This window comes from Osmerus mordax, chromosome 7, assembly GCF_038355195.1.
Source record: "Osmerus mordax isolate fOsmMor3 chromosome 7, fOsmMor3.pri, whole genome shotgun sequence".
NCBI classification, from domain to species: Eukaryota; Metazoa; Chordata; class Actinopteri; order Osmeriformes; family Osmeridae; genus Osmerus; species Osmerus mordax.
The window spans coordinates 16,742,992-16,882,801 of record NC_090056.1 but is presented as its reverse complement, the minus strand read 5'-3'; the positions used below and the strand labels follow the sequence as shown (position 1 = coordinate 16,882,801).

General features: G+C 43.0%; 15 protein-coding genes across 22 annotated transcripts in view; 6 read left to right on the top strand and 9 right to left on the bottom strand.

Moving 5' to 3' along the window:
* slc6a17 (solute carrier family 6 member 17) overlaps window positions 1–5,425 on the top strand; it is a 9,478-nt gene extending 4,053 nt beyond the window's left edge. The window contains exons 4-11 of the mRNA XM_067239675.1: window positions 579–760; window positions 1,535–1,645; window positions 3,041–3,282; window positions 3,524–3,716; window positions 3,923–4,115; window positions 4,339–4,498; window positions 4,693–4,855; window positions 5,031–5,425. Of these exons, the coding sequence (XP_067095776.1) occupies window positions 579–760; window positions 1,535–1,645; window positions 3,041–3,282; window positions 3,524–3,716; window positions 3,923–4,115; window positions 4,339–4,498; window positions 4,693–4,855; window positions 5,031–5,399 (1,613 nt within the window). The 3' untranslated portion in view covers window positions 5,400–5,425. The remainder of the gene's footprint in view (window positions 1–578; window positions 761–1,534; window positions 1,646–3,040; window positions 3,283–3,523; window positions 3,717–3,922; window positions 4,116–4,338; window positions 4,499–4,692; window positions 4,856–5,030) is intronic.
* Window positions 5,426–18,458: 13,033 nt separating this feature from the next.
* kcnc4 (potassium voltage-gated channel, Shaw-related subfamily, member 4) lies at window positions 18,459–33,246 on the bottom strand. 2 transcript variants are annotated; one of them, XM_067240063.1, is made up of 5 exons: window positions 31,996–33,246; window positions 23,549–24,485; window positions 22,693–22,890; window positions 22,378–22,433; window positions 18,459–20,195 (listed from the first exon to the last, which is right to left on the bottom strand). In XM_067240063.1, exons 1-4 carry the CDS (start codon window positions 32,593–32,595, stop codon window positions 22,396–22,398), a joined length of 1,773 nt encoding a protein of 590 aa, XP_067096164.1. In that variant the 5' UTR covers window positions 32,596–33,246; the 3' UTR covers window positions 18,459–20,195; window positions 22,378–22,395. The 2 variants fall into 2 exon arrangements, with proteins under 2 accessions (XP_067096164.1, XP_067096163.1); XM_067240062.1 differs by lacking the exon at window positions 22,378–22,433.
* A 778-nt stretch (window positions 33,247–34,024) lies between these two features.
* On the bottom strand, window positions 34,025–36,580 carry LOC136945651 (heat shock 70 kDa protein-like). Its single transcript, XM_067239604.1, has 2 exons — window positions 36,473–36,580; window positions 34,025–36,331 (listed from the first exon to the last, which is right to left on the bottom strand). Exon 2 carries the CDS (start codon window positions 36,317–36,319, stop codon window positions 34,382–34,384), a length of 1,938 nt encoding a protein of 645 aa, XP_067095705.1. The 5' UTR covers window positions 36,320–36,331; window positions 36,473–36,580; the 3' UTR covers window positions 34,025–34,381.
* A 2,254-nt stretch (window positions 36,581–38,834) lies between these two features.
* Window positions 38,835–41,345, bottom strand: LOC136945650 (heat shock 70 kDa protein). The gene is made up of 2 exons (XM_067239602.1): window positions 41,245–41,345; window positions 38,835–41,103 (listed from the first exon to the last, which is right to left on the bottom strand). Exon 2 carries the CDS (start codon window positions 41,089–41,091, stop codon window positions 39,154–39,156), a length of 1,938 nt encoding a protein of 645 aa, XP_067095703.1. The 5' UTR covers window positions 41,092–41,103; window positions 41,245–41,345; the 3' UTR covers window positions 38,835–39,153.
* A 2,253-nt stretch (window positions 41,346–43,598) lies between these two features.
* On the bottom strand, window positions 43,599–46,197 carry LOC136945649 (heat shock 70 kDa protein-like). The gene is made up of 2 exons (XM_067239601.1): window positions 46,071–46,197; window positions 43,599–45,875 (listed from the first exon to the last, which is right to left on the bottom strand). The coding sequence occupies exon 2, from the start codon at window positions 45,861–45,863 to the stop codon at window positions 43,926–43,928; it is 1,938 nt and encodes a 645-aa protein (XP_067095702.1). The 5' UTR covers window positions 45,864–45,875; window positions 46,071–46,197; the 3' UTR covers window positions 43,599–43,925.
* A 239-nt stretch (window positions 46,198–46,436) lies between these two features.
* Window positions 46,437–59,313, bottom strand: ahcyl1 (adenosylhomocysteinase-like 1). 3 transcript variants are annotated; one of them, XM_067239605.1, is made up of 17 exons: window positions 58,900–59,313; window positions 52,787–52,901; window positions 52,185–52,328; window positions 50,986–51,086; window positions 50,722–50,824; window positions 50,515–50,609; window positions 50,307–50,413; window positions 49,976–50,092; window positions 49,793–49,856; window positions 49,633–49,721; window positions 49,421–49,491; window positions 49,189–49,283; window positions 48,989–49,087; window positions 48,643–48,711; window positions 48,337–48,415; window positions 47,630–47,750; window positions 46,437–47,448 (listed from the first exon to the last, which is right to left on the bottom strand). In XM_067239605.1, the coding sequence occupies exons 1-17, from the start codon at window positions 59,086–59,088 to the stop codon at window positions 47,442–47,444; spliced, it is 1,665 nt and encodes a 554-aa protein (XP_067095706.1). In that variant the 5' UTR covers window positions 59,089–59,313; the 3' UTR covers window positions 46,437–47,441. The 3 variants fall into 3 exon arrangements, with proteins under 3 accessions (XP_067095706.1, XP_067095708.1, XP_067095707.1); XM_067239607.1 differs by lacking the exon at window positions 58,900–59,313 and adding an exon at window positions 55,845–56,036 and having other exon boundaries at window positions 46,438–47,448; XM_067239606.1 differs by lacking the exon at window positions 46,437–47,448 and having other exon boundaries at window positions 47,626–47,750.
* Window positions 59,314–59,671: 358 nt separating this feature from the next.
* nfyal (nuclear transcription factor Y, alpha, like) lies at window positions 59,672–64,954 on the bottom strand. 5 transcript variants are annotated; one of them, XM_067239230.1, is made up of 10 exons: window positions 64,898–64,954; window positions 64,078–64,190; window positions 63,736–63,822; window positions 63,084–63,230; window positions 62,858–62,989; window positions 62,476–62,578; window positions 62,228–62,397; window positions 61,598–61,771; window positions 61,229–61,336; window positions 59,672–60,983 (listed from the first exon to the last, which is right to left on the bottom strand). In XM_067239230.1, exons 2-10 carry the CDS (start codon window positions 64,156–64,158, stop codon window positions 60,927–60,929), a joined length of 1,059 nt encoding a protein of 352 aa, XP_067095331.1. In that variant the 5' UTR covers window positions 64,159–64,190; window positions 64,898–64,954; the 3' UTR covers window positions 59,672–60,926. The 5 variants fall into 5 exon arrangements, with proteins under 5 accessions (XP_067095331.1, XP_067095334.1, XP_067095333.1 ...); XM_067239233.1 differs by having other exon boundaries at window positions 62,246–62,397; XM_067239232.1 differs by having other exon boundaries at window positions 63,739–63,822.
* Window positions 64,891–66,922, top strand: ngrn (neugrin, neurite outgrowth associated). Its single transcript, XM_067239236.1, has 3 exons — window positions 64,891–65,763; window positions 65,860–65,970; window positions 66,189–66,922. The coding sequence occupies exons 1-3, from the start codon at window positions 65,543–65,545 to the stop codon at window positions 66,787–66,789; spliced, it is 933 nt and encodes a 310-aa protein (XP_067095337.1). The 5' UTR covers window positions 64,891–65,542; the 3' UTR covers window positions 66,790–66,922.
* A 2,116-nt stretch (window positions 66,923–69,038) lies between these two features.
* On the bottom strand, window positions 69,039–81,031 carry sort1b (sortilin 1b). Its single transcript, XM_067239229.1, has 20 exons — window positions 80,453–81,031; window positions 78,319–78,378; window positions 77,929–78,002; window positions 77,735–77,837; window positions 77,273–77,434; window positions 76,909–76,982; window positions 75,255–75,304; window positions 74,998–75,125; window positions 74,559–74,703; window positions 74,224–74,379; window positions 73,114–73,220; window positions 72,550–72,652; window positions 72,144–72,315; window positions 71,735–71,925; window positions 71,082–71,271; window positions 70,761–70,877; window positions 70,318–70,426; window positions 69,981–70,093; window positions 69,420–69,549; window positions 69,039–69,288 (listed from the first exon to the last, which is right to left on the bottom strand). Exons 1-20 carry the CDS (start codon window positions 80,714–80,716, stop codon window positions 69,274–69,276), a joined length of 2,463 nt encoding a protein of 820 aa, XP_067095330.1. The 5' UTR covers window positions 80,717–81,031; the 3' UTR covers window positions 69,039–69,273.
* A 2,836-nt stretch (window positions 81,032–83,867) lies between these two features.
* On the top strand, window positions 83,868–86,397 carry sypl2b (synaptophysin-like 2b). The gene is made up of 6 exons (XM_067240000.1): window positions 83,868–83,943; window positions 84,089–84,163; window positions 85,088–85,209; window positions 85,322–85,523; window positions 85,755–85,946; window positions 86,083–86,397. The coding sequence occupies exons 1-6, from the start codon at window positions 83,926–83,928 to the stop codon at window positions 86,203–86,205; spliced, it is 732 nt and encodes a 243-aa protein (XP_067096101.1). The 5' UTR covers window positions 83,868–83,925; the 3' UTR covers window positions 86,206–86,397.
* An 822-nt stretch (window positions 86,398–87,219) lies between these two features.
* Window positions 87,220–92,337, top strand: atxn7l2b (ataxin 7-like 2b). Its single transcript, XM_067240358.1, has 10 exons — window positions 87,220–87,331; window positions 87,872–87,940; window positions 88,147–88,453; window positions 88,694–88,926; window positions 89,119–89,201; window positions 89,688–89,896; window positions 90,431–90,608; window positions 90,751–90,872; window positions 91,015–91,864; window positions 92,068–92,337. Exons 1-10 carry the CDS (start codon window positions 87,235–87,237, stop codon window positions 92,107–92,109), a joined length of 2,190 nt encoding a protein of 729 aa, XP_067096459.1. The 5' UTR covers window positions 87,220–87,234; the 3' UTR covers window positions 92,110–92,337.
* Window positions 92,338–97,770: 5,433 nt separating this feature from the next.
* amigo1 (adhesion molecule with Ig-like domain 1) lies at window positions 97,771–99,300 on the bottom strand. Its single transcript, XM_067240669.1, has one exon. It carries the CDS (start codon window positions 99,298–99,300, stop codon window positions 97,771–97,773), a length of 1,530 nt encoding a protein of 509 aa, XP_067096770.1.
* An 18,651-nt stretch (window positions 99,301–117,951) lies between these two features.
* gpr61 (G protein-coupled receptor 61) lies at window positions 117,952–122,370 on the top strand. The gene has a single exon (XM_067240226.1). It carries the CDS (start codon window positions 118,127–118,129, stop codon window positions 119,525–119,527), a length of 1,401 nt encoding a protein of 466 aa, XP_067096327.1. The 5' UTR covers window positions 117,952–118,126; the 3' UTR covers window positions 119,528–122,370.
* Window positions 122,371–125,225: 2,855 nt separating this feature from the next.
* Window positions 125,226–132,178, top strand: gnai3 (guanine nucleotide binding protein (G protein), alpha inhibiting activity polypeptide 3). The gene is made up of 9 exons (XM_067240690.1): window positions 125,226–125,343; window positions 128,116–128,158; window positions 128,682–128,823; window positions 129,012–129,169; window positions 130,013–130,141; window positions 130,392–130,521; window positions 130,657–130,810; window positions 131,571–131,778; window positions 131,867–132,178. The coding sequence occupies exons 1-8, from the start codon at window positions 125,226–125,228 to the stop codon at window positions 131,759–131,761; spliced, it is 1,065 nt and encodes a 354-aa protein (XP_067096791.1). The 3' UTR covers window positions 131,762–131,778; window positions 131,867–132,178.
* Window positions 132,179–135,234: 3,056 nt separating this feature from the next.
* Window positions 135,235–139,428, bottom strand: gnat2 (guanine nucleotide binding protein (G protein), alpha transducing activity polypeptide 2). The gene is made up of 8 exons (XM_067240847.1): window positions 139,278–139,428; window positions 137,414–137,456; window positions 136,779–136,920; window positions 136,366–136,523; window positions 136,098–136,226; window positions 135,851–135,980; window positions 135,612–135,765; window positions 135,235–135,422 (listed from the first exon to the last, which is right to left on the bottom strand). The coding sequence occupies exons 1-8, from the start codon at window positions 139,426–139,428 to the stop codon at window positions 135,235–135,237; spliced, it is 1,095 nt and encodes a 364-aa protein (XP_067096948.1).
* Between the last annotated feature and the right edge of the window lie 382 nt (window positions 139,429–139,810).

Below are 139,810 nucleotides of genomic sequence, written 5' to 3'. Positions count from 1 at the left end.
GCGCCTTCTCAGTCAAGTCAAACAGTCCTTCACGGTTTTGTTGCAAGCAGCTGGGCTTTCTGCTGACTGCAGAGCTGGCATGGCGTGATGCCCGATGAGAGTGAGCAGGCTGTCAAGAGGCCAGACCCCGCCGACGCAGTCAGTTCCCAGAAAGCCCAGCAGCTGGTAGCATCCGGAGACTGACAGAGGCTCACACAGCTTTAGACAGAGGGAGGTAACTAAGCTCACCTGCTGTTAGCATTGTAGCTTCCCGAAGCCAGTTTCACTGTACATCATGTGAACGTTAGCTTCCCTATGCTGGGGTCACTGCATGTTAGCATTAGCTTTTCCATGCTGGGTTCAATGCACATTGACATTAGCTTCCCCTGTGCTGGGTTCACATTGAAACCAATGTAGCAGGCTCTAATGGGTTTTATTTTGAAAACAAGCCCTTACTTTGCACATTCACTAAAGCATCAGCCAAGAATCCCAACCATTAACCCTGTATGTGGGCTTTTAAATGCAAAAAAAAGAAAGAATTTTAGGAATCTATTCATGTGTTCCTATCTGTGTCTGGTTCTTCTTCTCCCCTTCTGTAGTTGTGGAGCCAGAGTGTGAGAAGAGTTCTGCCACCACATACTTCTGGTACCGGCAGACCCTCAACATCACCAGCTCCATCGATGACACCGGCGGCCTCAACTGGAGGATGGTCCTGTCTCTGCTGGGCGCCTGGATCATCGTCTGTCTGGCCGTCATCAAGGGCATCCAGTCATCTGGCAAGGTGAGGGGTCTCCCAGGGTGAGCCACAGGGACTGAGAGTAGTTTTAATTTATTTTAATGACCGACTTTGAAAACACATCCAGAGCAAGCCAGCACATCATGATCGGACACAAGGCAGAGAGAAACAAATATGCTGTTATTGTTTCAAATCATTATATTTAGACTTAAATTGACTGTTGTGGAACTTCATTCCAGGGGGTCCTGGGTCTAAGGCTGTGGTGCTAAAACCTGTGACTGTTTTTCTGTTCGGTTTTGGTAATTATTTGTGCTATAAAGGGAAAAGCTTGAAAAAGGGATATGGTATGGTTTAACAGCACGCACAATGAAGATGAGAAGAGGCGTTGACTGTGTTCATAACTGTGTCCTCTGATCTTCTTCCAGAGAATGAGTCATGTAGCACAACAAAACATCCAACCCACATTTTTGAATAGGAAATTCGAAAAACCAAAGAGGATGCCAAGAACTGACACATTTTAAAACACACAACAGGATGAATTCTTAATCTGAACTCTCAGAACCTCAGTTGGGAACAATTTTCAGATGCTTGAAATGAAGTAGAAATGCATCACAATTCATTCTATTCCAGTGTGAGTGTGGGTCGAGCATGTTAGACGCACCCATGCCTCATTTTGTGTGTGTTGTGTTCAGGCCTGTCAGTCTCAGTCTCTGTGATGGATTATGGTTGGTGTGGACCCTCTACCACGCAAGCCTACAGGTAGGGCGGTGTGTGACGTGTATCTCTCTCTCTCTCTCCCTCCCCCCCTCCCCCTCCCAGGTCATGTACTTCAGTTCCCTCTTTCCGTACGTGGTGCTGGCCTGTTTCCTGGTCCGCGGCCTGCTCCTCAAAGGAGCCGTGGACGGCATCGCTCACATGTTCACCCCCAAGGTGAGAGGGGCGAGCCGCCAAGAACACCGCAGCTATCTCTGAATCTCAAACACAGGGGGCTCGGACTTCCTGCCAAGCAGTCAGCCCGGCATCTGTCTCTGTACACACGTATGTCCTCATACGGCAGTGTGCCTGTGCGACTCTGGGATGCGTCTCAAATTGGAAGGAGAGTCCGAGCAGTATGTTGAGAATTCTGCTGTCGTTTGATCCCTATCCATGGATGTTTGGATACCTAATGCATAGTGAACATTTTGTATGACGCACAACCGTGTTTGTCCATATATGGGGATTCTGAGTTACTGTGCTTGGGCCTAGTTTGAGACCTTTCTGCAGATCTAAAATGGTTAACGCTTCTCCCATATTACACTGAAAACTTGGCTGTTGTCTCCATCTCATGGTAGACTGAGGGTACTGATAGCTTTTCCCATGTAGCAGAAATGACATGGCAAAACACATTTTACTGATATAAAAAATATATTTCACATTTGTATTTATTATATGGCACTGTATACTAGCAAGTAATAGCATATAGCAAGGAAAAATATGGCATATACTCCACCTACATAGCATAAGTAAAAAGTATTGTCAATATTGTAGCACAACTGTTGCCCGCCTTATCATCAGAATGATTTAATACAGAACTTTAGTTGAGATTATGTTATTGTTAGACTATGCCTGAAATAATACAGACTGTTCCTGGGCTATAACCACTGAAACTCCCCTAACCTCCCCTAACCTCCCCTGACCTCCTCTAACCTACCCTGACCTCCCCTAACCTCCCCTGACCTCCTCTAACCTCCCCTAACCTCCCCTGACCTCCCCTAACCTCCCCTAACCTCCCCTGACCTCCTCTAACCTTCCCTGACCTCCTCTAACCTCCCCTGACCTCCCCTAACCTCCCCTGACCTCTTCTAACCTCCCCTGACCTCCTCTAACCTCCCCTAACCTCCCCTGACCTCCCCTAACCTCCCCTGACCTCCCCTAACCTCCCCTAACCTCCCCTGACCTCCTCTAACCTCCCCTGACCTCCTCTAACCTCCCCTGACCTCCCCTAACCTCCCCTGACCTCTTCTAACCTCCCCTGACCTCCTCTAACCTCCCATAACCTCCCCTGACCTCCCCTAACCTCCCCTGACCTCCTCTAACCTCCCCTAACCTCCCCTAACCTCCCTTAACCTCCCCTAACCTCCTCTAACCTCCCCTGACCTCCCCTGACCTCCCCTAACCTCCCCTGACCTCCCCTAACCTCCCCTGACCTCCTCTAACCTCCCCTGACCTCCCCTAACCTCCCCTGACCTCCCCTGACCTCCTCTAACCTCCCCTGACCTCCCCTAACCTCCCCTGACCTCCTCTAACCTCCCCTGACCTCCCCTGACCTCCCCCTCGTGTCCCCAGCTGGAGAAGATGTTGGAGCCGCAGGTGTGGAGGGAGGCGGCCACACAGGTGTTCTTCGCCCTGGGCCTGGGCTTCGGAGGGGTCATCGCCTTCTCCAGCTACAACAAGCGAGATAACAACTGCCATTTCGACGCAGCGCTGGTCTCCGTCATCAACTTCGTCACCTCCATCCTGGCCACGCTGGTGGTGTTCGCCGTGCTGGGCTTCAAGGCTAACATCATGAACGAGAAGTGTGTCGTGGAGTGAGTACATCTTCTGTACTGCTCCAGTGTTGCTTGTAGGGCTTTTTGTGTAGTGTGAATACTTGCACTTGTGTCGTAACACTAGATGACATTTGACCATTAGACTTTGGTCACAAATGTTCATCTGAATTAATTCTGGAGAGATGAAGTATGCGTAAGTACATGAGTGCTTCCTCCAGGCTACTGCTCCAACACTAACCCTAATACTATACCCCACCCCTCACTCCCTGACTGTGTCCAGCAACGCAGAGAAGATTCTGGGCTACCTGAACACGGGCGTGTTGAGTCGAGAGCTCATCCCTCCCCACGTCAACTTCTCTCAGCTGTCGTCGTCCGACTACACGGAGATGTACGGCATCATCAAGACCGTGAAGGAGGATACCTTCAGCCAGCTGGGGCTGGACCCCTGTCTGCTGGAGGACGAGCTCAACAAGGTGAGCCGGCGGAACGACCGTCCATCTGATCTTCTGACCCGTGCTGTCGCATCTAAAAGGTGTTTCTGACCCGGTGGACGATGCTAAGGTTGTGGTTTACTATGCTGTGCTTTCAGGAAGGAAATCAGCAGTGTGGTGATTAGTTGTAGCGTAAGTCACTTTCAGTTGGTATGTCTCCATCTTTCCCCCTCCCTCTGTGTCTGCAGTCGGTGCAGGGTACAGGCCTGGCCTTCATTGCCTTCACGGAGGCCATGACCCACTTTCCAGCCTCTCCCTTCTGGTCCGTCATGTTCTTCTTCATGCTCATCAACCTGGGCCTGGGCAGCATGATAGGCACCATGACCGGTATCACCACACCCATCCTCGACGCATTCAAGATCCGCAAGGAGATCCTCACTGGTGAGGAAAACCGGGGTAGACACCGTCTAGTATAGTGTGAAACTATTTCTAAGGGGTATTTATGGAGAAAAGGATTAGGGTTGGAAGGCTGCTGACCTGTATGACCATGAGTGCAGGTGTACTGCGTAGAAGGTGGTTTGGATGTCAAGCGAAACTCCCACGCAGGGTCGCTAGGTTCCTCATGCAGCGTGAAAGAACCGTGCTGTTCTCCTGTTCTCCTCAGTGGGCTGCTGCATCGTGGCCTTCTTCCTGGGTCTGCTCTTCGTCCAGCGCTCAGGGAACTACTTTGTCACCATGTTTGACGACTACTCGGCCGGCCTGCCGCTCACTGTGGTGGTCATCCTAGAGAACATCTCTGTGGCCTGGATCTACGGCACCAAGAGGTCAGTGCCCACACAAACCTTTACCCTTGCTTGCTTGACTCTGGGTAGAGTCGTGGTCAACCTATCTTTTTGGATTCAGTCTTTGTCATGTTCGCCCAGAAAAAGTTTCTCCCCACTCCTCCATTTTCTTTCTTTCTTTCCCGCTCATAATTCTCCCCATGCCTCTCTCTCTCTGTCTCTCCGTCCTCTCCCAGGTTCATGCAGGACCTGGAGGACATGCTGGGCTTCAGGCCTTACAGTTTCTACTTCTACATGTGGAAGTATGTGTCCCCCGCCTGCCTCTCTGTGCTCATCGTTGCCACTGTCATCGAGATGGCTATCAGTCCCGCGGGCTACAACGCCTGGGTGGAGGAACTGGTCAGTGACTCAGCAACCAAATCCCATGTCATGATACATTAACTGTAGAGTAAGGGATGTGTGTGAGGTTCTGTGTGTGAGAGTGTCTGTGTGTGTGTTAGGATTCATAGAGTTAAACTCACGTCACTCCCTGGAAGTCTTCACGGTAATCACACTAGTCTGCTTCTCCTCCTAGGGCTCGGAGCGTTTCATGAGCTACCCTCCCTGGGCCCTGGGCATGGCCTACGCTCTCATCATCTCAGCCATGCTGCCTCTGCCAATCGTCTTCATCGCCAGGCGCTTCAACCTCATGTCGGACGGCTCCAACAAGCTGTCCGTCTCCTACCGTAAAGGCATGATGAAGGACATCTCCAACCTGGAGGAGCAGGATGAGTCTCGCTTCATCCTCAACAAGAACCCCAGCGAGGCGCCCTCCCCCATGCCCGCCCACCGTGCCTACCTGGGGCCTGGCGGCACCCACGAGATGACCAACACCAACTATGGCACAGGCATCGGGCCCAAGAGCGGGTACCAGAATATCACCTCCCCGGAGTCTGAACTATGATTTGTCCCCAATCGAACTTTCAGATAAACCCCTCCCCCCCCCCCCCCCCCCCCGAATCCTACGCAGAAAGAGAGAGAATTAAAGAGAGAGAGAAAGGCAGAGAGTTCCACTGTCACTGCAGCGTCCACACCCACGTCCCTCTACCATCTTCCTAGTTCTCCATTCCCTCACTCTTCCCTTGCTCACCAGGGCTGCCGACAAAGAGGATGATGGGAAATGGAGTCCTTATAGTTGTGAATACAGACTTCCTTTGTCATATACTGCAGACAAAGGGATGTGCGAGGTCCTCTCTGCAAGCAGGTGAGCCTGAGGGTGTTCAGACTGTAGACGGTTCTGAGAGTAAGGTTATTTGGTTATCTGTTATGGGTACAGTACAGCAGGACCCTTGTTTGTTCATAGTGTTTGTGTCTGTGGGCCTACTCTGACTTCAGTGTAATCTCTTGCTCTGTTGAAAGTGTCCCCAACACTGCAATAGCTTATGCTGAACTTGGGAGTTTCAAGAGTTGGTTATTTGGACAAATGTTAGTGTTCTTACCTCAAGGAGCTCTTGGGCCTTTTCTTCATTCTGTAAATTTGAACGATGTGAAGACCAGCAGGTAAACACATACTGTAGGGTGAACAGGATTGAGAGAATTTTTTTTTTTTTCATCTGCAGGATCAGTTTTTCCTTTCAGTCAATCTTACTTCACTAGCCCACTGAGTGGAAAGACTTGATCCTCACTAGGAATCTTCTACTGTAACTAAATGACTAAATGTAACTATCGAAGGGAAGTTAGCACCTCCAGTATATAAAACCATTACAGAATCAATAACAGTGTGCACACACACACAATAATACAGTGTTTACTATCAAAATATTTAAAATCACAAATTTCAGCTGTAGTCGAAGTGTAGTAGCGCCTAGCAACGTTCATAAATCTCCTATCTCCATGGCATTGGCAGTGTAGTATATTGTATAGTATATGTTCATGTGGCACTAGAACTGAGGTGTTAAGGTTCAAAGGTCAACATTGTCGTTGTCGTTTTGATGTTTGACCATGATAAGCACAGCCCTCCTGTGTCTGTAGAACATCTCTGAGAGATGAGCCACAGGATCTTTACCCAACCCCCCCCCGTCCCCCCAAATACACACACACACACACACATTTTAATCAAGGTCAGAGTAAGAGCTAGTGTGCATCTAAAGGGTTTAAAGAAACGTCAGCGCTGGCTAGCGTTTGATCAGGAGTCCACTCCTGGAGGCTGCGAGTTCCTCCTCTCCTGAACGAGCCACCGTGAACCCTGCTGTGGTAAAAACAGAGATGTGTGACCCTGGTGAAGCAGTGTGTCACTGGCTGCAGCACCGCACCATGGAGACCAGTGTTCTCCCTAATGCCGCCGAGGAGACGGGGAGGAGGAGACGGGGAGTAGGAGACGGGGAGGAGGAGACGGGGAGGAGGCGCTTTGTCGCTTGTTGTCAACCCAACCTGCATGCGCACACACACACACTCACACACACACAGTTTCTTCAGTCGCAGCTGTGAGCCCCTGGCAATGTTTTGGCAACGCAACAGCGACCCTTGGTGACTCATGGCTTCTGAACAGGTGTACTGCCAAGAGACGCATGTTTAGATTGTAGTGAATACTGTACTTCCAAAATACTAAGATGGATAGGAAGTTTACAATAAATTATGGGACGTTCTCTTAAAATTTTAATAGATACTAACATCATATTTCATGGGCACTCGAGTATGTCAATTTATGTGAATTTTCAGGTGATAAAAATGCCTTTTAATTTTTTTGGTGAAGATTTGTAAAATGTTTAATCTGTCTTTTGGAATTTTAAAATGGGGAGAAAAAAACACAATACCTACACTGGTTTTGTGACTGCAATAGCAGACTTTGACCACAGGGTGTCGCTGCTGGCTACAGGTGGAGCATCTGACAGTGTAAAACGGTGTCCTGCCCCTCCCTGAGTCTGTCAGCAGTGACACAGAGCACATCAACGTGTGAAACACACTCATATGGCTGGTGCCTAAACAGCACCTCTATGTCTGTTAGCCTTACGTTTTTTGTCTTCATTACTGAGATGTTTTGTAGTGTTCTATAGAGTTTGTAATGTCGTCGCGTCCGATTCACTTGAGCACTTTATGACGAGCAAAAACCCTGGAGTTGTCTATGAAGCACAGAGCAGATAACACTATTCACAGCACTGACATGGGTCATATTGATGCTTGTAGCAATAGAGAAGACAGAGAGATAGGTACATAAGAAGAGAAGACTAAACAAACACAGCACAAAAATGTAACTCTAATAAAGGCACAAACAGTGATAAAAAAAAGCAGCTCTTGTTTATCAGTCAAGCACGTGGTGCTTGACAAAGACAGGTGAATCATTAGAAGCACAATGGGATGAATTCCCAGTGGAAACACCTCCCCACACAGGAAGCTGAGCACTACCATACCAACTCTATTGTTATAGATTACCATGCACTTAAACAGATGGACCACAGTCTTCTGCCAGCCCTATGGCTTATTAATGCAGAATGGCTATGAAAGAGTTTATAAATTGCCACTCAGTAGGTTACATCGTTTGACCTGGTGTCATTGTTAAGAGACATCCTGCACAAAAACAGCACAAGCTATATCAGTCTTAGGGACACCATCACAAACGCACACACACACTAAGGTTACCCTTCACTGCCAATTGCCCTCTCTATCCCTGGCATACAGGAAGACAGCTGTTTGTTTTTTTGTTAGCTCTGTTCATAAATGTTAGACTGAGAAACACGGGAATGTACAGGTGGATTATGGTCTAAGCGTCCAAACAATGGACCAAACTCTCACTTTGAAAAATGCCATGTCTGATGAGTCTTACAATGAGAAATCATAAAGGAGTTACTAAGGTAACTGCAACTCCAGGGCCTTTGCATTTGCAATGTGTCTTTACATTGTTACGAGTCTATTGGATGAATCCCGTTTAGACACTTAGAAATTACTTCAAATGACAGTGGTTGTAGATTTGTTTCATTGTGACAAAAGAGGCTTTCTGTGATCAATCAATAACTATGTTTATAGTACTTCAACCTGTGTATTTAATCTGTACATATCGATGTATATTCTTTCAAATTCACAATATCTATATAGTATAAAAGTGACCGGGTGAATACTTGAGCTGTAAATACTGACTGTATATTTTGAAATATTGCAGATTTTTGTAAGTAATGTACGTAGAGTGTCTGTAGATCTGTGATGTAAAGCCATCAATGTGGAGTCGGTGTTATCAATCTAAATAAGGAGTGACTGTACGTTGTGTGTTTGTGCGAGTGTGCGTACCGTATGTGTTTGTGCGTACATGTAGGTGAAAGTGTCTAAATGTGTGTGTTTGTGTTTCTCCTCCACGCTTAGTGTTTGTGTGCTGCTTACTTAATCTTAAGTAGACAATATCCTATTGTAATACTGAATTGGGACCACTTCTGTAAGCAATCTCCTCTCTGTGTATTCTTAGCTGCTCTAAGGACCAGTGTTCCTTCACAGAAATGACAACTTGAACATAATCTTAACACATTGTGTAACCATACTTGAGCAGAAACAATCTCTTTTTGTCTCAGTACAGACAATAAACGTGGCAAAATAAAATAAAAGTATCCACTTTTATGAAACACATGAGAGACTTATTAAACTCAGTTGGGGAAGTCTGTTGAAATCTTTTACCGGTATGTATGTGTATATTTGAGGATAGCGCAATCACATTTAATCCACACAGAATTAGCATTATCATGTGATGGGAGTACATGTAATGGACAGAACATCGATGCAAATCTGTAGTATTAGCTTGTCATGCTCCAGTTTGAATGTCCACCAATGAAATCACATTGGACTGTAGAACAGGCAAAGAAGACTAACAGTGTCCCAATACCACAGCCTTGGTTGTTTACCAGATCCCAGATGCTCTCTCATCCATCCTCAGGCAGAGACCCTCTGGTCTGGAGCCGGCCTGCATGCCTCCTCTCTGCAGAAAACCAGGAAGAGGACTGCACACTGTTGGCCAGCTATGAGAGACATCTAGTCTACTAGCCAACAGAGATTAGCCTTTCCTGGCGCTAGGCCAGAACCATTCATTACAGCAGACTGGAAGCAACTGCATTGATCCATCCAGTTCAAATTCTGGTCCCTCTGGTCTCTCTGGTCTTTCTGGTCTCAGAGGAGCAGATTGTGTGTGTGTGTGTTTGCACTGTAAATGTGTGAAAGGGAGTATATTCAGTATAAAGATCATCTTTCTTTTAGTATTTAGGCTCTCTGCTCATTGTATGACTGTTAAAGGGCAGGAGTGCACAATATATTAGCTTGACACAGACACATTTAGTCATTTTAGCAGACGCTCTTATCCAGAGCGACTTACAGTAAGTACAGGGATGTTCCCCCGAGGCAAGTAGGGTGAAGTGCCTTGCCCAAGGACACAACGTCAGTTGGCATGACCGGGAATCGAACTGGCAACCTTCGGATTACTAGCCTGATTTCCTCACCGCTCAGCCACCTGACTCCTGCGGGAGACACAGGATTGGAAAGACACTATCTCAATTGAACATTGTTTTGGTCACACACTGAACATGGCAACTATAGTTTTGCTATAGCAAAAACAAGTTAGTGACATAATTTGAAAAATAAATTACACTATGAAATGTAAAATGTTTGTTTTGTGTATTATGTTTCTAATGTGCTACGATCAGATTTAGAACGATTAGCATCTGATGAAAGCAAGTCTCTCTGTTATGTCTATGCTAGTGTCAAAGTTGCAGGGTCCTCACTCTAGCCTTTCTCTCTCTTTCTCTGTGGCTTTCAAAGGCTTTTAAACCCCCACTCTGAGATTTAATGAAAATTGCTTTAAACATGTCCCATTGTGGCAACCTCTCTGGAAATGGATGCTACAATTTAGTTACGTAGTTTTTGGTGGCCATTATTATTACATGGAGCAATTTAGCTTTGAGAGCGTGGCATGGAACCAGGCATTAGCCTGGTCCATATCTCACCACTGGCCCAAATTACCCTGTAGAAGTCAGTGCTGCTCATGGTCAGACATCCATCACAAGGCAGGATTGTTGTGGACTGTTGACAGGTTAGCAGCAGTCTCTCAGGCTGTCATTCCTTAAGTGGAGGATCGTTTACACTAGAGTCACAGTAAAATGACTTGGAACATGGTCCTGATATAAAGATACAATACCAGAACACAAATTGTGAAGTGCCAAAATCGATACTTAATGTAAAACTAGTGCCTTTAAGAAAACCACGAGTTGTCTATTTTGGGGTATTTGTTCAACAACACTGTCCTTGCGCAACTACTGCCCAAGAAAAAAGAACTGAAACCTTTTTTGTGTTCCCCCACAGCAGGAACTGAAATTAAAACTGTGGACTTGTGTGTTTGTGCGAGTGTGCGTACCGTATGTGTTTGTGCGTACATGTAGGTGAAAGTGTCTAAATGTGTAAGTTTGTGTTTCTCCTCCACGCTTAGTGTTTGTGTGCTTCTTACTTAATCTTAAGTAGACAATATCCTATTGTAATACTGAATTGGGACCACTTCTGTAAGCAATCTCCTCTCTGTGTATTCTTAGCTGCTCTAAGGACCAGTGTTCCTTCACAGAAATGACAACTTGAACATAATCTTAACACAATGTGTAACCATACTTGAAGTGCCAAAATCGATACTTAATGTAAAACTAGCCTTTAAGCAAACCACGAGTTGTCTATTTTGGGGTATTTGTTCAACAACACTGTCCTTGCGCAACTCCTGACTCCCAAGAAAAAATAACTGATTTTTTTTTTGTGTTCCCCCACAGCAGGAACTGAAATTAAAACTGTGGACTTGGCACGCAAGTTCTGTACGTGAATGTAGACACTCCTCCCCTGACAAGCTGCGTCACACATCCATTCCTAACCACTCTTTCCTTTGTGCAAAGAGCATCTCTCTCTCTCTCTTGGTATCCTGTAAACAGTGATGACTTCCTCCACACAACTGCACCTCTGTCCCCATTTCCTGGGACTCACAAATGGATGGGAATTCACAAATAAAAGCACACACACAGACGTTTAGTTCACACATCCAGACACGCACTCAGCCACAGTACAAACACACAACCACTCACGCTAATGGGATTCACATCTTTACAGTTCATTAGAGGACTGTGTGTAGATGTGCACGCCCTAACCAAATTGTTTTCAGGTTAGACACACATACACGCACACACAAATACACACACGTAAAGGCAAATAGAGGGAAGTCACAGCCCATTTTCCCACTGGCCTTTTACCTGATTTAGGAAGAAGCCCTCAGCAACAAACACTGTGAACATTGCTTTCCTGGCAGGAAGGACTGGGATGAATGTGGGGGTGGGATTCCATCAGTCATATTCTCACATGGCTCTACCGCCTGTGACCAGCTGGTGCTCTACCATGCCGGCTCACACTTCAGGATACTCATAAATTCAGAGGTATCTAGAGGGACCACAAAATATCAATATTTAAAATAAATAAATAAATGTACAGGGTTTTTTTAAGCAACATTTGCAGATTGAGGTATTTCATCATGTTTTCAGGCCAGACTTGTCTCTTTAATTCATACTTCAAATTATTTTCAAGCATAGGAACATTTCATGTTTCCAAGAATTCCAAGGTTACAAGGGCATTACATTGTACTCATTACTTTTCTTTGTCATAGATACACTCATCCTCACACATACATAAACACTCTAACAGATACACAGACACCCACCTACATACCCACACCTCTCAAGGGTCAGACACAAATCCCACTCATCTCATCTGAAGAAAAGCCAATTTGTCAGACTGTAAGGGCCAAACAGGAAGGAGCCACAGGAACAAGGAAGGGGCTTGAAAATCACCATGAAGACAGAGAAGATTGCAGAGGTCGATAGATACCTTCCGCTCTGAAATAAACAAACAAGCTCAAAGACAAAACAGTGCCCTCTTCCCTTATTTTCTTCTTGGAATTCAAAAATGCTGTTACACGGAAGCCAGTAAAGACAGACTGAAAACAATAGTTTCATCAATGCGATGAAAAGAAGGTTCCGAGCTTGAAGAAGAAGGAAATGTCCAAAGTCTAAGAATGAGTATGAGATGAGAAGTAGGCAAAAACATCAGGATGGAGGGACCAATAATGTGTTTTACTCACCTTTTGTGATGAACAAATGGACGAATGACTGCGGTCCACAGGATGTGCTTCAAGATCAATATCAAGATATCGATCAAGCTCAACCACAAAAGCCTTAATGGAAATATACTGTAATATTTTGCCGGTTGTCATTGGGAACAAGGCCAAGGCATCCAAATGCCGTGTGTCCTCTGTAAGGGACCAGCTGATGGAACACTCGTACTTAGAGGAAGCCACAAGTTCAGGAAAATGTGTTTTCAGAACAGACACTGGGATGCAATTCACGCAAAGGTTCAAAGGTGCCACTTTGCTATATCGTCTGTGTGTTTATGAATACTTTGGCTGGTTGAGGAGAGTTAGCGATAGGCCTTAGAGAACAGCCAAAGGAAATGCAGTTATTATTTAATGAACCACATAAAACCCTTACCTACTTCCCTGGCTGTAAGGAGGCGGTTTCATCATTAATGCATCAGCCTCTTACATTTTACATTTAGCAGACGCTCTTATCCAGAGCGATTTACAGTAAGTACAGGGACATTCCCCTCCAGGGAAGTAGGGTGAAGTGTCTTGCCCAAGGACACAACGTCATTTGGCACGGCCGGGAATCGAACTGGCAACCTTCAGATTACTAGCCCGATTCCCTAACCGCTCAGCCACCTGACTCCCCTTACAAGTGGTTGTCCAAGTGGTTGTCAGAGGGCTGATCTATTGTCAGCTTTTTGGGAGAGGAAGTGGACACTGATTAGACATTTCACAAACCCAGGACAGGCTCTCTACCTTGTTGATTGGAGATCAGGAAGGTTTTTTGTAATGGGCTACAGTAAGAATATATAAGCCATCTCAGGAAGGCGGTATTACTGTAAAAGCGTAGCACTTCATAATAGTGGTCCATCTGAATAAAAGAAGCAATAAGCCGTATGAGAAAAACATTCCTTTTCAAGTTTAATGTTGATTAATATTCCAATTGAATCTACTTGTTTTATTGAAGAGTTCCTTTAGAAGTTATGGGTCTGAATGGCTGTGTGTGCTAGCATGCATGTGTGTGTGTGTGTGTCTGATAGATTGAGTTACTGTAAAAGGCAAATGTGTATATACTAATGGAGATGGGCTTTCTTGACTTTTCATGCATGTACAGTAATGGATATCTATCTAGCATTTAAAAATCCATTCCTTTTAAGAGGTACTGGATATGCTGCTTTAAAAAGCTAAATGATACTGTCCTCCATAGGCTGTATACAGTGTACAACATAATGGGCATCAATCTGTAACTTTCACACACAACAACACTATTTTGGTTCACACTTGGTTAGGACACACATCAGTAGTCATTTCTGCTATGCCCACACATTTTACTGCACTTCATGACAATAAAGTCACGATGGATACAATTTCACTTCATCTTTCTCATCATTCCCTTTGAATTGCAATTCCTCAAACAGTTATAACATTGTTCATCACACCGCAGACCCACACTACACACAAACCCGCATGTACCCGTCCACACATTCCCTCACAGGTCTGTCATACTTTCTAAGTCTTGTCCAAACGGTTTGACTGTGTATTGTTTACATGTGTTGTGTCTCCAGCTGTCACTGTTTGCATGGCTCGTCGGCCGCTCGTTCGACCGCTCGTCCGCTGTGTCCGCTGGGCTCATTACGAAGGCTGTATTCTACACCTGATTGAGTCTCCTCTGGGGCCATTTTCGCTTGCTCTAGGACTTGGATGAAATCAACATGTAAAATATCATAAACATTTAAATGTTGTATTAAAGAAGGCTTATTTTAATGTATGCGTGAAATATCTCTGTTTATGTTGAATGGATCCACGTCGCTGTATGGTGGTGTTTATACATTTACATTTATGCATTCAGAAGACGCTTTTATCCAAAGCGATTTCCAAGAGAGAGTTTTACAAAAGTGCATAGGTCACTGATCATAACAACAAGATAGCCCCAAACATTACAGGTAGCCAAACATGAAGCATACATTGTGAAATGTACGTGGTTGTTTATGCCAGGCCTATTGTACTATGGTTATGATTGGTCGGAAACAGGATGTACATCACCTACAGTTTATATTGTATATGTATTTCCAATTCAAATGTCAAAGTGAATTTATTCAAGTTTCCATAATGCTTTTATTCATCTGTCCGTTTGCTTAAAAATAAAATATAGCTTTATAACATTGTATGGGTAGTTATCACCCTACAGTGTGATTGGTTAAGAACATTTCATGATATTCTAGGGTTAAATATTTTAAGCGAAAGCAACAAAAAAAAAAAAAGCTTCTGAAAGTATAAGATGGTGGAATCATTTGAACTGCTTTTAGGCGTAACATAAATGCAATACCACTTACTTTTGGCTAAAGGACAGGATAATGATTGGTTACTTCAACAACCGGCCTACTGCTTAGCTGACTCATATTTAAATGAGCGATCCCGGCTTCTTGTTTGGTTAATGGTGTTGCATAAAGACCAAGCCACTGCCACCCAGGCATCAAAGCCCGTTCTGTCACATTAGCATACACCTGGCTCTCCCTCTGTTAGCACATTTGTTATTATCATGAGTGTACCATTGACCAATTTTGTACATGTGTAGAGAACATATTGATGTTGAGGTTCTGAAAGGTGTCTGGACAAATGGTTTTGATTTTATTGATATGAATTGCTTTTTATCCCCCTCCTCTTGGTGTTGTGAGTGTGTGGTGTTATAGATTGTGTGTGGGGAGATGGATGGGGAAGGATTGCTGGACCAGGGATGGGAGTGGTGGTGGCAGTGGTGAGAAAGGTAGAGGATGAGGTGAGGAGATGTGGGGAGGGGTTGTGGTATATTGTTGACATCCTGGGCTCTAACTGATGGATACCTGCAGTTAGAAGACACTAAGTGTTCTTTTCCTGACCCTTATTCCCTTCTTCCTTCTATCTGATTGTCCCTCTCGCTCCTTCCCTCTCTCCCTCCCTCCCCCCTCTCTCTCTCTCTCTCTCTCTCTCTCTCTCTCCCTCCCTCGCTCACTCCTTCTCTCTCTCTCTCTCTCCTTCGCTATCACTCTTATTTCCTTGTATACAGTGAAACTGAAAAAATAAGTGGTGTCCATTAGTGACTCCTCAGAGACTCTGCTCTCCTGTTGGACACAATCATGTTTCGATGGCAGGAGAACCCCTTAGGTGTGTTGATAGAGGCATCATTCTTCTTCACTGCTCTTTACAGACAACGGTGTTGTTATATGACTGACAGGATAAGGCTTCTTTTTCTTCTCTGCTTTTATTCAAAAGACAGCAAATTTGACTGACTGTGCAGACTAGGATTTGTGTGGATATTTCCAAAAATAATTCTATGACTAAATACAATGTTCCAACAATCACTTATTTTCTATTTGAAAAAGGCCAAATGTTGTCTTTAACTCTCAGTGAGTACTACCACCAGCATAGCTTGAGTCTTTGCAACAATACAATATACCATTAGGTCCAGCGGTGAGCTGGGATATGTCAGGAGAATGACATACAGCTCTGTATGTCACAAACTGGTGCCTGTGTATGACAGCAGGGCTGTTGTCACATCTTCACTCAAGCTTCAGGGAGACTACCGGGGATTGGCTCTCTCCACTGACAGAGGGATGATGCTCGGAATGGGGAGAGAAAAGAAAGGGAAGAGGGGAAAAAAACAACGCCCTGGAACCGGGTCACCATGGCAACGATGTTGCGCCTCTGTCTTCGCTCTGTTCGTTTTGTGCTTAAGAGGCGCGGAATCGGTTGGAATAGGGTTGGTGTTATGGGGACAGCATCGGAATACTGATTGGCCGGGCCGAACCAAATGAACCTGACGAGTCTGATGTGGTGAAGACATGCTGTTCACTGGCTTAGGATGCCATGATTATTCATGTAGTCATTCATGTGCTGTGGGTTTACTTTTGAAATCCCGGATTTGAAACGAATAATTGTCAGTCTTTTGATGATGACAACAGACCCAGGAATTTGCATTAAAAGGAAAGAGGGTGTTTTTTGGCAGCTTTGAACATTGGTTTGCATCAGATGAAGAATCTGACATGTGTAGAGTATTCCATTTACCTTCACACACCCAAAAGCTCCATGCACAGATTAGTATCGTCTCACCTCATTTTCCAGATGTACATGAGACACATGGAGCTAAAACAATGTGTGATGTGTGAATTTGAATACCCACTGGTGTTCTTCATTCAAATCAACATGGCTTGACAAGCTCAACAGTAAAATGAATTATCATCCACAGTGCATCTGACAAGCTATTTGGACAGAAAGCAATGTGTGCCACTGGGGTTTCAAAACCACTTCCTGTCGCTCTCTCTCTCCAGGCTCTCAAGTGTTTTTAGACCTGTTGTTGTTATAATCCATCAGTGACGCATAGTCTTATCTTCTTACCATCATCACAACCATTAAAAATCCCTATCAAACAACAGTCACAGCATGCATGTACCTCTCAGATGCCCTCAATAGTAGTGTTGAGGTCAAGCATGTAACAGTCCCATATTACCCCCAAGAGTAGTCAAGATGGCTGCCTTCACAGGTTACTGACGATTGGCTCCCCCGTGACCTGGCTGGGGGCTAGGGAGGATGAGCCGCTTTCTCCATGGAAACTGCGTTCCGCATCGCCATAGCAACGCTTGTAGGAGGGTAAAAATAACAAATGAAGAGAAACAAGGAAAGGGGAGTTTTCAGGTAGGACAGGCCAAATCTGTAGACACCATTCCCGTCACTTCCACCTCCGGGTCAGACAGATGTCCGTCTGCTCAAACTGCCCAGTTGACTTTCACAAGTCACAGTTCGGTCAGTCGGTCAGTCAGTCAGACAGTCATCAACTCATTACATAGTGTGATGATTGTAATTGTGGAATCAGTCAAATGTAATTTAAATAACTTCTCCTTGGACAAAGATTTTAATAACTTCAGGGTGGTGGTTAACGTGTTCAAACAATTGAGACTTTTGTGAGCTGCAAATCCCAGCTCCATTCAAATGTGAATGGCCCTGTGATGTAATACAACATTCTCATGCAATAGGACATTCATATGCAATCACACATTACAGACTCATTGCTACTTACAAGGAGTCAATTATCATCACAATAAGGGCTAAATTCGTGAATTCAGTTAAACGCAACATTACTCAGAATGAAAGACGTTGACATCCAGCCAGCCACCAAAGTAGGTTATTACCGATAGCTAAACTGTTTCAGCTATCATATTTGCAGAGATTGCGCGCAAGTACATTTTTTGTGAGTAACACAAAGGACACACAGTCTTCACACAGTCGTGTTGATTTTTTGGTCGCACTGCTGCCTTTGAATGCATCCATATCTGAATCCACCGGTGACTTACTGAAAGGCTCCAGACTGTCTGCAGCCGTCTGGAGCCTGATTTAATATTCATACCGGCTTGATGTCTGTGACTCACTGATGTCATCTGCTGCTCTCTGTCAGGCCCAACTCACAGAACACTGCACACTCCATTTCTCCACATCAAACACTGCTCTGTAAAGGCATCAGCTATAATGATGTTCACACCCTCAACTACAAGGTGTGTGTGTGTTTTGTGTGGGTGCGTGTCTGGGACCTGTGTGTTTTTGCACCTGACTGTATGTGCCAGAGATGAAGAGACAGAAGAGAATCGGAGAAGCTGAACAATAATTAGCCTAGCTGATTGTCCCAAATCTCCATGGAGATGCTGGTCTGCTCCATCAACACCTTAACTATGTAATCATCCAAGCGCTAGGGAACCGGAGGAATGGGAAGGAACTTCTTATGGTGGCTTTAGAGAGACCCTTACCATGTGGTATACTGTTTGGTGGTAAATGAATACAAAATGTAATATTATATGACGGCTATCTTCAATGAAACATTCAACAGTGAGATAAAATAGGTAGAAGGTACCCTGGCAATTATTCCACAAGTTGAAACATGAGGTTGATTTTATTTGTATTCTGGCAGATGAACACATACCGACATGGTTCAAGATATCAACTGTGTGCAGACACATGGCATCTGACAGCTTTAACTGAGTTTGATTTTACAACCACCACTGCTTCATATTCAATCTATGATGACAACATGGGATTCATCTATTGTTTTCTCCCCACTATATATAAAATCAACAGTAAAGTAGGAAAGAAGGCTGTATAATACAGACAGATGGAACAAGAATCTAAACATTTTATTTTCTTCATTCATTTTAATTCATTGATGTTAGCTGAGCAGTTTGTATAGAATTACAGGTTTAGGAATGCTTCAGTATACTGTGCTACATACAAATGTGCTTTTACGTTTACATAAAAGATATAGACATTTGTGTCAGCATAAAATGGGGATTGAAAATTATAATTAAAAAAAACTGAACCATCTGCTTATTTAAACATAAGGCAACTATGGTAGACCATGAGGAATATAGTAAGTCACCTGTGATAGAAACCATAATCTTTTATTTTATGTATTTTCTCCCCCAAGCAACTTATGCTGGGGTTAAACAAAGATCTCAAACCACTGAGAGTTCTGGCACAAATCTACGTCTACATTAATGCACACAAGCTCTATGACTCGACATTAGGCACAACTGGAACTGCTGTCACGTTATAGAATGTGTCTTTACGATGCATTACAACGTATGAACTAACAATGGTGATGACAAACCTACTGTACAATCTCATAGAGCCTACGTTTGGTCCCTTGTCAACGAGCAATGATGAGTGGATGGTTTATAGCTAATGCAATGATGACACAGTAAGATCTCTAGTCTTTTTTTCCTTTTTTTTTGTATAAGACTTGGTGGACATTTTGTTTACCAGGGAAAGTTGGAGCCCTGCTAGTCACATGTTCACTCTTGACTCCTGTCTGCATGCTTTCTCTCTAGGCTGCCTTTGGAAATGCAGGCACAACACGAGCCAGAGACCAAAATGCTTTGTACTGTTATGTTTTAGTTCAAACAAAGCTGTACTTGACCTGACTTCATGGAGTCAACTTGGGACAATGATTTCAAGTTTTCAGAGCTTGATTTACAGTAACTTTGACTGAACAACGCGATATTCACACTTTTCCGCTGTATCTTCATTCTTATTAACCACAATTTATGGATGAAAAGAGGACATCTTAATTAACAATGATCTGGTTTTACAGACTCCAAAGAACTGTGCACAATGTAAAACCTCATTCATCCCAAATGTTGGATAGCAATATCTTGAAAAATGCTGTTGGAACTATTGGTTCATAATTGCAACTCATAATAAAGTAACTAAAAAATCAATGACAAATCCATCACTTCAGATATTTAGTTACTCTGAAGGTCTATAAGTCCTATTCTGTTCTGGTTCAGAGTACATCATAGAGTGAGAGATCATGCCATACATGCAGAAATGCTTTGATAGACATATGAGTTTATAGAACTACACCTCTTAAAGTATCAGATACGTTTGTTGGTATGTAAGTATAACAGTGAGTAACAGAAGTGAACATGAATCCCATCTTCATTTTGGTGAGAGAGGACGTCCTCAGCATTGCTCTGTCCCACCTCTGCGCACACCCATTCAACCTATGTGCACACAGGTCAACCTTTCAACAGACAATCAGCTTTCAGGTCAGTGTGGTCACTTCAGGTTGGGCATAGTTTCCTGTCGCGGCGAGGACATCTTTGCAGCTCTCTGTATAAAAAAAAAGACCATTTGGAAATTCGACAAATATAAGAATATCATTGAAGACATCCAGATCTACAACATTTAGTATACTGGGTACATTTAGTAAACTGATCCACACCCTGCCAGGACTGTACATTTTAAAACTCCCTTACGCCAAGCCCCCTGAATATCATAGCATGTCAGCTTAGAAAGCTAGGCGGAAGCTGTGCGCTATGACCATGCTACTAATGGAAGCCTATTAGTGGCAATCAAGTTGAAGAGTCATTTGGGAGTAGAGGCTTCCCCTTTGCACAAAACCCTGCAACTGTGTCTAATGCTGCTGTTAGTTGCTGTTGGCTTTCAAAGGCGGTTGACTGGCTTACTACATGGTTACGCTCCCAATTTGGAGAAGTGAGCAGGCACATGTCACACTGTGAAGCCACTGTGGGTTAGATAAGGGGCCGTCTGTGCTGGAGGAACTTGGGTGTGACTGGGTTGTGACAGATGCACTGTTTACTTCGGCGTTTCAACTCATTTGTGTGGTGCAGCACGCTGCCTGTCCTGATATGAATCAAAAGTGGTTTTCAGATATCTGCCCCTTCTCTGCCCTGTTGCCCTTGTAATACATTACTCAACACCACATCCTGTGTAATCCAGGGATATAGTGGGTCACCTCCACTATGAGATTGACCTCAGAGCCACAACCAGTAGGCTTTAATCCAGTTCCAGGTTTCAATCAAAAATGTCTGTAATTACCACTTTCCTATTGTACACATGACTATTTTTGTTGCAGTGAATTTTGATCTAATTAATTGATTTGATATTGTCACGCATCGGTGCGTATCTTTAGCCCCTCCCTGAGGCTAACGTGCAGTAATATGTGAGAGTTTGTGCAATATTCTTCGATAATAAGCTGGGATATCATTATCCACACACTTACCAGACACAGGGTTCGGTATCGAATTACCTCCTTCTCTCTTTCTGTCTCTCTTTCTATGTCCGAGTTAAGGGAAGGTAGAGCAACGATTGTTTATGTGGGCTTCTGGCTTTTCTCAGATTCCCTTTGTTGTTGTCTACTGACCCTAAATGAGGGCTGGCAGTTCCATCAGCACACCCTACCATTTGTCCGTGTCATAGACAAAACAAACTATCAGTTCATTACTTTTGCCACATTTGAGGGCATTTCTGTCGCATGTTGTTTTGTGAAACAGCACTATATGTACTTAGTGCCACCCAGAATGGCTTGGGGGTCCATTTGTTTATCCAAGATAGATTCTCGTGGCAGAAGCATTCCATAGTGCAATCACAGTTCATTTTCCCAGGGCTGGAATCACTGGTACGATTAGATCTGTCAAGACTTCTATTGATCTATGTAGGATGGATCTGTCTTTGGGCAGGCAAGGGGTATTACACTGCTTCCCCCTCTAGCCATTATCACCCATCAGAACATGTCCCATTCCCTTATCAACGTTCTGACAGAGTCTGATCGAGGAACTGGGATTTTGACTCGACTTGATTTTGACTCCAACAATGGCATGTTCCATAGGTTCCATCATTACCAAAACTGTTTCCGTCAAAGTCTGGAAAGGTTTTAGTTGACATGATGAAAGCTAGTTTCCTTTCATGGTGTTAAAGGACAAAAAACACAACAAACCTGATTGATAAACATTACTCTCATTAGGGTTGAGCTAAGAGACTGACTAATCTGTTGTCTTTCCTTGATATTAGTGTTCTAATGAGTTTTGGCAGGAGTCTCGTCTTCAGATGAAATCATGGGTAAAATGCTCAGGCCATCTGCTGATAAGAATCAGTCAGGATGTCAAAGGGTGGAATGTTTGCTCGAGATGTGAGAAATGAATCCATTACACCCAAATATAGAGCTTCTTCTTACTGTGTGGGCCCTTGGGGAATTTGGGCGCTAAGATCTGAGATTCAGCAGGCCATTCAAGCAGAGAGTGATTGCAGACTGATAGCAGCTGGTAATGAGCTGAATTAGGAGGTGTGCAAACAAGAGTCTCTGCCTTGGCCACATGCTCCCCTGTTTCCTGTAGTAAAAAAATACTTAACATGATCTAATAATACAATCCCCCCCCCCCCCCCCCCATGGCACCTGTGACTGCATTGTTACAACTTAGTTGCCAATGCATGTATCTATGATCTAAATATTAGCTATTAGAATACTTTAACACTATCTGTTGCTATTGCGTACCTGTCACCATTCTTGTTGTCACGCCATGACAGTCTTATTCACACCTTTATCCACGGCTATATTCCAGGGAGCAGACAGATAGATGATGCAATTAGTACTGTAAAGCTCTTTAGTTGATTTTCCTTTTAACCGGCTGGCGAGTCATGACTAAATAATACACCTCCACGGTCAAGTTGGGGGTTGAACTGGAGTTGATAAAAAGGTTTCATGCTGGTTCATGATGAGTTCCTCTTTAACCTATTGACAAACAGTTTGTGTGTGTGGTCTATGGAAGGATATGGTGTCCACAGTTTGGATTAGATGTGGATGACCTACCTGTGCGGATTTTGGGTTCTCCAGGGCAGGAGAAGTCACCAGACGTGAGCAGGAAGCAGGTGGCTTCTTTCTTTGCCTTGTTGTCACGCGCGCGGGAATGCCGAAGGGTCCACTTGTCGCTAGGAGACAGGGGCTGGGTCAGGCTGCAGCGCTCCTCCTCCGACAGGGCTACGTTGGCGTCCCCATTCTGCTTGGAGTCTGACAGGAGAGCACAACACAAGCCAGTAAATGCCAAAGCTTTTACTCAACATCCCTTCAGGGGAAAGGTTGCTGCATCCCACAAAAACACAGTTTTACTGTGCTGAGATTCAATTTGACCTGAGATCCCTGAAAATAATTGGATCAGTCTGTGTTTACGTGATGGTGCCTAATTAGGCCCTGTCTGTCAAAGAAACATTAAGAAGACTTTGGGACACATAATAACAGCAAGTTGAGTTTACAATTTTGACGAGAGAAAAACAATATGAAAAAAATACAGAGTTCCATTCTATATTCACTTCACTTTACGCTGTTTCAGAGACAAACAACTGTAATGGACACCATGCAAAACTGATGTGGAGAATGAATGGTAGGGGTGGGGGAAAAAATAGATTCACATTTGAATCGCAGTTCAGTCTTCTAGCGATTCAGATTGATTAAAGTTTTATAAGTTTAAGTAATACTTTTTTTAAATACGTTTTATAAGTTTAAGTAACACTAAACAGCAAACTGGAATCAAATGTAAGCATATATAGATTTATTTATTTTTAATAAAAAATCTTGAATCAATTTTTTAGCTAATCGTGACCCCAGGAATCGATTTGAATCGTGAGGTATCAAAAGATTCCCACCCCTAATGAATGGGTATGGTGCTGACCTGAGCGGTTTCTGCCACTGCTCTCCTCAGCTGCCAGAGGACACGTGTCACTTTGGGTGCTGTCCCTGGGAGAGTTGGTACCGGATATCCCAAAGGAGACAGAGTCTGTTGGAACGTCGGGGTTCGGGTTGTGCTTCTTCTTCTTCTTGGGGAGCTTCTGCTTGGCCATGGCCAGCGAATAGTACATCCCAAAGTTGTTGACAATGACGGGCACGGGCATGGCGATGGTCAGCACCCCCGCCAAGGCGCACAACGCCCCCACCATCATGCCCAGCCACGTCTGGGGGTACATGTCCCCGTAGCCCAGTGTCGTCATGGTGACTACCGCCCACCAGAAGCTGATGGGAATGTTCTTGAAGTGGGTGTGTTTGGAACCGCGCGGGTCGTCGGGTTTGGCGCCGATGCGCTCGGCGTAGTAGATCATGGTGGCGAAGATGAGCACGCCCAGGGCCAGGAAGATGATGAGGAGGCAGAACTCGTTGATGCTGGCTCTCAGGGTGTGGCCGAGAACACGGAGACCCACAAAGTGACGCGTCAGCTTGAAGATCCTCAGGATCCGGACAAAGCGCACCACCCGGAGGAAGCCCAGGACGTCGGAAGCGGCTTTGGATGACAGGCCGCTCAGGCCCAACTCCAGATAGAAGGGCAGGATGGCCACAAAGTCGATGACATTAAGCATGTTCTTGATGAAGAGAATCTTGTTTGGGCAACAGATGATGCGCACCAGGAACTCAAAGGTGAACCAAACCACGCACACACCCTCTACCAGGTTGAGGACGGGCTTAGTCACAACCTCCCAGGTGACCACTGTGGTGGTGACGTTGGCCACTGTCACCAGATCTGTGTGGTTGATCAGGTCGTTAAAGGCTTCGTGGGTCTCCAGACAAAAGGTGGTAATGGAGACCAGGATGAAGAAGAGAGAGGCAAAGGCGACACCCTGAAGGAGAAAAAAAACACCAGTCACGACCAGTAAAGCAGAAAAACTGAAACTACTTCCTCTGTCAACCCTGTGGCGTGCTTTGGTCAACAATGCACTGAGGCTTCAAGTGTAGTGAAAACATGTTTAGGACTGGTTGATCTGGTTTAACTTTCAGCAACTGCGTGGCTGTTGTTTTTACTTCACAATACAGTTTTACTGTATAAAAGTCTAGACAAAAGCTTTCTGACAACAAACTCCCCTATCCAAACAGAACTGATTTTGTTAACATCCACAATCATGGCCTCTGAGATCCAGAGACACCAGGGACTTGTTCATATCACAGCTCCAACAACGCTCATGGACTCATACACATAGAAATGGGCAAGAGAAAAATTAATTCCTTTTCTTGAATGCCAATCCGCTTGTATAGTGGTAAATGTTCATCCTAATAAGCAATGCCAATGATTAATGTAGGTGGATGGATTTCACCAGTACACCAAGGGAACATATCACACTCTATAAACAACCACTTTGCAAGCCAAATAAACAGTTTTGGCTCTGGAACAGTATTGTGTTTGGCTAACTAACGAACCTGCGCTAAATGAGCTTGTGCTATTAGGAGGCTTCAGCCACCAGCCATAAGGCGTATGAGTCTGGAGGTGGGGGAGGGGGAGTGTGGGGCTGTGAGGGAAGAAGGAGCCATGACAACCACAGCATGCCCGTGTAGCTCACCAGGAAATGTAGCTTGAAGCAAAAAGAGAGAAGCCCCACAGGCTTACCAAAGATCTGGGAGACATACAGCATGTTTACGTTCATCTGCCATTTTGTTGGAAGTTAGCAAGGATGTGGCTTCCTCCCACAATATCTCACCTGATAATACACTCATATCCCTTGTTGTTTTGAAGTCCTAACATCAAAAGAATGTGCATGTTTACAATAGTAGTATAAATTGATTTGAGGCAGGTGTACAACTCTAAACATTTTGAAAACATTGTCCCTTTCTTTGACTGATTTCCCTGCCCTGCAATAGCCATGTCTGTGTGTGTTAGCATTGTAGGGGATGATCTATCATTAGTGTTTGCTATGTTCCGGACGTACAGTATTACATTACATATCTACCCCTGCTCATCTCCCAGCTGGTTAAATATGTGCGCAAGCATGCACTTAGCAGCGGTTCATCCCCTTTTCAGGGCTAAAACAAATGCACCAGCAGTATCCAGAAGTGTTCAACCAAATACATAGTAGAAATCCTGGTGTAATGCATCTTCTCATTTTGGAACCAACAAGATCCCCCTTTTTTGTTAGGTTTGTTAGTATACTGTACACCACATTAATACAGCGCATGGTACTTTGCTGGTGTAACACAGTAATCCTTCTAGAAGAAATTGCATTTGTATGTGTGTGTGTGTTGGGGGGTGGGGGGGGGGCTTCCATGTGTCCTAGGGGTTTCTTCTGTTAAATGTTCTTTTTATCTAAAGAGAAAGACATTTGTTAAATATGTACTGTATGCTAAACTACACTGTATAGTTTTGGGTTTGAGTTACTTGGTATAGCATATGAAACCACTGGGTAATGGATGTTTCTAGGAAAACTGTAACCCATGCGTTAGAAGCAAGTGTATTGTTAGTTCAACATGAGTTTAGTGAAGGACAGCAACCTTGTAAAAGGTATTGTACATTAATTGCAACAAGAGGAGAGATACAATCATGAGTTGAGCAAAAAAAATGGAAAAGCAACTATCATTATCTCCTTACCTTTCCTTCTCAGACACACACCTTCACGTCTACTAACAAACACACACACACACACATCTTGTGTATGCAGTTGTACCTATCATGTCCTCTCATTTATACTCTCCCAGACCTCTCCACACTTCCCTGGAGAACAGAAGCATCCAGGGCTTTTATAATGTGAGTAGCGGCATGTGCCTGGCAAGGACAATCTGCCAGACAGCTCACACCAAAGTTACATACCAGTCTGACATGTGTTGCATACCCTGTCAAAATACCCCGCCGTGTACCTACTGCCTTTGATACCTCCAGATTCACCCGCGGCTTGTTGACCTGTTGCATATGTTCCTCACGAAGACCTGTGGACCCTCACCACACAATGCACTGCAATTCAGCATGAATAAGAAGGCAGTGACTCAACAGCCGCTATCCAACGTTCTCGATTCGATTCAAACGAAAAAAAGTACAAGTTAGTAGCATTTTAGCAGGGGGTCGATAAACCTTGGATGGTGCTTGCCCTGTATGTGTTTGCAGTCGGTTGATTGTAACCTAAACATGGAACAGGAACTGCATCCTTTGGGTGCTGGCATAATCTCTATGCTAAAGGTCAATGAGCCATGAAGCAAACAATGTTTCTGAAGGCCTGTGTCTGGTTGGGATGGCCTGTGTTTAGGGTATACCCCTGAGATCACCATCAGAGGTGGGACTATTGCAGAGCAGATTCATCATCATCTCATCACTGTAATTGCGCTAGTCACTGTTGCGTGAAATTGTTTAAGGTGTAAAAGCATGGAGCTGAAAATGTTTGAATTTAACATTTGGTTATGGTAATGACGACTAGCACATTGATTTCAATAAGTGTTGGGTGGCACTGTCATGGATGAACACATTCAGTGGTAAGGATGAATAACTCAGAGGATCAAAAGTGCCTTTCAATAACTCCTGTGACTTGAATTATAATTTCTAAATCATCAAATTTAGATTCACTACATTTGTCAATGCGAAACATCATTCATCCATCATAATCCGTTCTAAATGGAATAGAACTTGTTGTTGTGCAACAGCTCTCATTTGAATATTTAACGAATTGCCTTTTATTTCCAAATATAGTTTATTCTTGTTACACACTGTAATAACATACGGTAGCTTAGCAACTACTGAATACATCTCTATAACACAGCTGACAAGTGGCCCCTAATAAAAAGGTGATCCCTCAAGCTCAGCTTCTCTGTCGAAGAAGCCAACGAGCCCCATGGTTTATTAAAATGCCAACGGTTTATCCCAGAGCTAAACAGATCCGGACATCTGCACAGAATCTGTTCCAACTGGACTCTGTGGGGGGAGCTAGTGGAGGCCTGGAGAAGAGAAGGGAACATATCCTTCTGCTCATAAAAGGACCAGCCCTGCACTCCACCTGTGCATGCGTGTGTGTGATTTCTCCCATCGTCTTAGCATGTGGAACCGTGGAGAGCCACCGTGTCTGGGCTCATGGGCGATTGTTTGCGTTTGCCAGCCAACCTGACAACATTTGAATGTGTGTCTGTGTGTTTATAGCTTGACACCAAGGGCTACCATGATACTGCTTTTAATATTAGTATCAGCCAATTCAAACACTGTCACAATGTTTGAACGATTGCTAGTCTTATTCCAGTGTGGATTGCCATAATGCTCTGCCGAACACAACAGTTACAAACAGTAATACCACATATTGACCAAACATACACTGGGCCTTGTTTTGTGCTTTTTAGTTCAGTATACCAGATGCATGCTCTACACTCTGCTCATAACCATATTTTGTCAACAAATTATGCCAGGATTATAAAAAAGCAGTTACAATATTTACATAATCCATCTGTGTGGACTACCCCTAGGACAGTCTATGGCACTGTGCCCCCTAGTCAGAAGCCTGAAGGGGAGCCAGGTGCCAAGGTCCCAGCTGCTACTGTTAGCATGTTACTTCAGCTCCCTAAACAATGCCTTTACACAGACAACACCAGGATTATATTACAGGGCCAGATACAGAACAACATTGCATAGTCGTATCTGAATAGACCTTGATCAATTAGCTACATTTCAGGGCTGATGAAACATTTTCAGGGACGTTCAGTTCATTCACAAAGGAAAATCACAGGAGACTGTGCCTCTGTCAGGGTTAAGATGCTTCTTTGGAAATCTTGTTCTTTGAAAACCTTGTTAGTGGGTTGGCTCATCGTTTTGTTCCATATACATTCACCAGTTGATCTAGAGGACGAGGTCCCCCTTTCAGACTTAGATGTTTGACACTTTGGAACAGATAATCTTCCAGAAAGATATATCATGGAAAATATGGTTGGTCAATAACGTCCAGCCTAGAAGACAGCAGCATGGATGATAGATAGGGAGGCACGTGGTCAGTTTGGTCTGGATTTATATTGTGACTGTGAGAAGTTGGCTGGTTGCCTTGGACACAGTATGCTCTGTGTCCTAAAAAGTAAAAAAAAAAATGCTTTTTTAAATCCGAGGCAGAAAAAGACATGATTGACATGCCTGCCATGTCTTTCTGAAAGCCTTTCATGCCTGTGAGGTGTTTCCATATAGGGTAATTTCATCCTTGTCGGTCAAGGGCGTAATTGTATAGACTTCCATCATCCCCATTCTGATGAGCGACAAAGTGGATTCACAGCTAGGGGGGCAATTTTCTCTCTGCAAACAGCTCAGACTACAGCAGAATAAAACAACAAACATAATCTAACAGTTTAAGCAAGAAGTCAGGGATCTAGAAGAGTGTTTTAACCTAATGTAAAGGGGACATTTGTCTTTTGATGAAGGGATGAAAATCACAGTAACTTGTCTTTACAACAAAGATGGAACAGTGTGTGTGTGTGGGCCAGAGGAGGTACATGTACCACAGGGGGGACTCCAGGCAGACCGCAGCAATTATTTAAAGCACATAAGAATATTGATCTACCACATCAAGGGGTGAGCTGACACCAGGCCAGAATTAGTCTAATAATAAACCATGGAAAACATGAAATCACATTACAAGATCAACTAACAAATCATAGAGAAACTCATATCTAAATCACAACTTGTCACTGAATCTTTAGCCAACAATTCAGCTATTTGGAATATTTTTAAACTGCCTTCTGTCTTTTGTCACTGTTAGCATTCTAAAATGCCAGCCCTGAAATTGTCTATCTTTTACCAGCAGTACATTAATTCCATGTCACCTCAGAGCAAACACCTCCCTGTGTCTCAGCAGGGGACAATCACCCGGCAGCCAGAATGTTTCCACAGCCAATTACATTTACATTTAGTCATTTAGCAGACGCTCTTATCCAGAGCGACTTACAGTAAGTACAGGGACATTCCCCCGAGGCAAGTAGGGTGAAGTGCCTTGCCCAAGGACACAACGTCAGTTGGCATGACCGGGAATCGAACTGTATTACCTGAGGGTTGGTTAATTACAGCTAGTTTTTAATGAAACAATGACGTATCGGTGATTTATGAAGGTGCACAGTTGTAATGCTTCACTCAATATCAAAAATGCACACTGCTTAGTGACTATTTATTGTGTGTACCTGTCTGACATACTAAAGATCAATGGAATGATACCTTCATGACACAGCTTCTACCTCATGACTCAAGTCTTTTGAATCTTTGGTCCGTTGTCCCTCGTGTTGATCTAAGCAAATGCTAAATCTAGAACAGTCATACAACCTTCACGATGGAGCCTGAGGTCTTATCAGGGTCCAGATACTGTATAAGGTTTAGATCCCTCATGCTTAAATCAGAATAAGGGTCTTTGAATTAATCGAATCATGAATCAGTTCACCATCCATATCCTACTCTCAGGCTTTCAGCTGGCCGTCACAGTCAGATAGTAAAGATTCTATGGATGCATCTTGCAGACCACCCGGGCCCAGCAATTAAGGACGGAGATGGAATTTATGGCTGCTGTGATGGCGGAGAACCTCCCCATGGCCTTTTAGAACCATTTTACCTGGAATGGGCTGAGAAGCGCTCTGAAAATAAAAAAAAGCCATGAAGCTAACGTGAATCCCTCTAAAATGTTACGTTTATCGTTTTAGTATGAACACAGGGAGCATACATACATAGAATGTGACTGGATGTGAGGATAATGAACATCTGGCTTGGGGAAAAAGCAGTATGTTTTATAAAAATACGGAATAATTTGTTACATAGCTACTAAGGTCAGTGTGAGGCCTCTCTCTAATTATACGCCCACTTCCCTCTCTGTCACACCGCTTCCAAAAGCATCCATTTAAATTAATCTGACTAAATGATCAGCTGGCAACGTGAAAAAAAACCTGATTAACTGACAGGCACTGGGTTTGTCACCTTCTGGTGGCATTGCGACTATGGCAACTATGCCTTTGAATGCTGTCATGTTTGTTTCTGTTCAGTGTGCACAAGTGATGTAGGGAGTCAGGTGGCTCAGTGGTTACGGAATCTGGCTAGTAATCTGAAAGTTGCCAGTTCGATTCCTGGCTGTGCAAAATGACATTGTGTCCTTGGGCAAGGCACTTCACCCTACTTGCCTCGGGGGAATGTCCCTGTACTTACTGAAAGTTGCTCTGGATAAGAGTGTTTGCTAAATGACTAAATGTAGGGACAGCACTCACAAAACTGTGAAATTCTGAATCACAAGAGCTAAAATGATCAACGTTTCAATGTAGATGTAGACAATTAAAGGCTTTCTCTGACATTTCATGTGGTATAGATAAATCCTTGTTACAGTAAAAACAATGAGAGTTGCACAGTTAGTTTAAACATATTCTTAACTCAATCATGTTCATATTCAGACTTAATCTAAAGTCTGACAGGTATGCACATTAACACAATGCTACATCCAGCTTTACATTGATGAGACAAGCTGCTCAAACGTGATATCAGCATTCACCTCAGTCAGCTCGGACCTGATCTATTTGTTGCCCCAAGATGAGCTCTGATTGTAAAGGTCTTAAGCGGCTGTCTACTCACCCCCTGAGACAATCAACAGTAGTATCACCAGACAACACAAACCACATGGGAATTATATACATCTTATACCCTGCTGACTGCAATAGAGATGAAAAGACATTAGCATGGGTAACACTTTATAACTACTCACTGACATAATTTGTTAGCAGACATGTCCACCCAATTGAAGACAGTTTGATAACCAGTTGTAAACAATAATAACCAGAACCATAGTCTAAGGTAGACATACATTCAAACCCCTATCTATAGTGACGCACTGGTGTATGGACTGGGAATGTAGTAGGCCCAGATGTCAGATTTCTATTAAGTGTTTACACCTTTCCCATGGAAAACCACTTGGATTTACAGTATTTCATGTTGTTGATAAACGTTTTGAGTGTCAGATATATCACCCACACTCCATTTACATTTTAAGACTTTGTAGCCTATACAAACGATTTAATAATGTGGACACAACCATATAACAGCTGGCTCCATTACTGGCTGCATGTGTTTCAAATTGGATGTAATATTGGACATCGAGGTCATATGCAGACTTTATTCAATACAGATTTAGATTAAAGTGTATCTTGGATTACATACTGTTCGTGATTTTTCGATCTAGATTTCAAATGAAATCATCGAATGCATGGTAACAGTGGAGTCTATGAATCGAGTAGACACCTGTTGGAGAGGGAATGGCGCGAATGTCAAGGCTAACATGAAAAACTGATTAAGTTATTGCATTAAGAGGGAAAAGCTATTGTCGAAATGCATGAAACGTCATGCAAAAGACATGCAATGAAAACAAAGTATGATTTCTAGAAGCAACTTACTCTTGCAGCCTTAGAGGAGTACGGGTCCTCAAATAGGGCCCATATCTTTGGTTGCCAAACTTCACAGCATCCTCTTGACCTGTCTTGGCAGTCTTCGATGCCGAACCGTCTGGGTATTTCTCTGTCATCGTCAGTGTCGTCTGGATCAGGGGGTTCGAATATGTCTAATGCTTCCTCGGCGTCCCTGTGCTGCCGGTATGTCATCCAGCAACATGGCTCCACATCAGTCTCATCTATTCCCCAAAAAGCCAACTCTTCCTCGAACAGGGGTCCGCATACATCGGCAGGACAGTGAAGTTTACCAGTCCTGTAATAGTTTAGAACATACGCGAAAATACCAGGGTGCCTATCAAAAAACAACTCCTCAGTGTCCGTTTCTGGGGTGACCTGCGTGTCTGGATCGGCCAACCATGCGAGACGGGTGCCCGGCAAGGTCCTAAGGGTGCTCTTGTAGGTTTCGTGCCGTATACCACCAACATTGATGATTATTTTGTCTGAGTCTTCCCCTCTCGCCATCTCTTCCTTCAGACATGTTTTGGATGGAGGTTTGTTGCCTGACTTGCGCCCACGATAAGACGAAACACACACCGAGCTAATCATAGATTTAGATAGAGAGACCGCCCAGTATAGCCCTTTGGTTTTATTCTGGTGATTTATTTTTTTCTGGACAAATTAAATGTGCGGAGAGGTCATGATATATCTAGGTCTCTAGGTAGGATGTCGCTCATTTACTCACTGGTCCGTAGATGTGCCCAACAAGTCCAAAGTGCGCACGCTAGATAAAACCACCTGTTAAATTAGAACTCCTCTAATGACAGTTCCAGTGTCCTGTGGTGCACATTTGGCACAGATCATAAGCTTCATAGATGAGTTGACTCGTGTGTACTACAAATGTTTCCTCCCCCCCCCCACAAAAAAAGCCTTCTGGATTCTTCCTGTTGTACTTTCTCTCGGGTGTCTGACACCCTACAGTCAACAAATGTGTCTTTTAAAATGAAGGCTTGTGGGTAAATTCCATTATATTGTTGATTCACTTTTTAGTAAATCGCATATTTCTCACCCTTTCTATCTTAAAGTTTTCCAAAATTGACACTGACAAAAATCCAGCTCAACCAAATGCAACAAGTTCTTTTTTTTCCTTCTTATTTTTTCAAGATCAACAAGTTATGTGATCCAAACAATTATATACGCGTACGCATGCATTGAATAATTCCATACATTTGATCAACAGCGGGGCTGAAAGAATAAGGTTGTTTTTCAGCAGAGGATCTGTTGCTTCTCCGTAAGGATCCTTCCTCCCTCACCAATTTAGACGACACAACACCGTAGGATGGCGCGTGCAACCTCCTCGACAAATTAACTCTTCATGTACTGATTTGGATGCAATTAGATCACTGAGCACCATATTGCCCCACTGTTTATTTCCACTGTTACATTGTTTATATAAGTATGTAGTCTACTAAAATCATAAATTATTCATCAGTAACATAGGCAGATCGTATCTATCCGTATTATTTGGGCAACATTCCCACTGTGATATTATTGACATAAATCAGAACTATGTTGCTTGTTTTCATCACACTAGTTTAGATGACATTTGATCATGGTCTTTTGCTTTGCGTGGTTCAAGAAACCTCATAGTAGGATGTAAGCTTAGGAGGCTATAGGACCATCACGTTACAACCAAGAGGAAGATACTGCATAAATGTCAAAACTATTTCAAATTAGTTTAGTGCAAGGTGAATCAAGAGTAGGCTACATAAATTAAACAGGACACACATTTAATCAGATCCCATCTAACTGATTTGTTCGTTTATTTTTAACCACAGCTTTGATGTAGGCATTTGGCTGTTTTAATGTTGTCGTATTAGTTATATATCGTCCGAAAGATACTCAGGGCAATTTCTGACATGTTAACCACTATCATGCCTCGAACATTTCTCTGTGTATGATGCCATCTAGTGTAATTTTCGTGCATGACATACTAAATCCTTGATATTCGGTAGCCAACATACTGTACAAGATAGTCAGTCCCAGAAGCAGATTACTTTTAAATCTTGGAAAAGTTTTATTATGATAAATCAAGAGATGAACAAGATAATAACATACAGTATATATACAGTAATAGATGGACAAGCCAAACTAATATATCTGTAAACTATCAAACAGGGTTTCAAATGTAAGGTCAAAAATCCCTATTTTCTAAGCAAGAGAACACCTCCTGAACAGAACTAAAGGTGTTGTCTTCCTATACAAAATTAGTGTGTTTGAAATATCACATTGTTTTTGGAAGCTTTGAATAACATTAAGGTACACTTGCAGTGAAAACATGGCCGGTTACAGCAAAGATGCCAAAGTGCATGCTCTGAAGGAGGCCATCCAGTGTTTAGTCCACCTCCTCAATAGTAGGCCCCTGAGAGGAACTGGACCGTGCCTCGCTACCACAGCCTCCCATTGGGGCCCCTCCCATTGGGGCCCCTCCCTGGTACAGCTTGGACACAATTGGGTTACACACTTTCTCTAGCTCCTTTTGCTGGTGTTCATACTCTTCCTTCTCTGCCAGTTGGTTGTTCTCCAACCAGGAAATTGCCTGGTTGCACTTCTCAACAACCTTCTTTATATCATCTTCACTTATCTTCCCTTTCATATTATCATCCTCCACACTGCTTTTCACGTTAAATGCGTAAGACTCAAACGAGTTCTTGGCAGCTATCTTCTCCCTCTGACTATCATCCTCATCTTTGTACTTTTCAGCGTCCTGCACCATCCTCTCAATCTCCTCCTTGCTCAGACGGCCCTTGTCGTTGGTGATGGTGATCTTGTTTTCTTTGCCAGTGCTTTTGTCAACAGCGGACACATTCAGAATGCCATTGGCATCAATGTCAAAGGTTACCTCCACCTGAGGTACCCCTCTTGGGGCAGGAGGAATTCCTGTAAGCTCAAACTTGCCAAGCAGGTTGTTATCCTTGGTCATTGCCCTCTCCCCCTCATACACCTGAATAAGCACTCCAGGCTGGTTGTCAGAGTAAGTGGAGAAGGTCTGGGTCTGCTTGGTGGGGATGGTGGTGTTACGTTTGATGAGGGTTGACATAACTCCTCCTGCTGTCTCAATCCCCAGGGACAGAGGTGCCACGTCCAGCAGAAGCAAGTCCTGGACGTTCTCTGAGGTGTCTCCCATGAGGATGGCAGCCTGGACAGCAGCCCCGTACGCCACTGCCTCATCTGGGTTGATGCTCTTGTTGAGCTCCCTGTCGTTAAAGAAGTCCTGCAGGAGCTTCTGGATCTTGGGGATTCGAGTGGAGCCACCGACCAGGACGATGTCGTGAATCTGAGTCTTGTCCATCTTGGCGTCCCTCAGGGATTTCTCAACTGGTTCTAGGGTTCCCCTGAAAAGCTCTGCATTCATCTCCTCAAAGCGCGCCCTGGTGATGGAAGTGTAGAAGTCGATACCTTCAAAAAGAGAATCGATTTCGATGCTGGCCTGGGTGCTGGAGGACAGGGTTCTCTTTGCCCTCTCACAGGCCGTGCGCAGCCTTCGCACCGCCCTCTTATTCTGGCTGATGTCCTTCTTGTGTTTCCTCTTGAACTCCTCCATAAAGTGGTTGACCATGCGGTTGTCAAAGTCCTCCCCACCCAGGTGAGTGTCCCCAGCTGTGGCCTTCACCTCAAAGATGCCGTCCTCAATGGTCAGAATGGACACATCAAAGGTACCCCCACCTAGATCAAAGATCAATACATTGCGCTCCCCTCTTTTGCCCTTGTCCAGGCCGTATGCGATAGCAGCTGCTGTGGGCTCATTGATAATCCTCAGGACGTTCAGGCCAGAGATGACCCCAGCATCTTTGGTGGCCTGCCTCTGTGAGTCATTAAAGTAAGCTGGAACTGTGATGACTGCATTGGACACCTTCTGACCAAGGTAGGCCTCTGCTATCTCCTTCATCTTCACTAGAACCATGGATGAGATTTCCTCAGGGTAGAAGGCCTTTGTCTCCCCTTTGTACTCCACCTGGACCTTGGGCTTCCCACCGTCACTGATGACATTGAAGGGCCAAAGCTTCATGTCAGACTGTACAATGGGATCGTCAAACTTTCGGCCAATCAGCCGTTTGGCATCGAAGACGGTGTTGGTGGGATTCATGGCCACCTGGTTTTTCGCGGCATCTCCAATTAGCCTTTCATTGTCAGTGAAGGCCACATAGCTAGGGGTGGTTCTGTTGCCCTGGTCATTGGCAATAATCTCAACCTTCCCATGCTGAAACACTCCCACACAGGAGTAGGTTGTACCGAGATCAATGCCAATAGATACTCCTTTTGCTGAAGACATCTTGGATTGTTTCTGTAGTTATTGGTAAAAGAAAAGAAAGCATAGCAATAGTTTACATGGCTATACTAAATGAGTAAATAGCAATAAAATAAACAATTCTAAGCAAATAAAAGCTCATTTAAAAATCGTTACATGAAGATTATTTGTACTCACAATTTTGTTCTCGTCGGAGGGAGCTCAATAGAGCCTTGCTGAGAAGTTTCCCGTGTGTTTAGGTGTTGCTCCTGAGGCGTCTTGAGTCTTTCAAAAAGTAATGCCTCGACCGTCTGAACTGATTGCTTATATAGTGAAAGCTAGTTTCTAGAACGCGCCCTTTACGTCACGCTCTTGTTGACGTAACTGTTCATTTTAGTAACTGAGGCTGCCTTGGAACTTCGCGAAAGCGACTGAATATTCTAGAACTGGAAGCGTCTCGAAGCTGACTCCACCGTCATGTAAACACTGGGCGGACTGAGGGCACATTCTGGATTGACAATAATAGTGCGACATGTTCAGGAACGTACGCGAACGTCTACAAAGAAAAAGCCTGTGACCAATAAACAACGCTGTTTACTCTTACAAACAAGACGATATGCGAAAACGGGACATTTGATATAGGTTTATTAATGTTATTAATGTTGTCATATTAGTTATATATTGTCCTATCAGTTATATTGTCCAATAGATAAAGGCAATTTCTGACATGATTACTGCTATCATGTCTCAAACATAACGTAGGACTATGATGTTATCTAGTGTAATTTTGGTGCATTACATACTAAACTAGACCGAGGTGACATTCGTCTCACATTCGGAAGACGCTACTTTGCAGCCTCGCGTTAGGGTCGGGGTGAAAACTAAACGTACAATTTAGAAAATGTATGTTTCATTATATTTCTATGGATGTAAACCCCCAAAGTGTCACCAGATTATTCTAATAATGTCTGGCCTGCTTCCACAACCTTTACTTTTTCAATTACGTTTAAAAGAAATATATGTATAAAATCGCTAATCTCTGAAATAGCATGAAATCCTGCAAAATTTAAAAACCTTTTCAAAATTGTACTGAAAAATCTCAAATATACACCAGATTATTCCAATAATGTCTGAACTACTTCCAAACCCTTTACCGTTTCAATTAAGTTTTAAACAAAATGATAGAAAATTGCTAATCTCTGAAATAGCATCAAATCCTCGCAAAATGTAATAACTTTTTCAAGTGTGTGTTAAAAAATCTCAAATTGACACCAGATTATTCTAATAATGTCTGGCATACTTCCACACCCTTTACTTTTTATTTAGGATTTCATGCTATTTCAGAGATTAGCAATTTTCTATCATTTTGTTTAAAGCTTAACTGAAAAGGTAAATGGTGTGGAAGTAGGCCAGACATTATTAGAATAATCTGGCTGGCCGTTCCAACTATGGAAGAAATTGGGATTTCCTGTGTGCTTACATTATTACAAGGACAGCTCCAACTATGATCTCTCTAGTCTGAGAGTTGTCATGGGTTATGATCTGTGAATCTTTTTCTCTGAGACTGTTGTAACGTCATAACTGCCTGACTGTCACTATCTATGTTTACATTCTTGTCCCCTATAAAAGGTGGTCCTCCGGCCTTCAGAGTGGTGAGAGACATGATTGAGACCTAAACCTGGTGTTGTGTTGTCATTTATTGTCAGAGGTCTGGTTTTCTCTCCCAATCTGCAGATTGATAATACTTATTAAAATCCAGAACTCAACTGAATTTAGTCACTCTGTTAATGAAGAGACGGACAAAACACTTTCTTCATCAATTACTCCCCTCCAGCAGAAGGCTGCGGTCCATCAGGACCAAAACCTCACGCCACAAGAACAGTTTTTTCCATCTGCCACTGGTATCTTCAACAAGGCCAAAGGCTCACACAGACTTTAAACAGACTTTAAACCATTGCCATATTTGGACCTTTGCCTTTTTCTGCACCCTTGTCATATTTGCACTAAGTTACCCTATTTGTACTTTTGTATTTTTATATTGTGTATCATAGCCACTTAATCTTTTATATTTGTATTTTAACCTAAATTCTTACAGCCCCTTAGTATCAGATAGACCTTGTACCACTAGTATAGTTAGACTTCTACACCACTATTCAAGATTTATTTCCCTATATGTTGAATGTATGCACCTTCCTGCTAAAGTAAATTCCTTGTCTGTGCAAACTTTCATGGCGATTAAACCCCTTTCTGATTCTGATAATTACAAAATCGATAATCGACCTTCGGCCTAGGGTGTTCTGGTACCACGCACACTTATGAGCATCCTTATGTTAGAACATGGTGTTTGTTATAGATTTTGACAGTGACGTCTATGTAGTGCAAACATTTACAGAGTTTTAGGGTGGGAAAATAAATTATAATAATAATAAATATATATGTGAGATAACAGTGTGCGCCTTGCTGACGCAAGCACACCCAATTATTGATATTCGGTAGCCAACCTACTGTACAAGATAGTCAGTCCCAGAAGCAGATTACTTTGAAATCTTGGAAAAGTTTTATTATGATAAATCAAGAGATGAACAAGATAATAACAACATACAGTATATATACAGTAATAGATGGACAAGCCAAACTAATATATCTGTAAACTATCAAACAGGGTTTCAAATGTAAGGTCAAAAATCCCTATTTTCTAAGCAAGAGAACACCTCCTGAACATAACTAAAGGTGTTGTCTTCCTATACAAAATTAGTGTGTTTGAAATATCACATTGTTTTTGGAAGCTTTGAATAACATTAAGGTACACTTGCAGTGAAAACATGGCCGGTTACAGCAAAGATGCCAAAGTGCATGCTCTGAAGGAGGCCATCCAGTGTTTAGTCCACCTCCTCAATAGTAGGCCCCTGAGAGGAACTGGACCGTGCCTCGCTACCACAGCCTCCCATTGGGGCCCCTCCCATTGGGGCCCCTCCCTGGTACAGCTTGGACACAATTGGGTTACACACTTTCTCTAGCTCCTTTTGCTGGTGTTCATACTCTTCCTTCTCTGCCAGTTGGTTGTTCTCCAACCAGGAAATTGCCTGGTTGCACTTCTCAACAACTTTCTTTATATCATCTTCACTTATCTTCCCTTTCATATTATCATCCTCCACACTGCTTTTCACATTAAACGCATAAGACTCCAACGAGTTCTTGGCAGCTATCTTCTCCCTCTGACTATCATCCTCATCTTTGTACTTTTCAGCATCCTGCACCATCCTCTCAATCTCCTCCTTGCTCAGACGGCCCTTGTCGTTGGTGATGGTGATCTTGTTTTCTTTGCCAGTGCTTTTGTCAACAGCGGACACATTCAGAATGCCATTGGCATCAATGTCAAAGGTTACCTCCACCTGAGGTACCCCTCTTGGGGCAGGAGGAATTCCTGTAAGCTCAAACTTGCCGAGCAGGTTGTTATCCTTGGTCATTGCCCTCTCCCCCTCATACACCTGAATAAGCACTCCAGGCTGGTTGTCGGAGTAAGTGGAGAAGGTCTGGGTCTGCTTGGTGGGGATGGTGGTGCTACGTTTGATGAGGGTTGACATAACTCCTCCTGCTGTCTCAATCCCCAGGGACAGAGGTGCCACGTCCAGCAGAAGCAAGTCCTGGACGTTCTCTGAGGTGTCTCCCATGAGGATGGCAGCCTGGACAGCAGCCCCGTACGCCACTGCCTCATCTGGGTTGATGCTCTTGTTGAGCTCCCTGTCGTTAAAGAAGTCCTGCAGGAGCTTCTGGATCTTGGGGATTCGAGTGGAGCCACCGACCAGGACGATGTCGTGAATCTGAGTCTTGTCCATCTTGGCGTCCCTCAGGGATTTCTCAACTGGTTCTAGGGTTCCCCTGAAAAGCTCTGCATTCATCTCCTCAAAGCGCGCCCTGGTGATGGAAGTGTAGAAGTCGATACCTTCAAAAAGAGAATCGATTTCGATGCTGGCCTGGGTGCTGGAGGACAGGGTTCTCTTTGCCCTCTCACAGGCCGTGCGCAGCCTTCGCACCGCCCTCTTATTCTGGCTGATGTCCTTCTTGTGTTTCCTCTTGAACTCCTCCATAAAGTGGTTGACCATGCGGTTGTCAAAGTCCTCCCCACCCAGGTGAGTGTCCCCAGCTGTGGCCTTCACCTCAAAGATGCCGTCCTCAATGGTCAGAATGGACACATCAAAGGTACCCCCACCTAGATCAAAGATCAATACATTGCGCTCCCCTCTTTTGCCCTTGTCCAGGCCGTATGCGATAGCAGCTGCTGTGGGCTCATTGATAATCCTCAGGACGTTCAGGCCAGAGATGACCCCAGCATCTTTGGTGGCCTGCCTCTGTGAGTCATTAAAGTAAGCTGGAACTGTGATGACTGCATTGGACACCTTCTGACCAAGGTAGGCCTCTGCTATCTCCTTCATCTTCACTAGAACCATGGATGAGATTTCCTCAGGGTAGAAGGCCTTTGTCTCCCCTTTGTACTCCACCTGGACCTTGGGCTTCCCACCGTCACTGATGACATTGAAGGGCCAAAGCTTCATGTCAGACTGTACAATGGGATCGTCAAACTTTCGGCCAATCAGCCGTTTGGCATCGAAGACGGTGTTGGTGGGATTCATGGCCACCTGGTTTTTCGCGGCATCTCCAATTAGCCTTTCATTGTCAGTGAAGGCCACATAGCTAGGGGTGGTTCTGTTTCCTTGGTCATTGGCAATAATCTCAACCTTTCCATGCTGAAACACTCCCACACAGGAGTAGGTTGTACCGAGATCAATGCCAATAGATACTCCTTTTGCTGAAGACATCTTGGATTGTTTCTGTAGTTATTGGTAAAAGAAAAGAAAGCATAGCAATAGTTTACATGGCTATAATAAATGAGTAAATAGCAATAAAATAAACAATTCTAAGCAAATAAAAGCTCATTTAAAAATCGTTACATGAAGATTATTTGTACTCACAATTTTGTTCTCGTCGGAGGGAGCTCAATAGAGCCTTGCTGAGAAGTTTCCCGTGTGTTTAGGTGTTGCTCCTGAGGCGTCTTGAGTCTTTCAAAAAGTAATGCCTCGACCGTCTGAACTGATTGCTTATATAGTGAAAGCTAGTTTCTAGAACGCGCCCTTTACGTCACGCTCTTGTTGACGTAACTGTTCATTTTAGTAACTGAGGCTGCCTTGGAACTTCGCGAAAGCGACTGAATATTCTAGAACTGGAAGCGTCTCGAAGCTGACTCCACCGTCATGTAAACACTGGGCGGACTGAGGGCACATTCTGGATTGACAATAATAGTGCGACATGTTCAGGAACGTACGCGAACGTCTACAAAGAAAAAGCCTGTGACCAATAAACAACGCTGTTTACTCTTACAAACAAGACGATATGCGAAAACGGGACATTTGATATAGGTTTATTAATGTTATTAATGTTGTCATATTAGTTATATATTGTCCTATCAGTTATATTGTCCAATAGATAAAGGCAATTTCTGACATGATTACTGCTATCATGTCTCAAACATAACGTAGGACTATGATGTTATCTAGTGTAATTTTGGTGCATTACATACTAAACTAGACCGAGGTGACATTCGTCTCACATTCGGAAGACGCTACTTTGCAGCCTCGCGTTAGGGTCGGGGTGAAAACTAAACGTACAATTTAGAAAATGTATGTTTCATTATATTTCTATGGATGTAAACCCCCAAAGTGTCACCAGATTATTCTAATAATGTCTGGCCTGCTTCCACAACCTTTACTTTTTCAATTACGTTTAAAAGAAATATATGTATAAAATCGCTAATCTCTGAAATAGCATGAAATCCTGCAAAATTTAAAAACCTTTTCAAAATTGTACTGAAAAATCTCAAATATACACCAGATTATTCCAATAATGTCTGAACTACTTCCAAACCCTTTACCGTTTCAATTAAGTTTTAAACAAAATGATAGAAAATTGCTAATCTCTGAAATAGCATCAAATCCTCGCAAAATGTAATAACTTTTTCAAGTGTGTGTTAAAAAATCTCAAATTGACACCAGATTATTCTAATAATGTCTGGCATACTTCCACACCCTTTACTTTTTATTTAGGATTTCATGCTATTTCAGAGATTAGCAATTTTCTATCATTTTGTTTAAAGCTTAACTGAAAAGGTAAATGGTGTGGAAGTAGGCCAGACATTATTAGAATAATCTGGCTGGCCGTTCCAACTATGGAAGAAATTGGGATTTCCTGTGTGCTTACATTATTACAAGGACAGCTCCAACTATGATCTCTCTAGTCTGAGAGTTGTCATGGGTTATGATCTGTGAATCTTTTTCTCTGAGACTGTTGTAACGTCATAACTGCCTGACTGTCACTATCTATGTTTACATTCTTGTCCCCTATAAAAGGTGGTCCTCCGGCCTTCAGAGTGGTGAGAGACATGATTGAGACCTAAACCTGGTGTTGTGTTGTCATTTATTGTCAGAGGTCTGGTTTTCTCTCCCAATCTGCAGATTGATAATACTTATTAAAATCCAGAACTCAACTGAATTTAGTCACTCTGTTAATGAAGAGACGGACAAAACACTTTCTTCATCAATTACTCCCCTCCAGCAGAAGGCTGCGGTCCATCAGGACCAAAACCTCACGCCACAAGAACAGTTTTTTCCATCTGCCACTGGTATCTTCAACAAGGCCAAAGGCTCACACAGACTTTAAACAGACTTTAAACCATTGCCATATTTGGACCTTTGCCTTTTTCTGCACCCTTGTCATATTTGCACTAAGTTACCCTATTTGTACTTTTGTATTTTTATATTGTGTATCATAGCCACTTAATCTTTTATATTTGTATTTTAACCTAAATTCTTACAGCCCCTTAGTATCAGATAGACCTTGTACCACTAGTATAGTTAGACTTCTACACCACTATTCAAGATTTATTTCCCTATATGTTGAATGTATGCACCTTCCTGCTAAAGTAAATTCCTTGTCTGTGCAAACTTTCATGGCGATTAAACCCCTTTCTGATTCTGATAATTACAAAATCGATAATCGACCTTCGGCCTAGGGTGTTCTGGTACCACGCACACTTATGAGCATCCTTATGTTAGAACATGGTGTTTGTTATAGATTTTGACAGTGACGTCTATGTAGTGCAAACATTTACAGAGTTTTAGGGTGGGAAAATAAATTATAATAATAATAAATATATATGTGAGATAACAGTGTGTGCCTTGCTGACGCAAGCACACCCAATTATTGATATTCGGTAGCCAACCTACTGTACAAGATAGTCAGTCCCAGAAGCAGATTACTTTGAAATCTTGGAAAAGTTTTATTATGATAAATCAAGAGATGAACAAGATAATAACAACATACAGTATATATACAGTAATAGATGGACAAGCCAAACTAATATATCTGTAAACTATCAAACAGGGTTTCAAATGTAAGGTCAAAAATCCCTATTTTCTAAGCAAGAGAACACCTCCTGAACATAACTAAAGGTGTTGTCTTCCTATACAAAATTAGTGTGTTTGAAATATCACATTGTTTTTGGAAGCTTTGAATAACATTAAGGTACACTTGCAGTGAAAACATGGCCGGTTACAGCAAAGATGCCAAAGTGCATGCTCTGAAGGAGGCCATCCAGTGTTTAGTCCACCTCCTCAATAGTAGGCCCCTGAGAGGAACTGGACCGTGCCTCGCTACCACAGCCTCCCATTGGGGCCCCTCCCATTGGGGCCCCTCCCTGGTACAGCTTGGACACAATTGGGTTACACACTTTCTCTAGCTCCTTTTGCTGGTGTTCATACTCTTCCTTCTCTGCCAGTTGGTTGTTCTCCAACCAGGAAATTGCCTGGTTGCACTTCTCAACAACCTTCTTTATATCATCTTCACTTATCTTCCCTTTCATATTATCATCCTCCACACTGCTTTTCACGTTAAATGCGTAAGACTCAAACGAGTTCTTGGCAGCTATCTTCTCCCTCTGACTATCATCCTCATCTTTGTACTTTTCAGCGTCCTGCACCATCCTCTCAATCTCCTCCTTGCTCAGACGGCCCTTGTCATTGGTGATGGTGATCTTGTTTTCTTTGCCAGTGCTTTTGTCAACAGCGGACACATTCAGAATGCCATTGGCATCAATGTCAAAGGTTACCTCCACCTGAGGTACCCCTCTTGGGGCAGGAGGAATTCCTGTCAGCTCAAACTTGCCAAGCAGGTTGTTATCCTTGGTCATTGCCCTCTCCCCCTCATACACCTGAATAAGCACTCCAGGCTGGTTGTCAGAGTAAGTGGAGAAGGTCTGGGTCTGCTTGGTGGGGATGGTGGTGTTACGTTTGATGAGGGTTGACATAACTCCTCCTGCTGTCTCAATCCCCAGGGACAGAGGTGCCACGTCCAGCAGAAGCAAGTCCTGGACGTTCTCTGAGGTGTCTCCCATGAGGATGGCAGCCTGGACAGCAGCCCCGTACGCCACTGCCTCATCTGGGTTGATGCTCTTGTTGAGCTCCCTGTCGTTAAAGAAGTCCTGCAGGAGCTTCTGGATCTTGGGGATTCGAGTGGAGCCACCGACCAGGACGATGTCGTGAATCTGAGTCTTGTCCATCTTGGCGTCCCTCAGGGATTTCTCAACTGGTTCTAGGGTTCCCCTGAAAAGCTCTGCATTCATCTCCTCAAAGCGCGCCCTGGTGATGGAAGTGTAGAAGTCGATACCTTCAAAAAGAGAATCGATTTCGATGCTGGCCTGGGTGCTGGAGGACAGGGTTCTCTTTGCCCTCTCACAGGCCGTGCGCAGCCTTCGCACCGCCCTCTTATTCTGGCTGATGTCCTTCTTGTGTTTCCTCTTGAACTCCTCCATAAAGTGGTTGACCATGCGGTTGTCAAAGTCCTCCCCACCCAGGTGAGTGTCCCCAGCTGTGGCCTTCACCTCAAAGATGCCGTCCTCAATGGTCAGAATGGACACATCAAAGGTACCCCCACCTAGATCAAAGATCAATACATTGCGCTCCCCTCTTTTGCCCTTGTCCAGGCCGTATGCGATAGCAGCTGCTGTGGGCTCATTGATAATCCTCAGGACGTTCAGGCCAGAGATGACCCCAGCATCTTTGGTGGCCTGCCTCTGTGAGTCATTAAAGTAAGCTGGAACTGTGATGACTGCATTGGACACCTTCTGACCAAGGTAGGCCTCTGCTATCTCCTTCATCTTCACTAGAACCATGGATGAGATTTCCTCAGGGTAGAAGGCCTTTGTCTCCCCTTTGTACTCCACCTGGACCTTGGGCTTCCCACCGTCACTGATGACATTGAAGGGCCAAAGCTTCATGTCAGACTGTACAATGGGATCGTCAAACTTTCGGCCAATCAGCCGTTTGGCATCGAAGACGGTGTTGGTGGGATTCATGGCCACCTGGTTTTTCGCGGCATCTCCAATTAGCCTTTCATTGTCAGTGAAGGCCACATAGCTAGGGGTGGTTCTGTTTCCTTGGTCATTGGCAATAATCTCAACCTTCCCATGCTGAAACACTCCCACACAGGAGTAGGTTGTACCGAGATCAATGCCAATAGATACTCCTTTTGCTGAAGACATCTTGGATTGTTTCTGTAGAGTTATTGGTAAAAGAAAAGAAAGCGTACCAATAGTTTACATGGCTATAATAAATGAGTGAATAGCAATAAAATAAACAATTCTAAGAAAATAAAAGCTTATTGTGGAATTATTCGTTAAGTAAAAACGTCACATATCATCAGTTCTGTTCTCTCTAAAAACCGTTACATTAAGATTATTTGTACTCACAATTTTATTCTCGTCGGAGGGAGCTCAAAGAGCTTTGCTGAGAAGTTTTCCGTGTGTTTAGGTTTCGCTCCTGCGGCGTCTTGAGTCTTTCAAAAAGTAATGCCTCGACCGTCTGAACTGGTTGCTTATATAGTGAAAGCTAGTTTCTAGAACGCTCCCTTTACGTCACGCTCTTGTTGACGTAACTGTTCATTTTAGTAAATGAGGCTGCCTTAGAACTTCGCGAAAGCGACTGAATATTCTAGAACGGGAAGCGACTCGAAGCTGATTCCACCGTCATGTAAACACTGGGCGGACTGAGGGAACATTCTGGATTGACAATAATAGTGCAACATGTTCAGGAACGTACGAGAACGTCTGCAAAGAAAAAGCCTGTGACCAATCAACGCTGTTTACTCTTACACACAAGAAGATGCGAAAACGGGACATTTGGACATAGATCGAGGTTTATTTACTTTTGTTATATGGCGTTTATTGCTGATATTCATTTACAGACATATATTATTTGTAATCACACGATGTCAAAATCATCTTGGGACAAAATAGAATGTGAAAGTAATGAAGTGTAACTTACATATTTAATTTACGTTTGAACTATGAAAGAATCGTTTCGAAGATGTAGGTTACTGCACATACCCAGTGTAACAATCTAATTATTCCTAACAAATACCAACCTAACCAATATAATGGGTTTCACTGATAGGCTAAAGTAAGCAGCTCAGAAGGCACATTCATACCATAACATTAAGGCAAGTATGCAGATACCAGCCCATGGGAATCATCAATGCAGTAGGTGATTTGTAGAACACTTCGACTACAATATCAGACACAAAAAAGCGCGTGATGCCTGGTCACTCCTGGCTCTAGCTCATGGAATGTAGGCTACTTCAGTTTAAAAGGTCAGTCGTCTGACACTTAACACAGAACACAAACAGGCTTGTTTTTTAAATGGTACCATCGTTATTTTGTAATTTTTTTGGCATCAAGTATGAATTTCAAAAGAACTGACTATAGCAACATACTACAAACTTTGTGATTGAGCATAAATAACGGAATAATTACATTTAGAGATGTGAACTTGCAAGCAAGCATTTTCACACAGACACTGTAAAGGATTATTTGGTCAACACTTATAATAGTTTCTTAATGTAAAAATAATTGTTTCTAACACAGACAGTACATGTATTTTTTTGGTGAAGGTATGTCAATGCCTGAAAAATAATTATAAGTTATTACATTCAGGAGTAAAATAATTCAGTAAAATAATTATTCCCTTTTATAGCAATTTACAAAATTAAATAATATTTTTTATCAATCTTTTAGCGTTTGTGTTGAGGGTCATAGCACCAGGCACAACATCGGGCACTCCCATTAATACCTGTTAACACAGAGAGGGTTCAGTCTGATTAATACAGTGTATTAACAAACATAAGCTGTCCAAACCAATTCATATGTGTAATTTTACTTTCATGGTTATGGTTAACATGTGGTGAATTATGGAGAATAAATATGACATGACTAATATATGGTGTACAGAGAGTTATTATGGAACATTCTACCTGTAGTAGTTTGGTTTGAAAGGGCCGTTCTTGTTCAGGCCCATATACTTAGCCTGCTCGTCAGACAGCTCTGTCAGGTGGGCATCAAAGTTGGGCAGATGCAAGCTGGCCACATACTCATCTGGAAGAAATGAAGTTTGTGAGCTACAATGGAATTACAATTTAGAAAAAAAATCTCAATTTAAACTTGTATTGAAAATCCAAGCTTGGAAAATGCAGCTGTATATTTAAAGCACTAGGTGGCGATATTAAGCCACAGTGAGGCAGAGATAGACGAAATGTTCACGTTGTGCTGCTTGTGCAAACGTAGGCCTACTATGTTCCAAGTTTTCTGTCAAATCTACATGTGAAATAGTCGGCTTTTATTTATGTCTCTGTACTTAAGTATAGTTTTCTGGTATTTCAATTTTTTACTTTCACGACTTTTTTTACACAAATATCTGTACTTTCTACTTCTTAAATGTTCAAGCCAGGCTTGTTACTTTAGTTTTAATCTGTATTTCTACATGATCTCTCTCCTCTTCTTTCACTGTGTGAAAAGATTGAAAACAAAATTTCAGGAAAAAGTTTCAACAAAAAAAAGTTTCACAAAAGTTTTTTCTCAAAAGATTGAAAGGTCTACTTGAGTGAAGGAAGTGTGTACTTTGCCATCTCTGTCTCCAATTAAATAACACGTGGGGTGTTTTCAGCTGAATGCAGACTCTTACCCATCTTCTTAGGCAAGAGATAGACATCTTGTTTGTAGCGGCCCTCTGGAGCATTGAAGAGCTCGATTAGGGCCAGAGCCTGGACACACACATACCTGTGATCAGTCATCCAGAGAATTCTCCCAGAGATAAACCACAACTATCACAAACCTACCTAAAGCCTATTTTTTAGCAAACGTCTAGAGTCAGAAGCATGAATAATAAGAACAGACTTTGACCTAGAAGTATCCCATAATATTAATATTACATTTCCTCTTTTCTTGCTTTCTCATTTCCACGAATATCACCTCAACAAGCATAGTTTACCTGAGTGGTGGCGGTGATGGACAAGACAAACGTGGGCACCGTGGAGCAGCTCAGGTTCAACAGCCGACCCTGAGAACCCACACAGAGGACAAATGAGTCAAAGCATACGCACTGTGTGAAGTACCGTGCTGAGAAAGCCGACACTACGAACTCTGAAATCAAAACACAAAGAAACAAGAAACAACAGTCCAGGATAGGGATCACTGTGGAACACCACACATGTCCTGCTGGTGGGAGAGACTGAAGAGCTACAGTGGGGGAGAAAAGGCATCTTGCGTTACTAGAAAGACTCCAAAGTGTGTGAAATGTGTGGTTCGAGCCAGGTGAGGCAGGGGTGGTTTGTTACCTCAGCCAGGAGGACTACTCGCTTGCCGTCGGGCCAGATGACATGGTCCACCTGAGAACGCACCCTCTCCCAGGTGAGCTCGGGGCTTCGCAGACTGGCCTGGAGACACAGGCAACAGTGCATGAGTTGGTGCAACAGCACAATACACACTCGTACACACGCACACAGCCTTCATTTGGGACAGTAACTGTAAAACTCACCACATCAATCTCAGTATTGGAATGTCCCATGTTGCACACAATGCATCCGTTCTTCATGCGGTCCAGCTGCTCTCTGGTCACCACATTCTTATTACCTGTGGACAGAGAAACATCCCACTTTTCTACTCCTGTACACTCATATACAACTGGAATATTAAAAAAAATCTAAAGCAAATATATGTTTAGTTATTAGCAAGTAAAGTTAACATAGATGAACAGATTTTCTATTGACCTGTGCAAGTTATCACTACGTCCATCTGACGAATGACCTCATTCAGCTTGACCACTCTGAATCCATCCATGCTGTGAGGACACAAACGGCAGGGCTTATTCAGTAACTAACTTTCAAACGAATATTCACATGTATTGGGACACAGTATACTAGATATTGGTGGCCTATTGGTGTTTTTAATAGATTAGCAGCATGTTGTTTTAGACCCTCACCAGCCTTGCAGGGCACAGATGGGGTCGATCTCTGTGATGCACACAATGGCTCCCAAGGCTTTCAGCGCAGTGCAGCAACCCTTCCCCACCTAGAGAGAGACATCCTGGTGTCAGACCAAACAGAGACCACTCCACAGGACAGCATGTCTGCCAGACTCACCTCTCCATAACCACACACCACCACTTGTTTTCCTCCAAACATCACGTCGGTGGTCCTCTTCAAACTACAGGAACATTATGGATGGGATTGTTGTCACATCAGAGCAGTAGAACGGTTATTAAAATATTTAAAAACAATTTATATACATATAAATATGTGAAGTTAGGATTTTCGTATATTTACCCATCCAGGATGGACTCTCGGCAGCAGTAGAGGTTGTCAAACTTCTGCTTGGTGACAGAGTCGTTCACATTCATGGCAGGGACACACAGTTTGCCAGCCTTGGACAACTGGTACAACCTGGGTACACACCGTGTGTAAGGATCAGAATAACCAATAAAAAGAATCATATAATCATCTGCCATTTTATCAAATAATACAAAAACAGTTTGGCCTACATATGACAAAATACACAGTATGTTACATCAATAAACATTAACGTAATGAATATCAAGTGCATATCAAATTATGATATTATTTATAATTTCAATTTGTTTTAGTGTTTGCATTTAACCTGTGGACTCCAGTGACGCTCTCCTCCACAATGCCCCGGGCCTTCTTGAACACGCTGGGGTGCTTCTTATAAACCCAGTGGGTCAGGTCCCCCCCGTCATCCAGAATCTACACACCCACGATATCATAAACAGAACATCGCAACAGGAGTCAGAATCTGATGGCCTGCCATCGTCACACAAACGTAGATATCCGTTTGATGCTGATACCATGTTGGCCTGCCAGCCATCGTTGCTGACGCAGCGGTCGATGCACCACCAGAAGTCATCCTCCGACTCGCCCTTCCACGCAAACACAGGTACCCCTAAGGAGGTAGAGAAGGAATGAGATGGGGGAGGGACAGAAAGATTGAGTGACAGAGACAGAAAGTCTGAAAGAAAGAGGAAGAGACAAGTTTGGGGGGGGGGGGGTCTCACCAGTCTCTGCTAGGGCAGCTGCCACCTCGTTCTGAGTGGAGTAGATGTTGCAGGCAGTCCAGCGGCACTGTGCACCCAGGGCTACCAGAGTCTCAATCAGAACCTGATTGCAACGAGAACACACACGCACACAAATAGAAGACACACACGCACACACACACGTCACATGCACAAGATGTGGACATTTTAATAAATGAGTATAAAACTGTCACAATGCAAAAGGGTGAATTGAGTGCCAACATACATGGAAGAAAAAGGACCTACCGCTGTCTGAGCAGTGATGTGGGTGCAGCCCACAACCTTGGCCCCAGCCAGAGGCTTCTCTCCCTGGGCTCGCTTCCTCAGGGAGATCAGGGCAGACATGTCTGTGGACAGGCAGGAGGGAGGGATGAGAGAGGTAGAGTGTAATTAAGAGAAAGAATCGAAACACTAGGGGAGTCAGGTGGCTGAGCGGTTAGGGAATTGGGCTAGTAATCCGAAGGTTGCTGGTTCGATTCCCGGCTGTGCAAAATGACGTTGTGTCCTTGGGCAAGGCACTTCACCCTACTTGCCTCAGGAGAATGTCCCTGTACTTACTGTAAGTCGCTCTGGATAAGAGTGTCTGCTAAAATGACTGAATGTAAATGTAAATGAAACAGAAGTCAACTGAAAAAGACAGCATACAATCAAGGCTAGTGTGTGGTAGAGGTAACATGTGAGGGAAAAGCCCAGGAATACTAAGGGTTTAGGATATATTATGTAACGATAGAGTGTGATTCAGGGTAACTACATGAATGGTGCAGTAAATGACCGGAGGCTGGTGGAACAGAGCTGTCAGCAGCGGCTGTTGATCCCCATGAAGCAACTATACATAGCATATATGTAGACCACTTACTGAACACTTACTCACCACACCCCCAGCAATCCTCTGTAGAGCAGGGGGAAAGAGGAGAGAGTGTGTATGTGTGCGTGTGTGTGTGTGCTTGTGAGTGAGCCAGAGAGAGTGAGCGAGCGAGCAAACGAGCGTGTGAGAGAGAGAGAGAGAGAGAGAGAGAGAGAGAGAGAGAGAGAGAGAGAAAGAGAGAGAGAGAGAGAAAGACAAAGTGTGCCCTTGTCTTGTTTCCCTGGACAACAGTGATGACACAACCCCAGGTGATGAGCTAATGTAAGTCATCAGGGCCTCAGTATCAATCGTTCATTCAGACAATGCAGAGGCAGCAAAATGGACGCCATATGATAGGATTCCCTGGACTCTGGAGAGAACAGGAGTCGTGTTGCAGGAACTCAGAGAACTTTCAGTGCTCAGTCCTGTGAGAATAGAACCCTCTGTATTATTCACTTTGAAAGACCCTTCACCGTTCAGGGTTTTGAGAAGACAAACTGCAGTCCAGTCAAATCACTTGCCAGGTACTGCGGATACCACAAGTGTAGTCTTTCTGTGCATGTGTGAGAAAAAACACTTCACAAACACAGTGATTTCACACCTTGTTCTGCGATCTCAATCTCCCGTCGTCCAAACTCAGCCTGTTTGATGTTCTTGACGCAGAAGTCGCTGCGGCCCTGGGTGTTGGCCTGGTCCTTGTCCCTGGGGGAGGTATCGTCATCTGAGCTGTCGGAGTACGAGGCAGCTTGGCATGGAGGGAGAGAGAGAGAAAAGGGTCATGCTCATGATGTGGCAAAAAAAGAGAATATGTGTGTGTGTGGTACTTGTAAGAATCAAACACCCTCAAGAATAGTACATTTACATTTAGCAGACGCTCTTATCCAGAGCGACTTACAGTAAGTATAGTGACATTCCCCCGAGGCAAGTAGGGTGAAGTACCTTGCCCAAGGACACAACGTCATTTTGCAACGCCAGGAATCGAACCGGCAACCTTCTGATTACTAGCCCGATTGCCTCAGCCACTTGACTCCCAAGTAGTAAGACATAAAGAGACTAAAGTATGTGTGTGTGTGTGAGGGGACTGGGGGATGAGGGGGTTACACATAGGGTTCAGGTTGTTAGGGGTAATGTTTACACGCTAGTAGGGGTAATGTTTACACGCTAGTTAGAATAGTAAATATACTGTATATGTGTGCGTAGTACCTGAGCTGTAGCTATCTGTTGAAGACTGAGAGATGGACCGAGAGAGGGAGCGCCGGCCTGCCTTGGTGGGGTATCTGCTGAACTCCTGCTTGTCTTCTGCATTAGCAAACTGGATCTGCAGGGGACAAATGGTGAAGACAAGAAACAACATTTCATGAATGGATCTGTTCGGCAAAACAACGCATTAGTTATATCATACAACCTCTAATCAGTCTTAGGCATGGCTTAGACTTGGTTTATTTGATAATACTGTGGAGGATACCAGGACAATTCACAAAAAGTAGGGTAAGTTTTGTGACAAATGACAACATACTGTAACTGTACTGTGGATAACACTGACAGACATAAGAGCAGTGACTTTGTAGACTTATCCACTGCTTGCCAAGGTTCTGCTGGTAAAATCATGTTTACTTAAACTATTCAAGCAGTGTGCCCATTATGACTAGCTGTGATCACCAAACCACCAAGCTGTGGTCTTTATCAAACGCCGGAGCTGATATCCTTGGGCTGGTTTCACCAGAGCTCGCCTCGTCACACAGGGCAAATGAATCATTGAGATTGTTTGAAAGTGAGTGCGTGTTGAGGTAGGACCAAAATACATTTGAACCACTCTATCCTGCTCTATGACTTATGCTTTGTTCAAATACACAGGGTTCCGCTCTTGCATGGCTCGTTACCATGTCAAAGTCTGGTTTAAAAGGATAAGTGCACAGTAGGCCTAATATGTCAACGTATTTTTTCTGGTGTAAAATATATATCCTGCCTCAAGACTCAATCCAAACAAGACATCCTGTAATTACTTAACTATAAACAACATTTATTCATATAACAAAACCTTATCTCAAAAATAGCCCCATGCGAAACAATGGTGTGTGTAAAAGTAGCAGTTCTGAGCCACAGTCTAGATTTAGCACCTGACAAATCCACTGACAGGCTCATGGACACGCAGTGATAAGATCTGTCTGAACATGTGGGGCCCCCCCAATCATGTCTTCAACATTAGACAGATTAGGGAGAGCAAACTGGACATCGTCGAGGCAAGCCAAACTGGGTACTGGAGGGTGTGGGGAGGCCGAATGCGGTGCTATACCCCTATAGGCATGGGCTGGCATGGGGAAGTCATCTGCTGACAGGCACAGAAAGCCATCAGGCTGGTGAAGCATGGAGGGAGAGACCCTGGACTGTCGCTGAGATTGCTAAACAGAAGAGATCCGGTCTGCTTCTAAGGCCCAGCAGGCTCACCCTCAAGGTACTGCTGTTCCTCCACTAATGTGATGTGATTGCTGACTTCTACACAGAGCTGGGGACTAATTTAGCAACAAGCCTTCAGATCCAGCAATGAATGACGTGGATGAAATCAATTATACATCATCATCATCGGAACTGGTGGATTTCTGCAAAATTATGCATTCTGTGTCACTATTAGACATTTACAAAGAATTACAATTTACAAATGACAATGTGAGCAGTTAATATTATCTTACAGTAACTTACAGTAACAGTCCTTTCTGGCAATTATTGCTGTACCATCCAAAATCTTCAAGATTGTATGGATTGGTGGATGTTTCTTCACACTTTTGTTTCCTGGATTGTTTTACTTCAAAAGATTATGCCTTCAATGCCACTCCCAAAGTTCAACAAAGCACCTCTAGATCAGGTTATGGCTTCCAGAGTTGCCTCTCTGTTATGCATGATTTGAGAACTCTCTGTGTCAATGATTCTATTCATGTTCATTGTCCCTGCAGGGTCAGCTACATGGATTGTTTCATATGCATAAATGAGTGTTTAGACCGAAAGCTGATGTCGAAAGCTGATGTGTATGTTGACACAACACGCAATACTGGTAATTCCATGAAAAATGTGGTTGCATAGGGAGTCAGGTGACTGAGCGGTGAGGGAGTCGGACTAGTAATCCGAAGGTTGCCAGTTCGATTCCCGGTCATGCCAACTGACGTTGTGTCCTTGGGCAAGGCACTTCACCCTACTTGCCTCAGGGGAATGTCCCTGTACTTACTGTAAGTCGCTCTGGATAAGAGCGTTTGCTAAATGACTAAATGTAAAATGCATACACTGGTTGAGTAACAGTTAGGTAACATCAAAGTTGTATGGATAGTTAGCCATGGGTCCTCACACATTCAAATAGCAATAAATACTGTACTCAGCTTTTAAAAGGGTGTCCGCAACAATGTTTCTCTTTGTGTGAAATGCATTGACCTTTCCATTCAGTTTAGCTGGGTTGGTGTGATTGTCATAACATTATTCCCCAGAAACATCTACGTACTGTAGGTCTATGTTAACCCAAAACATAGACCGAAGTCTGTGTTGACGCTTGGTCAGGTATCATTTAAACAATACAGCAAAATGAAAGACAAGAAGGTCATGAGACCCCATGGAGAATATGGCACTGCTTCTAGCTGTTTACGCAGCTGACTGTTTGCACTGCCTCACGTTTCTGTGGAAAAGCATGTGGTGTTTGCTTTGAGCCAGCACACACTTGTGAGGAATCGACTGGGGTTCAAGGGGAGTTGTGAAGCATTTTAATGTTGTACTGACCTCAAAAGACAGACAAGCAAAAATAGAAAAAACACTTATCTATGAAACCCTCTGACATTAAAAAAATAAAAAACAGTTATAGAAATAAAAACGATAAAAAAATTGATTTATATACATAAAAAGGCTACTTTACTAGTTATATTCCAAAGAAATTAAAGACACTAAAGGCTAAATCACAGAAATATTTACAGTGTTTTGCAGGTGTCTACTTGTCCAGCAGTTTGTCTTATTAAAAGTCTTAGTCACTCAATTAAAAGGATTCTGTTGGTCTCGCTCATATTTGATCTGCTGCCAACCACCACTGTTAAAATGCTTTACACAAGGAAATCCAAATATAATTAAACTAAGTAAAGGTGAACAGATATTAGTCAAAGCTGCAGAGTGCCTACTAGCAGCAACAGTATTTCACTTTCAGAAGACATTCATTCTTCCCTGACATTCATGTCTGAAATATTACATCCAAAAACTGTTTGGAGAGAAGCTTCAGCCTAAATCCATGACTTACCCGTTCTCTTCCGTGACCGTGCCCGTGGCCGTGACCCTGCCTGTGGTGTGCCATAGCTGCCATCGTCTGGTCTATGTTCCTGCCTCTCTCTCTCAGCCTGCTGTGTCTTCTGAGGGATGGTGCTAGGTGGCCCCGATGTTATTATCACTGTACACTGCCAGATAGGGGCAGGGTTAGGATTGGGGTTGGTGCTGAGACTAAAGGAGGGCCTGACAGATTACCATCCTTTTAGCGTGGGGTGTCCAACCAGACCAGCCCTCTTCTCTCCCTATGTCTGTCTATGCCCTTGACAAGCAGCTCCGATATTAGAGATGGTGTTATAGATCAGGGAAGAACAGACTGTGAACACATAAACACACAAACACAAACTGTACTCTCAGAGGATCACGTTCACACAACCCCACACGGACAAGCATGTGCACAACCACACACACACACACAAGCAAGCACAGGGTACGCACACACACCTACTGTAAACCTTTTCTTCTTAATCTACCAATGGTCACATAAGCTTGAATTGTCCTTCTGCTGGTTCCTTGCCAGGCCTACTAATAAAAACAGGATTGAGGGGGAATTTAACAATGTTTGCAAAAGCTTCCAGCATCCACAGGCCTTCGGGTCACATTCTCTCCTATATAGCCTAAAGTGCCACCACCTCCTCACACTCTTTCTCCTTGTGTCTCTTCCTGTCTCAGATGAATGCTCAGGCCCATAGACTTTGGTCCGGTGATGGTGACTGGGACATTGGGCTGAGCATTAACCACTTGGAGTGACACCACTAATACCATGGCCACCATCTGACTGCACCATTAATCCACAGACACACAGGGCTAACGAAGAGCCTTAACAAGAGGCTAATGCTTTTCCCCCCCGGCTCTAATCATACATAAATAACAGTTCAAAAAACTGTGAGCCACAAGTCATTGATCTGTCACCACCATGGAAAAACTTCTGCATCAGCATAACTGGAATTGAGAATTAGTGAAGTCAAGTTTGTGAGGTTAGAACACCAGCCCAGTGCCGGCATCAGCTGTCTAGTTCCACAGCAACGTGACAGCTTACAAGTGTTTTGAGAAACAGGGTGATAATCCTTCCTACAAACTGTCTGACCTTCATAATGATGGGACCCTTCTTCTACAACACAGATGGGATTGAATGTTATTAACTGACACACTGGATAGAGCTGCTATGTCCACACTCGCAAAGCAGCCCTACAGCAGTAGGATCCTGTTGTTCTCTTGTTGAACGTTTGTGAGGAGAATACCTTGAGGACATCGAAGAATATGAAAGCAAGCTCAAGGTCACAGAGTATGGCAGCGATAAGAAAGGTTGGCTTAAGAACAGCCTGGGTGAAATCCAGCGTGTGTCTTGAAAGAAGCAGGGAAAATGCCCAGGACCAGTCGGTATGGACATGTCATATTTCTCAGCTTATAGACACTTTAAACATGACTCATACACCAATGGTCACACGCCATGAGCATGACACATTTACTGTTGTTTTCAAAATAGAACCATGTGCACATTGATTTCACAGTAAACACTTCCTAAATATGTATACTAGGTTTCAAATTTCATTGTGTTCTCGTGCAAATATCCTACATTTCACGGTATGGCTTGATAGAATCTTGCAGGCACCTGGATTTGACCTTGACTTACTGTAAGTATGTTATCCAAGAATCATACATTAGAACACCATGTGCGCATGTCTAATTCTTGAAGTTTCCAGAACCAAAATAAAAAAGTATGCATATACATTATGTACAGTATACAATTAAAGCCAGCAATGAACTTCCAGAGGGATGACCTATTGCATAACAGTTGGATAAAAGATAGAATAGATTGACTAATGGAGCTATTGAATGTGCATGTATGACATTGGGCTGAGCATTGACCACTTGGAGTGACACCACTAATACCATGGCTACCAACACATGCACACAAATCCATACACTCAAGTGTCAGAGTAGGGCTTCGTGGCAGAATGATCTTCAATTTCTCATTACTGCATTATAGCACTCTCTATAACGACACAGTAAAATAAACTATTTTTTTACTGTCCATGAATTTATTCAGTGATTTGGTAATAGGATACTGCTTTGTTGAAACTTATGATCATTTTCAAAGATAAAAGGGTGTTGTTTAATCAACCCTTATACTTAAACTTGCCATGTGATAGTATGTTACTATCTCACAGAAATTATCTTAATGGGTAATTTAACCCAAAGCTCATCTCACAAAGAAACAGAACACTCAACAGGTACTTGGACAAGGGATAAAGTGTTCTCAAATTGATTCATAACAAAGAGCTTTGTTTTCACAAGAGCGAGTCACATTCTTCCAATTTCCAATGTGTTTAAAATCAAACTCCCTTAGGCTCTCTCCAGAGAAAACATAATGTCCTGCCAGACAGGGGGCAGAGGCAATGTTCTGGCTTTAATAAGCCACGGCACAAACCTTGGATCTGCTCTCTGTATGCCGTGTACCCATCTTAGGATTCCTACTGGACTTTGCAGTGCTCTCGGAAAAAAAATAGATATAGTACATTCAGAAGTTGGGTCATGACAATTAAGCCTGCATCACCCCATACTGAAACGTGTTTCGTGTGATATAGTTGCTTGTTTTGGTGATCTGAGTCAGAATGCCACAATGACTATTTCTTTCATTTGAGTTATTAATGAAGAAAAGAAAAAGCTAACAAAGGTTACATTAGTGGATCTGGTGACTCTTTTGCTTTCAAGGTAACACTGTGCAAACACCCTTGACACTATATTTACGTCCGCACTTACAGAGTGGTTGCCAGTTGAACTAACCTAATGGAATAAGTAATCAGCAAATCCCAATTCACTTGGGACACTAGTGTTTTGAAGAATGCGCTTTCAAGGAATTTGCAGGGGGCATAAGCCTACCTTTATAACGAAACAAATGACAACAATTAACAAACACTCATTTTTTATGTAATGAACTGGATATTACTGCTATAAGCTGCACCCATTGCGGTTTTCTCACACATCCCATCACACGGTTACAGTGAATATTGATGATGATTATTACGTACCTTCTTGACAGATTTGAGAGTGGGGACCGCAGTGAATGCGGCAGAGGGCAATTCGCCCACGTTCATGTTCATGTCGCTATTTTTGCTCACGGTCATAGCAGAATACTTTTCTGCAACGTTCTCGCTTTCTTTGACATATTTTGTAGCTTGTTTAACGTCCAGCATCCCGTCAACAACCGAGTCTGTCATTTCATTCAGGGGTTCTTCCGACCTCACAGGAAAATTCTGATGATGTCCGACGTGCTATAGTGGGGATACCTCTTTCCTGTCTAAGCTTCGTGCTGCTTGGAAATTTATATCGGATAACAGCCTATGCTGTGATAAATACAACAACAAATATCGGTTGAATAATAAGTAACAGAGTGGGATTATTATCGTCGTTACTTTGTTAAAAGGAGTGGTTACACTTATTCTTGTCCAGGTCGGCTTGTATCCACTGACAGCAGCATCAACATGGGGCGTTTCTAAGGAGCTGTCACCCTAACAAGTGGGCGGACTACACGGTACTCGTCCAATCAGCTATACCTATCAGTTGTATAGGGAAAAGAGACCATTTGAGGTACAATAAAAGTGCACAGCGCTGCTATACACACACCAGCACAACGTTTGGTCCACTTTGAAAACACTGTAGCCTATAGCCTACAGACAAACGTCACATCAACATGTTGGTGTACATTGGTGCAGTGTGCAAGCCCCTTAAGGTTGTATGCTAATAATTTAAGACAAAGTATGCAGACAACAGCGTGAACATAAATGACAACAAACCCAGGTCTTTTTCTAATGATTTTATGAACATAACATTGCATGGAGATTTCATTGTCAAACCAACTGGTCAACCACAATTTTTTTTTAAATCTATTAGCTTATCCTTAAAGGACAGCATCGCGCGGGTAAAAACCTTTCGTTTTAAAACAAAAAACGACCCGCTTCCAAAGAACTAATGTCACGTGGGTCTGATGACTTTACAATGGGTATGTGTTATCTATCACACTTCACTGTCACACAAACATCTATTTATCTTTTGAAAAAAGTTAATATAAAATACATTCCCCAATACAGAAAATTGGGCAATGATAATTGAGTGCACACAAATTTCCAAAATATCCAAGAAGTTTGTTTGGATACCAATGTCCTATTTCCCTTCATGGGGGTTTGTGTTCAGTTTTTTTCTTCTATGGTAAAAAAAAAGATCGGCAGATGAACATTCGAAAAAAAAAAAAAAAGAGCAAAAGTAACCCAATGATGATTTCATCAATGTATAATGTAATTAATGAACAATCCCTGCATTTCAGAAACAAAGTCTGGGTTTGCATCTGAAGAGACACAATTGGATTTCTTCAGCAAACAAATTGACTGAACTGACTAACTGGACCTATGGCTTTCAAGATCTCTCTTCAAAGTTAGTTTCCAGGGTGTAAATGGGTACGGTCACAGTTCCAGTAATGCACACGTTCATAATTTTCACAGTACTAATCCTCAAATTATAACACAAATACATCCCGATTAGCAGTTAGCATCTTGGTGTTGGGCAGGGGCAGCTGAGCACCCTTCTTAATCAAGGGGATCAGAGCAGAATCCATAGACTCAACAGCCACCAAACCCAGCTTTGGAAGACTTGGGCGTTTAGAGGCTCAGAGGCTACAAACCACGGTGATAACAGGATAACCATAGCCAGGGGGGTTTGGGATGAGGACAGGGGTAGGTAGGTAGATCCAAGGGTAAAGAGAGAGTGTTGCTGGGTTGGGTGTCAGATGGATTTTAGGTAGGGTGGTGTTCAGTGATGGATGGATCTCAGGTAGGGTGGTGTTCAGTGATGGATGGATCTCAGGTAGGGTGGTGTTCAGTCATGGATGGATCTCGGGTAGGGTGGTGTTCAGTGATGGATGGATCTCGGGTAGGGTGGTGTTCAGGGATGGATGGATCTCAGGTAGGGTGGTGTTCAGAGATGGATGGATCTCAGGTAGGGTGGTGTTCAGAGATGGATGGATCTCAGGTAGGGTGGTGTTCAGGGATGGGTGGTGTTGGTGCTACGAAACCCGGATCATCTGGGCCACCGTCTCGTCTGCTGCCTGGGCCTGGGCCTGCTTGGGGGGGACAATAGCAGAGGGACGTGATCAGTATCAACAAAATATGTTCTTTACTGCATCATCCTCATAATGCCTGTATCAGACTTAAAGTTGCAATGCTAGCTACTGTAGCTTAACTACTAGTTTTATCTGACAGGTCTTTGTTTTAAAGTATGGTAGAGTAATAGTATTGAATGTGGTTGTTTGAAGGAGAGGTGGAACACAGCCAGTGGCGAGGTTGCAGCCAGGCAACTTTTTCTTACCTGCAGGGCCAGCGCCATCTCCTCTTTCTCCTTGGGAGAGAAGAAACGACCTCCGTCTCCCCGTTTCCTCGCCATAGCGTGGCGATGACGAGACTCATGAAGATATTTCTGAGTGAGTCAAAGGGAGAGATCAGTTAGACCATGTTAGATAAAGTTGGTCAAACTTGTCTGAGCAAGCTCTTTTTTCTTAACGATTAAAAACTGAAATAATATACAATTCTCAAGCACACCAATGTTACATCACCATTGCCTGCGTGACAAACTAATTTCCTTTCAGAAATAATAAAGTATTCCAATAAAATACTATAAAAGTTTTCTCTTTGTTCATTAGTTTGGAGAGGTTTCCCCAGTGGGGCTCCATGTCCTCACCCTCCTCTCTTTGGGGATCTTTCCCTCAGCCTCCAGCTTGGCACGGGCTTGTCGTCTCTTTAGGATGCGGTGGTACTGCTTGGCGTTGACGTACAGAGGCTCCTCCTCCAGCATCTCAGCCCCGGGCAGAGGAATACGCTGCATGGCTGGAACTGTACCACCGCCGGGAACCATCTGAGAAGCAGAGAAACACACACAAGCACACACACACACGCAAACATTAATTAGAACTGCTGATATAGATGAAACCTTCACATAACCTTACAAAAAGCTTGCACAGAAACACAAGGCAAACCTCATCCATGAAATGTTTTCAACACGAAGAGGCAGGTCTCAGGCAATGTTAATGCAACATTATCCAAACAACACAAAATAATTTGATTAAAGTACAAATAAATTAGTAATTACTGTATAACAGGTAAATATTTAAAGAATTACCACATTTCATCATCTTATCCGCAATTCTCTCATGCAATTTTGAGGAATTTGAATCAAAATATTTTCCACTTACAAATCAAAGCTGCCCGTTTAAACAAGGTGCCCTCATTTCCCCACATTTGTGCTCCAGAACACTACACACTACACACACCCCACACCGTGACGGAGGCTAGATAAGAAGATGCTGGGTACCTCTGCAGAGGGTCTTACCATGACCATTCCACCTGCATTGACCATGTTACCCTGGACTGGCAGGGTGACGGTCACAGTACCCTGCCCGCTGTTGGAGGTGTTGGTGTTGGTGCCCCCTGCCTGTACGATCTGGGCACCTGCCAGGCTGGAGGCTGGGATGGTAATCATTCCTGTGGACGGAGACCGGAGTCTTCATCTTCTCTATATGTAAATATATATGCAAAGCTTTTTGATAGTCATAGTTTTACCCTGTTGCAGGACGGTACCATCTGCGTTTACAGGCTGGTAGACAATGGTCTGTCCGTCAGCAGTCTGGGCAAGCTGCTGGCCCTGCAAACTGATCTGCTGCCCCTACAGGAAAACACAAACAGGACAGAAGGCACACTGAGCCTACATATGCTGTCTACGCAAAACATACATTTATACACATATCAGTCTAAATTCATTTAGAGAGATTCTCAGATTGCCCCTTTTTTGGGTAAACACTGGGGTATAAGCATAAGCTGATGTTTTGGTTTTATGCGACAGTGGTGTTTCTAATGAAGTGGGAAGGACAGTGGTGTTTCTAATGAAGAGGGAAGACAGGGGTAGTGACAACAGAAGCCTTGCGTCTGCTGGTTCTGGTTCTACCTGGTTCTGTCCAGCGGTGATGGCTGTCTGGGGCTGCTGAATGATGATCTGCTGGGGCTGACCCTGCTGCCCCTGCAGCTGCAACGTCTGACCCCCCTGCAGCTGGATCTGCCCTGGCTGCAGCAGCTGGATCTGCACATGCGCACACACACACACACACACATGTATTGTAATCATGCACATGCATGACATAAATTCATTTTCAGGGATCACTAAATTCACTCACCTGTTGGAGTCCTTGTGCCCCAGACACAGGGACCTGCATGATGGTTTGGCCTTGCCCCCCTGACATGGCCTGTACCATGATGGGTTGCCCTGACGATGTGATTAGCTGCCCTCCGCTCACCTGCACCATTAGAGGTTGGCCTTGGACCTGGGGCGAGAGGGGAGGGGAGTCAGTAATAATGCAGTAATTCACATAATCGGAAGATTAATATCATAGCCTATCAATTATATCACATGTCAAGCTACAGCCAGCATGTTGTGGAGATTGGTGTATCTTCTGAACTGATAGGCTGGTTTGCACAAAATGCCACTGGGAAGAGACCACAGTGTTATTTTGCAATGACAGTTGAGTAAATAGATTGCACTGCGGCGTGAAGAACAGGAAAGTTCAGCGCCAGAAAACAGCCAGGTGGATGTACGATGAGTATGGAGCCATGTTTTAGATCATCAGTACGTGGGGCCTGTCTGACTGGAGAACAGCTGCTAGTCTGAGATGCTGTTGGCTGCCATGAGTGATGGAAACAAAGCCTCTAGTATTAGACACTGTTAGGCTGAGAGGCATGCAGCCATAGCATGCATGGAGGGGCTCACAGCAGTGGAAGATGGGTAATGGAGTCATGCAGCACTGTGACACAGGGCGGCAGTCACACCACTACCTGGAGTGTCTGCACCTGCTGGCCCGAGGCAGTCACGACCGGTGCCTCGGTCTGCAGCTGTACAGCCGTCACAGTACCCTGTGCCTGTAAGCAGGGGTGGCATATATCTCTAGTTGCATGTTGACACTGTATGACTACATATCCCAGAAGTCTTAGTCATGGTTGGGTGCAACGGTACCATTCGTTTTGTTTCGGTTGCTGCATGTAAATTAGGGTTGTGTAACTGAAAGGGTTTTAGAAACTAAATTCACAACTTCTCAAGCAGGCTTGCAAGGCTAGTAGTTTAGTAAAGACATTGGTGTTATGGATCTATTTCAGGATATTACACGTGACCCTCACCTGTTGTTGGATTTGCCCATTGGAAGTCTGCACAATGATCTGCTCCCCTGTTGTGGTTGTGGCAGTGGTGTACTGCTCCATGGTTGGGTAATATTACTATCCTTACTGGCAAACTGTGGAGAAAGAAATCTGTTGATTTAGATTGAAAATGGGAACTTCGTGCCACATTTGTTACATAAAATACATATACATAAGATACACAATATTGCACATAGCGCTGCACGTCTAATTCCCCACGCACTCTTGTTGAACAGAACAGTCTGTATGGATGTCTGGGAAACTAGGGATGTATCTCGCGGCTGGACAGAGTCGCGAAACAGTGCGTTCAGTTTGGCAGACAAACTGTGCACAAACTTTGTTCCATAATTCGGCGCTGCCAGTTTCTAGCAGGCTAATTATTAATTGCTAAGACCATATGTCTGCATTACCCAGAGACTATTCTCCCCATGTGTATTTTGTACAAGCCTTTGTTCTAGTACTAGCCATTGTTATACACATGACGGCTTTTGATAGTTATCCAACGTTGACGTGGCTATCAAGCTAGCTAACTGGCGATAACTTACGCTAGTGCATTTGGTCTGGTCAAACTGGCATGCTAACACTAGCGAATCTACTATTTAGCTAGCTACATACAGCAGTAGTAGCCATGTTTTCAGAATGTTGGACGTCTAGACTGTATGTATTGTTATTATTCACACCGTGCTGTTGAACTCAAATTGCTATTTAATTCCTGCATTTTGATGGGTTAGTAATTTGGTTGGTCAATAGCAAACCAATCCGTGCTGACAACTACCAATGCCTTCAATTGGGCCTCCCTTACCGTTTCTTCGCTGTCCGGTTCCCTTCTGATTGGCTCCAGTACAGCTTTCTAAACCCAATCACCAAAGTCAGCGAACAAAATGGCGCAAATGAAACAACTGCGACGTGGAGGAGGTGCATGAATACATCACGTGCATTTCCCTTCAATGTCCACTAGGTGAACCAGTTTACCAGCTCTTTACTGCAGGATCGTTAAGGAACATAAACCTGGCTGAAAGATCACCAGAAACTATAAGAATAGTAAAGATGCAAGATGAAATATGATTTTAATTTCGGTTAATTTCGGTTTCGACATAACACCTTTGTTATGTCGAATAGCCTACATTTTCTCATCAACGGAATAACCCTGCTGTCAAATGACCCGTAAAAGCATTCCGCTCCAGCAGGTGGCGCCCTTGTGGAAATCAGCATTTGCAACAATAATGTTTACGGATGTCGTACAGGAGACATTCACTGGCACAAGTGTTAACATTTCTTGCTCAACAGTCTTACCTATTTGCTTGATCTATATTGTTAGTCATGCCGTCTTTTGAAAAACGAATATTAAACACAACCTATGCTTAACGTGTCAAAAACGTATAGTATGCAGTAAGTTAGTTTAGATGAGAAGAGTTTATATGTAGGTATCGCTAACTGACCCCTTAGCATGTCCCTCAGGCTGGTGTCCTTTTTGGCCTCTCGGCTTAGCTCACAGTTCATGTCCAGAGTAACTTCTGTGAGCATTTGTCACGCAAGCAGAGACGCTAAAGTCTGGAAGGGGCAAAGCTACGACCGTGCTGCAAACCACAGACCAAGACAGAGGGATGAGCTGTTTGAAGATGATTCACAGATGGAAGATGTGGAGGACAGGCTCCAGGCCATAGTCACGTGAGAGACTGATACTATGCCTATTTAATCAGTACCGTTAATTGTCTCATATTGACCCAAATAGCACGAATAACTGTCCGAAAATATTCGTTTCAGTCAAGAGAGGAGAAAGCAGAAGACTTTAAAGTACCATAAAGTCAAAAGACACATGACCCCAAAAGGTGCTCCAGAGAGGAAGCTGACCTGGGATGCTATGGAGCAGATAAGGTGAGGAACAGCAGGGCACACTTGCCTGAAATACTACTGGAATCCCTTCATGTCACCATTTTTCCTAATTTATAACAGTAAATGTATTGCAACTCTGGTCTGTCTTTTGATATACAGTTTAATATCTTACATAGTTTATAAATATCCTTAATTAGTAGTGATATGATTCATATCAATACAAATGTGATATTTGACCTGTCACATACGTGCTGCTCCAGGTATCTGAAGCAGGCAGAGCCAGAGGAGTGGACTGTGGAGCGCCTGGCAGAGGGATTCTCGGTCAGCTCTGATGTCATCCGCAGGATCCTCCAGAGCAAGTTCACTGCGCCTCCAGAGAGGAAGGTTAAGCAAGACGCCAGTGTGCTGGCGAAAGTCCACCAGCAGGCTCTATCTGTGGGCATAAAACCAGGCCAGGGCAGGTTGCAGCTGCCTGCGGGCTCACCTGCCATGCTACCAGCTGGAGCTGCGTCTGTTGCTATGGTGACCCTGGCTAGCTCCAGTCTTACGGCCTGTGACGATGGTCCAAGGTCCCCGGCTACTGGAAGTGGCACTGCTCTTGCTTCGGTGCCTACCCAGAATAGAGGTTCACTTACTGTTTTCAGTAAACACACCTCTGTTACAGAGCTGCCTAGAGCAAACAAGGAGGGTATGGTGGACAATGTTGTCGAGGATGATGATGATGAGGAGGAGGTCTGGGATGGAGTGGTTTTTACAGAGGAACAACTGGAGGAACTTATGATGTCCCCAAAGTCCTGTCCAGTGACTCAGGATGGGAATGAATTCTTTGACAGTGATGGCAATTTCTTGTACAGAATCTGACACTTGATGATGTTTATTTTCATTGTTCCTTTTTTGTTAACAATGTATCACAACCTTGAAAATATCAAAAGACTTACACTGATGGAACCTAATAAAACACTGTGTCAATTACAGTTGACAGGAGTTGAAAGCAGCGAAGTCTGTAGTTCTGTATTTGTTCATGTTGACAAACTTAAACAATCTTGTTTGGGGTCCATAAAGTAATCAGCCAAGATATTGAAAGGAGCAAAGGGACAAGTCAATTTATTGGTCAACTCAAAGCAAATAGTCTCAAATATACAGAAGAGAAAAACACAGCAGATACAAAGATGTAATTGGATATTTACATAACCATCACAACAAATAACATTTTACAACATTTTAAATTGTAAGAAAAATGTGCCCAGCCCCTCAGTACCCCTCAGGTGTGTTGACCTGCAAATTAAATAAGACTGATAATTGACTCCCCAATTAAAGTGTAGCAGCTATGTTCTCCCTGTAACGCCTTTTAAACCAATTAATAGTAAGCAAATGCTCATAATTGTATTCAGGTACAGATGCTCTGTCATATTAAGTAAACACTATTTAGGAAGGTATTTAATATAGCGTTAAGAAAACAAGTATAGCTTGTTATATGGATTGAATACTTATTTTTACTGGAAAAATAGGATTTGTTTTGTAAATCATGCGGGGAGCTTCTATGAAGCAGTCTAAAGAGATATTAAATTCATTGAGAAGATTAAATATTTTAGTAGCAAGTGCATCAAAAGGGTACAATTGACCAGACGGATGTAACCGTGGTTACACTGATGATACCAGACAACTGAACACAACAACTCGCCACTCATTGGGAAGGCACATGTCCCATTCCCACTCTAGGCACTTGTATAACCATTAGCACACATAATGTACTCCTAACCTGGCTGTTATAAATACATAAAACCTACAATGGGGCAATGACACGAAACAAAGACAAAAACCTTTAGAAACTAAAAAGAGCATAAACACCCAGGAGATCCTGTGAAAGGTATGGGGCAGATATCTGTTGTGCTTTGATTGACAAAATCATTCATTAACCAACTGTATGTTTAACAAATGTATTTACCCAGAATTATTTTTTCTTTTTTGTTGAATTAAAACAGCCCACCCTAGTTGGGCCTACTGTAGCTTTGTGAGATATTCTAAATCCAGGACCCCATCACCACTATCAAGATATGACCCAGTAGTATATGCTCATCTCATATTCACTACAACACATACAGTGCAGAACTCAAATTATTCGGTTAAACAGCTCACATAACCACACCCAATAATCTCATTCTTAAAATGGCTTCAATCTATCAACCAAATACAACATTTACATAATTACATATTTGCTCCTACCCCTGTTTGACTCTGTTTTATAACAGAGTTAGATTGATAGTTTTTCTGTTTCACATTTTGGAACTTGTTTATTATTGCAGAATCCTTATTTTGTTTTACTTCATTTAAGGAATAACAAAATTCAAGAGACTTCACATATAAATTATCTTGTGCTTTAGGCAGTTACAACTGCCAACCAATTCTCAAGATGTGCAGACCTAACTCCATCAAAACATGCCAAAGTGGGAAATGTGTGTTGAGTACGAGTTAGGTTAGGTTTAGCTGATTGATTAAGAATTAACAGATTTGGTAGGATATCATTTATGCTCTGAAAGCTTGTTCCAACAGACTTCCTCCATACATGGTATTGCTATCACACGCTAAATGCATATAGAGATTTTCCATTAGCATTTTTAAATGTAGGCAAATACTTAACGAGAGTTTCATGTTTGGAACTCAGTGGCTCAGCTGATACAACTTGTCAAGCCACAACAACCTACAGCAGTTATAATTACAGATTACAGAAGTCAAACACAGATGTTTATGTACAAGTGCAGAGGCTAAAGAGAACTAAATAACAAAGCGGGTGCAAAAACCTTCCCACTTGATGGGAGAGGGGTGACCCGTAAGCAATTATTGTTTGTTAATGCTCTTGATCTGTTACTATTTACCCCAGTTTAATGTGCTACCCTGATTTTGGGTTGGTCAACCAAACAACTCATTTTAATTCAGTAGTAGTAACGCCCTTGCCTTGTTTGGGGTGTCTTGGTATCAAGGCATTCACAAAAATATTTAGGAGCATTTGTAAAAAATAAATAAACAAACTGTGGGATGGCATCTTTCACTGAAAATGTAAGTAACAGAGTAAGGAAAAAAGGATATTCCTATTATCCAGGGGCTCTCCACCCCCCCCCCCCCCCCTGGTTCTGTGGTCCTCAACACTGAGACTCAGAAAGCTTCTATACATTCATTAGACACCTCACTGATGAGAGCAGGGTGACCTACGGCTCTCCAACAGGTGCTGGAGGTCAGAGGTCACAGCGGAGAGAGGAAGCAGGAAGTAGCAAGATAGAGACAAGGTAGCAGCCAGCCACAGGGTGGGCTGGAGTCCAGTTTCCTCCATAACGCCGCAGGTTCTATCAGCTATTCTAGAAGGTCCTGAAAACAAACAATGTTCTTATTGACCTGCTGTTTTCAGACAGATAACAGCATCAACTGAAACGCCCATTAGGTCTTTAAGCATGTGTCTATAAGGGTGTGTGTGTGTGTGTGTGTGTGTGTGTACAAACCTCATCTGAGTCGTCATGGAATTCTATCTTGCCGTTGGGAGTGTGGGTGGTTTCCAGTGGTTCGTCCTCTCCCTCAATGCCGTTAGCCTCGGCGTGTTGCTGCAGCACTGAGTACCTGTGAACCAGGAACCTGCAAGAGCCAGACAACCCATGTACGAAACCTGGTTAGTGCTGTGTGTGTGTGTGTGTGTATCATTGTGCCATGTGGCTGTACTCCAATGTGTGTATGTGTGTTTGTGTACAAGAAGAAATGAAAGTGCTCCTTTCTAAAACGCACACAGCTACAAAACAATTTTGACAGTCTACAACAGTTGGGTCTCCATGTACTAATAAAAGATATATATTTACATTTTACATTTTAGTCATTTAGCAGACGCTCTTATCCAGAGCGACTTACAGTAAGTACAGGGACATTCCCCCCGAGGCAAGTAGGGTGAAGTGCCTTGCCCAAGGACACAACGTCAGTTTGCATGACCGGGAATCGAACTGGCAACCTTTGGATTACCAGCCCGATTCCCTCACCGCTCAGCCACCTGACTCTATATACAAATATGATCTTACCGTCCACCGCAGACATACTTCTTGACGAAGAGGACCCCTGCTACAGTACCGAGCAGCATGATGATAATGACCGTCACCACGATAGGCACAGAGCTGGAGGTATGGACCTTTGTCTGAAGATCCAGAGAGCCATAGTGAGGGAAGGAATTGATAGATACAATAGAAATAACCAAAATGGGGGGGTTGCGTACGTATACGATGAGAACATTATCCCTCACTCAGACATGTACTGTATGCCCATTCAATCATGTTCTACCTGCTTTGACTCATGCAGAAGTTCTACATGCAGTACAAAGTTGATTTACTGACAACAGTGGTGTCTGATGGCAGGACTCACCAGGAGTTGTGGACCGAGCAGGTCGCTGACACACCTCTGTCTCAGGTCAATCTCCTTGCGCTCAGGCATATTTCCTCCCTGACACTTGTCCCCTGGGATTTTCCTATAACTAAGGAGTGGACAAGGGAGAGACATGTGAATAGTTCCATTAAAATGTTTTTAAGATTGTTGTTTGAACAGTCTCTCTTAAGCAGTGTTTTGTACACGCAACCCGTTAACTTTATTTGCAATTAAAAATTAAAAATGAAAGCATACTGAACAGTAATTAGTCAGGGATGATGATGAAATTATCATAATGCTACGATAACGTGTTCATTTGGCAGAAACATTTATCCAAAGCGGCACACGGAAATTTCGAACCATGACCTCTTCTAACGTGCAGTCAAATGCTCTAACCACTGAGCTGTACTCATCCCCAGAGGTATGCTGGTGGTTTGTCTTACCCGCTGGTCTGCAGCTGCTCCTCCCTGCCTTGCAGGCAGAACTCCAGGACCTGGCCCTTCAGGTCCGGCTGCTCCACACACACGGAGCTGTTCTCTTTGCGGTAGTACCCAAAGTCACTGCAAGGGGGCAGAGTGGAGCGCGATCAGACAAAGCTTCAGGAACACGCTCTATCCAGGGAACTGGGACAGTAACATCCTGTCAACAGTAGGGGATTTTTACCCTGAACTTTTTCATCAGGGGTAAATCTGTTGCCGTGTGCTATGGTAAAGAGTCAACAGATGTTCTATGGACAATGGAGGGGTGGTGGTGGTGGTTCTCACCAAAGGAAGTCGTCCAGAGTGCAGGGGCAGGGGGTGGGCTCCTTATTGACCATGTAGTCTCGTCCGTTCCAGCACACAGAGTCCTTCCTCAAACGCAAGAAGCGCTCCTTGTAACCGAGCATGCATCCGTCGTTAGGGTCGCTGATGTCATCAGAGTGTGCCAGCCACTGTACGTAGTCATTGTCCCCGCCTGAAATGAAGTGAATATATAATACATACATAAATACATAAAATACCACCGTTATATTAACTTATAGTTCTCGTCAAACAACTTTCCAAGCGTAATGAAGCATGCGACCTAGAATGTGCCTGCAAAACCAGTGCATAGGGAACAGTATATCACACTAGCCAATGAATAACAACCTCAAAGCCATCTCTAATGACTAGTGAGAGTTTCCTGTGGTTGTGTTTTGGTACGATATACATTTAGTCATTTACATTTAGTCATTTAGCAGACGGTCTTATCCAGAGTGACTTACAGTAAGTACAGGGACATTCCCCGAGGCAAGTAGGGTGAAGTGCCTTGCCCAAGGACACGTCACATGGCACGTCCGGGAGTCAAACCGGCAACCTTTAGATTAATAGCCCGATATCCTAACCGCTCAGCCATCTGACCCCCATATATAAGCGCTGTAACTTCCTGTGTCACTCACAGTCCCTGGTAAGCAGCTCCCTGAAGTCGATGGTGAAAGAGATCCAGTACTGGCTGATGATGGTGTCCCTGTAGCCCCAGACGCTGACGTTCATGGAGCGTGCGCCAGGCTCCGAGGCCAGGCCTGTGAAGTGGATGGGCTCGTCGGTGAAGTTATACACTCGCCAGCACTGGCCCTCGTCCGTAGAAAACCTACCCAGAAACAGGACGTTGAAAAAAAAAAAAATGAAAAAGAGGGTTACTGTATGTTTTTCTTTTATTTATGTCAATGAAAATGGCATGATTCTTTAGGTGTTCTAAACCTTTTTTATAGGATCTGTGCCAGCCCAAAATACACACATCGTTTTTCATTTGATAACAAACGTCTGTATCAACCAAACACAGACCCCAGGTGACCTCCATTCTCTCACTTGATCTGGTGAACAGGCTCAGTGTTGCTGTGCTCCACAGCCACCAACAGACCCCCCGAGTCCAAGATGGCGTAATGGTGGGGGCCCCTCAGGGCCTTCAGCCAGGAGTAGCCCCCATCGTCAGACACGTACACGTCTGGAACCAGCACAGAGAGGGCGTCGCCAACGCTTCCTGTAGGCGTGGCAACAAAGGGTAGAGACAGCAACAGTGGGACGGTTAGATAGCCGTGGCCATAAACCCATAAGTTGAAAGGCAGTATCATTTCAGAGATGGTCCGAAAGCATTCCTGGTCTAGGATAAGTTATCAACAAGGATATCTTGCACGTCGTGAACCAAAATACCAAAGCTGTTCTGGTCAATTCCATGTAGTTAAGCTCTTACATTGACATTAGAGTGGAACCGTACCATGAGCTAGGATGAGGCCCACAGCATTGGGCTCCGTCAGAGGAAGCATTGGGATGTTCAGCCCCGTTCCTGTGCTGTAAGCAGCATGGATGTGGAGACTGCACTGCAGAGACAAACCCAGAAGGAGGCGTTAGAGACCTAACAAGCAAAATATCTGCATTTGTTTATTAGTTGGTTGCACGTCAGAACAAGTGGGACACAATGCCATCACATGATTGCACACTAATGGTTCCATAACAGCTTATTCCCCAGGCGATGTGCATACTAAATGAGTCCTGACTACACACCCCACACTGGCAAATGGCAATAAACTTCAACTTCAGACCACATGAATCTCACGCAATGTAAATGTGAAATACATCGACCTAGATATAATCTCATAATTATCATAACGAGTGCCAATTTTATGTCTGACTTATACATTTTAACGACACTATGACATTGTTGCCATCGATTGATCTTTTATTTCGTCAAGTCTCTGTTTGTTCTAGCATCCTTATGCAAGACTCTCCTCATAACCCAAACTTCTCTAAGGCCCGCACCTCCACATGGTTCAATATTTACCTTCTCTGGGTCTTTGGCTGTGGAGTCACATATACTGTTGGCTGGTTTCTGTACGGGTAGCCACTCCCCTCCCTGGTCAAAGGATACCACTGTCTGAGCCGAGTTATCTAGAAGAACAAGCAGAACCACTTTAAATGTGTACACACCCTTCGTCTCAGGGTGCACAGCTGATGAAATATTGACACGACAGGCCTCAAGTCTGAAACTAATGTTACTAACACGGTCCCATCTAGTTTTTGTGGGTGTTTGAAAGAGAGAAAATTAGCATGTGTAAGTAAGTGCGAGAGATAGAGAAAGAAAGAACGAGAGAGAGAGAGAGAGAGAGAGAGAGAGAGAGAGAGAGAGAGAGAGAGAGAGAGAGAGAGAGAGAGAGAGAGAGAGAGAGACAGAGAGACAAGATACAAGCAGATGAGGTGTGTGTTTCCCTTTCCACCAATGTGAACCTAGTACTGGTTCTGGTTGGTTCAACCTTCTAAGAACTGTTTTGTTTTTCCATGATTTCATCTTGTCATTGTGTATGTCTGTATAAGTCTCTGCTTTCCAAGAAACGGTAGGCGCAAGCAACATCTTTGGTTTGTTATTTGTTCGACTTTTCTGTCTAACAAAAACTAACCATAACAGAAGCCATCTTGCACTAGATTTGTTTAAATACATGCTTTGTTGTCAAAGCTCCCTCGAGTTTATTTTGTATTTCAGCCGAGGACCACAGTGCAAAGAGACAGTTTGTCTCCTGTTCAGATCACTGTTTAGATTTGACGTCCAAGCTGTTGCTTAAGCCAAAGTAGAAGCACAATCAATGTTCGTTTTTCCGCTGAAGCTCTGCGGTGGTCACAAGTTCAGTTGGTTACAATAATTCCATCCCGAGCCCACGTAAGTGGTACAGTTCTAGAGCAGCTAAGTGCTGATGCAGCTCTGGAACAAGTTTTCCTAGTTGGGAGCCAGCTCCTTTACTGTTGAAACACAAAGAACTGGTTTGGGCCCTAAGAGTGCCTTGGTGGAAAAGGGGTATGTGTGTTTGACTCGGGGAGGGGGGAAGTTGAAGAACTCCAGAAAAATCAAGTATGTGAAGAAGTGCTTACGCATGATGTGTGTCCACGTATGTCTACATACCCTCAGCAAGGACACTGGTGATGAACACCCCACGCAGGGAGGTGACATTTACAAAGTCTGTGTCACCCCCTGTGGTGGTATAGAGATGTCGTTCCAGAGACTTGGAGTAAACCGTGCCACGATCGTCAGACACGTAGATGGTTCCAATTCCTGTGTCTGATATGGACATTACTTTAAAATACCATTCCATGGAATGAAATTGCAATACAACACAAAGCTGCAGAGAAACAGGCACACAGGAAATGCATTGCAAAGGTCTAACACAATGGGGAAACCAATACATAATAGGGGCTTGTAAGGTCCAGACAGTTAGGTTTGTTGGTACACCGACTTACCCCCTGGATCATCCACATGCATGAACACCATGTCATCATTCGCTGCCAGGATGGAGTAGAACTGCTCGTGACCAACGGCGGGCAGCTGGGCCATATTCCACACTTCCCCCTGGTCCACTGACACATGGATCATCCTCAATGTTTCCTGGGAGGGGGGGGGGGATACAGAGAGAAAGAGAGAGACCCACCATCAACCAAAGCTTCCAGGTCACCAGGTCACAGAAAACAAACAAAGAAACAAAGTAAACTGTAGATGTACAAACAAGATACTAATGATTAGGGAACACCCCTCACACACACACACAATGAATACACCAGAACGTTTAAAAACAAATACTCACACCCATACCCCTCACACACCCAATCATTCCAGAGAACCACAGTGAAACACTATCTGTCAGGCCTGATAGATAGTTGACACCACTTCAGCTGTACCAACCTTGCCGGTCATTACTGAGGCGAAGAGAAAACGTCCACCAAGGCCAAAAGAGAAGATCTTACTGGCAACTGTCTTGATGTTTTTCCCATAGTCTGATGTCTTCCTCAAATCTAGCATCCCCCTGTCATCTGGAAGAAGAAAAAAAACACATACATTTAAACCATATCTTGATTTTTTACTTCTTAATACTAATAAAATAATGTTTGTTTCATTTATAACATTCTACTGTACTCTGTCCATGAATGTATGTCGCTTACTGCAAGATCCATTCAAGTTGGTTGTAAAGAAAATTGCGTTGTCCATCCCCCTGTGAAATCAAATGTAAGTGACAGACAGGTCAGAAAAGTTTTCCCCAGCATATCAGCACACAAGACATTTACAAGACATTGTAAATATTGTTACAGTACTCTACAACTACACATTGTTCATCAGTTGACAGTCAGAAATGAATATACAGAACTTGGACAATATGAGCTTGTGTGGATGATATTAGGAATAAACAGAGCTGTCAGCTATGACCACACAAAGCACTTGATCTACCCTGGCCACATGCTGAACTGTTCTGGTACGAGCTTAACTTGCCCAAGACACCATAAAGGAGGAATGTATTGATGCTTCATTGCTCAGTTGCATGGAAACTGCAGCAGGACAAACACTGCAATGTCTTCCTGTTTACCTACAGTAGAAGCAGCCTGGTGACTAGCATTGGCACTCTCATGCAAATAGTGTGGAATCACATGTCAATGGTTATAACGCACCCTCTGCATTTGGCCGCTAAGGCCCTGCCCTTCCTAAATATGTATTTTGCTTCGAGTGTTGTGTTTGACTTGACAGACTCTCCTGCTCTAGTTAGGCTTGACCTATTTTCTGTCATGGACTGTTTATATCAAGGTTAAGCCTCGTGGGATGAAGGTCTGTGTGTGTTGAGGAAGAAAAGAGAGTGTGATACTGTGAACAGCTCTCCTGTTAAACACCCTCTTGGTGCTGGAGAGTTGGTAGCCCTTGTTGAACAAACATTTACAAGTAACATAGCTAAAAAGAACAAGACAACTTCCAGATAAGGCCCCACTGATTGGCTAGTTAAAACACAGCCTGCTGCAAGGCAGTTTTATAGCTTACTTTTAGTACTGTAGGATGTACACTACCTCACAACAGAGGGGGGATGGGAGGTATTCCTTCCACATTGAGCTCAGACTAATGGAAGCTCATTCAAATTCTGAAACTAATTGTCCTCCCTGCCTGCAGGAGGTTGAGCCAGGCAAACATCATTCCATTGAATCCACCCCAAGTTACTATCCACCTTTAGTCAGGGACTTAGTGGGATGAAGTCCTTCCTCCACATAGCTCTCAAGAATAACTATGCTCATTATGGAGCCTGAGACCGGGTACGACCATAAGCTAACATGGTCCACTAATGAGACAGACTAGGGACGGACGTGTACCATTATTGGCTAGCTACTTCTTCCTGATACACACCTTATCTAAAGTTTGGGACTCTTAGGACAAAGCTTTATGTGTATTATCTGTGTGTGTGTGTGTGTGTGTGTGTGTGTGTGTGTGTTTCAGGGAAATGAGGAAGGTGTGGCTGTGTTCCTGTGCATTGTTCCTCTGCATAGGCACTCTCTTGGTTATGGAGATTTGGTGAATCTGTGTGTCTCTAACCCATTATGAGGAGGTAACAATAAACATAACACATTAAGCCTGTGTCCCGAATACATAAAGGGCCAGCTCCTGGATTGTATTGCACCTTGGCTCAGGCCTCTACTCTCTATTTCAGGTGTTTTGTAGTCCAGACTAGAATGTAAGGATGGAAGAAATGGAGCTTGATCTTTGGCTCCAAACACTCCCAACTTTCTGAATGGAGTAAGAGATAGTGTTGGCAGGTGCACTTTGGGAATTGAAGTTTCTTACCATTTCACCAGACACACCATGCCATGGAGCTTCTTCCAGTTCTCCCCAAAGTCCTCTGATAGCCACAGCTCATTCTGAAGCACAAAAAGCACAAAATGGATTCCAACAACACTACACAGGTACTCTGCATATACTGAATAGTGTAGCTATCCACCTCCGTTTAACGTTATCTAGTCTTTGACTAAAATATTTGTAGTACATTCTATTACTTGAGTCATGTACAATCTTTATAAAGACATGTCAGGAAGAGAATATATATATATTTAAAGTTAGATTTGCCAATAGTTGTAATATAATACATTTCTACTTGCTCTTCAATGGTTTCCACTATGTAACCCCTACAAACACACACACACACACTTACAACACTGCTGATGGCCATAAGGACATTGGAATCGTGGGGGTTGTAGGTGATCTGCATCAGGGGGGTGAAGGGAAGGTCAAGGTGGCTGAAACTCTTCCCAAAGTCCTTGGAGACAAAGATACGTGAGCCCTTGCCTCCAGACACCTGGCCTGTTAGGATAACCTGAGGGACAGAGAACATGCAGACCAAATACTGATTAGATATTAGGGGTGTAGTGGTACATGTATTTGTACCACAAATTCACGGTACGGACGTCACGGTTTGGTATCGAACCATGACACCAAAACCATGGTACATACCGAACAGTGACTTCTGTGTACAGTTACACCCCTATTAGATATCCTGCATGGTAGGTCTGCTTGGGTTCCAATAGATTTCACATTTAAACCAAACATACTATACAAACTGACCAAGTAACGAAACAATCCCTTCTCAACTTAAGAAAATACAAAAAAGACTTACCTTCCCAGAGTTCTCCGGACCAATGGCAATTCCTAACTCAGTGCGGATGAAGGTGTTGTTGATGAGGCTGGTGACATCCTGGAACGACTTTCCATAGTTCCCACTGATAGACAGAAGAAGAGTTCAGCCTGTCAGTAACATCCTCTAATCTCTAAGTGCGGGTATTGACACTGAAAGTATACCTCTTCTCCTACCTTCGATAAAGTTTAGACTGGCCAAATCTTAACAAGAAGAATGGCACCTGAAATGTTGTCAAAACCAAGATGACCTGTGGGGAACAAAAACATTCCTTTTAAGATATAGAGCTCTTATCTTAAGGTGTGTGAGACCCAGCTTTCAGCAAGCTTTCTCTGGTCTCAACCACAGGGATAAACACAGGCCCCTTCACAGGGAGGTGGAATGTGAGATTCACAAGAATCACCATCAAATACCAGCTGCTGAGTAATCTTGACAGGTTTGTCCAGTCATCATATCACAGCTGATTAATATTATTGGAGGGGTGGTATGACACTTGTCTGACAGGAAACCGATTCCTGCTGATGTTGACAGCAGACCCAGAATCAGTAACAAGAGCTTGCACTCACCCCTGTACCATCTCCCACCCAGGCCAGCGACACAGAGCCACTCAGGTCATTGAAGGTGTACTGAAAAGACATAGCATGTGAGGTTAACAGGTAGTACAGGTGTATCAGGGGCAGGTTAAGGAACTAGTTGGATGAGTATTTGAGAGAGTAGTTCCTCAATGCGGTTGCATTTTTGTGAAACCATGTATTCCTTCTTCCTCCTTTTTCCAGTACATAACTCATATCCTGCATGGGTCAATGATTCATACTGAAACTTAGATTAGGCTAAACAAGCTTCTAAAAAATGTCATTTTAATCAAGTAGATCTTTTTGAATAGTGACCCAATTGTTGATTAATTCATGTAAATAGTGGTATGTAGCCATTCACAGTCAAAACATCTGAATGGGGTCAAATGAGAGCCAAACATGTATCAAACATAAGACCAAGCTGGAGAGAGGAAAGTTCAATGGGTTAGTTAGCATAGTACAAAATTAAACTCATTTACTGTCTCCTTCCACCATGTAATATCCCTCTCGTGCTCCCTGAATGGAAGTGAAGCACCACATCCACTAGGCCCCTGACATCTAGTAAAACTACATGTGACAAGATGTCGATCAAAATGCTTTCATTTCACTGGCCTGGCTGCTGCTGTTCCACTGAATAAAACACTTAAATCCCTAATCTCATCAAGCTACCCTCAGAGATTGTGTAACATCCAGTTGCCAGTGGTAAGGCTGAACCAAAACAGTAGTACAGTACTAAAACAGAACACACCAGCATGAGCCTCTTGGAATTCTGCTTTCAGCCTTAGATTACCTCGACCCTGCCTGCTAGGGTTCAAGGTCTGGGCAAGGCTGCTGTGCAAGTGTATCATGTGAGAATAGCTTTGGAAGACAAGCTTTGTAAGGTGTCTTGTAAAGTATTTGTATTTCTGGAACAGGATACGTGCTGTATTTGGTTTAATTCTGAGAATTAAAAGCTGGCTTCCCAAACAATGTATTTCTGTACTGACTCTTGTGGTCATGGTTGGTTCTTGCTTCATTTGTGCTATTTAAGTCTTACTATGAAGATGGCTGCTACCTGGCAGATGTTACAAAATAGCTTTCTTCCTTGTATTTCAGACAGAAAATGTACCTAGATTGCCTAGCCAAAAGTAAATACAACTGGTCATAAAGCCCTCCTAAATAGCTCTTACACATTAACTTTATGGCACTTTATTTAACATTACTATTGTTGCACTACCTCCATTCTTATGTTTGCTCATACTGGTACTATCTGTCCTTGTATTATTTTTCTGTTTTGTCTTGTTGTTCTGTTTGTGATGCTATAGCCTGCATGGAGAATACCAAATCAAATTCCTAGTATCTGTATACATGGCGAAATAAAGTTGAATTGAAAGAGAGGATTTATTGTCTGACAAGATTTTACTTGAAACAAGGATATATTTTTGGAAAACTGGCATGGTTTATCATGTGCTGAATTTTTTTTAAACTATTCATGAGGTGATGCCAAATTTAGGCACTTTCAAATTTGACAAGGTATTTGCAGAAAACAACCCTCAAGACAGCCAAGTGGTTTAAATATCTTTCGTTTTCATCTGCCAAGCACATACATCACGCTGTGTTTTTTCATAACTAGCTTTATCATGCCCATAGGTCAGAGCCATTAGTGGAAAATTTGAGAGGTGTAACTGAGACACACACGTATGTGTTTACAGTCAGCTCCTCTGGCCTTGAATAGGGAATTAGATGACATGTTGTAAGGCTGTGTTAGAAGGCCTGATCAAAATACTATTTGTTCAGGAAAGTACCTTCAATCAATAGATTATCCCTATGATGAACTATGACAGTTTTGATAAATTAAGAGTATCGTTACTTCTTGTACTCTCGCTCTTTGAGTACAGTTTATCTGTCAACAGAAAGTTGGAGAAAAGGCTCAATCAACGCGTGCTGCTGTCGTCTTCCGTCAAGTTTCCTGCTTAAGGAAGACTGTCCTAAAATCACATCTATCCCATGGCCTACAGTCTAGTCCTGTAGTCACAATGTAGAATAAGATATTTACTGAATGTACATTTTCTCATCTTCATTCACATAATGTTGTGTCAAAACAGTTGCACATTTACACATAATAACCGGACCTGAGAGGTAAACTTACGCTGTGGGTATTTTCAGACAACTTGGTGTCGTATCCTTGAAGAGCTTTACAGGTGCTTCCTTGGTCTGTGCTTCTTCTACTTCTCATGTGCTTTGCTGGGGCAAGCCATGCAGGAACCGATCTCTTTTCAATATATGACCCTTTATCTAGACTAGGACTCTTTGTAAAAACTGTTTGCCCATTGTATGCGGTTCTCCGTGAAATGTCTAAACCAAACGACACATTAAACAGAAGAAGTAAAACACAGTGCACAAGGATTCCCATCCTCGCCGTGCACTAAATCCAGATTGTTGTAATTTTTGTTCGTTCTACTGTTGGAGAGGAATTGACGTTCGCTCCTGCGCGACCACGGATGACATCAACAAAACAGTAGTCCTGACAGCGAGTGTTGCGGTCTTTGTATTCACGGCGGTCATAGACGTTTCGAGGCGGTGCGCTCCGAAGATCAGCGGGCAGTCCTTTTCCTGCTGCAATGCGAAAAAATGTATATATCTCAATGAAAAAAAGTCATAGGTGCAAACAATTGGTTATTACACTTTTGCTTCTACTGCTCACTGTACAACTCCCAGTGCATAACGATTCAATATAGCATAGATAAAGAAGCGTCAAATTCTTTGTGGGACATAGCCTGCTACACCTTTGCACATTCACTACTGAGATTGGCTAATCCTGCGTTTGACGCTAGATTTAAATCATCTGATTGGTTGAAATCCATGCGGGCATACTAGTACTATTGCTTTTCAGCTGTCAAACCATTGTCAAGCTTGGTTGGTGGCACAAAATAACAGTATGACCTAATTATAAGATTATGGTCAACTAAAACTCATGTGTTCACTACATAATTATTATTGTCAAGAATACTTGCGGTCAGTATTACATTTACAAAACTATTAGTCATTACTCAAAACTGTATGATTTTACCCAACACATATTTCCCTAAATGTAATGTCTAAAATATGCACAGTTGATCTGACTGTAAATTCAGTTACTAACCTTGAAGGTAAAAAAATACCAGAAGAATTAACAAGAATAAACAAACACATGTTTAACACTTTCCAGAAAGGAATCAAAAGTGCGTATTAATCATTTCCAATATACATTTAGTGTACTGAGGTTTAGAAAAGGATTGAACATCTGGACTTCAGTGTTTTCTGGTAGGCAGGGCTGAGGGATTATCAGATCCATGTTAATCTAAAAGCAACCCTTCTAGAACAAGCTACATGTCTAGCATCAATCATTTTAGTTTACATGTGCACTTTACATTACAGTCTAATCGGATGTAAACTGGGTCGGCCTATTTGCCTTTTTTTTTTTTTTCATTCAATAATTTTGTAATATGTTATGTGTAATTTTCTATCTGGACCTTGAGTCTGCAAATAAAGTTATATATATATTCATTCTTTCTTCAAACGTAATCTTCACATTTAACTTTCCAAACTGCATACCACTGATGAAGATTTCACAATGAAGGAAACTACCTTATCACCTAACAAACCAACCTTTTTTCAGTTTACTTGGGTTGGGGGGCAGGATTTTTTAAATCAAGCAATCCTCATGTTTGTAAATTGAGTTGAATGAGAGTATAATTTGTGCACCACAGTCTCAAATGTGATGTCTTTACTTTGCAGGTTTGGTGAGTCAGATTCTCTTCCTGATTAGATTTTTTTGTGCATGTGATTGGACTTGAGCTAACCCATGATCGGTGGTCATGTGTGGTGTAGAGGAGGGGGAAAATGGCAGCCTTGGAATCTCATGTATACTGTGCTGTTTATTTACGGGATAAACTGGCTGGCTGCACCTACATCCCAAGAACATTTAAGCTACTGTCTCATCTACAGCTGGATTTATACTCCAACATTTCCACAACGGCCACATTCTGTCACATCACAGTCAAAACTATGATGGGAGAACACCACACCATTCACACTAGAATAAATAAAAATGGCTGACCGCTGAACATTCCCACCATATCCATGTTACGTTTAGTTTATATAAGTGTGTACGTTATTTTAATAAACTTTTAAACAACTATTCAGAATTGAGTTTAATCGCCAGTAATTGGTACAATGCACGTGGATATAAACTACAACAGTGTTGGAATACAGCATTCCTTCAATTTGGAAATGAGCGTTGCTACATTTGTCTAACTGTGCCCTTTAAAGTTCAGCAGCATGTGTCTGTGTATTCATTAATTTTCCCCCTGTCTCCATGCCCGGCAGCATTAAATCTAGTTACCAACTAGAAGCCTATTCCTCTACTAGAGAGCCAACTGGTATGTTGAGAAATGATCTCTGCAGTGCAGCATTCCTCCACAGGGACTGTACAACACAGGGACAGCCCCTCCCCCATAGCAGACCAGTCAACTATCAAAAGGTGGTGAACAAAGGCACTGTTATTCCTTCGAGATGTGCTCTGTGATATGGGGAAGACTGTGCTGTCTTCCCACAGATGCCTGCCTGTTCCCGGGTCTGACCACTTGGTGGGTTTCATCCAGTGAAGGATAGAGGATAGAAAGCAGGAGGGATCAATTTGTCCATGGCCTTAAAGATTCATAATACATCTGACAACTATGAGTTTATAAGGTTGATAGATATACCATGGACACTGTAAGAACAGGTTATATTGAAGGGATCAAATTACTAGGCATGGCAAAGAGCCTTTTGAGAGCCAATTTAATCAAACTCACTGCAATATGAAGGAATAGCGACCTCTTGTGAAGGACACATTGGCCTATAATTCCATTACAAGAAAAATGAATGTATTTCACTAACAACAATTGACTCAACATTGTCCTATAGCCTAATTAGGCCTACAATGTAAAATGTTTTTTTTTTCTGAAACACGATCGAACTGATCTAATGATAGTATATGGTTTCAGTGAATAATGTTTATAATATTTGCATTATTAGCAAGGCATGGGAAATGATTAAAGTCAATTAATTGACTGCATGTGAGTAGGTTATCTAAAGATCTTCGTTGGGAATTATTGATTAAAATAAGCCTACCTCCTGATACTCTCAAGACATGCTGTTTGTAATACCGGATGTGCAGCCTCCATATGTCGCCTCTAAAAAGTAACATTTCCAAACAAATATTTTAACCAAATAGCCTACACTTGAAATAAGTGTAGGCTACTTTACACGCACTTTGAAATAGTAGAATAAATTAACTTTCATCTAAATCAAATTTAAAGCGGGCAAATAACATAAGCTAATATTTGAGCATATTGGGTACCAATGCATGAAAAGAAAGGCGATACGTTTACTGGCACAACAGTTTGTTTTAATGATTCACTGTGGGGTTTAGTGGCTAGGTCTTTCCTTTAGGCATTCGCTCTCACTTTAAGAACGCGAGTGATCACGTGTACTATGAAACGCTACTAGTGGGGAGAAAGTTTTTACAAGGCTCTGACTTGTTCCAATTTACCGTTGCAAACAATTGCAAAGACACCTTACCAACTTTATAGAAACGCAATGGACGGGATTGCTCAGGTAGCCTGCAATAAAGTGATGTTGGGTCGGCTAAATTACATTTGAGAGGATCATTCAGATGCCAGAAACAACAGGAATTGCTGAAATTCGTGACAAAGTTGACCAAAAATAACCAGTCTGTACACATCTTTCTTTTTGCAACTAGAAAATGATGTCAGGATTCAGTCTTGACTTGGCACCACTGAAAGAGCCTTTGGCGTTTATTCGAGTCCTAGAATGGGTAAGTCTGTAATCTCTGTATGAATGGGTTTAATTTGCGGTAGAATTACGATATAGCTGTCATGCACATCTTCGTAGAAAATGTAAGCGAGATACCAGTTGAGTTAGTTAGCGTTATCACCTCACCCATGCGGTCAATCACAGTCAGCCTGAATCTTTAACGCTACATCTTTTTCGTGCTTAGTGAAAAGGCGTAGATAAATCATACTTTCTGACATGCAACATTACAAGGGACGTTTAAACTTGAGCTCTGTCCCTCAATCAACCTTCTTCACTGTAAATCCTTCTTTTTTTCTCTAAAATTAAGTAGAAACATAAGTTACCCTTCACTCTAATCATTCGGTAGAGTTAGGTTAGGGAACCGAATTCTTCGTTCATACAAGTCTTGTCAGGAAACTGAATAGCCTATGCTAAATGTCAATAATCAGTTAACTGCAAGGAACAGTAGTAGGTAGGATAGGATGTGTTAGAGGAAACACTCATGTATCATGTAATAGTGCTTTGGAGTGAAATAAGACAAGCTAATTTAGGTAATTAACTAGGCCTATACCTGTACAGTCTGACAGACTGTTTTCGAACTACAGTCTTGGAGTTATCAATCATTCTGTGTTCTTAATATGAATTCAAGTAGAGTGCATGGTATAACTTCCCAGTGCAGCATAGGGGGGGGGAAAGGAAGTTTGTGTGTGCATGTATGGCCACATGCATCTGTTGGCTTCAGTGTTCTTTCTGTTAGTGCGTGTTGGGGAGGGAGGAAATGTCACATAACCATGCTGCCCAGCAATACAAATTAGCACCTACATGGAACATGCTGACGAACATATGGCATTAGGCAGACACGATCTCTTGTATGCAAGGCATTCAAATGTCTGTCCTGGCTGTATTGTAACATTTGCACGTGTCCTTATTTTGGCTCTGGCTGCAGGTATTCTCTATATTTTCCTTTGCTACAACTGGGGGGTATTCTGGCTCTACCAGCATTAATGTTCAATGCCTAGGGACCACCATCAGCCAAGAAGTGTCAGCCATCTTTAGCTACCCCTTCAGGTATGTAGACACAAGTAAATACACATGGATTTAATTTGCAATGGTAAAGCACACCTGACTTCAATCATGTTTTATAGGTGAACTTATTGACGTGTTCCTTCTGTGTGCACAGGCTGATGGCACATTCATACCAAGTACCCAGCTGTAAGAACGCCACAGGTCCCTCTGAGCTGTTCTTGACCGGGGACCATTCGTCCTCAGCTGAGTTTTATGTGTGTGTTGGAGTCTTGGCCTTCCTCTACACCACTGCTAGCCTGGTCCTTCTCCTGGGGTACCAAAATATGTACAGAGAGAGCAGTCGTGGCCCCATTGTGGTGAGTTTTCTTTCAGGAATATGGGGTGTTTGTACTGCTGACGTGGTTTGTGTGTGTCATACTAGGAGATGAATAAACAAATATTCAACAAAACAAAAGAAAGAAGAAAAAAAACAGGACTAGAGTGTGTAAATATTAGATTCCTTCTTAACTTCTTAAGTCAACTTTCATGAATCTGACATTGAAGTCCTTGACTTCATTTGCCTGTTGCTGATCCTCTGCTGCCAACAGGATCTGCTGGTGACGGCAGCTTTTGCATTTCTGTGGCTGGTGTCCTCATCCGCCTGGGGAAAAGGCCTGACGGACGTCAAGTGGGCCACCAGCCCCTCGGTTCTCGTGAGCCTCATCCCTGTCTGCAAGGACATCAGTAACAAGTGCACACCAGGCGCAGTGCCTCACATGGGCCGCCTCAACTCCTCTGTGGTAGGCATCAGCAGAGTTAGCAGACCACCCAGTCCTGTTTGGGAATGTTTAATGAAAATACTTGCAAAAGTTGAACCGCTTCCTTTTAATGTAACCTACATAATGTTTTTTTAATATACATATTCTGTCATTACAGACCTTTGGATTTCTCAACCTCATACTGTGGGGAGGTAACTGCTGGTTCATATTTAAGGAAACTCCCTTCCACAAATCAGCCACTCCTCCTGCAGAAGTGGAGGAAGGAATGCGTCCGTCTTAACTAAATAACACTTATTTCAAATGTGTTTAAACATAACACTTGCTAAATTTGAAGGTAACATTTTACAGAAAGTGTCCAAAATGGTACGTTGAGTCAATTGTGGGTGCTGAACAAGTGCAGATATTGAGGTGTAGGCACCATCCGTAGGTCAAAACTAGTAGTCTTTAATTCATTTATTGCTTGAACTTTGCATGTTTCTCTTAATTTTTCATTAGATAACTGACAGATTTTCCTAATCGCATACAGTTTAACTCTTTCAAACTCAATGTTTGTTATATAAAAAATGTGGTTTATATTTCAATTTAAAATTGTTGAGTAATTGATGGGCAGTTCCTGGAAGTGAATGCCTTACTCCTGTCTTAGAAATGTAAATTAAGACACATTTCATTAGTAATAAGCCAGCGAACTCTAGTTCTGTTATTCATAGTATGGTATGCAATTAGTACAATATTACTCTTGTTACATAGTTTTTGAAATGCACATTCTTAAATTAACGTTATATATTTATTGTGTGTCCATCTCACCTACCATATTTTTTATAAGAGGGGAAGGCATGTTTCATGGTAATTAACGTCTTGTTATGCAATACTGTGCCATATTATATTTGTGTCCAATGACAGCCATGGAATCATACCATGATTTTGGCCAAAATGTCGAAAACTTTGTAGATTCCGGTAAAATAATCGTATTTTGCGATAGTACAAAAAGTCTGAAAGGAAAATATGTAATGTGGTGTCACATTCCAGTCTGTAAATCATTAAAGGGAATCGCTGGTTTACGTCCTTTTGCTCTGCATCACTGTACAAACATTGCAAAAGAATGTGTATTTTTCCCAGTGAGTGGAAAATGTGTGTATTATGTGAGATATGAATGTTAATCAATTGGTATGTTTCTGTCTGGCTCTGGTTGGGCCCTTTAATTTTGTGCACGAGCAGTCCAAGTTAATCCAATGTGGGTACGAGTTTAATGACGTGATCCCCATGCGCGCGCGTTGATGGTGTCGGTTTGGAGAACGCGCAAAGGGCAGCAATGGCCGCTGTGGATCGGCGAAATCCTAATCTCGACGATTTTGTTGGATTTAATTGGAGCTCTTGGATAGATAGAGCTAATATTATCCCTTCAGAAGGTGAGTCATGTCATCCCCACCACAAGCAGATTCGGTCAAATTACAGTGGCATTATACAGTGAAAACATTTTTGCAGTAAACCACGGTCTCCATAAATCCCAACCCAAACAAAAAGACCCCCATGGTCCTAGTGCTGGATAGGTTACGTCCTTATTCATAATTAACGAGCTCGTTAGTATTCGCACACAAGAAAAGCAACTCCATGTCCATAAACTCTCCAATCCCCAAATGCCGATTGATAAGAGGAAGTAACAAGTGCAGGCGTGTGGCAGCAGCTAGCAAGCAATCTGTACTTCACAAACACGGTTAGCTAGTTGGCTAGCTGTTGCTATATCACGGTGTTGTAGCTACTTCGGACTACGACTTGCAAAAGCGGTGTTCCGGCTTTTTTGTTAGCGTGTTGGCATATGTTAGCCCCAGGCAAAACAACACAGACTATACATCATTTGCCCCCAAAAATATGAGTTCCGGTCTTACAGTTCAGCTCCACAATAGGCCTTGATCTAAATGGTTGAACTCATAACTGAACGTATGTTACAGGGCCTATTCCAGAAGAATGCAACAAGTATGGAAAGAAAAGAGCAGAGACCATGACTCTCATGAAGGAGGGTGAGTTTCCCATGATGCTCCACCTGCACACAGATGGGGAGCTGTAGGCTACCCTACTTGCGTTAGAACCTCTTGTTTCTTCAGTGTTGTACATTTACAAAATTCCCTATATGATTTTCAGATGGATACAGTAAACTGAACAGACAAAAATTCGGAAATATGGCTAACCTGATGTGTACAAACTCTTGACTTCTACCCCCATGCAGACATGTCCATATATGGCCATTGCCCAGAACGTGATGACTTCTACTTGGTGGTGTGCAGCCACTGTGGTCAGGTGATCAAGCCACAAGCTTTTGAGAAGCACTGCGAGAGACGCCACGGGTCCATGAGCAAGCTTTGCAGCCCTCCCTTTCCCTCAGCTCACCAGCAGCGTCCTAGACCTGGCCGCCCCCCTTCACTCGCCCCGCCCCCCCGTGAGAGGCTGGCCAGCAGGCACCAGGGAGCTGAGCCCCCCTCAACACCCTCCGTCACCCAGCACAGACCCGTCAGATCTCAGAAGGAGGAAGTGAGGTAAGGAGAAAAGTGTTTTTGTTCTGCACCTGGCTTGTGCAATTATGGTCAACTGGTCATGCTCACTCACGCAGTTTAAATGCCAACCGCTGAAGCCATAGAATGGGTAGCTTTTCAATGGCGTAGCTGCCAAAGAAGTGGTAAAGCATGTCCGGATCTGGGGGCTGAGAGGTGGGAAATGAGGACGAAAGCAACATAGATATAGAATTGCACAGTCTAATCTCTATCTTTCTCTCCTAGTTTACCTCCAGTGGAGGAACTGTCTCAGGACAGCCCTCCCTTGCCGTCTGACTCCCCCTCCCCTCGGCCCAGGTATTCCCCCTTGGAGTCAGGACCCCAGAACCCAGACAAGACGCCCTATTCCACACCACAGAAGCTCCCGCTGCAGAGAGCCGTGGCTGGGCAGCTGGAGGACAATCACCTTACCCTTGGGGGCCGCAGAACAGACAGCAGAACCTTTAAGAAGGTCTACAGTAAGTGTTCTTCTTTTTCAACCTCTCTTTGGAACTGTGGTTGCATTGGAAAATTGTTTGGAAAAATTAAATTGTAGAATGAAGTGAATGTAATGTGTGCTACACACAGTTACGACTTCCATCATGTATTTTATGAATTTTGTCAATCACTTTGTCTGTGTCAAGCTTCTGACTGGCTACTGTGTTACCCAGAGAAAGAATGTGACCTGGATAAGCACTGTGGAGTGCTGGACCCAGAGAGGAAGAAGCTATGTACCAGGCAGCTCATGTGCAATGTAAGTTCTTACAAACAACAACTTTTAGCCTGTGGTGCAGTAGACCAGTAATGGCAAGTTACCAAAAAAGACACTGTCAGGGCTCGCAACTAACTTTTTTCCTCACTGTCCTTGCTTTACTCAACTCTGTTTTAGGCTTCGCTTTTCCTCTCCTCTACTCTCCACTCCTTTGACTGTGTGAAAAAAAGTTTTATAGTTTCTAGTAAAAAAAAAAATAGTATCTCTAAATATCTCCAAATTAAGATAATTTAAAAAAAATGCTTTGAACGGTTTGAAAAAAGTTTCTACAAAAAGCTTCGAAAGGTAATTTTTTAATATATATTGCTTTTAAGTCTGTGTTGAACTGTCTGTTAATTTCGAGCCCTGCACTGTGAATTAGAATACCTTGACCATAGTAAATAAAACTAAGTAAAGAAGTCAAAAGGAGGATATGGGTTAGGTGTAAACACTGTCCATCCATCTCTCCTCTTCCATCTCCGTTCTCAGATCCACTCCATCCACCAGCGACGGAAGGTTCTGGGCAGGAGTAAGACGTTCGACCAGCTGGTGGCAGAGCAGAGGACGAGCTCCAAGGGCCGAGACCTGGAGCAAACCGTGGCCTGCAGGGACTCTCCTAAAGAGCCCTTGCCACACACAGAGGACCCGGTGGGGCCTCAACACAGCAGGCGCGTCCTCAGCAACTGCACAATTCTCAGGTGGGAATCTTCGACTCTAGAAACTTTGAGTGAAGTTTATGTTTATTAAGGATCCCCATTAGTCTACACCGTAGTGGAGACTATTGTTTCTGGGGTCCAGGCAAAAAACATTACAATATAAATCATAAAACATGACAACATGATCAATGTTGGTGAACAAAAACACAGACGTAGAAAACAACATTTACAGTAAAAGTAAAAAAAAAAGAAAAGAAAAAAAGAATAAATAAAAAAAAACATTTGTCTGTCCGAAAATACAAAAAATAATAACCTAATCTACTCTAATTTCCTTTATGATTATTGCTGCCTTAAGTTTCCTTTTGAAATCACATGTATTTCTTGTTAAGAGTCAAATATGAGGGGAGCACATTCCAGTATGCAATAGCTCTGTACATTACAGTTTTCTTCGGTGCATTGGTTCTGGGTAGAGGAAAAGAAAAGTGACCCCTTAGTGCCTGTGAAGAGCAAGAGCGAGCTTGGTGTGGCATGCCAAGGTCACATGTCCATAACCAGTTTGTTCTTCTGAACCACAAGATCCAGGGACCCGTCAGAGAGTGGTGAAGAGGACGAGGAGAATGGAGTAGGGGTGGAGGTACAGCCCCCCTACCCCTTCAACCAGAGCCTGCCGTCCAGTGAGGGGAGCGACTCAGAGGACCAGGAGGATGCTGGGGAGGATCTGCCCGCCACCCCCTGGCACCCCAGACCTATGGGGGTGAGTGCCACTACACACCTTGTTAGAATACGGTTGGAGCTCTCATAGTGGCTTCTCAATTGGAGTTAAGTGTGTGTGTGTGTTTGTTTGTTTTTGTGTTTGCCGATAAAGTGGTGTATATAACGTAAAATTGTTTCTTTAGCTATGCACTTTTGGAAGCCACACAATGGGCTGTAGCGTCTTCACTTTTGACCGGCGGTTGCACCACCTACGGTTCGCACTCAGTGCCATGATGGAACATCACCTCAGTGCCCACTTGTGGAAGTGAGTCTCCTCCATTTTATTGTCCACATCTAAGTAATTGGTGCACAAGCGAAATTAAGATGGCCTATAGGAGTTCAATTCATATGGCTCAAATGTAAACAAAACAAACTAAAGGTAACAATTATGTATTTTTTCTGTATAGGAAAATACCTCAGATGACTGGTTTACGGTCGCATCAAGCTTCCATCACCCCCCCCATCTCCACAGGGTTGTCGGTCAGAGCTGGGAGCAGAGCTGCCCCTCTCTCTCGCCCCTCACTCAGGTCTCCACCCACCTCTCACCCACACAGAGCTTCAGGCAGGGAGAACTGCTCCTCCAGCCCCGGCTCCACCTCCTCAGGACAGTCCCAGACCAAGAGTGGTCAGCACAACCCCTCCTCCTCCACTCCTAGACACGCCCCCGGCCCGGGGCGACCCCGCAACCCGGTGGGGAGACCCAGCAAGGCCCGCCTCCGAGAGCGGGAACTCATGCGCGCCGCCAACGCGGAGAAGACAAAGCCTCCACGTGACGAGGACCAAACCCCCGAGCACATCAGGGAACACCCACTCCAGGAGCGCGGTAGACAACCAGACCCCGCCAGACTCTACCCCTCTCCTTCCTTCCAGGGACCAGTCAATGGCGCTCTCACAGTAGGAAAGAAGCCATGCACTCCGCCACAACCCTCAGAGTGGTACTCGCCCTCACCGGGCTCGGGGAAGCGACCTCCGCCACCTCCCCTCCGTCCTCCGCTCCCCTCCCCCCGGGGAAGGGGGCGACCCCCAGGGCTGCACAGGAGGGTGGGGGGCTATGACCACAAGGGCCTAGCCAAGAAACGTAAAAGCAGCAGCAGTGGCGGCGGAGGTGGTTCCCCTAGTCTCAGCACCCCATCCTCCCTGGCCCCAAAGTCCCTCTGTCTGACCCCACACTCCCAACCCAGCATGCTCTCCTGGCGGGGGGAGAGCATGGGAGGGGTGCTCGCCAGGGGCCTGGAGAAGAGGATTGATCCCCAAAGAGTAAGTGTTAGTTATTTGACTGCATGGACCACATGCTAAGTTGCAGAATTGAAACACACACTTGTATGTCGTTCTAAAAGGGTGTGTTAATATTCTCTGTAAAAAGATGTTACTCTTTACATAAAGCCTTAATCCAAACACCACGTTGAATTTTGTCTGCCTCGTATGTTGTTCCAAAAGCTGTTCTTTCTGTGTCTCTACAGCCAAAAGGAACCCTACCAACACTAAGGAACACTGCCTTATGAAAACACTTGCAGAGCCATCCCACAGCAGTGTACTGTTACTGCCAGCACAGATATTTGTGTGTTTGTGTTTGTTTCTGTGATTACAAGTCATTAGGAGCTCGTATATTTGTTACAGGTGTTGAGTTGCTTTGTATGTCACTGAATGGATCAGTTGATTTCCTGTTTTGAACATAGAGATACCTCAAAACGTAATTGTAATGCTGCTAAAATGAAATGTGGGAAGTTTGATTAAAGACAAATTGACTGCTTAAAGTGTTCTTTTTGTCATCCCTTTTACACTAAATACCACCAGAAAAATATTTTCTATATTATCTTATTAAATAAGCATGACTGAAGCAAAATAAAAATTACCTGAGCGTCTAAATCTATATTTAATCTCTATGCAATTATAAACTAATCCAACGCAAATTCAAATCCATGTGTCCTCTGCACAATACTCTTTCACAATGACATGATAACACCACTAGATGGCACCAAACTATTAGCTCTATGCTGAAAGACCGCTACATCAGCTTGATCTGTGTAATTGGATTAAAGTACTTCCAGTTTTGTTGATCTCTGTTGATGTATTTGACTTTTCTAACTGTCATTACCAGTCACAGATGACGGCAGAGTGAGAATTTATGTTTTTCGGTAGGCTATCTTTGATGAACATCTGTCATAGAAGCTTTTCTAATGTAATCTAACACCATAATCTCCCTCTCAACAGTGATGCAAGAATAATCATTCTATAGCTGTCTTACAGTCTGTGGTTAGTACTATTCTATCATACATTAAGTTGGATAGTAGGAAGACAGGTCTGCTAAACATTTAGTTGATTAGAAATATACTACTGTCCAATGTGTCCCTTTGAGATAAGAAATATATTCTGATGGATTCTTCGATCTTTAAACCTCTTTTATGGGCTGAATCAGCTCTAAATGATACAAAGGTTTGAAGTGACGTTGACACAGCAGAGTAAGTAAGCCCACAAGTTATAAGTAAAACACTTCTTATATTTTATTTAATTGAAAGTATTCATGATAATATGTTCTCTCTACAGTGTCACCTATACTTGTTTGTGTTACACTATCCTGCAGTCAGATAAGCTGAACTTCCTTAGCATTCCATGCAAAGCCATTCAACTTTAATAGCAAGACCTTTCTAATTCTATGGCAGACTTATCGTTGATGCACTATCATATAGGGCAGGCTGTGAGCAGAAGCTGTATAAAAACTGTAATCTACAGTTGCCACTGTAGTGCTGTTTCAGTCCAATATACCATATTTGTACGGTGTACATGGATTAAACATAGTGGGGTTGAAAATAAACGGGTGCAAATACCATTTTGCAGAAAAATATGAAAGTTTGGTATTGTTTCGTTTTTCCAGTTCGACACACTGAATAGACCTAAGGAAAGTCTCTGAGCAATTTGACAGCTCTCATAATGATTCTTTTTACGGCTGTGAACGCTGTGAGGAAGCGCGTCACACAAACCCCTCCTGAGGTGCCAGTGTATTCAACACCTGAAAAGATGTGAGTCATCTGTCAATCCTCTCCCATACCAGTCTGTGCTCTTTCGGTTCTGATGCCTTTTGATTATATTGATGACAGTCATGAGCAAAAATGAGTGACTGTTTCATGAACTGTTGCCCTCACATTTCTAGATGCTTCGATAGTCTGCAGCAGAGCATGAAGTATATAATTTTCCAATACTCCACACTAAACTTAAAATATACACACTTATATTACAGAATGAGGACCAACATTGAAACAATTGACATAAGCAAGGTTCAAGACAAAATGTTAAATGGTCAACAGCATTGGAAAAGACAAGAGCACTGTAAGTATACTGGTATAAACCTAGCAATACACACAACTCAACAATATTAAACGAATAGTTACGTCTTCAGAGACCTCGGGTGGTTGGAGAGCTATAGCTGAATAGGAAGGCAGAATACTCTATTTTGGTTTCTTACCAACTATAGGAAGCTAGGATGCTGCACAGCACATAGTCATTCAGAATAATTGAGATTGTACTTTGACAGGTTAGTGAGAAACACCACCTATTATCAGAAGCATCTATAACTCGGTGGACTGTGGGCTGTAATAGAGTTGGCTATAAACAGACACTCTCGTTAGAATCAACCAACTATAAACATGCAACATGAAACCTACTCCTATAACATCTCAGTCAAGGTTTACTAGCTATTAGCAGCAGCTTTGTGCTATCAGGGGGACATACAGTATATTGCCTTGGGAGAGTGCAGTTTAGAACGCCCTCTTCTTTTTACCCACTGGGGGATATATGAAACGATGATGGCTATTCTGATAATACTCTTGACAAAAAATGTTAAGCTTATGAATGTGTATTTTGTATGTCCATTAAACTATTGCATTCTCCTTTAGAGATTAAATGGCTGAGATGTCAGTCCCTGGTATTTCTGGAGCTCTACCTGACCTTCCTCTGTGAGAGGAAAAGGAGTGATTCACACACAGCACCTCTCTGGTGAGTGTGACTTCCCTCTCTCACCCACACAGAACAAGCTGTATGTCTACATGTACAGGCATATATAGTCACTGTATGGTGCTTTAGCCTCCAAGCATCACCCTAAAACAGACATCCTGTTCACAACCAAACCAGATAATCCACAGTTAAGAGTTGTATGGCATGATTGCATCTGATGACGAACTATATTAGCCCAACTTGGGTCAAATAACATTATAAATCCTTGGACGTTCTTTTCAGTCTTGTACTTAGTGTTGGAGCACTGGTGGTGTAGCTTACACTTCAGGGTCCATTTTATAAGCGAGTTCAAGTAGGCCTATCGGAAAAAAGTGTATTTGAAATACTATTTGGTCCCAGGTTGACTGTAACCATCTTTTGGCACAGACTGGGCACAGACTGAAATCAGATGACTCAGTATGAAAACAAATGTTGTTTGTAAGCTCAAGGCTTTTCCCTCATGCAAAAATTAAAGAGCACAAACACAAGGGCCTCGTGTTCATTGCTTGACTGAATGACTGCTTTACAATCCAACAAAGGGTGGCTTTCAGATGGCTAAAATACACGTTAAAAAAAATGGATCATTACAAAATCAGAGTGAATCAAGGATGCCAATGGACATGGGTAAAAGAGGAATGCCTTTGTATCAGTGTGGCTCAGGAGAAACTTCTGTAAATATCCCTGTCTGTGTAAGCAGATAGGCAGGCATAAGGAAGCCTTATCCCATCAAAAGATGTCACCAGCATTTAGAAATTCATAGCCTCGTCGTTGTCATGACAAAGCCCCTCACTGTAATGCAATCACTCCTTTTATTTTTTGCCAAGATATGGACGTCTGCTCAAAACCTGGTTAAATTAGGCTCCACAGCATGAGACTCTCCATACATTTGCATAATTAATTTAATTTATAATGGACCCAATAACCAATGGAGGAAATTGAAGGAGATAGCTGTCTTTTGATTGGGTGTAACACTGACAGGGGCCTATCACTTTTTCGGTGCACAGGTCATTTCTGCTGACATCAGGGAACTTCAAATAATGGGGCTTCTTCAGTCAGGCACACACAAACTCTTACCTACTGTATATTTATAAGTACTGGCTACAGGAGACTGGTGTTATTATGACATTTCCTAGACCTCTATTGTATGTAAAGAGGACTACCAGTCTATATAAAATATATGGCAACGTAGACCATAAAATTAAGAAAAAACACATAACCACTGGTATGGAAGCTATGCCGAATACACACCCAAAGTAGGATGCTTACAAACCACCAACACCCCTATCCATCTACACATACTTATGATCCTCCAACTTTGTGAATTATAGCAACGACTACATATCACTAAGGTGTACAGACATTTTTAACAAAATTATTCAAGAACCCTTTCCACTACTGACAAGGCTTGACATTTTTACAAAACATGTAAAAAAAATCTATGGCTATAAGATGACAAAGGAGTAGTCTGAACCTGCAGATCATGGCACCTTAGACTTAGACAGACAGCACAATGAACAGTCTATTATACCTTTGCTTGACTGGTGAGGACAATGATACCAGACCTTGAGCAGGAAACAGTTTCATTACAATTTCCCAGCAGTCTCTATTTTCACTGTACCTACAGTGTACCTGTGTCTAAGGTTTAAACATCTATAACCCTACAGTTTACATTAGATAACTAAGAGCATACACACAATTAACAATATGGTTGTTTTGTGCATTACATTGGTTTGCTATTATTACTCACTAACCCCAGCGTTTAACGACTGAACTAAAAAATATATCAATAGGGAAAAACTTGACAGTTTCTCTCTAATTCAAATGACAGCTCTCTGTGTGAGGCAAATCTATGTGAGAAGCAATATGAATGGTACACAAGAGGTGAACTCTCCTTAAGTGAGGACAGCTTTAAATAAACAACTGAGAATGAGTCAGGATGATCACAAACATGATCGGTCACTTTTTATTGTGCTATTGCTATCTCATTTATGAATAACTATCTGACCTCGCCAGCTATCCTAGAGGAGGTTAACCCGTGTGTTATCTTCGGGTCATTCTGACCCATCAGTCATTGTGACCCACCGTCGTATTGCGACAACTTTACCGCATTCAAAAATAAAGTGAAGCATTTTCTTTTAACCGTTGGGCTGTCTCAGATCCCCCACATTGCAAAGGTTAAAAGAAAATTATTTGTATTTGTTTTTGTATTGGGTAAAATTGGGTAAACACAACGATGGTTCGTTATGAACCTTTGGGTCATGTGACCCGAAGGCAGCACAAGAGGGTTAAGCCACACACGTATATCTATATGTGCTACATTTTCATCTTTCCCACTCTGTCTGCGTCTGAAAATGATGTGTGTTCATGGCATGCCTTTCTGCTCTACATGACTCACCGATTATAACTACTCCTAACCTGGCGATGTCATCATGTCTCTATGTGTCTGGACAGGAGTGAAGTGGTCTACACCAGGGGACCAGGTGGCTGAGCGGTGAGGGAATCGGGCTAGTAATCCGAAGGTTGCCAGTTCGATTCCCGGTCATGCTAACTGACTTTGTGTCCTTGGGCAAGGCTCTTCACCCTACTTGCCTTGGGGGAATGTCCCTGTACTTACTGTAAGTCGCTCTGGATAAGAGCGTCTGCTAAATGACTAAATGGAAATGTACACCGATAGTATGTGCTGAGAACTACAAAAGATTCACTGTAGTTTTACATCTAAATATGAGTCTACAAGGCTCATGCTAATGACTGGATTATATTTTCTACTTTCTTTGCTAAACTCATTATCAAGTGCTTCCTGTTTTTCCACCAATCAACACGTCTCTTGGTGAGTAGAGTAAGTGTAATACCAAAGGTAAAGCTTATCACTTATCACACTTATCATGGGAATACAGCCCACTTACTGACAGGCATTCACAGTATGTATACGTATGTGCTACAGATTAAAATGCTGGAAAGGTATGTATATTGTCCTTGTTAATTACCAAGGCAACTGGGTTAATATTCCCCTTTAAGCCTCTGACTTCTCAGGGTAATGGTCTGTAGAAGGAAACAGCTTTCTGTCCATCATCTCCACCTTCAGAAAATCACAGTTTAGCTTTGTCGGCATATGGTTGAAATTGCACCAGGTAAGTTGCGTGTTCACGTGTCCCACACTTCATTAGGCCTGTACCATCTCAGACCACCATGGGGGTGTCGGAGAACACCGAGCTGATAGACTCTGCCACTGACTTCTTTCTCCGACCCTTCCCCAACATACCGGCCTCCTCATCCATTTCCTCATCCTCCCCGTTGGGGTTGACGTTGCCGTTCTGGCCCTGCAGGTCCTTTGGGTCTATGAAAGCAACGTGCCTGTTCAGGTCAGCCTTGTGGGCGGGGTCGTCGTGGGTAGGTGTGGCACTGAGCATCGATGAGTGGATGCTGTCCTCCCGGTGGTTCTTGCCCTTGCCAGGGCAGCAGAAACATCGGCAGGGCGTCAGGTACAGGTAGATGATAACCAGCACCACACTTGCCAGGCAACCCACCAAGGTGGTGTAGGCTGTGTTTAGATTCTCACCACCCCCGTTCAGCGTGAAGTTGTACACCTTCACCTGCACGTAGATGGTCTCGTTGAGGACCTCGCTCACCGCAAAGCACGTGTACGTCCCCCCGTCATCGGGCCGTATCGGGCTGATCTTGAGACTGCCATCCGGGAGGACCTTGGCGCTTAGATTGGCCCCGGGCGACACCACCACGTTGCCGGGCAACATCCAGGTCTTGGACATGTACCTGGTCTTGGTGTCACAGCTGAGAAGCAGGGTCTGTTCCAGATAGGTCTCCTGCTCTGTCTCGCTGAAGGTGCTGCAGTTCATCCAGTCTCCATTGAGGTCGAACGCTCGCACGCTGGTTTTCTGAGAGTCCGCAGGCAGGATGCAGGTGTAGTCGTCCTTAAAGTCCAGGACTGAGTTGAGCCTGCGGATGTGCCAGTGGGCCAGCAGGCTGTATAGGTCACAGCTACACAGCAAGGGGTTATTATGGAAGTAGAGTCCGTTCTTGATCCAGGCAGGCAGTACTTGCAACTCCTCAATGGGGAGGGCCTTGATCCTGTTGGATGACACGTCCAGAAGGCTGAGTTTCTCCAGACGGCTCTTGTCCTTGACTAGCTCCAGGGGGAAGCGTGAGATCTGGTTCTGGCTCAGATAGAGCTTCTGCAGGCTCAGCAGGCCTGTGAGGGCTGTACGATCTATCTGGACTATGTGGTTGTTGTAAAGGAGAAGCACCTCCAACTTCACCAGAGGCTCAAAGATGAACTCGTCCAACTGGTGGAGGTTGTTGGAGGAGAGGTCCAAGTAGCGCAGCTGCTTGACATACAGGAACGCCTCAGAGGACAGGAAGTGGAGGCCGTTGTGACTGAGCAGGAGGTTGTGGAGCTTCACAAGCTTGATTGTGGTCCAGTCTGCCCGCAGGCGAGCAATGTCGTTATAGCTCAGGTCCAGCACGGCCATGTAGAGAGGAAGCCCTCGAGGAACGGTGGTCAGGTTCATTTTAGAGCAGCTCACAATGTTGCTGGCGCAGATGCAGGTCTTGTGACAGTTGAGGGTGGACCCTGTGGCCACGGGCAACCAGAGGAGAGCCAGGGAGAGGTAGAGGGGCCACTTCACCTGGTTGCTCATGCAGTATGAGTGGTCCAGCAGGAAGTCTCCTGCTCTGCTTGGAGGCGGCAACATGATAGCAGTGAGTCGCAGTCAAGGATTAGTCCTCTATTGTTCCGTCCTCACAAAACAGCATGGAACAGCAGCTGGAGGAATCCCAGGCATTGCTAATTGAAGGCTGTAAAGAAAAGCAAACGTGGGTGACTATTGTTGGAAATAAACATGGCTATTGGATGGAAGTGAATGTCGTCATGGTTACATGCCTTGTGAATCCATTCTCCAAAACACATATACTGTACACACACACACATACATACATACATACATACACACACTGGTGAAACACAAAATACATGCCATTTATTTACAGATCTTTCCAATTAGCCTATCCATTCTATAAGATTGGATATTTACCACTGTTGTTTTGAGCTTAACCATCATATGTTGTGTTTTCTTTCCAAAATGCACGTGAATGTTGCCTTTATATAACATACCTTACGAGACTATGTGGTCCTTTTCAGTGGTCGCTTCAGACACATGTTTACACTGAACTGTCACTTCCAGTATCCTCGGTCTAATGCAAGGACATCGGGTGCAGGGATGGAGTCGATAAACAGCGCAAGAGAAATCCTCGCTAAATAATCCAGATACACAACAGTTACCAAAAACTAGTTAAATTACGCAAGTACATGATTACGTAAAGATCAGAGAACACAAGTCCATCGGATTGTTGTCACGCACAATTCTAGAATGTGAAATCTGAATCAATGATAGGATGGGCTTGTTTTTGTAAAGAGGTCCACGCGGCCTTGACATTACGTCTTCTGCAGCAAATCAGTGCAATTGTGAGCAGGTCTGGCTCCTCAGTCCGCACGAGTCACATCAGCGTCCCTGCTATGTAAATTACTGGAGCGCATGAGCAGTCTCAGCAGCAAGACAGGAGAAATAGCCCGGTTGTCGGTTATCGGGTAAGATACAGTGCTCGTGCCACATTGCTGCAATGGGACACTGCCGTATCCTGATCAAGCATCGACCGGTTCAAATGCTCTAAACCGCGCGGAAGAGGCTATAGTAATAATACTTGTCTATTTACCCCTCCCATAGAACAGATGCTCCGTGCGCGTAAAAACACGAGCATGCATCTAAAAAGATTTTTGCATTCTGAATGGTGTGCGTGTTTCGTCTTGAAACACTTTGATTTCCTTGACGTATTTGCGCTGACTGTTTCTAATAATAATAGTGTGCATCAATATAATAAGATACACTATAAGGATATCTGATATTTGAACACATTTCAAAACGTGAAAATCCATAATTATAGGCCTACCTCATTTATCAATTTGAATCTCACCTAAACTCAGGAGGCGTTACTAGTTAATGAGTGGGACCTCATTAAGGGATTAATACTGCTCTATGACCTACCTGTATTAAAGCCTTAAACAAGGCAGGCTATAACAAAGGGCCCAAGTTGTATTAATAAAGTATTTGTTGACACAGTATTTAAGATAGTTTGGCTATGGAGCTTGGATGTTCACTTTCTTCCTGTGTTTTCTAATTAATGTTGATCAATTAATTACAACCAGGATAGATCCTGTTTAGATAGTCAGCAGTTCCACTGGAGCCTGGCAACACAGCACTGAGCACTCTCGAATCACTCCCGTATTCTCCTGTGTGTGTGTTTTGGAACTCCCCCCGTTAATTGGCCTTCTTTTTCTTTGAAGGGATTTGTAGCTTGGGTGTTCACAGTAGTGCACCTTGTCGCTGATGACAGCGTCTGTTATGTTGAGGCAGGTCCCACCTCTGCCGCTAGGCTGCAGGCAGCAGGAGCATCAACCAGCTACTTCCACATAAGCTCGGCCAATCAGAACAATTTACTCACCGATGATTTCCTCTCAGCACTGCACATGCTCCCGTCCATGCCAAACCTGCTTACTATGCCACTCTGTTTACACGTTTGATTGGGTGTGTTTATGGATGGCCACGCTGAGCAGGGGAAACCTTGTAATTGTATTCAAGCGTGTCCGCCCACGGGCAGATTTGAAGAGCCTTTTTGGACATGTCTAAATTCCCTGTGCTACGGAAATAGTGTGGCATTTTTGGCAAGCCTTTGAAGGTTAAGTCCCATGTATCTACTGGACAGGCCATAAACCACCATAGCGACCTCCTTAGGACAAATCATTTACCGTGCTCAATTAATGAAAATATAAATACAGACTGGCGTCTGTGTAATGGAGACTTTGCCCTTGAGGGGACAGTGTCTAAATCCATTTGATGACCTGGGAGGATCTTGTGTTGCAAAAGGAAGTGATGTTCATACGTTCTCCCAGCCTACCAGAGTGTGTGTGTGTGTTCAGCAGTTTCAAGGGGGCCCCAGAAGTGCCCCATAGATCTCCCGTGCCAGGTCAAATCCAGGTGAACAAGAGCAGAGTGCTGAGGCAGGCCAGGGCAGATGTGCGTGGGTGATACTTAGTGACTTCTAGCTCTTTGAATCTCAAGTAGATTTTACCCATTAGTTGCACTATCAATCTTGACCCTGTCAGGGCTCTGAAGCAGGAGATATTCACTGCTGCAGGAAGGCAAGCTTTTTACCCCGGCTAGACATTGACAGGAGACTGTACAGAATTTCAGAAATTCTGTTATTGGTCAGAATTGGTCTTACATTTTGTGCGCATTGTCGAATTACTGGTAAATGTAATCTATTACGCTAAAGTACGTTGAACGCGTACATTTCCAACAGGACCAGCTATGCCTGCCGTACGGTGGCTCACCAGAGAGGAAATAAAAGGGCACACATGGGGGCATCGTGATCGGGGTCAGGTGGCCGAGCGGTGAGGGAGTCGGGCTATTAATCGGAAGGTTGTTGGTTCGATTCCCGGCTCTGCCAAATATGGTTGTGTCCTTGGGCAAGACACTTCACCCTACTTGCCTCAGGGAGAATGTCCCTGTACTTACTGTAAGTCGCTCTGGATAAGAGCGTCTGCTAAATGACTAAATGTAATGTATGTGATAGGGATGACCGTGAGTGTAAGCCAATGTGACTGTGTCTGACCAGAGACCAAGTAGACATTGTAGTGAGATCGAGCGCAAAGTGATTAATGTTCCCTTCCACTCCTGCCTCCTGCTGTGATAGGGAGATAGTGTTGCTTGGCAACCGCCCGCGGGGCCCTGGGTTCACTGTGGCTTGCCCTCCCTTTGAGCGTTCTGTTTGTACCTGCTCCGACAGCCTCCCAGCCGTGAAGAACACTGACCCTGCACAACACCTACCACGGCGAGACACCCGCGGTCTCCATGGTGAAGGCAGACAGTGACAAACCGACGGACGCTCGGCGACGGACTTTCCTGTTCCATAATGCATCGTCATGGGTTTGAAATATTCATGAATGTGACAGAATGTCTTTTATTTTGCAGCAAGATAGTTTCATCCAAGACAAACAGCTGAATGTGTTCCAAAGAAATGCACACCAGTGAATCATACTGCTTGCTAGTGATGGCAGGGTGTTGTTTGCGGGGTGTGAGCGCGGTCTCATCTTACCCTGCATGACCCTGACCAAGCTTCTTAGCCTGCCGCCAACACCTAGCAATCAGGAAGTCCTTTCTCTAGTCATTACATTACGTCATTTAGCAGACGCTCTTATCCAGAGCGACTTACAGTAAGTACAGGGACATTCTCCCCGAAGCAAGTAGGGTGAAGTGCCTTGCCCAAGGACACAACGTCATTTGACACGGCCGGGAATCGAACCAGCGACCTTCTGATTACAAGCCCGACTCCCTCACCGCTCAGCCACCTGACTCCCTAGTCTCAGGACATATCGAGTTGATTCTGTTTCACCACGAGATAACAGTGTAGGAAATGACAGGAGGGTTTCTGCATCACTGGTCGTAAACCTCAGAGCTCCGTGGTCACTCTCTAGATGATCCCATGTTTACACTCTCTGTTCGCCACCTGGCTTCCTCACACGCATGATAAACACATTATCCGGTCACCCGGGAGCGGTTTGTTTTACGACACACACAGCTGGGGACAGGGAAGACACCGACCAGCTATGTTGTCGCACTGACGTCGGCGCCACAACACTCACTCTCTGCTTGTCATAACACATCTGACGTCCTCGTTCTGCGTAATAAAACAAGGCCTGGATCACTTGCTGTTACGAAGATACACGTGAGCAGTAGTGATACAGGACTACTTTGGGACAGTTGGCCTGGGTTCAGGAGTTGAGATATGTTCCAGTACTTCAGTCTGCCTAATGTCTTAATGTATTTTATGTGTGTTGTTGAGCTGAGCATATCCAGGCCATCACAGAAGATAGAAAGCACTTCAGACTGAATGAAATGACAACGTGGATAGTGTACTGCTGCTGAATAAATAAGACTAGCAGTGTTTATTTATGGAGTAATTGGGCCAGGGGAAGTAACAAAAAGTGAGTATTTTAGTCACTGGCTCAAGTTGCCCATTTATTTATTCTGTTTCCTCTCTCTCCAGGACATCAGAAGAATTCTAAACCAATGTGACATTGATTAGAACGGACCAGAGACTTGACGAAGCTCAATGTTGAATACCCCTACCTGAGATGCTCCTGGTTGCCATGGAGACAGTCTCCACTCTCACACTCATATTTGGTATCTCTTTAGAGTCTATGTCATATCTGCATAGGTGATTATACACATAGGACTGTGATGGAAAAAGATGATGACGATGATGATGATGATAATGCTAGACAAACAGTTGTTCGGAATCCCAGCATGTCCTTTCCTTCATTGCTTAGCAACAGGCTTTTTAGGGCTTCATACATGTGTGTTCTAACAGGCAGGAGCATTAGTCAAAGCCAAGGTTATGGGCCACAACAGGTATCCACCTCCACTGTTGATCAACTGGAAAAGATAGCCATCTGCATAAAGGTGCCCTCAGAGAACGACTTGTTTACACATGATGATCCAACCGGTCTTGGTGGCAATTCAGTGTTTTAGTGGTAACATGACACCCACCCTATCTCTGAGCCAGTGCTTTGCCAGCTTAAACTTCAAACCACAATCTGCCAGGGTTCTGTTCAAAGCTTTCTCTGTGAATCATTTCATCGTCGACAAAATACTTGTCAGCCTGAGAGAGACAAGGGGGGGGGGGGGGGGGGGGCGGGGGGTGGCAGAGGATAAAGAGGTAGAGAGAGAAATAACGAAAGAGACCCACACATACACAGAAAGTAATAATACACCAAGGACACCAGTGTGGGCATTTCCCAGTCTACCTCACTAATACCTGTTAATCCCTGCCTCAGGGCCGGGAAGAGAGGAGTTGATTCATGCAGCTCTTCACTATTCCCAAGAGACACAGAGGATTCTGTAATGCTAATTATCTATGTGGGAAACAATGATAATCCCTAGCCTCTGGAAATAAAACCGGACTCTGCCAGTGGGATGAGTTCCAGTGGAGAATGCTCGGGGAAAAACTCAAGCTCCAAATCACCAGTGACTCACACAACGCCCTCTGGTATTACTTTATCTGGCTTGCTACTTCCATTCTAGCAGATGCCCTTAGAACAGAAAATGCTATCTAAACTTCAGCATGACAATTTTATAAGGGGTGTGCATGAATCCGATATGAATCCAATTGATACTGAACAGTACTGTACGCATGCTTTTGAAAAGCTATTCGAAAGGGGTCTTTAATTACAGAAACAAAACTTCTATAGCAATTGTTTTACAAATCTAAATAAAATGATTGGCCTGATTTTAAGGCCAATGCCTAGTATTTTGTACTAATAATCTTAACATTCTGTGTGTACACTTTTTAAAAGTATATTCATCTCTGTATATTATTGTATTTCACAGACATGCACTGTGGAAGTATAAGCTGGTGCCAGTTGGGAGACTCTAACTGTAAACACAGCCGCCATTAGCTGGCACAGGGCCTCCGGGCTACTGAGATTGTTTCCACTGTTTTGAGCGAAGGAGCCGAGGAGAGCATGGGTTCAGCTGCCCAAGCCATGCTTGTTATTGCTGATAAGAGGCCATTCACATTCTCTCTATCTCTCTCTCTCTCTCTCTCTCTCTCTCTCTCTCTCTCTCTCTCTCTCTCTCTCTCTCTCTCTCTCTCTCCTGCTGTAGTCCTGGATGAGAAGGACTCTTCAGCTAAATGCCACGGCTTTCACTCTAGGGCATGTTTGGCTATTGCATCCGTGTTATATGTGAGTGGAGTGTTTTAATGAACGCATATGGAGTACAGGATAATGTGATGACGTGTGTCTCTTGGTCTGTGCTCAGTACCACTTATCACTTTCAACCAGGTGAAGCCACATAGCCAATCAACATCTGTTTTTAAGGATTGGCTTTCTTCCTACTATACAGGGGAGGAGAGGGGAGGAAAGGAGAGGGTTGCTGGACACTGTCTGTGTCCAGCAACCCTAACCCTATTACGGTGAGGAGGCTACTGCTCCGCAGAGCTGAGGACAGCCATCTAAAGGGAAATCAATTTGGTGTGTGTGTGTGTGTACACGTTCATGTTTGTGTGTGTGTGTTTACTTTGGCATTCACTGGAGAGTTATTTGACTTTCAGCTACACCGGTAGACTGTACTGTTCTTTCTCATCTTCTGAGTACTGACACTCTCAATTCCCATCTGAAGGTGATTAAGACACGGCTGTTGTCAGATGCGAGAAGATGAAGTCATCCCTCCAAAGCTTCCCTTTCACATGAACTGCTATCACAGTGGCAGCCAAAACCTAATCTGAGATCTCCCTGTTGCGTAACTCCCATTCACTGGGCGCACAGGCCGCTGGAGTGACTAAGACATGAATCAGACTTTGAGAGGATTTATCAGGAGTTAGCAATCCCATTCTTTCTGTAATCTACCCCTCCCCATCACTACAATCCTCCCCTACCCCACAGTGCCCCCCCCCCATTGCTTCTCCCTTACCCCCATGGTACATCCTAGGGTGGATGTCTGGGAGTGTAGCACTCAGGGGAAGGCCATGCTACAATACCCAGCCAGAGGAAGCTGATACTGGGCGACAGATACAGAGCCGCAGCCCAGAACCCAGAGCCCCAAGCCCGCTTTGCATGTTTTGCTTTGCTACTGATGGCCATGGCTGTGCTGGGGGAGGAAGCAGATCGACCAGGCCACCAGCTTGCCAAGTGGGCACTCTCACAGGGGCAATGCCACCCGACTCAGCCTTGATGCTGACGATGCCAGGAAGTTAAGGGAGGTGTTGTATCTCTTTTAGCAACACCTTGCTCCCCTGTGAGATGGGAGCAAGCATGTCAGACAGTGGGTGTTGTGTGTCTTCAAAAGAGGCTTGATATCTGCCAGGCTTCGGTCTCAACGGACAACTGGAAATAGTCTTGTATATTGAACGTGGTTCAGCGATGGAAGACTTGTTTCATTAACAATAGGCAGACAGGAATAGTCGTTTCACAAATTCAAATGTTCAAAACAATTCTGTTCTTCTAGTATATAAAATTCTGATCTTCAATCAATGTTGTTCTAATATTGTAAAACTTTCTCTTACTCTCTCTCTATATATATTGTTTAGCTAAATTGGCAATGTGTGTGTTTTAACATGCTGTGTACTACAGCGGGCCACAGAGGTCCTCTTAAAAAGACTGAGACCTGTCGGGAGAGAGAAGGAGGAGGGACATCCACATCTACGCTGCCCATATGACCAGAAACAAGATGTTGCATAAGCCAGTGAGACACACACACACACACACAAACACAGTATTGTTATTCTATCTACAGTGGTAGTATTTTTACCTCAGACACCAGACACGATAATGAATGATACAGTGAACCGCAGAGCGGGACATCCGGTACGTGCCTCTATGCATCCCTAGTGCACTAAATCCTGGTTCTCACTGAAGAAACATGTAAAGAACCAGGTGTTCTACAGATCAAGTGACTCGTTCCAACAAGCCGATCATTATTACCACTCTGTCATCAGATATGGCAGATGTATAATGTATGTCCTTGTTAAGGTGAGCCAGGACATAGCAGTGGTGGTGGACTGCAACCGACAGCCCTTCTGGGTCATTGAGGGAAAGCTGCTGCTGTAAATTAAACAGATTTTCTTTTTGAACAAAGCCTGTCAATCTGTAATAATCTGTTGGTGTAGGGCCAGCCTTGTGGCGAGGTTTAAGGGGATTTAAGGGGCTCCACGATTCCGACTGGTGCCTCGATTAATCTTGCCCCCTGTAGCGTCCGGATATTTCTAAGAAGTTGAGGCTTATGATTTCTTTAAACCTAAAACCCCTTCATCATTGTGATTCCATCCCGCTTCTGTCACTTTGTGTCACATAACACATACAAACACACTGTCACTCACTCACTCTCTCTCTCACACATGCATTACAATTGTCATACTTAGCACATACATACTTTGCACAAACTGTATTAAATACAAACACACGCCCACACACAACAAACAACCTGTGATTTTCTACATTAGTTTTGTCCTTTGTTTAACCTCTTTTGCGAGGATTTAGATTTCTGTTAGTTTGTGCTTTTCCCATGTGCGGCGTGTACTGCAGGAAGAGTAAAGGATGAGATATACAGTATAATATCCACCGCAGTCAGGACCAGCAGATAATGTTTTTAGGAAACATTGACTTTTTATAATTACTTTTGTCAGAGAACGTCACTTTGACTAAACCAAAACAAGCTTGAGAATGTTTTGTTCTCTCTTTGTCTCTGTGTGTTTTTGAGTGTAGTGTTTGCATGCCCTGGAATAACCTCTGTTACTAATGAGCCAGAGAGGTTTGATTGTTGGAGATAAAGAACCCACAGAACAGGATTAGGCCTCTCCTCGACTTTCCACTAATATGATAGTGCTCTCCAATATCATTGATTTCATTTTTCAAATGGTAATTGGTTTTTGGGCAAGTGGTTTGGAGCCTGTAGATCTCTCAAACAGGGTGAGTTTGCCAGGGGATAATGGGATTGTGAGTCAAACATCTTATTGGTCATTGGACTTTCATCATTCAGCTGGTCTCCCTGCAGATGCTGATAATAGTGTTTGAAACTGTTGTGAGGTGTTGCTGCATGTCAGATAGCTTTTTTCCTGAGGTTCTGTGAATGTCAGAGAAGTGTATATTCATGCAAGGTGTGTCCTCATGCTTGATGTGTCCAGGAAGTGAGACGGGGACAGAGAGTTCGAGTGGGACCCAGGCCTTGTCCAGGGGTGCGTACTTGAACCACGAGCAGCTACTTTTCACAGAAACAGATGATAGTTAGGCTCCTGCCAAAGAGCCCTTCCGTTCCCTACAAGGCCTACTCTCTTTCATTACACAGAAGTGTCTGTGTGTTAGGCTGGCCAGCTCCCACCTCTGTGAGGGGTGACATCTGGCTCGATACTCTCTGTTCTGCTACCAGTGTTTATTATTAACCAGGCAGCATCTGCTCAGGGTTAACATCATCACCCTGCTCCAGGACCCAGTTCCAGGACCCAGTTCCAGGACCCAGTTCCAGCATGAGCTAATGAAAGGGAGGATAGCAGGCTAGCAGAAGGATACCAATGCAAAGGATGAAGGCGCCGGGCCTTTTCCTCTATTTACATTGTTGCAATGTTAGCTCGCGACTGAACGTAGTGAGATGTTATTAAAAACAACAAAACGGGAACACCAAACAGAGCTTCCTCCAGTCAGTGCATGTTGACAATGTATGCTGATAGTACGGTGACCTTTAAAAATCAGACATTTCATTGTTGGGCCAAGGAGCAGCTGTATTCTCTGTCTTTTGGGTGTCTGTCCTCTGGGTTCCCTGAGGCCCATGGAAATGTCACAGAGCTAATGATGGAAATATCACTCCCCTGACCCTTGACCCCAAGTCTGTCTCCTTTACCGATGTGTCACTGTCTGCCTCCCACACTCCCACGGCGCATCCCCCCCTCTTGTGCCACATGCGGTTTCTCGTCAGACATCTCTGGAGTGCCAGCACTATTATAGCGTGACATTATGAAGATCAGAAGATCACAACAGAGGATGTCAGGCTGTTATCATACCTGGCATATGAAAGAACGTTGCTCTGCACTACCGTTTGACAAGATAACCAGATGGATTATATATCAGGAGAAACCAATACTTAAAAAAAGATTATGAGCTCATGTTAAGGGCGACAAAAAATAACTGATAGAACATTTGATAGCAGAGGATATAGGTTTGTGCTTGTTTGTTGCATAACCCATTTCTGAGAGCAGACCAGGACAGAGGGGGACAGAGAGAACCTGTGATGTTTAATCCCTGAGCAGGGTTAGAGATTACACCCCTATCTCGTATACACACCCAACAAACATGACTTTGCTGTTAATAACAGTTGAGCCAAGAAAGGACAACACATGGTTGAGTTTTCTTGGCATGAATCAACATAAGACAGATACGTTATTAAGAGCAGTGAACGTAAATGATTCGAACAGACACCGCAGACCGTTATTTTCCAAGAGGAGCTGGGATTAGATGCAAGAATTATTAAGACGTTCATGGGGATTCTAATTGAACTGTGAATAATGTTATTGTATGTCAGTCACGACTGTGCTGGGCTAAAAACACCTTTGGTGACGGATGGGTGTTTGCAACAAGAATCAACCAGATCGTACTGCAAATGCGAGTTATGGAGTCAGTTGGCTGAGCGGTGAGGGAGTCGGGCTAGTAATCCGAAGGTTGCCAGTTCGATTCCCGGTCATGCCAACTGACGTTGTGTCCTTGGGCAAGGCACTTCACCCTACTTGCCTCGGGGGAATGTCCCTGTACCTACTGTAAGTCGCTCTGGATAAGAGCGTCTGCTAAATGACTAAATGTAAATGCCATACTCAAAGTAGCTACTCATCTCTTGACTATGGGATCTACATGTGTGACTTTGCACCTGCTTCTGGTTCACTGCAGAGGAGGGATGCAGATGATGGTGTGACGTGGGCTTGATGACCTTGTGGTGAGGGCGGAGATGGGACACAGGCTCTTTGGTTCCTCATATCCTTCTGTCGTCTCTAGCCCTGAGAGATGATAGATTCATCCATTATACTGGGCTGCAGCCGCTCCCACACACACACACACTTCACTGCAGAGAGATTTTATTCCCTTGAGGGAAGTGTCTGGTTCCCGTTCTATGTTTAGAATCCAGGAGGAAGGACTGTTTTTCTGTTCCAACTTTTGGTTGACTTTTAAAATGTGACTGGCTGACTCAGCTTTGTCCTACAGACTGGACACCCTGATATCCTTTTGTCTCTTTTAATCTCCACTGCAGATGCTTCTTCTGTTATTAAGATCTCAGATGAGTCCTTATCTTTCTGGCCTGGTGCTCAGTCACTGACAGATTCAGTGAGTTCCCTATCCCTCAATCTCACTGAAGGTCGCTTCTAACTGCAAACAAAAGTTCAGGAAAAGATTCTATGCTCATTGTTCAGAGGTGAGCGTTCTTTTATTTTTCAAGTCAGATGTTGGTTATCGCAACCAATGAATTCCTGCCAAGATGAGTGTCACCAAGACCATTCCAAATGACACACAAATTAGCTGCTTCTTAAACGAGTACGACACACTGAACACATGGAAAAATATGTGAAATATTTGCCAAGAAAGAGCTGATAAAACGTTTTTGTCATTAAACAGCATGGCTCTGAAGGGAGCCATGCTGTTCCACAGAATAAAAGGAAGCTTTATATGGAAGGCTTTAATCAGGATGGGTCCACAGTGACCAACACAAGGATAGTTCTGAACCTGCATCTCATTACTCTGGTTTGTTGATGTTTCAGATCTTTATGTGTCCTTAATTTCTGTTACATGACACTGTACACCTCCCATCATGTTCTTGTGTATTTATACACACACACACACACTCACACATACAGTGCACACACTAACTGGATAAACAACAACAACAACAGTGGAATGCCCTTATGTGTGATAAGAGGTCTGTCATCACATCTTCACAAGGGCTCCCTAGGGGCAGCTTGTGTGGGCATCTCTGGGCACAGACGGTGCCCTCAGAGCCCTGGCACCAGTACGTGCTAAACATGGCCATGGCAAAGGGGAGTGCTAATTGTGTCTCTTGTGTCCCCGAGGGCATAACTGGGAGAGTCTATGACGAACCTGTGAGGTCTCTTATTGTAAGACTAGAAAAGGAACTCTAATGCTTCTAAGCGGCAACTGTGAGCAGCTCCTGCTTATGCCTAAGCACTGTAGATGCAGACTTGTGTGCGCTCGTGGAAAGTGGCAACATGCTCATTTAGATACAAGTGAGTGTACTCGTGCTCAATATAAAAATGTGTGTTATGTGGCACTATATGTTTACAACTGTTGTATTGTAAGGGGTCGTTTAAAAAAAATATTAATATCCAGTGCAATCTATCAGGTAGGGTCCCTGGTGCTCTGTGGGCAGACCCTACTGTATCTACAGTGATTAAGTCTCAGCAAGGCACCACCCACGTATTCAAATCAGGATCACTACTATTATGTATTACTAAACCTGATTAAATAACAGCAGGATAAAGATGGGATGGAAATAAAGAGATGGATATTACATCAACTATAATTGTCTGTGACTCTGTCATGAATTTAGGTATATAAATTTACCTATAGTTTGTGTTTGGAATAATAAGCACTTTCTCTATCACAAGTAATTCACACATGGGTGATTTTTCATGGAATAAATAAACATGAAGCAGATACATTAATAAAAGCATTTAACGCACTAGCAAATTGGCACAGATAGACATAATGGACCATTAATATTTTTAGAGGAGCTGGGATAAATTGTAGGAATTATACAAATTTATGGGAATGGTATTGTATGTCATTTATGTATGTGTGTGTGTGTGTGTGTGTGTGTGTGTGTGTGTGTGTGTGTGTGTGTGTGTGTGTGTGTGTGTGTGTGTGTGTGTGTGTGTGTGTGTATGAAATATGAGCCATCAGCCAAAGAAACACATTTTTCAAAAGCTTATCTTTCAGTTATAAGTTGTCAATATCTCTGTATTCAGATAGTGTCAAGACAAACTTAGATTGGCCTTGACAATTCATCCACTTTTCTGATGCATATAAAATTAAGTTAAAAGAAACATTATAAGTCATCTGTTCTCCTCATCTCATGAAACTGAAAATATGACTTTTGTGAATCAGCTGTTACATGACGATCTCACTGGCAGCTTGTTTTATTTACTTGTTTATATAATGTTGAAAGACAGACTCAGAGTGAGAGCGAGAGAGAGCAAGAGAGAGATCATCTTGACAAATAGAGTGACAGACACAGAGAGAAGGATACAAAACAGACAAGGAAAAAAACATGTTATATTTTCATGAAACAATTGAACATGTGTTTACCATATCATCTGGCTCATCTCTTCATTCCATTTCCTGACATAGCCAGACTTTGGGCCTACTGTTATAAACTACAGTAGCAGGTAGTCTCTTGATATGAGATTGAGAAATACATTCAGGCATAATTCATTTCACATTGATAAATTGAAACACAGCTTTTCCTACCACACATGTCAAGGCAAGCTGCTTGAACACATTTCCATCATTTATGGGGATTTGTGTGCATTACTTCAGTAATGCAACAGCGCCCTCTACAGAAATATCCTGATTTCTCAGTTGAAGCCCAGAAGATGAATCAAGATCAACACTCGTGGGTTCAACTCATGGGAGAGGACCAAAGCATAGGCGAGAATGTAAACCAACAGAAAACAAAAAAATCTTGCATTTCAACAAACAACCCTTTTCCAAGTCAACATTCCATGTTTCTGTTCCCCTCCCAACTTCTCCATTCAGTCCTGCAGACATCCAGTAAACTTATTTTCACAGGAACCCTTCAACAACTACTTTTATCTGATAAAGAGAATCACATGAGAATAAAACTGGTGCACTATCCCTTTAATGGCTATCACTCCCATCTGTGTGTGTCTGTGTGAGGGTGTGTGTGTGTGTGTGTGTGTGTGTGTTTGTGTGTGTGTGATGTTGCAGAAGGACCACAGCTCCGTGATATCAGTGTTTTCCTGCCTTTTAACCGCTAAAGCTGCTTGCATGTTGTTATCTGCCAGAGAAAAGCAGCAGGAGACTGAGATCTGGATTGCCATGGAAACCATTGTAGTTGCCTCCACTGTGATTGGGTGCTGCTGGAGTGAGCAAGTATCTGCTATTTCGGTCATTATTCAACACCTCCGACACAAGCTCAGTCACAGGACAGCCACTGTAATGGACACAGACACACACACACACACACACACACACACACACACACACACACACACACACACACACACACACACACACACATACAACATGAACACACAAACAATCATCTCATTCAAAGAAAATCTATTTCCAGGCGTAGTTTTTTTTATTTTTATAAAGGCTACACAGGTTAAAATGCGAGACATCAGTCAGTTCCCAGGGAAAGATATTTATATCTTCTGTATCTATCTTCTACCTTGTTGTTGAAAAAAAAACTAACAGATGTTTATTGACATGCTGAACAGAATCCATGTTGAATGATTTCTTATTTGACTTCACCATCTCACCATTACTTACATCACAATGCTTTATCTGCGATGAACACCCCCTGCAAAATATACCTTGAATCACACACCATACATAGATTTCCAACTGCACCAATTCCAAAATGACAGCAATCTCGATGTTGAACAACATATTTCTCCACATTCTTGATACACTACAATGATATACAACAATAGAACACATTGGTCTGTGATGTGATTTATTGAGCAATAATGGATTGGTCAGTGATTTGCTGTGCTGTCTCCAACAGATCCTGAACACTTTCACAACCAGTGATGAATTCCTCACGTTGGGAGTACACCCAGGCACAATGAAAGGGGGCCACTGCCACACATTTACCTTTGTAAGCATGCAAACACACACACACAAACACACACACACACACACACACACACACACACACACACACACACAGTGACACATACAATGTCAAGACCTGTCTATACCAACGCAGCCTTTAGGATATCCCTCAGGAGAAAGTGTAACTCAATGATTCCAGTCCTTTGATGAACAGAATGTTATGTCATACATGAAGATGACATTCTGTTATGAGGCACAGAAGCGGTAATGGAGCCACAGACTAGTTTTCCACTGGAGCTTTTAACATTGTTGTTTCCCAACCTGACTGTCCTCAAAACGTTACTAAGATCTGAACACGGCACATAAATGCTAAATTGTGATGTTACGCATTATTGGATAACAAAGCTTTTGGCTGCAACTTTGCTAACAGCTATAATGTGAATCGTTTCGCTCAAACTGTTAATTCAAATTACCTAAAGGAAATCAATAGCGAGTTCTTTCATGTGCCGTTGTAATAGTTTTACCTACAGAGGATGCAGTATCTGTCATACTGGTTACAATTCTTTGTCTCATAGATACAAAGCTATCACAGCACACTTGTACAATAGTAAACAAACCTATTCTACAGTGAACTGAACTATGTACTGTATGTGCTGTGGGCTGGGCTTTGTGCATTTTAATCTCAGCTCATTAACATTAACCATTGTCGCTTTCTCCCTCAGGAAAGCAGTAATCCACCCTCGTGAGATGGCTTTCACAGGATTGTGATGAGGGAGATCCTGGCAATCCAGCATAAGAATAAAGACAGGGAGAAGTAGTACAGCTGAGGTTAAGAGTAAAAGGGATTTTCTGTTATCTGTTGTTGTTGTTTTTTTTTCTTCGCTTTTTCTTTGTCAGACTGTTCCTGTCAGAACGAACCGGCGTGACCTTGTTGGGGGGCAGCGAAGATGTGGGGAGGAGAAACAAAGACAGGGATCTGTCAAGCGGGGATCCTGAGGGAGGCTACGCCTGTGAGGCACTAAGACCCAGTGGAGAGCAGAGAGGGTGGGTGCTGCCTGCCTACCCGCCTGCTTGTCTGCTCCGCACTGCTCTGCAGTTGCCCTGAGCGCGTGCCGGAGCCTGCACACGTGTGTGTGGATTGGATGTGTGTGTGTGAGTGTGTGTGTGGGCCATTGTGCACCGGGTTCTTGGAAGAGAGCAGCACGTCGTCCTGCTCTCCTTTTTGGTTTTCTATTTCTGCTCACCGTTCTGCATCCGCCACCTAGACCATCGGAGGACCTGGTCAGAAGAGAACTGAGAGAAAGGCATTGTGTGTGTGTGTGTGTGTGCGCGTGCCGGGATGTGTTATGTTGTAGGAGCAGAGGGTCAGTGCTGGATGGGGGAATGATGAAGAGATGAAAGCACCAGGTGAGGTGGACACACAGGAGCTCTTCTCTCCCTCTGGCTCACTCTATCTATCTCTCTCCTGCTTCCTCTTGCTCCCTCTACCTCTCTCTCTCTCTTCTGCTCCCTCTTGCTCTCTCTCTCTCTCTCTCTCTCTCTCTCTCTCTGACGTGGGGCAGTGTTTGGGTTTGGGAGAGAGCGAAACTGGTCCACTTCTTCAGTAGATTGTGAGCCAGTGCCAGGAGGTAGCAGCTTTATCCAGACTCAGGTATGTCATACTCCAATACTGACCTCTCTCTACACCTGGACCTTCATGCCTTAAGATCACGGTCACGGCTAGGCCATAGCTGTCACAGAACATAGAAGTTGACATAGATAGCCATGAAATAGTATACTTATTTCCGTGTCTAGAAGCCAGGAGATAGGCGCTGAATGAGGGACACTGAGTTGTTGAACAACAAGCTAGCTTTCTCGTCGCAGTAAACCCTGAGTCATGTGCATATGATGGGGTCATATGTTTCTCAATTGGCAGGCAAGATTCCGACATTGGCTCAAATTCCTGGTTCACGTGAATTGTTCAGAGCTCCTGGACAGTGAGAGAGAGTTTAAAGATGTTTTAACAGACTCTTTTCACTAGTTTGATCTTATCAAACAGGATACTCTGTGAGATGCAAGCAGTGGAGGGGAAGAAAACATTTATGCCATGTTGTTCTGTATGTTTTGGACCAAAATGATTTGGGTTCACAAATTAATTGAGTTCACAACTTTAAGAGTATGTTCTCCAACCAATGCAACCTCTCAGAGTTATGTAACCGAGACAACCGTCTTCTTCTAGATAGGTGGCCAACACAAATGTAGAATTGTGTCTCTGTTCATGTAGGAATCAGAATGGATGAAGCCTGGATGATTGACAAGTCGTTGTCTGGTTGTCTGCATCAGCCTGTGGCTGCTGTCCATTAGCAACAGGAGTAAAGTGCAGTGGATGCAATGGTTTAACTGTTGTGTGGCTGAAAGGCCTTTAGAGATGAGACATGGTGGTAATCTGAAGACCAGACCATCCCAGATGGTGCCTTTCCAAATGGTTGGAATTATTACATGATGACTCAATAGCAACTCTTGTACTTTATTTCCGAGGAAAAACAGAATAAGACGCTTGGCGAACAATAAAGCAATCAATGCTAAGTTGACTAAACATCTACAAGGCTTCATGGTTATTACCATGTCATTGTTAAACTTGGTTTATTGTTGACTTATTTTGCCTCAGAATAATTTAAATAAGACGCATATGTCTTTTTGTGCTTTGTCAGTCAAGATCAGCAACCATAAGTGGCTGGAAAAGAACAGGCTCAACAACAGTATCGTACCTCATGAAATGGAAACATTTCATATGCAGGTACGATGCTTATGGAAAGGTACCAAAAGTCTCGGTGTGTGTTCCATGACTGTGACGGTTTGAGGGGTTGTGACCAGGTGAGGTTGTGACAGCAAACACAGGACAAGGCTTCCCAATGATTAGGCTCTTCCTGTAATTGGGAAGCAGGCAGTGATAGGGCTGGAGCTTAGCCCTGTGCCATCGTGGCCGAAAACCACAGCTTATTATAGTACCTCCTTACTTCTTGTCCCACTTTAAAATGAGCTTGATTCCTCATGACATCATTGGTATTCAAAGAACACTGATAATTCGATTGCTTCATATTTGCACATTGATAAGATCTGTGAACCGTTGTTTAATTTACAAGATCATGATTATATGAAATATAATATTTTTGGCTGATCTAAATATCTACATTAGAAGATATGATCCCCGTTGCTGTCGTATGTCAGTCTAAACAGAAAATTATATAATCTGAGTTTAGCAGAAAACACTGCGGTACTCTATAAATTATAAATATAACTATAAATGTGTTAAAGTGACATATGGCCTGATGCATGCTTTTGGCTTTTCCCTAAGGGGTTGGGTGTCCTGAAAACACACATTTGAAGATGCAGATGTCAAAGACGTAGTGAAACAAGTCATGGCTATAAGTGGATATACTTGAGGCCTGAGGCATTCTGGTTTTAGATTTTAAGATTTAGTATCTATACTCAAACCACATTTACTATGTAATGTTTTACCAACATAAATATTCCGAAATTATTTTCTCTAGGTGTATTGATGACTAAAAAATAAGGATACTGTTTTATTTGGACTTTGATATGTGTCTAGGAGACGTCCTAGACTTAATTAGTTTGATAGAGCTCTGTAATGTTTAAAATAAATAAGATGTGGGTCAAGTAGGCAGATGTGAATGGCATTCAAAGCTTTGTTTGATGGGTCCATTTGATGGCTTCAGATGCACCAGAGCACATGAAGAGAAGATCTAAGCAAGGGTTTCTGCTGTGAACATAAATACAATTAATTTGACACCTGTTTGATACCTGTTTTTTTACCAGAATTTCCCTCCTTCATTTCAGAATCCATTCTTGAATGGAGGCTCCTTGAGCAAAGGAAGTGTCCACATTCGACATCAAGTGCAGTCGTCAAGCGCGGCCTTCGATACTACTCTGGGCCCAGGACCACACAGGGTAAACATTGATTCAGATTTCGATGAAGGTCATGCCATGTCCTGCCCCAGCTACCCTGGCTGACAGTGCTACTTAAGTCCAGTTTTCAGTTCCACCCTACGGCAGGGGAGGATGGGTGATGGGCCTGTGAGTATCTGTGGCCTCTCTCCTCATCCCACCCACTCATGGAGCCTCCAATCACGCCCAGCCCTTGGTGGAACACTTCCCTTCCTCCCCCCCCCTGGCTCCCAGCCTCTCTCCACCCCAACGCCTCCAATGTCAGCCAGTCAAGCAGTAGTGGTGGTGGTGGTACACTGACACAGTCCTTAGCGCTGTGTGCCATGCTCCTCATGGACATCCTTGCAGTGGTTGGAAACCTGGCTGTGATGGCTGTCATCACCAAGACCCCGCAGCTGAGGAAGTTTGCCTTTGTGTTCCACCTGTGTCTGGTGGACCTGCTAGCGGCCCTGGTGTTGATGCCGCTCGGTATGCTGTCCAATCGGGTTGTGGTGGACGAGGCCTTGTGCCGGTGCTACCTCTGCCTGAGCGTGTGCCTGGTCAGCGCCGCCATCCTCTCCATCTCCGCCATCAACGTGGAGCGCTACTACTACATCATTCATCCCATGCGTCACGAGGTCAAGATGACTGTGGGGGTGGTGGCGTTGGTGCTGGTTGGGATATGGGTCAAAGCCATTGTGATGTCCGCCCTGCCTCTGCTGGGCTGGTTGCTGCAGGGGGACAGGGGTCCTGTCCTGGTTTCGGGTCAGAGACGCTGCTCCCTACACTGGAGCGGGGGTGGAGAAACCACACGCCTTGTGTTCATGGTCTTCTTTACCTTCATCTACTTCCTGTGCCCCGTACTCATCATCCTGGTGGTGTACTGCAACATGTTCAAGGTGGCGCGGGTGGCAGCCATGCAACACGGGCCTCTGCCCACCTGGATGGACACGCCTCGGCAGCGCACGGAGTCGCTCAGCAGCCATTCCACCATGGTGGCCAGCCTGGGGGGGGCCGGCACCACCCCTCAGAGGACCTTCAGCGGAGGGAAGGCCGCGGTGGTTCTGATGGCAGTAGGGGGCCAGTTCCTTTGCTGCTGGCTCCCTTACTTCTCGTTCCACCTGTACTTCGCCCTGGTGTCTACCTCGACGGCCTCCATGGCCCAGTTTGAGGAAGTGGTCACTTGGATTGGCTATTTCTGCTTCACCTCCAACCCCTTTTTCTACGGATGCCTCAACCGACAGATCCGTGAGGAGCTGGGCCGCCACCTGGCCTGTCTCTTTAAGAGGGCGGGGCCGGGGGAGGGGGAACAGCTGCCTAGCCGGGAGGCCTCTATCGAGGAGAACTTCATGCAGTTTCTCCAGGGCACCGGGTGCAATCTGGAGCCCCGTAACTCCCACAGCAGGGCCAGCCCTGGGGAACAGAAAGAGCAGGATCCCCCTCAGGACCCGACTGTCCAACAGAACACGCCTGCTGACTTCCACATGCCTGGACAAATTATAGAGGAGACCTCAGAGTTCATAGAGCAGCAGCAGCTGAACAATGACCTTAACTTAGATAACCACTGCAGGACCGTAGCTGAGCTGTAGCTATGAAAATGTAGATGTCCAATTTTGCTGTCTGTTAAGCTATTTGATACTCTTGGTTTTGTTCACATTTTCTAAAGTTTATGAAGTATAACACAGTACCTGACAGTGCTTTGTAGTCAATGCTACACTGGAATAGAGCTTGTATCTTTGAAGAATTCAGGTTAAGTTCAATATGCATTCAACTGTCACTCGTGTTGGGGTTCTTTGCAGTAAACAATTACAAGTCGCATGGGTATCCATTTTCTCAAGACCAAACCATTACATAAAATACACTGCCAGTTTGTTTTTCCCTTAATCTTTTTCAGCATTTTTTTTCCTTTGTTAACATCCTAATGAAATATGTATTGTCTTTTGATTTAGCATAGAGGAAGAGAATATTTGGTCCTGACATTCATTCCCTGCATTTGAAATAGCACACTACCAGCCTACATAGTCCATCAGACAGAGATTTAATGTCCCATTACATGATACGTCTGATACACTGTGCCAGAAATGCCAGGATGACAAACTACAATACATCCTTTTTCGTTTTTTTTTTTGCAGTATGCCAGCCAGCATGGTTTTCTGGCTATTGTGACCCACAAACCTCTGCATAGCATCAACCACAGAGACGGTGGAGACCACAGAACAATAGTAGGCAGATACAAACCTGTTTGCGTCAGTTACATTGAGTAGTACTGTTGTATTTCATGCAGACTGGATGCAACAAGATATAATATGTAAGCATAGCTGTATTACCTACTTAAAGTAAAAAGGAAAATTATCTTTACGATCCAAATGAACCTCAGGAAATAAAGTATATAATGATCAACTATAATAATGTAATCATCATTTAGAGTGAATTCTAAAAACAAGGATTTATATTTTTTGGGCTGGTGCAAAAAACATTTTTACATAATTTTTCAGTGTGTCCTTTAGGCCATCAGAGCATCTCCAGTTTCCCCACTGAATTTATTTATAGTCGCTTAACTGCTTTTTGCAAGAACAACCTTATAAAGAACTAAAGATCAGATATGGGATAAGAGTCTGGTGGGCCAGTGTTCCAATTAATTTCATAAAGAAATGTGTAGGGAGATAAGCACAGAATGCATTTTCATGAGAGAATATTTATTCTACTCCCTCGTCTTCTAATGTAACCAATAAATAAATGCAAATGTAGCTGTTTTCCTCTTGAGACAAAATAATATTCAGTGCCATTTTGCTAACAAGACTATTTAACAGCTGGTGCTAAGTCTATTTATAGTAAACAGGCACACACACGTGTGTTTTTTTACTAAATTCTAAATATGATACAATGTTGTATTTATTTTTGTCAATTCACATAGCTAAACTTCAGATACATATAGTCCTGTATAAACAACACACAAAAAAGTATACAGATCGCCAAATGAATTATAAAATGTCATAATCTACTTTGCTGATATCATTGCTTTATCATCAATTGGAGCATTAGGAACTAGAAACGTGAGGTCCAAATATCAACTGCAAGAAATGTGTTTGCTTCAGTGGAGTTTTAGTGAAGCTACTGAAGGCCTCATAGAAGTAGATTGTAAAGATTTTGACCAATCACCATCGTCTACCAATGTTGATGCTATTTACAGGTAAACTTTGGAACAGTCTGGGTGCTGTAATGTTTAGCCATAAACAACCTTGGTTTGTTGTGAATACATGACACAGGTGTGACAATGCTTACACATGGCATGGTTTGCCTTTGCCCTCTTTACCATCAAAGTGGGGGACATCAATCATTTTTCAGATCTCAGGGGGAATAAAAACAACTTGCACAAGTCAGACATATCTAGATATATTTTACAAACACAATTCTGTGGTAAAAAACAGACCTTGTCTTCTCCCCTTTTCTGGACGTCTTTTATCTGTTGATTTACTTTGATCTGTTACTGTTGCACATAACACTGTCTCATACTGGACTTAGTCCATTGGGATAATCACAAGACATGCAAAGCAAGGCACTCTGGGAAGTTTTCGATTTGGTGGATGTTGGAGAAAAAAGGACTCTTTGTCACTGAAGACATAACGTTCCTAATTAACTTGCATAATGACTTTAGTGCTGACTGTTGTTTTGCAATTGGCCTGTTTATATCATCTTGTTAAGATAAAACAGCGATTTCTTTTGCATCAGATTGTGGTATGGTGTGTTACTCTGAAATGAGTGTTAATTGGATTAAAGATGAGCAGAACATGTCATCTTTAGCAAGTACGACACCAGAGTATTAAAATATCCTTTCCATTACCACAATCGACTGTGTCCAGATTTCTCTGTCATCAAATCCTATGCCATTCTGGGCTGAGCTGTCTTGATTCTTTACAACTAAATCTTAATAGGCTAACAACACTATCGCTGTTGCTTGTCAATTGATTCTGTTTAAATCCCTAGCCCTAGTGGTAAAGCCAGTCGAATCTTGAAATTACAGGATGTAGGATTATAATGAAACAGTGGAGCAACTATTGTAGAGAAACAGCACAAATCCCTCTCTGTGTACTAGACCGCATCCATCCTTCAATCTGCTCTCTTTAAAAATAGTGTCAGGAAACCTGATACTTGTTTCCCCCTTTATTGGTCAAATAAACAAAGAAGGAAAGCAACTGTTGACTGGATTGAAGTATGAAGATTTTTAAAGATGAATATATTTCCAATATCTATTCATTAAAACTGACATAGTGTATTGTATGTTTGGATATTTAAAAGTGGTTCATATGAATAACATAGACATTACGTTCATTTAACTTTTTAATGTACTTTCATTCGTACCCAAGATAATGAGTGTTTGTTTCAATTCAGAATTTTTAGGCATTCTTTCTTCTTTTTGCATTTCCTCTGTATTGGTTCCCCTTCAAAAGTATCAATTAAAGACATAGATGCCTTTGGAATGTTTCATTTCACAATTACAGATCACATGACACAGTGACACAACCCCAACCGCCTTCAAGTAAACGTGTGTGTAAAATGACGCATAATGTGTGTATTGTGCCTGTGAGCATGCATCTATGTGTACACACAGGTGTATTTCTGTATGGTTGTATAGGCAGCGGGTGATAGCTGTGAAGGTCTCGAGGGATGGAGTCACAGGGGTGAAACGAAGCCCTAGGAACAAGATGAAAGAGGGGTGACATTTGAAGTAGGCAGGACTGACAAACTCATTATGAATGAGAGTCGGTGGGGGACGTTGTGAGTAAAGCTGCAGAGCTCGATAACCTAACTCACACCCACACTGACCTGTCTCTCCCTGACCTTAGCCTCTGCTTGAGAATGCCACACAAATAAATATTTCAACTCAACACAGATGCCCCCCAAAAATCTGTTGACACTCCCAGTGCTGACACAAATGTCATCACTTTTGATGATAGTGTGCTAATACAATGCATATGTTAAGGAAACCTGGAAGTTACATTTATTTTACTCGCATCGCGTCATTAAAGACATGTGTCAGCGCTTCCAGCACGAACCAAAAGACACAACCTTTGATCCATGGGAAGACAATCAAACGTATTGCCGGTTTTATTCTTAATCTTATCTGTTTTATCTCTGTCTCTCCATCCATCGATTAATCCCTCTCTCATTTGTCCTCCCTCTAATCGTGCTACTCTCTGTGCTGCTGCCTGACTGATGGGAGTGACTCATAGCTTTGATGTAGCTGAATAGGGAGCCTCCTGGAGGTTGGTGAAGCCGTACCAACAGGCTGACCTTTCTGTTCATTTTCAACAGCAGAATGAAAGAGCGCAAAGGGAGGTCTCAGTCTCAGTTTAGTAGACTGCTCGGTTGATTGGAATTCATATAGGCGTTCACCAAATCCTCAGTTCAACAATTAATTTACAATACTTTACGTTTTTGATTAAATATTTAAAGGAAAGATTGACCTGTTATTTTAAGACATGACTTGGTTTGACAAGCATAAAGAGTTTTTAATACATATGTGTTTTGTCACCTTTGAAAATATGTTTTAAAAGCTAAGTTTAAATGTCTACCTAACTTAAAGTGACATTTGCAAGTGTCAGCTAAATCTCATATTTCTCTGGTAAGCACTGAATGAGGTCCACTGATTACTGACCTTGATACTGCAATAAGTTTTTTTCTTCTTTTTTTTGCGTTCTTTGAGTCTTTCAAATTGTAACAGGGTGAATCCATTCCACATGGCTCTCTCACTTATGCCAGACTTCTCTGAGATCAGCTGTTTCCATGGCAACTTATCGCCGATGACATTTTGGGTTGGCTAAGGTAAGAGGAGCGGGAGGATCCAGGGTCCTGTTCAGGAGGAATCACATTTACAGAGCTCTCAGAGTTAAGACAGATGTGAAAACATATGGTATACAAGTGTAGAACAGGTTTTTGGAGTGTCTGGAAGGTCAGCACTATACTCTGCAATGCGTGAATGTTTTTGTATACCAGAGATTTGCCACAGTCTCAGGTTTGACAAGGGGCACATTGGACGAAAAGTGAAACACTCTCGGGAATTGGGAAGCACATTCTCATCGACAGTGCCACACTTTAAGATGGGTTGAACTATATTTCAACCACATTTTCAGTAGACATAATCCTATGATGTGTGAATAATTTTCAGATTTCCTATGAACACAATATTTGGCTACATTAATATACTTGATCTCAAAAACACATAAAACAACCACTAACAAATTACAATGATGTCAACATGCAACATGGTGCATATAGGAAATTTAATACATTTAAGACAATGATACATCTATTCAGCCATACATTTCTCATGACCTTAGAAATAAAAGGAATGTAAACTGTGACACACTTCCGGGTGTGTGTGCCACCCTCACTCTCCAATGCTTTGAGCAAATCAGTGCAATGAAGCTATAAGTTCATTGGGGGCGCTCTTACCACACATACGTTTAGCCCAGAAACGAATCGTTGAAAACTTTACTGTAGCCTACTTACAGTAGCCGTCTGTGTGTGAACTGCAGTACCTGAAGTGAAAGTCGGAGTCAGACAAATTTCGATTAATTCTGACACATATTAGCACATTTTGAAGATGCTCTGTAGGCTAAGCTATACTATTTTGACTGTTTGAAGGAGGACTCAAAGGAAAAACTAAATTATACTACAATCTTCATAATCATAAAAAACTGTTACGCATTAATCTACTTTGCGTGTTTTAAAACCTAATTTGATGGGAGTCGATAAAGTTTTCAAGTCGGGTGACAAAGTACTACATTTCCCATGCAACACAAAGGCTCGTCTCCTCTCGTTTTTCTCGCGCATCAGCTGTAGTTGGTATTGGAGCGCGCGACAGCGCAACTTCAGAGTGTGACGGGACTATGAGAAAGACAGGACACATGTTAAAACTGTATCAATGGGTTGTCGATGCGAAATGTTTCTATTTAGGTAGGCTATGTGCAATTTTTTATATGGCCAGCGCTAAGCAACGTTTTCTAGCAAATGGATAAACTCTAGACACATTTACAATTTATTTTTTAAACAATCCAGAGTTGCAAGAATTACTTTGTCTACCATTTACCAAAGAAACCACATTAGTTTAGTGGCGTTAGTTTACCACCCATCTCCCATGTGGGTCTAGTTGGGTTGACGAAAAGTGCCAACGCCTTTCAGTCTCTCGGTTACTGGCTGAGGAAGTTCACGCATCAATAAAAGCGTTATTATTTCGCTAACCTGTGTGCACAGATTTTTTTTAAAGGGCACAGGCACATTGTTGAAATGGGTTGCACAATTAGCGCTGAGGATAAAGCGGCTGTGGAGAGGAGTAAAATGATTGATCGGAACCTACGAGAAGATGGAGAGTTAGCATCCAGAGAAGTGAAACTACTGTTACTTGGTAAGAGCTGATTGTCTTAATTTAACCTACAAGGATTCTCTGGCCGTAGGCAATTTTTGATTGTGCCTGCATTTGCCTGTATAGTTGCAGTACTAGAACTACGTGCCACGATAAATTGTGAAGTTCCATCTGAAAGTCCGTCAATGTGAAGGATGCGGTTGTTTGGAGTTTGCAAAAATTCTCTTGATTTTTATACAGTTTCTCACATATACATTCCGTAATTATTTCAATAGTAGCTAGAAAACCTTTCTCTGTGTATCCCCTGACATGTTACAACTGCCAGTTTATGAAGAATTGGCTGTAGCTAACTGTTTAGGTGTCAGTTTGCTAAAATTTAGTAAAGTGGTCAAGGGAGGGGATAAGCTGTCAAAATATCGGTTACCTGCTTATTGGTCACCCTGGTCACGTAGTGACCTCAAATACATTACCGGTATGGCCTGTCTACACCCCTGTCCAGGATTGAGGATATTTGAAAGTTATTTTGAAACCAGAAATGAAACCTTTATGCATGGACGAGATGAAAACTGCCAAATTCCTCAGTGCAGTGGTGCCAAGGGGGCTGGTGGTGATGTGGTGTGTAGTCTCATTCTAGAGAATATGGTTGCCAATGGATCCACCCAGCCTCCACAAGGATGTGAATGGATCCCCTTGTGAATGCATTGCTGTCATCACAGGTTAATCTCTGAGGAGCACTGATTGTAGGAAGACACTTTACAAACAGTAGTGACACAACGATCCCAAATAGACTATTACATCAAATGGAAACAATCTTGTGGTTTGACAACATGGTGTAGAGGGGAAAGTGATTTTCCATTAACTGCCCCAGCTCCGATGCCTGTGTTAGAGCAAGAGAAAAAAACAATGGCCTTTGGCTGCCGCTCTCCACACCAAACCACAATGTTGGAAGCCTGAAAACATTTCCAAACATTATAATCCTGACCTCAAATGGTGATTTTCAAGTATCCATCAAACATTCTTGCAAAATGAGGCTTTCATTGTGGTTTTGCCCCCCCCCCCCCCCCCCCCCACACACACACACACACACACACACAAAAAGTGACCTGGAAAAGCCATATGCTTAAAGTAATTGTTATTCTTAATAAATAGCATGAAGCCATTAGGGCTGTTTATGAATGTGGGTGTATGTGGGAAGGTGGATAAGTTGATGACCATCCATCCATGTTCTCTCACACAACCAACTTCTTTTTGCAGTAATATATTTGAGTGATGAGATGATTCTGTATTTCATATGGAACAGTATTGTTATGTATATACGAGGCCTATATATATATATTGTATTTTTTTTAATCACTGAATCTTATAGTATGTTGGTATATGTAGTATTGAAGACCTGTTGCCCATTGGCCTGTTTGTCACATATACTATATGAATGTATGCATCTCTTAAAACAGCATTGTTTTAAACTACTTTAAAACAATGCTGGCATAACTAATTTTAATGGACATACAATTCCTTAATTGGAGTACATGCACAGAAGGAGACCATCAGAACAGTTTAACTGACAATTCAAACACGCCTTTCCTAATTCCTCTGATTGCACAGTAGATATATATGCTATCCAATCCTTCCAAAGTGTGAAATGGAAGTTAACCTAGGGTTAACCTGGATAACAACTCTTTTTCTGTCCCTCCTTTTTCTGTTCCTCTTTTTCTGTCCCTCTTTTTCTGTTTCTCTCTCATATCTATTTAGATACTGTTGTAAACTTTTTACATTCTACAAAACTTCAATATGTTTATCATATGCACCTCCCTGCCACAGTAAATTCTTTGTTTGTGCAAACTTACTTGGCGAATAAATCTGATTCTGATGTCCAGAATGTTTTCTATTCATGCAGCAGGAAGGAGTAGAAAGGTGGATGTGGGATGGTGGAATGTTTAGATTTCATACAGACCCCTGAATAAGCAGGTTCAGTTTTATTCCCTTTGTGCAGTCAGCCAGCACAACACAATACCATTGCGGTGTCTTAAAGGGTGATGGAAACCAACTTACTCTGCTGTGACAGTGTTCTTTTTGCAGACAGTTTTTCGTAGTGATGAAGGTACTTGGTTTATATGGACTTAGGTTAAAACTGTGTTTCTGAGATTGGCCTGCCAACATCGTTTAGAGACAAAAATGCATTTCCTCAAGCTTTGTTTTATACAATACTCATTGGAACCAAACATGCAGGATAGTATTTGGGTCTGTATTGCGTCATTTTGCATCCACAGCATTATAGTGCCATGCCATTCTACTAATCTTCTGAGCATGCTGGTGCTGAAGGAATGCCTACCTTTCTCAAACCAAGATATCACTTATAGTTGTTATAATTCAGTCGTGTAGACTCCATTCTCATTAATGTTAGCTTATCCAAGCCTAGCTCAATGTGCAGAATGTTTTACGTGATACTGGTGTCCATATCTCTTCCCATTTCCAACCCACACACCATGCTATAAAGATTAGCCAATGAGGAATCCAGGAGCAGTATGTACTTTTTCTTGCTCACACACCTTGGCCTGGTGCATCAGATACCTTTGCCAGGGAGGGTAAGTTCATATTGAATGTGCTGACTGTGCTTGCTTCATGCTAGTGCTATGATGCGTTCTGAGGGAGAGGGACAGAGGGAGTCAAGAGAGATGCAGGGAAAGAAGGAATACAAGCCTCTGCTAGAAGCTTCCGATGTGTAAGAAGCAAAAATTGCTTTTTTTCCCTTCCCCCCTATTGTTTTTAAATGTTATTGTGGACAATTCTGTAAACAGAGAGCTTGTCTTTCAGGTGCAGGAGAATCCGGGAAAAGCACAATCGTGAAACAGATGAAGTAAGTTCACTTGTGGCAGCATGTTGGCAGCATTTTACATTCTATCAAGCTCACACACAAACATGTGACTGTCCCCGTATCTGGGATAACTGTGTCACACGCATGCCACTAAATCTGTTCCAAGTTCAGCTCTCTTGTTTGAGAGCCTAATGGTGCAGGAATGATTGCTACATCTCTGTTCAAAGTGCTGTAGAGGCAGAGATATGGCCTCATTTGGCGCCACTCAGGCAGAGAAGGAAGCTCCTCTTTTACATAACAGGCTACACAATGGCCACAAAGGCCAGCCATAGCCTGGCAGGGCCTGAATAGACTCCCCCGGATTCCCACATTAAGCGTGCACATTCACCGATGCGTAAACTACCTACACTATTAACAGACCGTTTGTTTTCTAAATCACCTCGTCCCAGATGAGCAAACAAAACAAAATGTGTTCAATTTGTCAGAAACAAGAATGATTCCTCAGTGTTATACTGTTGGTTTCCTTAGGATTAACATTTTTCATACTAACTTTGTTTCCACTTAGAATCATTCATGAAGATGGCTACTCAGAAGATGAGTGTAAGCAGTATAAAGTGGTGGTCTACAGTAATACAATTCAGTCCATCATAGCCATCATCAGAGCCATGGGGCGCCTAAAGATCGACTTTGGAGATTCTATACGAACGGTATGTTTATGTTGCAGTATCAGCCTGTCTTTCATGAATGGCCTATGACAATTTCTTTAACAGTGACACAACTTGTTTTGAACAAGCAAAGTTTCAGTCTATAAGTCTGAAATGCAGCAGAGTCAGAGTTAGCCACAGAGTCGCACGACTGCTAAGTTGTCTAACGAATGAGAAATGTCTGTCGCCAGGACGATGCCCGTCAGCTATTTGCCCTCGCTAGCTCGACAGAGGAGGGAGTGATGTCTGCAGAGCTGACCGGCCTGATCCAGAGATTGTGGATGGACGGTGGGGTCCAGGCCTGCTTCATCCGATCCAGGGAGTACCAACTCAACGACTCTGCCTCATAGTAAGAGCTCACTAGTGCCTCGTTGACACGTGGCCTACCCTCCACGCTAGTAACAACAGAATCAGTATATATACTTTTTTTATTTCTTCATGTCAACATATATTACATTTTGAGTTAATTTGGTTAAAGGAAGAAATACATTAAAAAAAACTCACAAATTGAATGTGTGAGCTTTAGTACATATGCGTGGAGATGTTATTGAGAGGTTATTGACTGAAACTATGTACAATTGGGTATCGGAAACCTGGGCCAAAAATGTATGTGTATTTTGTCCAAGTGGAGTATTGAATCTTGTGAAAATGGTGAAGTTGTGGCTAACTTTGGCATCTATTTTTCACATACCATGATGAAAGTAGGTTAGAATGAAGGTCATTTCTTTATTTTGGAAACACAGGCCTTGTCTTCCTTGTAGGTACAATCTGTCGACACTCCTAGTCTAGAGAAAACTATGGAGTCAGTCAGGGCATACAGTACACTCTGTTTTCACTCAACCTCACCAGAGGCCAATGTTTATCATCCATCAAAATAAGAGCCCATATTTAGCATCACTTATCATCACTTCTCACATAATCCTCCCTCTCTGCTATCTGTTTTTAAAGATAATGTCTGCTAATGTCCTCAAGCTCATCAGACCAGATTGTCTTGAGGTTATCCTACTCAATGTTATGTCTTTGCATAATTAGTGGGTCAAGGAGTTTATCCTGTGTTTTGCTTTCACCATTGGCGTTTCCATGAATTTGGTGAGTCATAAACTGTCAACTTCCTACTGTGAGAGACTGTGGTTTGATTAAAACCTCCGACCTCGTGTGTCTGTCTGTGTCCCGCCCCCCCCCCCCCCCCCAGCTATCTGAATGACCTGGATAGGATCTCCCAGCAGAGCTATGTGCCCACCCAGCAGGATGTCTTGCGGACCCGCGTTAAGACCACCGGCATTGTAGAGACCCACTTCACCTTCAAAGACCTGTACTTCAAGTCAGTACACCGTCTACTCACCTTTCTCCTAGTCAATACAAGTGAGCCTTTGGTGGCGTCATACTAGTTTGGTTATCATTAGGCCCTTCTGGCATTCTGCATAGGCTTCGTATCCTTTTTTCAATATTCAATAATCAGTAAACAAAAAACAGAATTCATTAGTGCTCCAGATCTTGGTCTTGGTTTTGTGTGGTTTAGATATTATTAATCCTTGAAAACCAATAATAATTACCAAAAAAAATTACGACAGGATGTTTGACGTGGGTGGCCAGCGTTCTGAGAGGAAAAAGTGGATCCACTGTTTTGAGGGCGTCACTGCAATCATCTTCTGTGTGGCCCTCAGTGACTACGACCTTGTCTTAGCTGAAGACGAGGAGATGGTGAGGAGAAGCCTCTTTCACACTGTCCTGTCCGTATTTTATAAAGATGCATACAATTAGGGGTGGGAATCTGTTGGTACCTCACGATTGTATGTGACAACAGTCTTGATTCTTGTCGTTTCGTTCATCCCACAGAACCGTATGCACGAGAGCATGAAGCTCTTTGACTCCATCTGCAACAACAAGTGGTTTACAGACACGTCTATCATCCTATTCCTCAACAAGAAGGACCTGTTTGAGGAGAAGATCTGCCGGAGTTCCCTCACCATCTGCTACCCAGAGTACTCAGGCAGGACACAATGACCCTCCTGACACCCACAACCAAATTAGAGGCCTTATGAAGTCTTCATAAACCTTTCATAACAGAGAGTCATCACATTATTTATTCACAAATGTTGTGTGACATTTGGATGGAAAACGTGGTTAAACACTTTGCATATTGTAGCATAAATTACCTTCAGTTTCGAAGCATGGGTTTATGAAAGCCATATAAGGCCGTATGTTGTTTTTGTGCCTGTTACATTTACACATTCTCGCTGATATTAGCTGTTGTGGATAACCATATGCTGCTAAATAATTTACTCATGCGTTATGGAGGTTAAGTCAAAATAGAAGCTTTAAATATTCATGTTACTTCCCTGTTGTATTAAAGGTTTTTCAAAGCATGTCACTTTGAATAACCCAGACCTTTCTCTTGTTCCTGATGGGGTTTGACACCTACACTTATTTTTGGACCTGAAACTCAGGGGGAGTCATAGCATTCAGTACAAGAAAGGTTTGTTTTGATATACAGGCATACTGGAAAATATGTTCATTATTCAGCAGCAGCAGCCTTGCATTTGAGGGACAGTATATAGTCACAATATACAGCAGTAATTGATTTGTCTTGTATTTTCGCCATATTTACTTTAACCTTGTGTGTAATCTGAAAGGACTTTAACAGTGCTGTGATTAAACCAGTGACTTCCAAGCGGCTTTCCAAAATGACTTGGCTTCTACCCTCTGTCTCTAACAGCCTTTCCCACTTGCTCTCTTGCCCATTGCTTCAGGTGCAAGCACATATGAGGAGGCAGCGGCCTACATCCAGTGCCGGTTTGAGGACCTGAACAGACAGAAGGACACCAAGGAGATCTACACCCACTTCACCTGCGCCACCGACACCAAGAACGTGCAGTTTGTCTTTGACGCCGTCACTGACGTCATCATTAAGATCAATCTGAAGGAGTGTGGCCTCTGCTGAGGTGCTAGGACCAGCAGGTCAGACACTTTGACATAAAACAGTCAGATATCTAGAATTAAGATCCATGTTAATGTAATCTAAGTAATCTCCCCTCTTCATTTTCAGTGTAGGTTTGGTGTGGAGACCTGGGAATCCAGGCTGAGAAATGACCCTGGGAAGTCTGCAGTAAATGATCTGGAAAGTAGGGATCAGAGTGTTGGCATTGCCATGCTGCACACAGGACCGGAATACTGACAATTTCCTCTTAAACTTTTCCTTTTTTTCACAATTTTTCCTGACAGTGGTTCATAGTCTTGGCGAACACTAAGCGGGGCAAATCTGTTGGAGAAACTAGTAAAGCACTCACAGTGAGTTGGTTTGGAGCCTTGATGTGTTCATGGCTGTGGTGCCAGTAACAAATTAAATGCTGATTATTTTCATCCCAGTGCTCAAGTCTGCAGATTGTCACACTTCTATACACAAGGACCAAAAACAGGAGGCTGATCATTACACTGATGATCTCTATACCATGACAAGTTTGTGGATGTTTTGCACCAATATGATGCTTGTACTTGATAATTATTGTCCTTTAAAAGCCTTTATAAAGTATTTATAGATTAATGTTTGTACAGTTATTTATACAGTAAATGGTATAAATAATCCCTATACATTATTAGTAAATATTATTGGGGTAGCCAGCTGATCAAATGGTGCTTTCGTGTCCCCACAAACTTGACCAATATCTACTATCTTTTTACAAATCCATTCGTTTGTATTAAGGGAGTTAGTTTCATACTTTCATAAATGGCTTATAATGGATAGTGATTATAAAGTGTTTAACCGAAGTATGTTTTATGATTTCTTCAGTGGTTGGGATTCCAACTCGCAATGTATTTTTTTAAATACCCAATCAGACCATGTCTAAAGATGGGACCCTTGGTTTTAGATGTCTTTACAATTTTAGAATGCACTTGAAAATAACAGTTGTGTGAATGCTATAATTTATGTATTGATCGGAAATTAATGTAATTAATTTTATGTACATTAGTTTTAACCTGTTAGGTGTGAGATTTTAAAGTGGATTTATGAATTCAGTCATCTTTTCCCCATGAGGTTTTCTCCTTGCTATTTACAATTAGAAAAGGGCCACATTTGTACAGAACACTATTTTTATAATTTGGGTGCAATGCTCACTATATAGCACAATTTTGTGTGGAAAACTTTAAGATCTGTGTGGATGAATGTGAATATTCCCTCAACACTTTAGATGAATCTAGCCGTAGGAAATGGTTTGATAGTCACTGCTTCATATTTGAGAAATAGATTTGTTTTACAAAGAGGATTTTTACAATAGGAGTCATTGTGATCATGTTTCAAGGCTCATAGCCCATAAAATACCATGCCTACATGTTCAAAATAATGTTGCCAAGTAGCCTCCCAAAAATGTGATAACACTAACATGACTTCCTTTTCAGATGCAAACTTTGCATTCCTGCAGATGATATTCAGCTTAATTTGACTTTGCACAGATTGGATTGTTCATCTAACACTATTAAATGATGGCACAAAGATCTTAGCTCTTCCATCATTTGTTCCTGTCCCTCTCACAGCAACCAAATCACCAGTGGAAATATCCCTGTTTTGTGATCCCTGTGTTCCCACTCAGCTCCAACCTTTTGGTCTGGACCCACAGCAAGGTAAAGCCCTCTCACCCAAATGGAGTAGACGAGCAGGTCATGCAGAATAGGAACAGTAGTAAAGGCCTCTGGGACGCAACTTCCTGTTTCAACTGCACTCCCAGCTCTGTCCCATCCACACTGGTCTGGACCCCACAGAAATACACTACTGAAAGATAGTCTATGGACTTGTGTTGCATGCAACCTCTGCAATCTTGTTCCCCCTCTATTTAACAGTGTTAACAGCGTGGTCAGTAAGGTTCAGTGTCTGTTTGAGCTACTCTGAAATGATAAACAGGAGTGGAGTTAATGCATCTTTTATTTCACGGCTCTACGATTCACAAGGAAAGACTTAACAGATTTACAGATTCCAGCTTCTTAACAAAGCGACATTTCAAAATATAGGGATTTATCTACTCTTATTTACAAAGTATCTAATTTACCTACCATGTTTGATCCTTTAAAAAGTAGTGTTTACATTAAATGTTAGATTGTGTAATGCAACACATTCCAACTATTAGAATAGATATACATATACAGTTTTGTTTGGAATCTGAACATATGTACTTGGAATATCTGTGATACCTATTTAGCAACTTTTAACAAGTTAAGAAAGTGATACCACAGAGACTACTGTACTTCAGACAAGAAACAATGCTGTAATGTTGCTATTCAAAGTAATAACTTTCCCTTGTCAGGATTCGACAGGTTTTAGATTTCTGTCAGCACAGTTGTCAAAGCAATCTTTTAAAAAGTGTCAGGATCTGCGATGCCACTATTCCCTTTTTCATACCAGCAGTTTCAGAGGTTAAATACAATGCATACCATGATTAAAATGCTGTCTCAAATGCCTCACTATAAAAACCTCCAAATGTATAGCTTTTCTTAAAAAAATTGACTGCATGACCATAAGGGTATTGGGACTTGTTGGTTGGTGTTTCAATCCAGTTGGACATTGAATGCACTGTGTAGCAGGGTCATACATGAGAATGACGTGAAAGGAGTATCGGGGACCCAGGGCCTCTCGTGGGATCAACAACATTGATGTAGCAGCCAGACATCCTGGTACTTCTCTCTGTGCTCCCACACCGGTACAGCTCCCAAACAATGCCAATGAGTCAGGTGAAGGGTTAAGGAAGGGAAAGATATTCTAGAGTAAAACAAAAGATAAAAGTTACTTTACAATTTATTTTAATTATATATATATATATATATATATATATATATATATATATATATATATATATATATATATATATATATATATATATATATATATAATTTTATTTATTTTGATTCTGCATATATTTCTTTAATTCCTCTGGAATGTTTTGGGGGAATTTGTTGTTGAATGGTTTCATTCAAACATTTAACCAATTTAGAGCATTATTACACTGCAGGAAATATTTGTGTAATTCACTGCGATTTCCTCCAACTCATTTTAATGAAAATTCTTCGTATAGTTGTAAGTCTTCTATACATGATAGTAGGTAGAGACAGAACCATATAGTTGAATCAATGTTTAATTATTACAATGTTAGATGACATCCACCTCACCCTTAGCTGCCCCAAAGGGTCTCAATAGACTGTGTAGTACGAGCAATGTGAGGTTTGTAGCTTAGACCACATATTGTTGCTTGGCAACTTAGGGGACCAGACATTATAATGCAGAATGTGTTTTTTGTTGAATTGCCATCGGTCTGCACCTTGATCTGGCCACAGCTGAGCCTCATTACACTAAACCCCAGGATACTGTAGAGGTCACCACTCACTGGTGTTCTGTGGGATGAGCATACCTTTTTTCATTTCTCAAGCCGCTCAGAAAAGGCCACAATCCTTTAGGTTTTTGATGATGACGTCTGTCACGGCTCCAAACACAGTATCGATGTTCTTTGTGTCCGTGGCACAGGTCATGTGGGTGTAGATTTCTTTAACACCCTTTTTCATGTTCAGCTCCTCAAACTGTGACTTGATGTAGTTGCAGGCATCGTCATATGTGTTTGGCCCTGTAACAGACGAAAGGGTCACATAAGGTCATTTGATTCTGTCGTTCTGAATGTTGTGTTTATAGAACACAATTTTTTGTGTAAGGATGATTTAATTATGGAAGAGTACTGGGTAAGTAGAAACACTGTTACTGTGTTTACTGCATTTTGTCTACTTCTTTCCTGTGGTTGAAGCTGTATTTCACTCACCATCATAGTCTGGGAAGCAGACGCTGAGGTGGACCTTCTTGATCTTTTCCTCAAAGATATCCTTCTTGTTGAGGAAAAGCACAATGGAGGTTGCGTCAAAGAACCTGTGGTTGCAGATACTGTTGAACAGATGGAGAGACTCGTGCAGGCGGTTCTGAAAAGACACAAAAAAAAGGTTTCAATTACTTCGTTCACTTATTTCCATAGATCAGTGAGGCACAATGTTCATCCCAACTCACCACTTCCTCGTCCTCTACCAGCACCATGTCATATGCACTGATGGCTGAACAGAAGATGATGCAGGTCACACCCTCGAAACAATGGATCCACTTCTTCCTCTCTGATCGATGGCCACCGACATCGAACATCCTGTCCATCAGATATACCCAGCACAGGAGTTAGCGGAAAGTGACATAAAACAAATAACACTCATATTAGGCCTTGTCAATATGAAATGATACAAGCACAAAAGGGGTGGAGACTCACCTGAAGTGCACCTCTTTGCAGGAAAAAACCTCCTCATTAATACCAGTGGTCTCGACTCGAGATCGCAGCACATCCTGTTCAGTGGGCAGGTAATCAGGCTTTGTGATCCGGTCCAGCGCAGCAAGGTAGCTGTGGAAGACATGACGTTATTTATTGGCTAACTTTTTTTTTTTTTTACAAAATAGATACAGTACATGATTCTGTAGAAGTGTGGTGTGTAAAGCAGTTTGTATTGGGACAGATGACCTGGTCAGGTGTATTCACTCACTAGGATGCAGAGTCAATCAGCTGATATTCAACAGCTCTCTCAAAGGAGGCCTGCACACCAGGGTCCTTCCACAGCCTCTTGATGATATCAGCCAGCTCAGTGGGCATGCTTCCTTCTTCAATGGAGTCTGACAGGTTATGCAGCTTCTGGCCGTCATCCTGCATCCCAAACAGACCAATGTTAATCTCTCAGCAAGTCACTCCAGCAATCCTATTGCAGTTCTATCATCAACTCTAGATCAACTCTGAACCGGCAACCCTCTGGTTAATAGCCCGATTCCCTAACCGCTCAGCCATCTGACCCCACTTGATGTGGCTTTTATGTTTGAAGAGTGTTTACTTTAGATGTTCTACATGTTTCTATGAGGCTTTTCTCTGCAGTAAGGGTTGGTGTGTGGCTAGGCCCGTACTCACAGTTGCAGATGGTGATCCGAACTCGATGCCCAACATCTCCATGCCTCTGATGATGGCCAGAGCAGATTGCAGGATGTTGCCATAGATGATGCTTCGAAACATCAATTTTTCTTCTTTCGTATAACCACCTTGATGAAGAATCCTTCAGAGGAAGAGATGGGGATCATGTACATTAACAGGTTAAAGGTTTTTCATTAGTAAGAAAGTACCAAAATACTATTACAAATTTGTGGGAAGAATTTACCAGAAAAGGCTAGGGCAGATACTCGGAGTTTTCTGTAACTCAGACTGAGTCACACACAGTATTGTATACTGAACTGTATATTATTAACACTGTCACCTAGTGGCTTGTTTACAACAGGCAAACATCTGGCAAACAGATGAAGGAACATGCTGATAAATTACTGTAAACTGAAATTGGCCCAAACCTTTGCAATACACTTCTCAGCAAATGCAACCGCTCAGAGTAGCATTAAAGCTCAGAGTTGTGTGAGCATTTGGATGATATATCCAACAATCAGGACATTGCATATCAAATAGTTGATGTCTCACCCCTGTGTGGCCTACAGTACATACAGCATGGTACATATTCAGTCAGACCCTTAAGATTAAATTTTGCTAAGCATTTTACTTACTTCATTTGCTTCACAATGGTGCTTTTCCCTGCCTGACCAGCACCTGAAAGAGAACATAAACAATGTAAATGAGAGACTTTTCTACAAATAGATGGTGCCCAGTCAATGTCTGGACTGTGGACAAACAGAGTTTACTGTAACGCAATCAGCTTAACGAACGTGAAAACCTTTTTGACTCACTTCCTCTAGATGTTTTCCTGGCTTTAGCCAACCTACCCTCTACAATCCTACTCTGCATTTTGAATATCGACAAGACAATCCCGAGGTATGAAGGTAAAAGCGACTCTGCCGTTAAAGCTGGTTAATCCTGCCTTGCAATTGTTTTTTCCCCTCTGCATTAGCACTGGTATTCTGTCTTGACCTTTCTCCAAGGACTTGCATGTGCTAGGGACCAGAGTGGGTTCCCGATTCTCCTCTGTTTCTGACAACTGTGCTGACAGAAATCTAAAACCTGTTGAATCCTGACAAGGGAAAATTATTACTTTGAATAGCAACATTACAGCATTGTTTCTTGTCTGAAGTAGAGTAGTCTCTGTGGTCTTACTTTCTTAAATTATTATTTCTGTGTTTGATAAATAGGCCTTGTTCTACTTCCTCTCTCATCTTGTTGATTGTGAGACTACTACTTACTGTACCATTGTCATGCACATCACCACTTAAATGATGGGTTTACTTTACTTTTCCTCTCCTTACTCACAATCTTGTTTTTGCTGAACTTCAATATAACTATGTTAAAATTACAGTCATTTTACGAGTAATAGCGTGCATGTTTTGAGAGATGAGTAGGAGTCTATTATGATTTCTGTCACAGAGGAACCAAACAAGAGCTTACAATGGATCTGTACTAAATCAGTTAGCGTAATCGGATTGCTGTACCATCGCCTATTTCCAGTGCTTTAGTCAGACTTAAGGTTGTAACATTTTAAGTGTAGATGTCCAAGAAGTCAAAGATGTATCAACACATTGGCCAATGATCATGCATCATTGGTCAATGAGGAACTGAAAGACAATTTGGTACTGTAATTATGTAACTAACAACACACTGTTGTGTTGTTTTATAGATGTGAGTGACCATGCCATATAGAACAGTTGCTCTTGTTAGAGACTATGCTAATATCTCTTGCCTGACTGCATTCATAACTGCATTAATACTTTGTTTGCCTACATTATCACTGTCTACAAGCTGTATACATTTTTAAATGAGGCTAAACAAAAATCAAGGTTTATGCACCTGATGGTTCAGGACTTTACTTTCTACATAATGCAATTTACACATATGTTTCTGTGAGGCGTTTGCTTTCAAAGTGATTCAGTTGTTGGAGGGATTACAGGACTTGCTTGTCAATTGCATCTGGCACTTCCAAGTGATGAGAAACCCACGTCCACTTCCTCACCTATTTCCCTCTGTTATAAACCCAATATCCTGTTTAACTCAAATGAATTAGTCCCCCAAATTATTTTTAACTTTTCTGGTCTCGATTTATCTTGCCTGTAAAACATTGTTTAACCTATTTCCTGTTGAGAATAATCAACAAAACTAAAGAGCATCTTGTAATCCTGCTGGCAAATCGCTCCTGAGAAACTTTGCTTCTGGCCTTGAGCATCTTGGTTTTGGGGCTTTGTTTTCTAACAGAAAAAGACCATTCTTTTACTTTTACCGTTGTCCAAGAAGTTGTCCATCAAGATTTTGCCATTTATTTTCTATTTTCCAAGTTTGCCTAAAATATTACTTTGAGTTCAAAGATCTTTAATCTTTTCTTCTTTACTTTGAACACGGTTTTTCTTTTTTTTTCCTCAGGTGTGAAAAAGTGCCTGAAAAGGCCACAACAGCTATATCTGATATCTGGGGAGTGTGTACACTTACCAAGCATTAATAGCTTGAAGGTCTTAGAATCCTTATCAGCATCATCCTGGAGTTGCCTTTCCAACTCCTTGGACTTCTTTGCCAATTCCTTGTCCTCTGCACTGCCCATTTCTTCCTCCTCGTCCAAATCAAGGTCCTCGAGGTAAGACATTTTGACGATTCTCCGAGCTTAGCTTACAGAGAAATGGTTTGCAGACACTATTCGTGCTGCAAATAAGTTTCCGAGTGGAAGGGGATTGCCCGCCTGGGAGGTGCTTGCGCGTTCTTGGTGTCTTCAAATTCTCACACACTAAGATGATCAGGTAGTCACTTCTTAAGGGTAAAGACGTAGTAGTGTCCGGTCTTTGTTCAGATGCAGGATGCTCTCTCTAATTCCCCCCTCCTTAAACCCCTATGTCTTAGCTTGGGGATTTCAGTGCCCTTTCCTGGTTGGCTAGCCATTCCAATTAGGGTAATAAGAGCATAAGAGAAGGTTGTAAAAAAGGAAAAGAAGACACACCCATTTTTGTCTTAATTTGATCTGTTGTATTGGA

What these genes read in the sequence shown, in the direction of transcription:
- kcnc4 (XM_067240062.1), bottom strand. Translation starts at nt 32,595, where the DNA reads ATGATTAGCTCGGTGTGTGTTTCGTCTTATCGTGGGCGCAAGTCAGGC. An exon ending in ACTCCTCTAAGGCTGCAAGA is followed by an intron (nt 24,486 to 31,995) that starts GTAAGTTGCTTC and finishes TTTCTCCTTCAG; the next exon opens with GGTGTCGCCTTTGCCTCTCT. An exon ending in CAGTGGCAGAAACCGCTCAG is followed by an intron (nt 22,891 to 23,548) that starts GTCAGCACCATA and finishes CTCTCCTGTCAG; the next exon opens with ACTCCAAGCAGAATGGGGAC.
- LOC136945651 (XM_067239604.1), bottom strand. Translation starts at nt 36,319, where the DNA reads ATGTCTTCAGCAAAAGGAGTATCTATTGGCATTGATCTCGGTACAACC.
- LOC136945650 (XM_067239602.1), bottom strand. Translation starts at nt 41,091, where the DNA reads ATGTCTTCAGCAAAAGGAGTATCTATTGGCATTGATCTCGGTACAACC.
- LOC136945649 (XM_067239601.1), bottom strand. Translation starts at nt 45,863, where the DNA reads ATGTCTTCAGCAAAAGGAGTATCTATTGGCATTGATCTCGGTACAACC.
- ahcyl1 (XM_067239605.1), bottom strand. Translation starts at nt 59,088, where the DNA reads ATGACAGACTCGGTTGTTGACGGGATGCTGGACGTTAAACAAGCTACA. An exon ending in ACATCACTGCTCAGACAGCG is followed by an intron (nt 50,825 to 50,985) that starts GTAGGTCCTTTT and finishes CGTTGCAATCAG; the next exon opens with GTTCTGATTGAGACTCTGGT. An exon ending in TGGTGTGTGGTTATGGAGAG is followed by an intron (nt 49,722 to 49,792) that starts GTGAGTCTGGCA and finishes GTCTCTCTCTAG; the next exon opens with GTGGGGAAGGGTTGCTGCAC.
- nfyal (XM_067239230.1), bottom strand. Translation starts at nt 64,158, where the DNA reads ATGGAGCAGTACACCACTGCCACAACCACAACAGGGGAGCAGATCATT. An exon ending in TCACCGCTGGACAGAACCAG is followed by an intron (nt 62,579 to 62,857) that starts GTAGAACCAGAA and finishes GTTTTCCTGTAG; the next exon opens with GGGCAGCAGATCAGTTTGCA. An exon ending in AGATCCCCAAAGAGAGGAGG is followed by an intron (nt 61,337 to 61,597) that starts GTGAGGACATGG and finishes TGACTCACTCAG; the next exon opens with AAATATCTTCATGAGTCTCG.
- ngrn (XM_067239236.1), top strand. Translation starts at nt 65,543, where the DNA reads ATGTCCCTCAGGCTGGTGTCCTTTTTGGCCTCTCGGCTTAGCTCACAG. An exon ending in AGGCTCCAGGCCATAGTCAC is followed by an intron (nt 65,764 to 65,859) that starts GTGAGAGACTGA and finishes TATTCGTTTCAG; the next exon opens with TCAAGAGAGGAGAAAGCAGA. An exon ending in GATGCTATGGAGCAGATAAG is followed by an intron (nt 65,971 to 66,188) that starts GTGAGGAACAGC and finishes GTGCTGCTCCAG; the next exon opens with GTATCTGAAGCAGGCAGAGC.
- sort1b (XM_067239229.1), bottom strand. Translation starts at nt 80,716, where the DNA reads ATGGGAATCCTTGTGCACTGTGTTTTACTTCTTCTGTTTAATGTGTCG. An exon ending in GGGTGGGAGATGGTACAGGG is followed by an intron (nt 78,003 to 78,318) that starts GTGAGTGCAAGC and finishes TGTTCCCCACAG; the next exon opens with GTCATCTTGGTTTTGACAAC. An exon ending in AAGTATGTCTGCGGTGGACG is followed by an intron (nt 69,550 to 69,980) that starts GTAAGATCATAT and finishes TGGCTCTTGCAG; the next exon opens with GTTCCTGGTTCACAGGTACT.
- sypl2b (XM_067240000.1), top strand. An exon ending in ATCTTTAGCTACCCCTTCAG is followed by an intron (nt 85,210 to 85,321) that starts GTATGTAGACAC and finishes CTGTGTGCACAG; the next exon opens with GCTGATGGCACATTCATACC. An exon ending in GCCGCCTCAACTCCTCTGTG is followed by an intron (nt 85,947 to 86,082) that starts GTAGGCATCAGC and finishes CTGTCATTACAG; the next exon opens with ACCTTTGGATTTCTCAACCT.
- atxn7l2b (XM_067240358.1), top strand. Translation starts at nt 87,235, where the DNA reads ATGGCCGCTGTGGATCGGCGAAATCCTAATCTCGACGATTTTGTTGGA. An exon ending in CATGACTCTCATGAAGGAGG is followed by an intron (nt 87,941 to 88,146) that starts GTGAGTTTCCCA and finishes ACCCCCATGCAG; the next exon opens with ACATGTCCATATATGGCCAT. An exon ending in AGAGGATTGATCCCCAAAGA is followed by an intron (nt 91,865 to 92,067) that starts GTAAGTGTTAGT and finishes GTGTCTCTACAG; the next exon opens with CCAAAAGGAACCCTACCAAC.
- amigo1 (XM_067240669.1), bottom strand. Translation starts at nt 99,300, where the DNA reads ATGTTGCCGCCTCCAAGCAGAGCAGGAGACTTCCTGCTGGACCACTCA.
- gpr61 (XM_067240226.1), top strand. Translation starts at nt 118,127, where the DNA reads ATGGAGCCTCCAATCACGCCCAGCCCTTGGTGGAACACTTCCCTTCCT.
- gnai3 (XM_067240690.1), top strand. Translation starts at nt 125,226, where the DNA reads ATGGGTTGCACAATTAGCGCTGAGGATAAAGCGGCTGTGGAGAGGAGT. An exon ending in CTCAACGACTCTGCCTCATA is followed by an intron (nt 129,170 to 130,012) that starts GTAAGAGCTCAC and finishes CCCCCCCCCCAG; the next exon opens with CTATCTGAATGACCTGGATA. An exon ending in CTGCTACCCAGAGTACTCAG is followed by an intron (nt 130,811 to 131,570) that starts GCAGGACACAAT and finishes CCATTGCTTCAG; the next exon opens with GTGCAAGCACATATGAGGAG.
- gnat2 (XM_067240847.1), bottom strand. Translation starts at nt 139,428, where the DNA reads ATGTCTTACCTCGAGGACCTTGATTTGGACGAGGAGGAAGAAATGGGC. An exon ending in CTGATTGACTCTGCATCCTA is followed by an intron (nt 136,227 to 136,365) that starts GTGAGTGAATAC and finishes TGTCTTCCACAG; the next exon opens with CTACCTTGCTGCGCTGGACC. An exon ending in CTGCTTCCCAGACTATGATG is followed by an intron (nt 135,423 to 135,611) that starts GTGAGTGAAATA and finishes CGTCTGTTACAG; the next exon opens with GGCCAAACACATATGACGAT.